Source organism: Marmota flaviventris, chromosome X (assembly GCF_047511675.1).
Source record: "Marmota flaviventris isolate mMarFla1 chromosome X, mMarFla1.hap1, whole genome shotgun sequence".
Lineage (NCBI taxonomy): Eukaryota > Metazoa > Chordata > Mammalia > Rodentia > Sciuridae > Marmota > Marmota flaviventris.
Window position 1 is genome coordinate 8,131,401 of NC_092518.1, and position 144,179 is coordinate 8,275,579.

The 144,179-nt window shown below is 38.4% G+C and overlaps 2 protein-coding genes across 5 annotated transcripts; both read left to right on the plus strand.

Annotated features, from left to right (window-relative positions):
• Positions 1 to 45,367: 45,367 nt before the first annotated feature.
• Positions 45,368 to 104,002, plus strand: Egfl6 (EGF like domain multiple 6). Of its 2 annotated transcripts, XM_027946535.2 has the most exons (12): positions 45,396 to 45,614; positions 64,431 to 64,543; positions 69,048 to 69,140; positions 73,473 to 73,592; positions 76,283 to 76,402; positions 78,900 to 79,034; positions 80,825 to 80,947; positions 89,003 to 89,329; positions 90,376 to 90,456; positions 96,565 to 96,666; positions 97,849 to 98,114; positions 103,412 to 104,002. In XM_027946535.2, exons 1-12 carry the CDS (start codon positions 45,541 to 45,543, stop codon positions 103,520 to 103,522), a joined length of 1,665 nt encoding a protein of 554 aa, XP_027802336.1. In that variant the 5' UTR covers positions 45,396 to 45,540; the 3' UTR covers positions 103,523 to 104,002. The 2 variants fall into 2 exon arrangements, with proteins under 2 accessions (XP_071462135.1, XP_027802336.1); XM_071606034.1 differs by lacking the exon at positions 76,283 to 76,402 and having other exon boundaries at positions 45,368 to 45,614; positions 103,412 to 104,001.
• Positions 104,003 to 112,054: 8,052 nt separating this feature from the next.
• Positions 112,055 to 124,812, plus strand: Tceanc (transcription elongation factor A N-terminal and central domain containing). Of its 3 annotated transcripts, none has more exons than XM_027946533.2 (4): positions 112,055 to 112,117; positions 114,039 to 114,151; positions 114,549 to 114,675; positions 120,613 to 124,812. In XM_027946533.2, exon 4 carries the CDS (start codon positions 120,621 to 120,623, stop codon positions 121,677 to 121,679), a length of 1,059 nt encoding a protein of 352 aa, XP_027802334.1. In that variant the 5' UTR covers positions 112,055 to 112,117; positions 114,039 to 114,151; positions 114,549 to 114,675; positions 120,613 to 120,620; the 3' UTR covers positions 121,680 to 124,812. The 3 variants fall into 3 exon arrangements, with proteins under 3 accessions (XP_027802334.1, XP_071462553.1, XP_071462554.1); XM_071606452.1 differs by lacking the exon at positions 112,055 to 112,117 and adding an exon at positions 113,343 to 113,414; XM_071606453.1 differs by lacking the exons at positions 112,055 to 112,117; positions 114,039 to 114,151; positions 114,549 to 114,675 and adding an exon at positions 117,162 to 117,248.
• Positions 124,813 to 144,179: the final 19,367 nt, after the last annotated feature.

Here is a 144,179-nt window from a genome sequence, read left to right on the forward strand (position 1 = left end):
TCCCAAGGTGGTACAGGACATCATATGGTGAGAAACATGGAGTGTGCCTACGCATTTGTGTGTCTCTTTGGGTCTCTCTCCCTCTAACCCTGAAGATCTTCTCTAATTTTAATCACCTACCAAAATCTCCATCTCTAAATACCATAATCAGATTCAACATAAACTCATCCTAAGATAGGAGCACAAGGACTGGGGTTGTAGCTCAGTGGTAGAGCACTTGCCTAGCATGTGTGAGGCACTGCGCTCAATTCTCAGCACCACATATAAATAAACAAAAATAGTAAAGGTCTATTGACAACTAAAAATATTTTAAAAAGAAAGAAAGAAAGATAGGAGCAAAAGATGGAGGAATGAGTTCCCATCCTCAAAGGAAAAGGATCCAAGGGAGGTTAAATTACATTACTTGAAGCTTCATTCAAGTGCTAAGGTTTATACTTGATTATCTGGAGAAGAAAATTTGGAGTGGATAGAGAACTTTTTTCTTTTTAGCAATGTGCTGAAGTTAGCCCTTTCCTGATGGCAAGAAACAGGAGAAGGAGAAGAAAGAATAGAACTACAAAAAACAGACTGACAATGAAGTGCAGAGCATAGTGTGTGCCAGAGCAAAAGCCCCATGCAGAGAGAGAACAAGTGTGTAAGAAGCAAGGAGGAAATGATGGTCAAGGGCACCCAGACTTGCAGGACCTTACTATCTGTAATTCACCCTTAACCTCGACTATGAAGAGCTGAACTATTTAGATTTTTCTAGAAAACAGGGATATATTTTAGACTAGAAAAAAGAAATAGTTCATCATGACTTTCCATGATAATACAAGGTATATGCAAGCTCTTTGTGACTTATAAATTCCAAAATTTTCCAAATCTATTTGATCATGGAATCTTAAAAAATCTTTTTCTGATGAGCAGAGAAAGAAATGCTGCCAGTGCTGTCATCTTTGACTGTTTACATGTTGAAATAAATTTTATTATGGATTACTTTCATTTTATTCCCTTTAGGGTTTTGTTGTTGTTGTTGTTGTTGTTGTTGTTGTTGTTGTTCCTTTTAGTTATACATGACAGTACAGTCAATTTTTGACATATTTATATAAGCACAGATTACATTTTATTCTAATTAGAATCCAAAGTTAGGTTAAATTGTCTTGGAATTTCCTATAAGGATAGGAAAGTGGGTATTGTGAAATATTTGTCATAAAAGAGACTAAAGGTCCAATCAGTTGGAGAAGTACCATCCAGCAGTGAGTCTTGGCATAATGGGAGAATGATCACCTAAGCCACACTTCCATCAAAGATGAGGGAGGGCTGTGAAATCCTGCTGAGCTAGTCCTTGCATAGCAGGGCTGGAAACCATCCAGGACTCCTCTAGTCCCACCTCCCACAACACAGTCAAGGACACTGAGATTTAGCAAAGTTACAAAATTTGTCTAAGGATCTCACAGGCACCAGAGAACACAAAGGGCTTCTTAGTATGGCCTGGTCACACTGAGTTCCTTGAGTGGGTGAAAAGAAAGTTCTAGAAGCAGAAGCAAATTTTGAACCATCATATTGTTTCCATAGACTTTACTGTGTGGGTTCATGTTCACAAATCCCTGAAGAGCAATGAAGTGATAATGTGTTCAACATGTTTCCCTGTGAATCTTCCATTCCCTTGAACTATATTTATACTACCCCAAAGCAGAAAGTTTAAATTATCCCCCTGGAGATAATTTGATATTTTGGAAAGAGAATTGACCAAGCAGCCAGAAAACATCACACACACACAAAAAAAAAATCAACCTTACTCTTAACTATGACACCTTCTACATGTCCTTAATCATAAAAAGTATTACTCACTCATTGGCCAGACTTTATTGAAATGAAAAGTGACTCTTTAGAACAATCAAATCAACTCTGAAAGGCTCAAGGCTTGCCATAACTGAGCATTTCCAAAAGTAAGAAGAGATTCAAGGGCCTGGCTTGTGTCCTGGCTGTTATATATGTTTGAAATTGTCATTTCATGTTTCTCTTCTATCTGTAAAATAGGGATTTCATGTGTTTTCAGCTTTTCTCAAGGTTGTTCTAAAGGCATGATAATACAAGGTATATGCAAGCTCTTTGTGACTTATAAAGTCCACAAATATAAGGGATTGAGGTTATGACACGTGTACATACCTTTTCCAACCTGAAATGAATGTGAATATTTCAGGAAATGTCTGTGCAGGGACTTGGACTAACTGGAATTCCTACATTTGAGAATCATCAGGTGATTTCAGAGTGACTCGCTGATTAGTTTGAAGCAGTCTGGCTTCCTCCCTCTGGATGAAACCAGCAGAGAAGCCAGATATTTCTGGAACTTACATCCAGATGTTTTCAACATGTTTTCCAATTTACACTCAGCTGCAGTGGTATTTCTCCATTTCCCCAAAGAATCAGGAAATAGAAATGTTTTGGGACACAGCATTGTATACCCTCAGTCACATCAAGCATACACACTGAGTTGGAGAGGTTTCTGGATGCTTGGAGCATTCTTTCCCAGACTAATAGGGACTATGAACTTCTGAGCTATTTCTCTCTCGTTTTGGTTTCGTTCTTCATTTTTTGTTTTTGTTTTTAAATTTTTCACCAGCCTTCAACTTGGGACCTTCAGAAACACCTGTAGTTGAATGTGTTGGGTTTGTTACTCTTTACAACAAGGAAGACTGCCCACCATAGGGAATCCCTGAGCATCTCATTAAGAAGTTTTTAGAAAGGGCTTATTGGGGATATGTGCTTGTGCTTAATGATTTGAGGAAAGGTTGAAGGAGGTGGGGTTTTGCTTTAGAGTAGACGTTGTTAAGAAATGGGGCTAATTTATTATTTGTCATCTTTTTGTTCCTTTTTTATTGGTTCTTTTTAGTTATACATGTCAGTTATACATGACATTTTGATATAATTAAATCTTATTTATAAGGCAAATGGAGTAAAATGAGACTAAACCTACAGTTGGCTGGTCATTCTTATTAGCCAGGAGAGGTACATGTTTGGTCACTTCTATTACCTTACAATCCTCATGATTTGTTTCTTGTAACACATGAACTACAGGACAGTCTTGTTTTGTCTTTATCCATCACAGTTATAGAGTGGCTTTGTCTGACATTGATGGCCTATAAAATATTTATGTTCAACAGGAAAACTCCAAGACCCAACTGGAAGTACCAGGCCAGCTTCTAGAAACAGCAAGGCCTAGCTGATTGTAACAGGCTGTCAGGGAGTTCTCTTTTTCATATATATATATATATATATATATATATTTAGTTGTAGATGGACACAATACCTTCATTTTATTTATTTATTTTTATGTGGGCTGAGGATCAAACCACATACCTCACATGTGCTGGGCAAGTACTCTACCACTGAGCTATAACCCCAGCCCTCTCTTCTCTTTTTCAATTGTTACCATGAGATAAAATATATATAAAAATATCCACATACAACAGAGGCATAGATTAATAATTTTTTATAAGATAAACAATCCTGTAACTTCTATACTGATCAGGAAATGGAGTTTTGTCAGACATCCCAGAAGCCCTTCATGAGTCCTGACTCATCCACAGCCCCAAAGTAGCCAATATACTGACTTACATAGTCATCATTTATTTATATTGCTATATCATCGTTGCCACACAGTGGCTTTCCCTATACATTGAAGTTTGAGCTTGCTCATTTGTAGAAACTTGATAGATCTTTTAAAACTCTTTGAATCCATAAATTTCCTCTCAACCCTCTCTTATAATTTATCTATTGAAAAATCAAGGCCATTTGACCCATAAAGTCTCTTAGTGTTTGGATTTTGCTATTTCCTATCATGAGTTATTCAATCCTGACCTTTGTTCTCTTACTCCCTCCCACTGACATCTGGATCCAGAGGTCTAAATGGACTCAAGTTCAATGACTTTGGCAAGTCTGTAGGTGGTGTTATGTTCTTTTCTCAGGAGTCATATATATATATATTTTTTTTACATCTCGTTGTCTCTTGAGCTATTTTTATAAGAAAAATATCTGCTGTCTGTTTTCAGGTATGAAATATTGACTTAAATATCAATCTCCAACCCCCGAGGAGATCAGCTATGATTTGGTAATACTGCCCAGAGGAATCCCAGAAAATATTGTGGAGGAAGCCTTCTTGGAACACAAAGAATTAGGAATGTAAACTTGCAATTGTGCTAAATGCCTCTTTTCCCTTACATTTCTGTAAATAATTTCCCCCTTCCCACTAGTTTTATATTTTTTATAGAAGTGCCTGTTATGTAGAAAAACTTTAAATAGAACATAGTGACATCTGGCACAGATCACAGTTCTTTGTGATATGATGAAAAATGCATGGTCTTTTATAATGGAAGACTTATGTATTGAAACTATGATAACTACACCATAGATTCTATGCTTGCATCCCACTTACTCAAAAGTCACTTATTCACTGATTCAATGAAATAAGGGAAAACAGTTCAGGGTAATGAAAGGATGTTGCTACCATTGGTAATGAAGTCAATAACTCCAAAATCAATAGTGCTTCTTGTTATGTATCCAAAACGTAAAGAGATCAACTAACAAAAGATTGTTAATGTTTTACTCATGTGATCAAATACCATGATCTTTTGCCAATCCTGAAACTCATAACTCCATATTTCAGCTGTAATCCCATCAGGAAAACCGAGTCCATACCAGTTATTTTAATAGAGTGAATTTAGTAGAAGGAATTCATCAAACTGGTGTTGGAGGACTAAAAATAAGGAAAGGAAAGCCTGAGTTATGTCAGAGATTGTAACTTCAGGAAGCAGCCCCTACCTCTAGGGCTTGGTGGGAACAGGAGGAAAAGGTTGGTATTATATGAACCTAGAATACTGGAGGAGGATCCCACATGGCTGTCACCCAGTGTCCTGAAGTGGGAAGTATTCTGAGGTTCTGATATGGCTGGGTGGGTGGGATAAAACCAGTTATGATATAGGGGGAAAGCCACGAATAGAAACCAACTTCTGGGGGAAATCATTCCCTGGTAGACACTAACAGAAATCCCAAACAGGAAGAAATGCAAATTTACCTTTCCTCCAGTCTTGACATATTTCCTTAGTGTCCCCTAGCATCCCTTCTTGGCAGAGCCCAACCCGAGGGAATTTGCAAAGCTGAAAGATAAAATAGTGATTTGGAGGCTCAGGGGCAATAGCTTAATAACTATCACACTTTGTTTTTCTGAGGAAGTACCTGTGACTCCCCTTGTTTTCAATGAAAATATCAACTTAATTTTTTGAAGCTTATTTATGAATCCAAAGTCATTCTTAAACAAGGAGGTGACTGATATCAATGCCAGATAAGGCCATCTCCAAGAAAGAAAATCACAGACCAATATTCTTGATGAACATAGGTGCAAAATCCTTAATGAAATATTAGCAAATCAACTTCATAAATACACTAAAAATTCTACACAATGATCAAGTTGGTTTCATTCTAGGGATACAGGATGATTTGACACACATAAATCAATAAGTGTAATAAACCACATAAAATCAAGGACAAAAAAAGTCTCATGACATCTCAATTGATGCAGAAAAAAGCCTTTGACCAAATCCATTATTCATTTATGATTTTTAAAAAACTAAGGAAACTAGGGATTAAAAGAACTCACCTCAACATTGCAAAGTCTATATTATGACAAACCCAAAGCCTACTTCATACTGAGTGGGAAAAAAAACCTGAAAGCATTTCCCCTGAAATCAAAACAAGACAAGGATGTCCACTCTCACTACTCCTATTCAATATAGTTTGTGAAACTCTAGCCATAGCAATCAGGCAAGAGAAAGAAATCAAAAAGATACAAATAGGAAAGGAAGTGTCAATTTGTCCATGTTTGCAAATGACATGTACCTATACTTAGAAGATCCTAAAAACTCCACCAGATGATTTTTAGAGCTGATAAACAAATTCAGCGAAACAGCAGGATACAAAATCAATACCAAAAAAACAATAACTCTTCTATACACCAATAATGAAGCTGCAGAGAAAGAAATCAGAAAAGCAATTTCATCATGGAATATTATATATATTATATCTTGGAATTTTTATTCATCCATAAAGAATAAGGATATTATATCATATGTAAGAAAATGGATGGAACTGGAGAGCATTATGTTATGCAAAATAAGCTATACTCATAAAGATGAGTGCCCTATGCTTTCTCTCATATGGGGAAATTAGAGAGTAAAAAGGAAAAAGAGTTCTTGTGCAGATAGAAAAGAGATCACTAGAACAGAAGAAGGGGATCATGGAAAGAAAGGAGGATAGGGGAAGGGAAGGCATTAGGGAGTGGAATTGATCAAACTTATGTTATATACATGTATGAATATGACACAATGAATCCCACTATTCTGTATAAATAATATATACCAATAAAAATTTTTAAAAACAAAGGTGTTAGGGGTATGATGGGTGTCTAGGTTACACTCAGCCATTAAAAGCAACTCTTAATTTTGACTGTTAAGGAATCAGAGTTTGGGATTCCCTATTTCCAGTTAGTGAATATTCTCCTTATTTATACTAAAGTTTTCATAAATGTCAATGTCCTGGTTTAAATTCTTGAGCCTGTGTGTGGTCTGCTTTCTATACCATCATAAATTAGTTCCCAAGGCATTTTGTGCCCAACCTCAGGTTTCTAATAGGAGTGCTGGATATGTGGTTACTGGAACCTTGAACTTTCTCCAGAAACACAAGCCCTAGAGTCTGTCCCTTCCCTTTCTGTGTTGTTGCCACCAAAAGGCTGAAATGAGGCATCTGTTTTAGACTGTTAGAATTCAAATTTTTCAGGATCTTTCTGAATGTGGCATGATCCAGATATCCTGAGCTGCAACAGATTGCTGACATAACATAGTCCTGCCACCTGCCACCTGTCACCCCAGGTTTAACAGTGGGGAAGATCGGTCTTAGAACTGTTTGTCTCGATTGGTCATTTAAGTTTAATAGTAAAAGACTGCATTGTAAAGCCTTTAGAAGCAAAGGAGAATGTTTTGTGGACCATTTTTTTTGTGTGTGTGGGTGGCAGTTATAAGTTATTAGGGACTTAGGGGACAAAAAGGACTGATGCAAAAAAAGAAGTTCATGCTGTCTATTGTGCCATAGTAATGAAGTTCTTTGTCTCTGATTCAGGGTCTGTATTATGTCCACCTCTGGAAATCATGACAGGCAAAGTTTATTGGCTTATAAGTGGATAACAGTCTCAGACTGTCCCCCAGTTTCAATGGTTGACTTGATCTCTGAAGGCCTTTGGTTATCAGGAGCACCAAAAAATGATGATTTCATCAAGTGCTAAGCATTGCCATCTTGATGAGATTAAACTCAAGAGTCTTTTTAAACCTACAACAACTAAGTAAAAAAAATTCATGCAGCTATTGCTAAACATTTCAGGGCACTAAAAAAAGACAAGTTGAAAGCACTGCTGGATTGAATTAAGGACATGTCAAGAGGTTCCATAGGGGTTCTAAAACTGCTTGTCTTATCTAAAATTTTATTTGCTATGAAATGGATTCTGGCACATATTCTGCACTATTAGTTAAGCCATTCTAAGTTTTTTTTATCTTTTGTTCTTATGTGCTATACAATTATGCACAAAAATGGAAAGAACATTTAACAGCCAAGCCCCTTGACAAATCACACCAGGGAAGGGAGAACAAAATAGCTTCTACAGATTGTATTTATTCTTTAAGTAACACATCATTTTTAACAATGGTGGTGGAGAAATATAGTGAAATTTGGGCATCAGGATCTTCCACAAGTCTTTCCAAATTCACAACTAGTTCAGTTGTATGACTGACAAGTTTTCAAAAGAAAATAAAAATTAAGGAAACTGTGTATATCAGGAATCTTATGATTTTCTGTGCTTTCTTTCCAGAAAAGAGAGAGTAAGTGGAGATTATCTAGTGAACTACAAATTCAAGACTCAAAATGGATCAAAGCAACTTGCAACTGACAGAATGAATTTTATTTTCCATTTCTCATTTATTGATACAATAAGTTGATAATGAAATAGTACCAGATATTTTAGTACTTTTTATACTGCTATAACAGAATAACTGATACTAGATAATTTATAAAGGGTAGAAATTTATTTTTCACAATTCTGGAAGCTAGGAAGTCCAAGACTAAGGTGGTGGCATCTAGTGGGGGCTTTATTTTCTGTGTCCTCACATGAAGGATGGTGGAAGGTCAAGAGAGAGGATGTGTGGTCACATGGCAGAACAGAAGAGTTCAAACCCACTCCTGTGAGCCCTTTTTGGAGAGCGGCATTAATCCATTTATGAGAAAAGAGCCTTCATGACCTAAACACCTCTAATTAGGCTCACATCCCAACACTGCTGCACTGGGAATTAAGTTGCCAACACATGAATTGTGGGGGACCCATTCAAATTATCACATCTGGATTCTAGAAATCCACTATATACTGCATTAACTGACATAGAAGATACGTCTCCAATCTCACTGCTCCTCCCCAAATCCCAAATCACCCTGCATTTATGTTCATTTTACTGCATTTAGGTAAATATGGTGATCAAAAAGTAAATAGTGTGTAGCTAAAAGGCTGAGGTGAGCAGCAACAATGTTAATGAGCCCCAAAAGAAAATTACCATTGTGTTACTGATAGGGGAGTATAGCAATGTGAATTTTTTAGCAGCTTTATTAAAGTATAATTTCATATCATCAAATTCTCCCACTTTAAATGCACAATACAATAATTTTTACTAAATCTACTAGTTGTGTCACCATCTCCACAATCCAATTTAAGAACATCTCCATCACCCCCAAAATGTCCACAGTATTCATCTGTAGTCACCTATCTAGCCTCAGGAGACTATTAATTTACTTTCTGTCTATAGATTTGCCTTTCTAGGACATTTTACATAAATTTAATCATATAATATGTGGTCTTTTTATCTAGCTTCCTTTACTGTGCATGTTAAGATTAAGATTAAGCCACAGTAATGTGACACTTTGTTGCAAAGAATTTTACACTCAACCCCTAAGTCTATGAAATTAACAAACCACACACCATACTGCTGATAAGAAGCTGAACTTGGGTTATTTTCTTAATCTTTCTATTTATATTTATTAGGATCAATCCACAACACTCAATAGCCATAGAGGCATCACTGTGACCTAACGTTCAAGGTTTGTGTTACAGACTTGGTGCCATCACATGATAAGAGGGACAATGAGTAGTATGTCAAAGCTAACAATGTTTCTATTCCTGATACAGAAATACTTCCATTCCTACAGTGGAGATGGATTTTGAGCAATCATCTACTAGGTACAAATATTCTGATTTTTTTAATATTTATTTTTTAGTTGTAGTTGTACACAATACCTTTATTTACTTATTTATTTATTTTTATGTGGTGCTGAGGATCAAATCCAGGGCCTCACATGTGCTAGGTGAGCACTCTACTGCTGAGCCACAACCCCAGCCCCAAATATTCTGATTTTTTTAAGTAGGTAATTGAATTCTTTCTTTAGGATAAGTAATAGTGTAGATCCTGCTGGATTTCAGAATCATCTACATGAGCAAAACAATGCTTACCTCTGAAATACACAGATATGCATGCGTACACACACACACACACACATTTGTACACATCTCTAGCTTCTGTATTTCACTTTTCTCTTCATTAGTTGTAGCCATCCCACCTCCCCTCCCACAAACCCACCCATCTCCACCTACACACTGCATTGTTCTTTGGCCAACTTGGTTAAGCTGTGAGTTATACCTCTCAGAGTCTTACTTAGGGTAGACCAACTGATGGATTATAAATATTAACACATTTTATTTTTTGAAGATTTTTCCTTTAAAGTTGAAATCTGTATACATCTATACATTTTATACACCAGCAAAATGTCAGATTAGGGTAATTCTTAGTGTATCTGGATTCAGTTTCAGGCATCTTCTCACTGCTTAGTATGCATGAACCTAGTTTTACTGAAGGCTTCACTAAAGCCCCTGATTCTCTGAGAGGGAAACCACCAAAGTATCTGAAATGTTCAGCCAAGGTCTAAGTAAGTGCCAAGAAAAAGAATTGTGTTATCCTGTGGATAGAGCCAACAGCCAAGCAGTCTATGGAAATCACACTCAAGAAAATAATAAATCTATTTATTGCCTCTGGAATGGTTTTGCATGGTTCACATTAACATAGGAAATCTTAGATATGATAGTGATGCCCAGCTTAGAATAACAACATGAGTTAGGATATAGACACCAATGCGGACATATGTCTGAGCAAATGAAGAGATAGAAAACAGCAAGCTCTTGGGAGAAAAGAATCAAGGAGGGCTGGGAATGTGGCTCGGGTAGAGCACTTGCCTAGCACACCCAAGGCCCTGGGTTCCATCCCCAGCACCCTGCCTAGCCCCCAAAGACCAAGGAGTAACACCTAAAGATTACAGGAAGAGGCTAAGACCAATATAGATGGGACCATCAAGGGGATAGAGATAGGAATCTGGAGAGAAGAGCAAACATCAGTGATAGCTAATCTAATCCAGAAACTTCTCTTAACCCATGTGTTCCATTTATATTTCCTACCACATCTTGTGACTGTTTGTAGGTGTATTAGGGTTTATTCATGTATGCAACTTGAAGAAACCTGGAAGGAAGGGAAATTCTCCAGCAACCGTAATAGGTAATAAGAATTTTTGGTATAAGAAATTTATTAGAAGAATTAAACATTGCATCATGGTGAGGAAGGGTTGACTAGGTAAGGGGAGGGCCAAAAGGGAAGTCAGAGGATCAGCTGAGGAGATACTAACCAGGGAAGCTGAGAAGCCAAGTTTATCCAAGTACAAAGTGTCAGGGTGCCAAGGGGGAGACCACAGTGAGGTCTAAGGGAACTAGCTGCCTTGGGTAGTGAGTCTGCAGACCAGTGCCTGGTAGTGGCCTGGGACTGATGATGGTCAACATCTAGGAGTTGTAAAGAGGAACTAAATGCAGGTATGTAAAAGAAGGAAAAGCTGGAGCTGTTGGGTACTTTCATTTCTGTCCATTGCTCTCTCTGGCCTTAAAGACTTTTGAGGGCAAGGGCTAATACTTCACTTATTCCCTTCAAATCTCACACAAATTTCTCTTTGGACCAAATCTAACCTAGAAGCATATACAGAATGTTCTTCTGGGCAATGTACTTCCTAGTTTAACCATATTAACAAGAGAACAATCTAGAAAAGCAAGAGAATGGCAACAGCTATGGACAAAGGAGGAAAAAGTAAAATAATCAGAGTGAGAAGTAGACTGTTTTTTTAGATCATTTACCTCAGGAAAGCCAGCTGAGACTATAACAGATTCATAAGTTCTCTTTGGGCTACAGTGAGAATATAAACTTTCTGGATTCCGGGTCCGGTGGAGCACACATAAGTAGCAAGGAATTTCTAAAAGCCAATTAATTTAAATATGACTCCCTAAGGTGTTACTAGGTTTAACCAAAACTGGACGTAGAACAGGGGTCACAAACTGTGATCAGCAGGCCAAATCTGGCTTACTTCCTGGTTTTTTTTCTTCTTTTTTAAATTTTTATTGTTGGTTGTTCAAAACATTACATAGTTCTTGATATATCATATTTCACACTTTGATTCAAGTGGGTTATGAACTCCCATTTTTACCCTGTATACAGATTGCAGAATCACATCAGTTACACATCCATTGATTTACATGTTGCCATACTAGTGTCTGTTGTATTCTGCTGCCTTTCCTATCCTCTACTATCCCCCCTCCCCTCCCCTCCCCTCCCATCTTCTCTCTCTACCCCATCTACTGTCATTCATTTCTCCCCCTTGTATTATTTTTCCCTTTCCCCTCACTTCCTCTTGTATGTACTTTTGTATAACCCTGAGGGTCTCCTTCCATTTCCATGCAATTTCCCTTCTCTCTCCCTTTCCCTCCCACCTCTCATCCCTGTTTAATGTTAATCTTCTTCTCCTGCTCTTCGTCCCTACTCTGTTCTTAGTTACTCTCCTTATATCAAAGAAGACATTTGGCATTTGTTTTTTAGGGATTGGCTAGCTTCACTTAGCATAATCCACTCTAATGCCATCCATTTCCCTGCAAATTCTATGATTTTGTCATTTTTTAATGCAGAGTAATACTCCATTGTGTATAAGTGGACACTGCTACATCAATGTTCATAGCAGCACAATTCACAATAGCAAGACTGTGGAACCAACCTAGATGCCCTTCAATAGACGAATGGATAAAAAAAATGTGGCATTTATTTCCTGTTTTGATGAGTAAAATTTCACTGGAACACAACCATGCCCATTCATTTACATATTGCCTATCACTGCTTTCTTGCTATAATGGTAGACTGAAAACAAGGCTGCCTGGCTTTCAAACCCTAAAATATTTACTAAGCACTCCTTTACAGAAGAAAGTTGATGATCCTAAAGTATACTATGACCAAGAAAGATAGCCACATAAGGGTTGGAGGATGCTGGAATCAGAGGTGCCAAATCCATGGGAGAGTGAGAAAGACCAGGCAGGTAAGAGAACTAGCAAAGGCCAAAAATAATAGTAACCATTTAATTCATACCTTTAATGAATTATTTTTAATAGATTATATTGATCATTTATTAATCATTATATTAATAGATTCAGATCTACTCTTTTTTCATGCACCATAGGACTAGTTTTTAGGTGCTACCATCCAATTTTGTGATTTGGAAGCCATGCTGTGACCCAAACCAGGGCTGCAAAATGTGGTCACAATGGTTTACCACAGCTTGTATTCCAGGCCAAGTTCCTAATAGGCATAAGACCATTGGTATTACCACTTGCAGGGCATTAAAAGTGAATTAGTGAGCAACCCCAAATTTAGGGTCCTGTGTTTGATTTCTGACAGCCACCAAGGCCTGGCCAGAGTTAAACTCAAAGGAGCTGTTGTTAAGTTTAGAATGCATTCAGGACCTTGCTTTGCCACTGACCTACATTCCCCATCTGTAAGTAATTTAAATTCACCTGGCATTTTGTTTGGAGAAGGTAGCTGAGTCGTGTTGAGGCAGACTGCTCCAGTCCTCACTGCTGGAGAGATCTGTCTCAGCAAATCCTCCCCAAGGGACTAGCTCTCATCCTCTCTGAGTTAAGCCAGGGGATAGAGTACTGGCAGGCAGCCCTGTTTTCTGACTCTTTGTGCAAGAAGTAGGCTGGAAAGAAAGAAAAGTTTGTTTGCAGAGGAAGAATCTATAGCAGGAATGACAAAGATGGACAAGCTAGAGCACAGATATACTTACTTTGAGTGATGCAAATCCTAAAGGACCACAGCCTTAGGCACATAGAAAGTAGCTAAGAAAAACTTCCTGAGCAGGCCTAGCATTTTGCATGTCTGCCAGCCAAATCATGCTCCATTATCTAAGGCTGCACTGTCCAACACAGTAGCCACTACCCTCATGGGATTATTTAAATTTATATTAATTAAAGTAAAAGAAAATGAAATATTCAGTTATTCTGTTACACTAGCCACAAGTCAAGTGCTCAATCGTCACATATGGCTAGTGGCCACCACAGCATGGATAAAGAATTTCCATCATCACAGAAAGTTCTATTTTACAGCATTGATCTAAGAGTGAATGGTGTTTTGTGCTCTTTTCACTAAAGATGTCCCCAGAGCCTTCTATCTGGTTGTTTTTGGACACATTCTAGGGGGCTTTGCCTATTATGGCCAGTTCTCTGAATGAAACGGAAGGGCTTCAGCACTGACTAAGCAAGTGAACCTGCAGTGCAAGTTTCTCACCTTCAAATTCAAGTCCCAGCAGCACCGGCCTTCTGACTTCACTGCCAATTCCCCATGTCTCAGCATCCCCTAATCAGCCTCACACAGTCTATTTCCACCAGGACACATTTCACACAAATGAAAGCAGGATTTCTAGAGTGAAGGAAAACCATGCACTTCTGACATGGGATTTTTAACAACCATCCTATATGTGAGGCCACTGCTCTGGGTCTCATATACTGTAGTTTCCAGCATTTTGAAGGCAGCTTTGAATACCTCTAGTTATTTTATTGGTTGGAGAAATTGGGGCCTCATTTTATAGCAAATTATAAAGGATCTCACCAGAGTAGAGAACAAAAATAAGCCCAGATTCAAAGTACATATTCCTAGAATGGCTATTCTCTCGTTTTTAAAGAATAGTTCAGGGCAAATTCAGGAGTAAGGAGAAGGAATAGAAAGAACAATTAATAAAGAAGAATGAATCCTTTTAAAATGTCATGCTTCTTAAAATATAGTTCAAATAACAAATAAATATGTATGTATATGTGTGGGTGATTGGGTATGTGTGGAAAAAGTGAAAGATTTTTGTTTCTGGACTCCCCATTAATATTGAGAAAACAGTAGAGACAGTGATGAATAGACATTTATCTGCTGAGCAGACATACCTGAGTTACTTTAGATGTAAAATGAATCAACATGCCTCAGTTTCCCCAAGTAATCCTTTTTGGGGAGGCCCTACATAAAAAAACATTTGGAAACACCACTAACTAAAGTAATCACATATTTGACACACTTCCTCTACAGCCACGTTCTTTAAAAATTACCAACTATATCATCAGTACACCCAGAAAATAGTGTCTGTGGGTTTTGTTTATTTGTTAATACAAGGCTATCTTCTAGTAATGGATTAAAGACAAATATAGCCAGGCACCATGGCACATGCCTGAAATCCTAGCAGCTGGGGAGGCTGAGGCAAAGGATCACAAGTTCAAAGCCAGCCTCAGAAACTTAGCAAAACCCTAAGAAACTTAGTGAGACTCTGACTCAAAATAAAAAACAAAAAGGACTGGGGATGTGGCTCAGTGGCTAAGTACCCCTGGATTCAATCCCCAGAACCAAAAATATATACATATAAATGTTTTCATATTTTATAAACTCATCAATTGCTATAAATTTGCAATCATTAATATATTGTGTGCGTTTTATACATTGTATCAAATGTATTACTGGTAGCAAATGTACTCTTAAATATATTGAAGCAATGTTTAAACATAAAAAAGTTACATTAAAAATAAGCAAAGAAATTAGGCAAAGGAAAATAAAAGAAAAATAAACAACAGCCATGCGTGAACTGATTGACATGCATACTATGGCTACAAATTTGGTTCTGAACTTTCAGGAAGCTAACACAAAGAGATGCAGGCAATTACATGATTCAGTCTCCATAAAGCATGAACCAATTCCTAGGGAGTTCTGTTCTCCCCCAGTTCTAGCAAAGAGGATGGTGCAAAAATGATAAATGAAGACCTCACCAATGACCCATGAAAAACAAAACCTGACACACTTGTTCATCTTTTAAAGCCAATGGAAATATGCAACTCTGAACGTTTCAATTGGCAATTTTTAGGCAAAGGACATGGGGATCAATATATTTTTGCCCAGTTAGATGGATTTCTGATTGATTGTTTAGTCTGATGATAAATTGCCAGAGCTGTGATTCTTGGTGCAGGTGGGGAAATGAGAAAACCCATTGGAAGCAAATGTAGAGCTATTTCAAACCATATGAATATGTTCCCTTTCCATTGTCATCCTCCCCTGAAATTTCATGTTTGGCTCCAAATATATTAACAATGGATTTGCAATGAATCCTTCGCATGATTTAGGTGGGAACTTCATGAAGAATGGAATCTTCCATAACTAGGAGCAGCCATAAGAGCCATCCAGGGAGCTTTCTCCAAGTTCGGTCTGTCTAGACTTCAACCTAGACCTAAGGCTCATTGTCTTTTCAATGGTGCCCTGACACCATCTATTCTTAACTCCCTTATGAGATAGTTATGATGCAGAACTCTAGCGCTAGAACAATGGATGATCCATGTGCTTTTTGGGTAAACTTTCCTAAACATTTTCCTCAAGAAGATTTTTCAAAAAGAATGACTCCCAAATTATACTCCCCAGTGAGCACACCTGAAATGCCACTCCATCCTTCCAGTTAATCAGTCTTGTGATGTGTTGAACAGTTAGTTCACCCTGACATGGCAGATGTGGCTGCTGATTAAGTAGGGAAAACCAACAAAGGGGCATTCATAATGAGCAGTTTGCCTCCTCTGCCTACCCATGTGTCTCGGGAGAGAGTTAAAATATTTGATTGGTTAGAGTCCAGACCCCATCTTTTTTTTTTTAAGTCCTTGACCTGACATGCTCTCTGCTTTGAGAATTTGCTTGATACTTCTGATTTAGTCAGCTTCTCACCACTGTGACTAAAGGATCCAACAAGACAACTACAGGGGAGAAAAGGGTTATTTGAGTGCTCACAGTTTCAGAGATCTCAATCCATAGACAGCAGACTCCATCCCGTGGGGCTCCTAGCAGAAGACTGTGGCAGAGGGAAGCAGCTCATGTGGTGATCAGGAAGCAGAGAGAGACCCCACTCACCAGATAAAAAATATATACCCCATAGCCATTCCCCCAATGAATCGCTTCCTCCAGCCACCTTATCCCATCAGGGATTAATTCACTGATTAGGTTAAGGCTATAACCAAATCATTTCTCTTCCAAACCTTCTTGCATTATCTCACAAGTGAGCTTTTAGGGGACACCTCACATCCAAATCATAACAACATCTAAGCCCCACTTGAAATGCTATTGGAGAAAATATATCATATTGATATTGTATATTTGGTGCCTAAGAATCTGACACACACACACACACACACACACACACACAAATATATATAATAGTTTATGTTTGTAATAGTTTATATATGTAATAGTCTTAGTGCTTACTGAGTTGATTTTAATTAAATTCTTATATAAAAACAATAGATAATAATAATGATATGAATGACATGTCATCAGATAATAGAGAAAGAAACTACACATCTGGGGGCAATTCACTGAGTCATCCTCCAATGGAAATAACATGGATTTCCACTGAAAAAAATGTTGCCACTTAGAAAAGATGAGTTTTCATTTTATTCAACTTTCTGCTCTTAGTTGCATAGCTCAGAAATTACTTGAGATTAAGGTAGTATATTTTTTCTTCCTCTAGGGGTATATAAAGAAATCTGAGGGCTTACATCTTTTGCTGGGAGGTTATCTCTGTTAATATTGGGATAGTTAAAGCCTTTAGACAGGAGGTGGGAAGAGATGGACTTTATATTTTCATTAAAAGGCAGGTCCAGAATTCTGGTGCCATTTGCAATAAAAATTCCTTTCATGAATTAAATGATGGGTGGGAGCACATTCCATCAGATTCAATTTCCTATTTCCATTTCAAAGACCTGGTTTGGGGGAAAGGGAAAATATTTATGCTGATATGGTTCATGAGAAATTATTTAAAATTCCTATTTTTACTACCTTGAAGAGTGGCAAGAGGGGGGAAACCTGTAAAATAGTTGTAAATACGTTGGCATGCATGTATTTCATAGTTCTGAAAAAAATCATAAATGACCAATGCTCTGGCCCTAGTTTATAGTATTGTTTTAATTAGCTTTTTCACTGCTGTGACTAAAGGACCCAACCAGAACAATTGTAGAGGTTTACTTGAGGGCTTATGGTTTCAGAGATCTTAATCCATAGAAGACAAGCTCTATTCCTTGGATGAGACAGAACATCATGGCTGAAGAGTGGGATAGAGGGAAGCAGCTCACAGGTGATTAGGAAGCAGAGAAAGGTCTCCAATTGCCAGATACAAATAAATACCCCAAAGCCATGCCTCCAATTCCCACCTCCTCCAGCCACACCCCACCTGCCTTCAGTTACCACAGTTAATCCCTATCAGGGGATTAATTCACTGATTGGGTTAAGACTCACTATCCAATCGATTCTCCTCTAAACCTTTTTGCATTGTATCACACGTGAACTTCTGGGGGACACCTCACATCCAAATCATAACAAACATCGACAGGAACCATGACTTCTACACCAGGCCCAATAAATATTCTTACGAAGATTTAACTTTTTACCACGGGGTCAGGGTTTTTAAGGTATTTTCATTGTAAAATAAGACAGACACCAGAAATTACATAATGGAAATATTTGCCTTAGAAAGTCTTCTAAGTTAAGGCCTCTTGTAAGCATCCATTTACTGGTTAGAAGCAAGTCATGGGTCTCAATCACAGTCAAGGAGAGGGAGCACACAAGGACATGCATACCTAGAAGCAAGGATCATTAGAGACCATCCTCCACTCTGTCTGCCACAGGAGTTTGATGCAATATCACTGACACCCTTATTTTTATCCCAGGTTCCACTGCACAAGTTCTGCTTTTGTGATCTCTTTCTGCAAAAGAAAAAGAAAGAAAGTCTATTTTACAACTCCAGTTCTTTCTCTTTCTCTTTTTTTTTTTTTCTTGCTGCAAAAATAATTGTATATTGTACTGTTTAGGGGATTAAGACTGACAAGAAAAAATTTGTACATATTCAATACAGATGTGATTTTTAAAATTTTAATTTGTTACATATGACAGAAGAATGAATTAAAATTCATATTACACATACAGAGCACAATTTTTCCTGTCTCTGGTTGTACAAAAAGTAGAGTCACACCTTTCTTGTCTTCATACATGTACTTAGGGTAATAATGTCCATCTCATTCCACCGTCTTTCCTACCCCCATACCCCTTCCCTCTCCTTTGCTCTATCTAGAGTTCATCTAATCCTCCCATGCCCCCCCAACCCCATTATGAGTCAGCATCCTTAAATTAGAGAAAACATTCAGCATTTGGGTTTTGGGGATTGGCTAACTTCACTTAATGTTATATTCTCCAACCCCATCCATTTATCTCTCTCACTTTTCATATTTAAATACCCTTAAATATCATGCAGTACTAAGAATAGCTACTTAGATTCCATATTTACTGGACGATGTAGTAAAGTACATTATTATTGCTGTTTAAAATAGTACTTATTCTTGAACTCCATTCAACTGTGTTCATTCAACTAATAACTGGAATAAGGAAGAACAGGTATATTATTATTCCAAATGTATTCTCAGGATCCACTTGCTCAGCCCTCCCTTCCAATTTGAGATGTGAAGACCCTCATTAGCATATTCTTTCCCACCTACTCCCCATGGGTTCCAAGCAAGTGGCTTGGTGCAAGAACTGCTTCTGTAGAGGTAGCTTCTCAAACTTTAATGGGCCTGCAAATCACTTGGGGCATTGACCAGATACAAATTTTGTTTCAATAAATCTGAGCCAGGTCCCAGTTGCAACACCATCCAAAATTAAAATTGCCTGTATGCCTGGACCTGGGAAGTCCCCAGTTGGTGTTCCTTTTGTGGACATACACATGTGACAAATGTAGACAAAATTCATTGCACTAGAGTTTGTACAACATAAATGTCTATCAACAGGAAACTGATTAAATAAATGATGGTGCACCCATAAAATGCCATGGAAGAATTGATAGCCTTTAAAAATAATAGGGGACAATCTATAAACTCCATTGCTTAGTGGAAATAAGAAAGGTAGGACCAATGTAAATATTTATAAATAAATTTTCATAAATAGAATCTCTAGGGAAGGGTCTATAAGAAACTGGTTAATAAAGTCCAGGGAAGACTAGGAGACTGGTATCAAGAAAAAAACGAATCCAGATTTAGTAATTAGAGATTACTAAAATTATTACTTTTTTAAATTTTATTACCACAAATTGGAAAGGGACTACTGAAATAGGGAGAACATGCTGACCATGAGATCTATAAATGTTTCAAGGTTTAGGCAAAAAAAAAAAAAAATCTTTTATGGAGGAGTAATAAGCCTGGGAAGAACAATAGGTGGGGACATGATTGAGAATGGCACCATCAACCAGTAGATCAGAGAAGGTTTTACCCTGAAGCCAGCTCATTCACAGGAAGGGCTGTGTGCTGACTCAGGCTGAGGCTGGGCCAAAGTTCTGGGACTTGGGAGGAGGGAAGCCAGACCCCCAAACTTTGGTTAACAAGTATTTTGTCCTAATTGATCTGTGGGAACAAAAGGATTCAGCTCTTTATTTTTAAGGCAAAGACTGGGAACTTGGAGTGTGTGGCTGGCCTCATCCTGGGTAAGTAAAGGGGTCATCCAAGAGGCTTATCAAGTGATGTGGGGAAAGGTGGTTCTTTGTAATAAACCATTTCCTGGAACACAGAAGGGTGGGTGATTTCTGAGCCTCCTGCTGTTTTCCAGACACACAGGGTTCAGGTAAAGTTCCCTATTATCATTGGACAAAGAAGGAACAGGATTTTCCATGGTATATCATTTTTTACATTTTGAATTTTATCTGTCCAAAAACAAAAAGTTGAACAAACCCCAAATTTTAAAGTAAATAAATTTTAAATAAATAAATGGATAACCATAAATTCCAGAAAGCTCTTTTCTTACTGCAGATTAGAGATTTTTTCCAAAATGGATTTAGATATGGAAAGATTTGAGCTGTATTTGTTGAAACTTTGGTGAAAGTGCTGAAAGGTAAGAGACTTTTCCAGTGTTTGATAAGTTGGTCTGAGTTTCAGCCTTAGAGATATCAGGGAAGCCATAAGAGTAAAGCCAGCATTCCACACTGAGAAACAGCCCTGATCTTTCCCTGGGTTTAATTTCATAGGCAGGCATTGTATCCATTCTCATGAATGTGCTCAATTTTCTAATCTCCACTTCCTATACAGACTAGAAGAATAAACCATGAAACAGGAGACAAAGTGCAGCTCAAATATATGCAAATAGAGTATCCTCTCCCTCTGCTCAAAGGGATTTTGCTGAAGCAGGGCAACTCTGTCACACTAGTCCCTTGGGGTAAACAGGAGATTTAGCAGAGCTGGAGAATCTTTTCTCACGACTGGGGTCTGCTATTTTTCTCATATATTTTTGGCTTCAGCCAGAAGTCTACTTTTCCCATTCCTTCATCAGCTTGCCACTACTCTATCAGATTTTGGCCCTGGCCTTTTGTTATATAGGTGCTTAGGCCACATTTATACACCAAAAGATGCAGGCTTTATCAGAACCTATGTTGTGTAGAGAATTTGTTCACTTGATTTGCCTCTTTCTGAGTACCTGAAACTGGATTTTAATCATCAAAGTTCACCAGTTGACTTTTCTTAACAACAATTGAAGGAGTTGCTTTTCTTTTCTTTTTTCCATCTTATTTATTTATTTATATATGACAGTGGAATACATTACAATTCTTATTACACATATAGAGCACAATTTTTTATAACTCTGGTTGTATGCACAGTATATTCACACCAATTCATGTCTTCATACCTGTACTTTGGATAATAATGTCCATCATATTCCACCATCATTTATAACCCCCTGCCCCCTCCCTTCTCCTCCCACCCCTCTGCCCTATCTAGAGTTCGTCTATTCCTTCCATGCACTGCTCCCTACCCCACTGTGAGTCAGCCTCCTTATATCAAAGAAAATATACACAATGGAATATTACTCAGCAATAAAAGAGAATAAAATCATGGCATTTGCAGGTAAATGGATGGAGTTAGACAAGATAATGCTAAGTGAAGTTAGCCAATCCCAAAAAACCAAAGGAGTTGCTTTTCTAACAATACAGTGACAACCGAAAAGTTAGTTCAAAATGATTAAATCCACCCTCATGAGATGAATGCTCACAGCTTTCTAAATAGTTAACTTAAGCAAATAGAGATTAAGTAAGACAAGACTGGGGCTGGGGGTGTGGCTCAGTGGCAGTGTTTGCCTACTGTGTGCTAGGCCCTGTGTTCAATCCCCAGGACTGGCAAAAAAAAAAAAAAAAGACAAGGCTGGAGATGGTTGTGCATCTTCCAACTTCAAGTAGAAATGGGAGATTCTTTTTCTTGTTATTTTAGATATATGTGACAGTAGAGTGAATTTTGACATATTATACGTACATGGAGTATATTTTAAGATCTACTTAGGATCCCATTCTTGAATGAATAAAGAAAACCTGGAAATGGGTGATTCTTAAGCAGGAGGGCCTAAGAGAAACACGTATCTTGGCATACAATGACCATTAGAATTTCCTTTGCAGATCTCTAATTGTAGGGAGCATGAGTAATCAAGGGAGAGCCCTAGCATCTGAAATCCATCACAGAGCTTTTGCCAAGGCCATGATGATGATAGTAGGCTAGGAGCTTCAGGCAGGCCATTGCTGGGACACACAACTCTCCTCTAAGGGTGAACTCTGACTATAAGACTTTCGGGCAGCTTCGCCAAAATTTCCTTAGTCAGCACAGCAGTCTGGGATTCCTTACCAGCTGTACCCAGTTGTTTCCCCTATTTTCTCCCATAGCATTCTTGTAGTATAATCCTTATACCTAACACTATCTTGGAGAATGCATGATGGAAGACATTAGGCTAATCCATGGCCCTATCCAGGTCTTGCCTCTGTTGCTGGCCTGATTGTGGATCTTGGGTCCTTCTTGTCTCATATCCCATACTATTTTACATCTTATGCCAGCCTTATTGGTAAATTTCTTATAGCCAGCTGCTTTAGCTGTCCCAATTATAAATACATCTTAGGCTTTTCTCTGTGATTTATGTTCATAGAGTTCACGGTCCTTGTTGATTTTATTTTTAGGATATAAATTCTGCTAGCCATAATTGTTACAGCACAGATTTAAGAAATTCCAGAAAGTTCCATCCTTGATTCTTTGGTACAATGTGGAAAAATGCTGGCTTCCATACCTCTGCCATACCTTTTTCATGCACAAAATATCTTTTATTCTGAATTACAGAAAATCAAAACTCTAAACAAGTACTATTTTTTTCTTTTTTAAAATTTTTTATTCTAATTTGTTATATATGACAGCAGAATGCATTATAATTTATAATACACATATAGAGCACAATTTTTTATATCTCTGGTTGTACACAAAGTAGAGTCACACCATTTGTGTACATGTACTTTGGATAATAATGTCTGTCTTATTCCACCATCATTTATAACCCCATGCTCCATCCTTTCCCCTCCCACCCTTTTGCCCCATCTAGAGTTCATCTAATCCTCCTGTGCTCCCCCTCCCTACCCGACTGTGAATCAGCCTCCTTATATCAGAGAAAACATTGAGCATTTGGTTTTTTGGGGTTGGCTAACTTCACTTAGCATTATATTCTCCAACTCCATCCATTTACCTGCAAATGCCATGATTTTATTCTCTTTTATTGCTGAGTAATATTCCATTGTGTATATATACCACTTTTTTTTATCCATTCATCTACTGAAGGGCATCTAGGGTAGTTCCACAGTTTAGCTATTATGAATTGTGCTGCTACAAACATTGATGTGGCTGTGTGTTGGGTGTGTGGGAAACCTTGCCTTTTGGTTTTATTTCCCCCATCGGGTTTCTCCCCACTGAAGTTAAGTTTCTGTCTCTCGAGAAGAATATCACGTAATCCCTTACCCCTCCCCCTTCTCTCCAAAGGACACCAAGCTGAAGGAGCCAAAGTCAAAAGTTTTCTCGATCAATCCCTGTGGGACACAATGATCATTCGCCCATTCCTGACTCACTCTGCCAATCAGCACCCACCACGTTGCCAAAGCAACCCTTCTTAAGCTGAAGCTGCTCTCTTCCTCTCTTTTCTTCATCTTCAGGCAGCCCCTCCAATAAAATCTCTTGGTTGAATTTCCGTCTCAGGTGAGTCACTCGCCTTTCACTGTGTCCCTATAGTATACTGTTTTTAAGTCCTTTGGGTATAGACTGAGGAGAGGGATAGCTGGGTCAAATGGTGGTTCCATTCCCAATTTTCCAAGGAATCTCCATACTGCTTTCAATATTGGCTGCACCAATTTGCAGCCCCACCAGCAATGTATGAGTGTACCTTTTTCCCCTGCATCCTCGCCAACACTTATTGTTGTTTGTGTTCTTAATAGCTGCCATTCTGACTGGAGTGAGATGATATCTTAGAGTAGTTTTGATTAGCATTTCTCTAATTGCTAGAGATGATGAACAATAATGTAGAATTTAATTCTCACTTTTCTGCCTCACTTGTTGACTTCTGCGAAAAGGAATTAAATTAATAACTTTTGTCTCCAACAATTGTCAGTTTTCAGCTAAAGATAATAAAGTCTTTTAAAGTTCACGTATAAGTAAGGTACAAAAGTACCTCAAAGAGAAATCAACTACCTGGAACATTACAATGTTCTTCTCATTTAAAAAGTAAAATATCCCTGAATGTCTTTAAAAGCTGATGGCTTTTTAAAGGGAGAAATAAGAGATGTACAACATTTCTAAGGCAACATATGGAAGGTATTATAGACTGAGGGGTGAAAGAGTCCTGAATTACTTCCAGGAGATCACCCTGGTTATAATTATACACCCTTATGAAATGAAGGACTAAATTACCAATGCATAAATGCAAGCAATATGAAACCCTCCACTCTTAGCCAGAGGAGAGCAAAGAGTCTCCTTTTTCATTCTAAAGCCAATGATTTATATTTATAATACTTCCAAGATGAAACTAGCATTCTCATCACATTTGTTCATATAAATGATAAACAGTCCATTCCCTAATGAATGAGAAGACTTCCTGGTATTCGATGGAAAATAAAGTACAAGAGAAGGAAATGTCTCTCAGCAAAACTTAAATGTTGCTATTTTTCTTTTCTTTCTGAATGGACTACCAAAAAAAATGGCATGAAAAATGAGTGCCTCACAATTGCATGAAGTACACCTCATTTCTAGGCTCCTAAGGGAAGGTTCACAGACACAGCAAAGGTAAGAACCACTGAGCTACAGTGTCTAACTTCCTGCATGTGGCAGAGCAAGCCCTGTGGGGAGAGAATGGAGATGGTCTGGAAAAATAATTTTAGATCTTGGAACTAGCACATAGGAGATAGTGACCGCAAGCTTATAGTCCATAGTCATATGAGGTGAACTGCTGCTGGAAGAACCCAGGGTTTAGCAGAGCATATAAATCAGCCACAATCTCAGAGTAACAGTGAATTTACAACTGGTCCTGGCAAAATGAGTCACCTTTCCAAACATACAGTTTCTCATCTTTTTTAAAATCACTACTGCTTCTGTATTTCTCAGAGGTCTGTAAATCTTTTTCTCTTACAATTCTTTATTCTCTTCTACAATTTTCCCTGCTCTCTCACAATTCCCAGTCTCTCTCACAATTCTCTCTCCTCCTGAACAGTTTTATATTTTTTCCATAATTCTCTGTCACTTCCACAACTCCATTGTCTTCCACAATTCTATATGGCTCCCACAAATCACCATGGGTTTCCACAATCCTCTGCAGTTCCTGTAATTCTTAATGTCTTCCATATTTCTCTGTCTCTCCTATGACTCTCTCCTACAATTTTCCATTCTTCCACACAATTCTCTATCCCCCTCCATTCTTATTCATTTCCACAATTCTTTATTGTTTCACACAATTTCCTGTTTCCCCCAATTCTCCATTGTGTCCTATAATTCCATGACTATCCCACAATTCCATGTAGCTCCCATAATCCTTCATTCTCTCCCATAATTCATGCCTTTTCCATAATTCCTTACTAGTCCCACAGTTCTCTCATTCTCCCACAAGCCCTCATGTTCTTTTAGAATCCCCATTGTTCCACACAATTCTCCATTCATTCACAATTATACATTTACTCTCAGTATTCTGCATTCTCTTGCACAATTCCCATCCCCCCCACAATTCTCTAGTTTTATAATTCTCACTTTCCTATAATTTGTTCCACTGCCCCCACTTTTGCAGTACTGGAGGGTGAATCCAGGATCTCCCACAGGCTAGGCAAACACTCTACCAGTGAGTCATGTTCTAAGCCCTTCCATAATTTTCAAAATTTCCTACAATTCCAGCTGACTCCCACAATCCTCTATTCTTTCTCATAATTCCATGTATTTCCCATAATTCCCATTTACTCATTCCCATTAGTACATGTGGCTCCCACATGCTTCTTTATTTCCACAATTCCATGTGGCTCCTACAATTCTATCTTCTCTCCCATAATTCCATGCTTTCCAATAATTCTCTGTTGTCTCTCATAATTCCCATTTTATCCCACATTTCCCTGCCTCTCCCACAATCCCATATGATTTCCACAATCCTTCTCTCCCATAATTCCATGCTTTTCCTATAGCGCTCATTTTCCCCACAATTCCTGTCTCTCCCACAATACCTCTTCCTTCACACAATTCTGCATGATTCCCATAATACTCTAATCTTTCCATAATTCTAAGCCATTTTCACAACTCCCATTTTCTTTCACCATTCTCATCTCTCCCATAATTCCTCTTATCTCCCACAATTCCATGTGGTTCCAACAATCCTACATTCTCTCCCATAAGTCCATATTTTCCCATAATTCTCATTTTCTCCCATAATTCTCTATCTCACAACTCCTCTTTCCCACAATTTCATAAGGCTCCTGCAATTTGTTTCTTTCCATAATTCCTTGCCGTTCTCACAATTTCCTATTTTCCCCAGAATCTTCTGTGTAGTCTTTGAATTTCTCTATTCTCCCATGCAGATTTCCCTTTACTTTCACAATTCTTCATTTTCTCTCAAAATTTTACATTATTTCTCATTATTTTCTTTTCTAATAATTTCCTATTCTTCCTCCATTTTCTTTCACAATTCTCATTCTTTTCCAAAATTTACTACAATCCTTCATTCTCTCCCATAATTCTATGTTTCCACAATTCCATATTATTTCCACATCCTTCATTTTCTCCCATAGTTCCATCCCTTTCCCATAATTCTCATTCTCTCCACAATCCCTCTCTCGTACATTTGTTTTCTCTCCCATAATTCTCTATTATAGCACTTGATGCAAAATTTTATAATTATGTCTTTATGTTTTTGTTGTACTGAGGTTGAATACAGGGGTGCTCTAGCACTGACCTACATCCCCATACCTTTTCATTTTTTGAGTTGTGATCTAGCTGAGTTACCAAGGCTAGCCTCAAACTTGCAATATGCTTGCCTCAGCTTCTTGAGTAGCTGGTATTACAGGTGTAATGCCACTACCCCCAGCATAATCTTTTAATATGTACTTCTCTTACTTGTCTGACTTTTCTAAAATTGTAAAATGTACCTTATTTAAGTTTTTTTTTTTTTTTATCTTCTATACTGGGGTATCCACAATGCAATCTGCCCATGGGTGCTATTCACACACCGTTACCAGTGCATGAGGACATGAGGAGCCTGTACTAGAAAGCTTTTTTTTTTTTTTTTTTTTTTTGCTTTGAAAAAAAAATGTCATCCTAGTTAAATACTGTGCTTAATAGTAAGATTGACATTCTAGTACAAGCTTCTTAGCTCAGCATAGACAAGTAACTATTAGTTCCTGGGCCAGCTGCATTATCATTACAGTCAAAGTCCTATTGTATAAAGGAGCAGTCACTGAAGCAATCAGTAGTCAGGTATCAAAGGGATAAATGAATCAATGATTTTTGTGGAATTGTGAATCAAACCCAGGGCCTTGCACATGTTAAGGAAGCAATGTGCCACTGAACTACATCTCCAACCTGAAAAAATGAATCTTGAATACCATCATTCACTCAACAGCTTTGTGAAGTTAGATACCAAAAGTGTACCATAAGTGCTGGGAATATAAAGGCAAACAAGCTCTGATGGAATTTACCTTCTAGTAAACAAATAAATTAACCAAACAATGAACAATCCACTATGCAAAGAAATACAGCCTTGTGTATTTAACAAAGAGAATATGTTTTGATAAAAGCATCACTAGGTGATTTTAGTGTTGTGCAAACATCATAGAGTGTGCTTACATAAACCTAGGTGGCATAACTCAATAACTTGACTTGGCCTCTTTAAGCAATCAAGAATGTAGTAACAAAAGATGCATGAAGCTTCTGCCAGTGTAACAGCATACTGGTTTACAGTAAACTTTTTTATGTAATTAGTAGGAGTATACTCCCAAATAATTAATAAAGTATAATATAATAAATACATAAACCAGTAACATAGTCATTTATTACCATTTTCAAGTAATTGTGTGTGCTATATTCTTATTTCACTAGCAGTGCAGTAGATTTATTTACAGCAGCATCAACACAGATACTTGAGTGATATGTTTTGCTATCATGTTACCATGACTACAACACCAAAATATTGTAGAAATTTCTTAATTCCATTATGAACTTGTGGAACCACTGTCATACATGCAATCTATCATTGACCAAAAATCATTGTGCAGTGCATGACTGTAATTTCAAATTGTGAGAAGCATCATGAAGAAAATGAAAGAAGAAATATGACAGAGGTTGAGAAGTAATGCTATTACTTAAAGTGTGATCTGTGGAGCACCAGGTTTGCATCACCTGGAAGTTCATTAGAAATTCAGAATCGAGCTTCACCCCAGAACCACTGAGTTAAAGTTTGCAATCCAACACACTCCCCAGGTGGTCAGCATACATAGTACAGATTGAGAGGCTCTGGATACAACCACAGATGTGATCATCAGAAAAGATCTTTAAAGAGTTGAAATTTTATCTGAGACCTGAAGGATGAAGTGGACTCAGCCATGTGAAGATCAGGCCAAAAAGTAGTCCAGACAAGGGGAGAAATAAAGGACAGCCTTCTGAGATCAGCATGAGGAAGGAAAATTTAGTGTGGCCTTCACAGAGTGACTGCAGTGAGGATTGGATCATGTCTTCAGCCATGGGAAGGAGTTTGCATATCTTCTAAGTAAAATATGAAGCCATAGAAGGATTTTTAAGGAGTTATTTTCCTTGATAAGAAAGAGAACTTGTTTTTCTCAACTTTACTCTTCACCACTCTCCAATTGTGCCTAGAGACCTTCTCTTGACTTTTTTCCAGTACTGCCCATGAACTTTGCAGTCTTTGCTAAGGCCTAAATGGATGAAGATATGACCAGGGAATATCTTTAAAGCTTGGTGTTCTTTAGTTCTTCCTAGGTTCACTAGGCTTCTTCACATCTGTACTCAGAGGAAACATGTCTATACTAAGGACCAGAGCTCCCTCTCACTCTGAAATAAATGCCACTTTTCTTCAAAGTAATGTACTGCCAGGTTAAAGACTGCCAAGGATTATCCATACTTTTTTTCTTTTTCTTTCTTTTTTTTTTTTATTTGAGACAGGATCTCACTAAGTTACTAAGCCTGGCCTTGAACTTGGAATCCTCCTGCCTCAGCTTCCTGCATCACTATAATTACAGGTGTGCACCCCCACATCTGACTTCTTTTTTGCTTTTTAATGATAATCCAGGGTCTTTTCTCATAAACATCTAAAAAATTAATTTTTATTTACTTTACCACTCAAAGATCATTCTTTGCACATGATGTCTTTTTCAAGTCCTTATCTTAACCCCATTTCCATTACTCTAGATGCACACAGAGTGTGGCTCTTTGAATGTTTCTTTAATCTATAGTTGAACCTATTTAAGACTTAACTCTATATTATTGTGATGACTTTTCTAACTGCTCACTTATCTTTGGCATTTTCCCTTTATTTTATCATTAATATCCACTTTGTTGCCAAATCTTATGCTTTTGCCCCCTTTGACTTTTTTTCCCCTCGATTCCTACTGTCAGAACTCTAATGCCTGCATTTTTTCCAATGAGTTTAGGCTCCCTATACCTATGTACCACAGTCTCTCAACTCCAAATGTAAGACAGAACAGGACATTTCAGTGTGTTGTTTTAGAACCATTATCCTCTCTTGGATTTCAGGGTGATGGACCATCCTGTGTTTCTCCAGAAGTAAAATGCAAGAAAAAAAATTCCTTGGCTCTCAGCTTTAAATTTAAAAATAGCATCTTTACAACATATAAAATATGGGCTGCTGTCAAAATCAATACTTTATTTAAAAACATCATTCCTGTCTCAGTCAATGCCAAACTCACTAAAAAAAAAAAAACCTTTTTAACTCCCTAAAGTCTAGAAATATAACCTTGTCACTATATTCTTTTGCAGACATATATTCCTTCTGGCAATTTAAACACTAGTGGCTCCTTGGACTTCTCTCAGCTTCTTCACCAATTGATTTTGAATGGCTGATATTTGTAAAACGTGAAACTTTAATTTTTGTATCATATACAACTTATAACACTGAGTCACTTAACATAAACTTGCTTTTTTATACACTGAGGTAATTTACTAAAATAAAAGTCATGTATTCTTGATGTACAGTAGAAAAGGCATTTTACAAATAAATAAACCATTGCAAATTATCCTGATGAGTAAAATGTCATCCTAATTAAGCACTGTGCTTAGTGCTATAGAAGATTGACATTCTAGTTCAAGGTTCTTATTGCAGCATGGACAAGCAACTAGCAGTTCCTGGACCAACACTTGAGTAGCACTGCCCTAGGGTTATAGTTGAGTTCCTATTGTATAAAGGGACAGTCACTGAAGCAATCAGTAAGAAGGTACTAATGGGAAAAAATGAATCAATGAATCTTGAATGACATCATTCATTCAACAGTAATTATGGAGTCAGATACTGTATAAGTGCTAGGAATATATATGTGAACAAGCTGAACAGAGTTCTTATGGAATTTACCTTTTAGTAAACAACCAACGAACAATCCAACACACAAAGAAATACAGTCACATGTGTTTAATGAAGGGGATATGCTCTGAGAAAAACATGCCTAGGCTATTTTGTCATGTGAACATCATAGAGTGTACTTACACGAGCTCAGACAGTAAAGATCAATCACTTGATAAGGCCTCTTGGTGCAATTAAGAGATGTACTCAACATAGGACTTATGAGGCTGTTGCTGGTGTAACACTATATACTGGTTTACCATAAACATGTTTTATATAAGTGGAAGGAGTATACTCCCAAATAATGATAAGAAGCATAGTACAATAAACACAAAAACTGGTAACATAGTCACTTATTGCCTTTGCCAACCATTATGTACTGTGCATTACTGCATGTTCTATAATTTTATCTGACCAGCATTGTAACGGGTTTGTTTATACCAGTATCACCACAGACATATGAGTGATATGTTGTGCATTGTGTTGAAATTTTCTAAAATATGAATTTAAAACATCACACTGTTCCTTCTTGGAGCTATTGAGTTTTCAGAAATGGAGTGATCCTCTCTCAAAGCATCCCATCAAATGATCCTTATCTAACACTTAGCATTTGCTATGCCACAGTCCAAAAAACACGCTGATTATAGACCTGGTTCCAGATGCTCCATGGCTTACACAAGAGAAAGGCTTTATGGAGTTTCTCCAGCTTAAGAAATAACCTAGGCTCCTCAAACCCAGGGCATCTCTGACCCAAGTGTGGCCTGAGTTAAATTATACCATGCAGACCAATCCAAAGAGATTGTTTACAAAATGTTCACATCTGCATGGGACCTCCAAACACTAGCATTTCTCTTATCATCCTTGATCTTATTGGATAGATTGACATTGTTGGCCATTTTCTTTATTTTTATTTTCTCTCTTTCCATGCTCTTTCCAACTCAGTCTCCCTCACTGTTGCCCTTGTTCCCCTGTCCTCCTAGATATGGCTGCTCTGTGAAATTCCCCACACATCCTGAACCACAGATCTAACTTCTTTGTGAACCCACAATGTATATTTCTAGCATCTGTTAAACACATATAGGCCCCTCCAATTTGACCTGCCCCCAGTCTCCTGACCAGAGTCCTGGCTCTTCTGTTTGTTAACAATGACATCCTGGGTCAGTCACTTAACCTCACTGTGCCTTGGTTTCTTCATCTGCAACATGAGGTTAAACAGCAGTATGTACTTCTTTGGGTTGCTATGAGAAGTGAGGATTAAATTAGTTAATTCAAGCAAAGGACAGAGACTAGTAACCAGCCCACAGTCCTCCACAAAGGTGAGCTGCTGCTGAAGCTGGTTGTTACATTGCAGTAATATTCACAACCATCTTGGGATTCAAGTAGTGTTATCCTCCCAAACCTGAGCATCAGACAGGTTAAGAAATTTGCTAAGGCCACATAACTGGTAAGAAGCAGGGCCAGAATTCGACCTCAGGGCAGATTTCAAAGGCAATTCTCTTTCCACTATAATATGAAGATCATTAAAAAGTTAACATGGTTATATTCAATATCATTAGCATTTTTGGTGGTTCAAACATGAGGTAATCAATCATCCCAGTTTGCCCCCAAACTGAGGGCTTTCCTAAGACAGGGAGATTTCACTGCTAAACCAAAAAAACTGAAGTGAAAGGCCAGTGACTCACCCAAGACAGAGATTCATCTAAGAGATTTATTGGAGGGCTGCCCGAAGGGGAAGAAAGGGAGAGGCAGAGAGAAAGAGAGCAGAGAGTGGAGAGAAAGAAGAAGAAGAGGGCAGAGAGTGTGAGCTTGCAAGCTTCGGCTTAAGAAGGGTTGAGCAGGCAACGTGGCGGGTGCTGATTGGCAGGGTGACTCCGTGATGTTCTCCCAAGACAAGACGGAAACCTAACTTCAGCAGGGAGTCTCCGACACACCCAACACCAAGTAATTGGGATGAGTTACTCACCCTATATAATCAGGCCTAAGTCCTCCCTCCCCACCACCAAAGAAACTAATATTAATCTCAGTGACCCATAAAATTGCTTTGACTTCATGCACAGCGACATAAAATGGTAGCTATATAACAACTAGCTATATCATTGTAGCGAGCCACCCATGGGTTGTGTGTGTGTGTGTGAACTATGAGCATGAGTACATGAGTGGACTGGACTGACGTTGCCTCTCTGTTTGGGTTGGAGATGTATGTGTCCTTTTCACTCACTTGATCCCCACACACACCTTAGATGGGTATGGCCTTCCAAGATGTCAGTCAATCTGTTGACCACAAGCCATCAGGAAGCTGGACTCAACCCCCTGAAAGTTTACCCCCCTCATTGGGGTAGTGTCTTCCCCTCAATATAAAGGAGCTTCAGATTGTCCTCCTTCTCTCTTTTTTCTTCCCCCCTTTGAGGAAGCTGGGTCAGAGGAGCCGTCGCTGAAGAATCCCAAGAAAAAGGTATTTTCTCTGTCTTTGTGTGATTATTTCATGCCAGCCCAGTTCACCTGGAGTGACTCTGACTGATTTAGTCATGTGTCATAGCATATCATATTAGTCATCTCTAGCTACTTTGATGACAAATCAATCTATCACTGTCATTGCCATCTACTTTTTAATATCCCTCCCCTGTCAACATGGATGGGCCTGGTATCTTCATTTTAACATTAAATGTCCTTATTTCTATATCAATAATTTCCTTATTTCTATTTGGTGGAGATACTTTGTTTTGCTCAAATTTAAAAACTCTATTGGAGATAAGTGGAAATAAACTGCGGGGGGGAAATGGTTTTGAAATCCAAGTTAATGAAAGTAATAAAGACTAGAGTAACAGCAAACAGGAATGTGATAGGTATCAAAGAGAAACTATATTTTAAAACTATGTCTTTTATTGCATATTTTTGTATTATATATTTTAGACATTTAAACCATATATTGGTTAGCTCTGAATTTTTTTATTAAGGTATAATTTTCAAAAAGGCTACATCAACACTCCTAAAGATGTAAGATTAACTCGTTGAAGATTTATTTTACTTATTACTGGGGGAACTAGTAAGGTGTTTTGGATATTTTTGGGGAGGGTGGCACTAGGGATTGGACTTGGGGGCAATCAACCACTGAGCCCCATCCCCAGCCCTATTTTGTATTTAATTTAGAGACAGGGTCTCACTGAGTTGCTTAGTGACTCATCATTATTGAGACTAGCTTTGAACTGCAATCTTCTTGTCTCTGCCTCCTAAGCCACTGGGATCACAGGCATGTACCACTGCACCCAGGTTAGTAAGGTGTTTTGACTATTATAAAGGAAAAATGAAATAATAGACATAGTAGAACAGGAATATTGAAGTCAACGTGCAAATGAAGATAAAACTGGACACTTCCACAGTGGGAGAGGAAGGTCACTTGAACTTATAGAACACAGGATGTACATATCTACAAATTAAAATGATTTGTGTTGCTATCAGTCATCTACAATTTTCAGAGTCATAAAACTTTTCAGAGACATAAAATATTTCAAAAGCAAGAAAAGGCTGGACACAGTAGCGTATGCCTCTAATCCTAGCAGCTTTGGAGGCTGAGGCAGGAGGATCACAAGTTCAAAGCCAGCCTTAGCAACTCAGCAAGGCCTTAAGCAATTTAGTGAGACCCTGCCTCAAAATAAAAAACAAAAAGCTTTGGATATAGCTTAGTGGTAATGCGCCCCTGGGTTAGATCTCCAGTACCCACCTCCCCCCAAAAAAAGGCAAAAAATAGCTAGAATCAGAGAATTAGAGACACTGTGATCTAAACAATGCATTGCTTCTCATTGGAGCAAAAATGTTTCCCTACACCAGCACACAATGCCACAAACATGTTTTGTACTGAGTTTCTCCATTGGCATGATTGTGAATGTTGGGGATCTTACATAGCTGTGGAATGAAGCCTTAGAGAGTTTCTTTTTCTTTTTCTTATTTTATAGAAAACAGAAGACTAAATGAAACATGTCTTTTAATAAGCTTTTGTATGTTAAAAAGCATTAACAGAATTCTTATAATAAACACTGATTTTTTATTTGTCATTATGCATAAAACTAGTCTTTCTTCTTTGCTATGTTAATCAGCAATATAACTGGGAGATTTAGCTCCCAAAATCCAACTTCAATGTTGATTTTTTAAAAACTTTTTATTGGCTGGATGTAGTGACACACAGCTGTAATCCCAGCAGCTCAGGAGGCTGAGGCAGGAGGATCACGAGTTTAAAGCCAACCTCAGCAAAAGCGAGGTGCTAAGCAACTCAGTGAGACTCTGTCTCTAAATAAAATACAAAATTGGGCTGGGGATGTGGCTCAGTGGTTGAGTGCCCCTGAGTTCAATCCCTGGTAACAACTTTTTATTATAAGTTTCACAAGTTTATATGGGACTCTAATTATAATTGCATTATAATTATACATCATAGTAGAATTCATTATGCCATATTCATACATGATTTGCTCATAATTTGCTCAATCCCCTTCCCCAGTACCCTCCCTTTCTTTCTCTTCCTCCCTGCCATTCTATTTGCTCTACTTTACTGATCTCTCTTCTATTATTAGTTTAATTATTGCATTATCATTATGTGTATGAGTGGAATTCATTATGACATATTTGTTTGACCATGGATCATAGTGTGCTGTTGCAGAAAGAACAATGAACTGAAAGTCTGAAGCCCTGGTCGCCATTCTGAGTTTGCTACTCTCATAAAAAGTACTTCAGGACTGGGGATGTGGCTTAGTGGTAGAACACTTGCCTAGTGTGCTCAAGGCCCTGGGTTCAATCCCTAGCACCAAAATAATAATATTAATAATTTCAACCCCAATGACTTCTAACACATGGTTGTGCTCAACTTGTACTGGATGCTATTCTAAGGGCTGGGAGGATATTAATTCATTTAACTTCACAATGACCATGGAAGTTCCTTTTCCTAGGAAAATGAGAAACAGAAATTTAGCTCATCCCACGTGATACAGCTAGGTATTCACATTTGTGCAAATGACCCATATCATTCACAAGGTCCCATCTATCTCTGATTTTATATTGTAAAACAGAGAAAGCCTAAACAAAGATGGGAAATACCAAATAAAAGGGGCTCTACTTCTTTAAAAGTTCGATTTCCAAAACTTGTCTTATAATTCATCGTTTCTCGTGGCTATAACAATTATGATTAAGAATGAAAAACAGGGGCTGGGGATGTGGCTCAAGCGGTAGCACGCTTGTCTGGCATGCGTGCGGCCCGGGTTCGATCCTCAGCACCACATACAAAGAAAGATGTTGTGTCCGCCGAGAACTAAAAAAAATAAATAAATATTTTAAAAAATTCTCTCTCTCTCTCTCTCTCTCTCTCTCTCTCTCTCTTTAAAAAAAAGAATGAAAAACAAGGGGCTGGGGCTGTAGCTCAGTGGTGGGGCGCTTGCCTCGCATGTGTGAGGCACAGGGTTTGATCCTCACCACATAAAAAGTAAATAAGTAAGAATGAAAAACAGTTCTCAGTTGGTCTTGAATAAATCTGAGTTGGACAGAAAGAAGACACCAGAAGAGACTCACTGCATAATACCATGAATGGCAGACTTTGACCAACTTCCTATAAAGGTGATGTGGAGAATCTTTTCTCACAACTCAAATTAGAATAAAATCTTTCTAAATGTCTTAAATCTTCAAAATATTTTTATGGGCCTTCTGAGACTAATGAAGAAATGTGTCATTGAATGATTCACCTTTACCAAGAATTAATAGCAGTTTTAGACAAATCACTTGCTTTCTGAGTCTTAGAAGTTCAGCTATATTTGATTTCATAAATACATGCTTAGGACTCTATTACAAGAAAATAAGTCATGCAAAATTCAGGGTTATGATGCTGGAGCTGGGCTGCCCTTCAATAGTAGTATGTACATCTGGTAATATCTACTGGCAGGTTGGGGATAAGTCTCTGGTTCAATTCATAAATAATAATAGGGAATAAGAGATTCTTACTTAGCTCCCCTAAACTGGAACAATTCAGCACAATATTATAAAAGTATTTTTCTTCCTTTGAGAAGTAGGATAGCTCTTGCTGCTTTATGGCCAAAGTTCACACTTGTATTATTTTTCCACATTTCCTAATGTTGAAAGATCCCTTGATCATTCAGGATTTATTAATATTAGACCTTGGACAGATGTTTTGCATGAACTCCAAAGCCCCATTTGCAAGACACACATTCTGCAATTAATACCCCTCCCCATTTATCCAAAGGAGACCAAATGAATGCTTCGCTACAAAAAAAAAAACTTTAGAAAAATGTTGCTTTGAAAATGCTTCAGAAAGCAGATGTGGTTTAAATAAATGATGAATAAAGCTAAATGCAGACCAGCAACTTCACTAAAATCTCCAATTTTGTTTTTCTGTGATTACAAAGCCAAATTAGGAACGTGAAACTTTAAACAAAATCTTCCTACAGTTAGATGTATAAGCCATATTACTTATATATTTTATTTACTTGTCTGTCTTCCCATTATAAAGAAATTCTCTTAGAACAGTATTTTTTGTCCCCTGCTTCATCCCCCAGTGCCCAGCATATGATAGGTATTAAGCGAACCTTTATTGAATGAAAGAACAAACCAAATTAACTTTTAACTATGAACTTCAAGCAAAGCCAAATATTCCCATCAGGACTATGTTATATTATAATTCCTGAATATGTGCAATCATCTAAAGTGTTTTAGTGATGTTAATAGAACCCAGTGGCAAACACTGGGCATTTTATTTTCATAATCCATACTATTTAACATCAACAAAACATTTATTGTTTTACTGTTTGGCAAAGATAATGGTATCTAGGAATGATATAACTATTATCATATCGTGTTTCTACCATAAGAATTTCTACATAAATTCTTATCCCTGGCATACAAGCAGTTCAATGCCTTTGACAAAAGAAGGAAATATTAGAATTTACATACATTGTAAATCTGTCCTTTAGAGAATTTACAGTCTACTTTGTTGAACTAAGAATAAAATTCAAAAGACATGTTTTCTTCATTTTCACACCATACAGAATCAAAAACTGCAAGTTTACAAATTCAGTAAAGTGAAAGGTGTGGAGCAAGGAATGAGTGAGGGTGAGACTCAGAGGTTTTATCCCCTTGGTTGCATTGGGTCTAGGAGAAATGGATATATCATACTGAAATAGCCAGTTATCCATGTAAAGGAAAGCAAAATAGCCCACAGTTCTCAACTTGGTCATGAGAAACCTCAGATCTCAGGCAATCAATAGAATTTAGGATAAATGGGCTTAAAAAGAAATTCCCTTCCAAATCTACTGTAAGAAGCACAATTCACAATAGCTAAACTGTGGAGCCAACCTAGATGCCCTTCAGTGGATTCACGGATTTTTTAAAAAATGGATTAATGGATAAAAAATATACACAATAGAATTTTACTCAGCAATAAAAAAGAATAAAATCATGGCATTTGCAGGTAAATGGATGGCGTTAGAGAAGATAATGCTAAGTGAAGTTAGCCAATCCCCAACAAAACAAATGCTAAATGATATAAGGAGGCTGACTCATAGTGGGGTAGGGAGGGGGAGCATGGGAGGAATAGATGAGTTCTAGATAGGGAAGAGGGGTGGGAGGGAAAGGAAGGGGGCAGAGGATTAGCAAGGATGTTAGAAGATGATAGACATCATTATCCAAAGTACATGTATGAAGACATGAATTGGTGTCAACATACTTTATATACAACCAGAGATATGAAAAATTGTGCTGTATATGTGTAATAAGGATTGGAATGCATTCTGCTGTCATTTATTTTTTGAAATCAATAAAAAAAGAAGTAGTTCAATGTTCATATGGAAATTATTTCTATTAGTATACATAGGTGTCTTTTTTGGGTTTCCTCAGAGGCAAGGAGGTAAGTACCAGAAGGTACTTTGGAAGGCAATCCCAGGAAATAGAGAAAGGGGAAGGGAAGGGAAGGAGAGGAAGCCAGTAAAGGGAGAATTACCAAGCAAGTTTCCACTATGGGTGCCTGGAACTCAATCAGAGGTGAGGTGGATGTTTAGTCACAAAATCCCTGTCCATCATTGGTTTAGGGCTGCCATCAGAGATTAAAAATCCTTCAGAGTTGCAAGTGTTCAGGTAAGCACTTGGCAATCAGTAGAGAATGACAAGAAGATATGGGGGGGGGGGCACTGATAGCATCTACTGCAATAGGTTTTAAGTCCATGGGTGTGAAACTCGGTCTTTCAATTCTTCAATGCAAGAATTGCAGTTTATGTTTTCCTGATGAATTATTAAACTGAACACTGACCAGGTAGCCTCATTCTATCCCCATTTTCATATCTTTCTACACATAATACTTGAAGACCAACTCCAGGCTGCAACTGAGCCCTCTCTGTATGATTTCCCATTTGTAAAATGGGAGGTCTAGGCCACATGATCTTGAGCACTTTTTTCTATTGTAAAATTCTATGTTTTCTGTAAGTGGATCTCTTCCTCCCTTTGCTTGAATAGTTAGTGCAGCTGGCTAGCCTATGCAAAAAGAAAGTTTCCAGTCAGAACTCCTCTGGAGGCAGGAAACGGAAATTCATTCAAACTAACTCACCTTCAAAGGAAGTATATTAAAAGAATTCAGGGACTCTCACAGAGATGGAGGACAGCTAGTAGATACAAGCCTAATGTAAGAGAAGGACCACAAAACTAACTTAAGATAGGTACAGAGGTAGTGAAAGTGATAGACACAGAGTGAGAATATATATATATATATATATATATATATATATATATATATATATATATATATATATTTGTTGTGGTTATAGCAATAGAGATATAATTATACAAATATAGGTGCAGTGATAGTGGCATAGCGATATAGGTAACTACAGATATAAAGATAAAGATATAATTATACATATAGTGATATAGATATATTGATAGAGGTAGAGTTATAGACATACCCATATATACAGATAGAGTGATAAAGATACAGAAAGAGACATAGAGATATAGAGATATAGTTATAGAGAGAATAATTAGAGCGAGAGAGATAGACATAGTTATAGAGTTGTATAGGTATAACAGTATGGATATAGTGATAATTACAGAGATATATTTATAGATATAGAGGTAGAATTATAGATATTTAGACAGATATACAAATTTCTCTGTATACAAATATATAGAGAGGGGTATATATATATATATATATATATATATATATATATATATGAATACAAATACAGGCCCAGATATGGATATATGTGGGGCTACCCAGTCCCTGAGCATTAGTTCTCTTCTTGTCCATATGGCCTGGCCCCTACTGCTTCCCCATCAGTCCCCTGCCCTGGCATTAGCTTAAATACACCTTTGACTTCTCTCATCACAATTCTTCAGCCCCACCCCCACCCCTCTCCACTGACTGACTATAGTTCTTAGTGTCCAAACTCCACATTCCTTGACAGGAACAATATGTCCAGAATATCCATCCTGGTTGAATCAGCTGTGGCCTAGAATGAGTGAGCCATAGAGCACAAAACACTATAGAAGCAAACCATCTCAACAGAATTGTAAAAACTAGTTAATAAAATGGGTGAGGGTATCATTCATTCATTGGATCAACATTCCTTCTTTACTGAAATTAATCCAACTTTGTTACTTCAAATACAAGATTTGGGGTCATAGTTGATTTTTCCCCACCTTTCTGCCAAATAAAATGTTACAATCACAGAACTTTGGATGAAGACACTTAAGGATCTAGAATCTTTTGAAAATATAGATGAGAGAGAGAGAGAGAGAGAGAGAGAGAGAGAGAGAGAGAGAGAGAGAGAAAGAAAGAAATAAGCCCCAAAGAGGTGAACTGATCCATTCAAGTTGAGGAAATTTGTTGGTAGATCCCTGAGCTAAATCTGATTCTCTTAATTTTTAATTCTACTTGAAAATAGCAGAACTTCTGTGTATTGGGGCAATGTGTCTGTAGCAAGTTATTATCTGAAAGAATGTAATTTTCTAGTTTTCCTACTTTCTAAAAATTTTGCCATCCAAAAGTTATTTTATTAAGTGATTTATGAAAATAAGGGACAAAACAGGGACAAACATTTAAATGTATAGAATACAAAGAATTGCATTTTTTCCTTCTTTGTTTCCACAGCACCCTGAAATACTTCTGTTAACACTTATGTCATTAATTGTAATAATATGTCTGCATTTCTGCTACCCAGGGAAAAGGATTATGTCTTATTCATCTTTATATTCCAACCAAACATAGTGTCCAGCACATGATTGGCAAGGTAAAAATAAATATTTGTTAAAGGAATGAACAAGCCTATAAACCTTATGTAAAAACTTTCTAAAATGGTAATATGTATATTTTTATTAAAAAGGAAAGAATTTTATTCTAGCTAATTTTTCTGTTTTTTATTCTTTTTTTAAAAAGTGAGGGGATTACAAATGCAGTTCCTAATTTACAGTCCACAGAACATTTCTCAACCAAACTTTCCCAAATTAAGTTGGAGAGACTTTGAGTAAGAGTATTTGCTTTTAAGGATTGTCTAAACTGGGTTGCCTGGGCTGAGGTCTCACAAATCATTGTGTAGGATTTATGTAGGAAAAATAAATAGACAGTGGTGTGTCAAGTTATTACATTCATTGATGAACAGAAAAATAGCAAAATATACTTATACACAGACCAAGAAGGAAATCCACAGGATGGACTCAGGTTATAATCCTGCCTACCCCCCAAGACAAAAAGAAAAGCCCCTGCCCCTTGAGTGCCTTCAGTTAGAAACTTATGAATTTGGTCAAAAGTCAAGGGAGCTAACATACAGGCAATGAGATTTAATTCACAGGCAAGGGGATATTTCTCTTTATTCATGACATTTAAAGAGTTATAGGCCCCCTTAAAAATCAGATGTAAACCATGTTGCCCCTCACTAGAATGCACCCTGATGAATTGACCCTACTCTAATATTACTACCAATTTACATATTTCTGTTATAAAGAATGAAATCCAGTGGCAAAATTCAAAACCCATGTTTTTTCCATTACATTGCTAGATAATCTTAGACAAGATATTTGACTGCTTTAAACCTCACATTCCTCATCTATAAAATGGGGGTAATAATGCCTCCTTAAAAATGTTGCTAATAGTCACTAGTTACTCTATAAAATATCTAGCCTATAAAAATCACTTCACAAGCATCAGTTTCCTTCTCTTTCTCAATTTCCAAGTGCAGAGTTCTAAGGGTTACCAAAATTTGAAGGGAAATTTTACCAAGCTATCATTTTTTCCCCATTTACTTTTGCCTTAGTTTTTTCTACATTGAGAGGTAAGAATCATATTGCTAAAGAAGTCCAAACTTTCCATAAACTATATGTTAGGTTGTCCAGCCCACTATGCCAGGGAGACAAAAGAAACATGAACTGTTCATCAAGTAGCCTCTACTGCAATACACAGGGCCTGACACTGACTAGGACCCCAATAAATATTTGAGCAAACAAGAAAAGAAAGATCAAAGAAAGAGGGAAAGAGGAGGAGGAAGGAAAGGAAAGGAATGAAAGAAAGATAAAGTTATTGTGAATTTTCTTCTATCACAGAGCACAGGAAGAAGAAAATCAATGTATACCTCAAGACAGACCTTCATATCCATAAGTCCAGTATCTGCATTGAGATTTATACACTTCTTCATTGACTCCTTTCATTGAATAAGAAGAGATGGAAAAAACAAACTGGGAAAACACACGCATTTCTAGAATATGGTGCTGGGCTATGATGAACATAAAATATTAAGAATTAAGCAGTGCCATTTTGTCTTCAGTAGGAATGGTGATCAAGAAAACATCATGAAGTATGAGTAGGAAGACTATGTGGTAGAAACACAGGGACATTCTGTGTTGAGACCTTGGACAAATTTGCTTTTGCACTCTGGGACTGAGTTTTTCAGCTGTAAAATGTGACTGTTGGTTCATATTAGTGGCTCTCCATTAGATAGCCTGGAAAGTTGCTGCAAGTGTCCATGCCCATGCCATAGCCCAGGCATTGGTACTGTCAAAGTTTGCCAATGTGCAACTCAACTTGTGAACCACCAATCCAGGTGACCTTTAAATCTCACCACCCTAAGTATGGTCCTCAGACAAGCAGCATGAGCAACACTGGGGGCCAATTAAATAGTTTTTGTATTTCAATGCCAGGCACATTTGTTAAAAGTTATGCATGTGTGTGTTCAGAAAGCATGAAAAAATACCATCACACCTGCTTCATGCAGGGGGCTGAGTGGAAATAGATTGGGAAAAAAATGCAGCCCGAGATGTAGACAATTTTATGAGATTCTGATCAAAGATCATTTTTCCTTTGTAGAACAGAGTAGATTCCCTAAAGAGCAGTTGCCAAGTTTCTCTTCAAAGTCAGCAGCACCTGTGTGGTTATTAAAAACACCTGCCTCCAGGTGGCAATTTGTATCTGACATCTCACCTGGCGACACATCATTTCCAGGTTCCTTCTCTGTTCCTCACACTAAATGACAGCTCCTTTGTCCACAGCTCCCTCCAGGAAATAATAGGTGGATTGGCTGAGAAGTGTTTGACCTCCTCTGAAGTTATCTGTTGTAATGCTCATCACCTCCTTAAGCCTACAGAATAGATTTTGGCTCTGAAAAACAAAGCCAGAAACAGTGTCAAACTGCTGAAGCTATAGCTAGAACCCAACAGGTGAACATTAACGCAAGATGCCATTCTGACCTTTGTATATGATGACTAAGAAGGCAGGATGAGCCTCATATTTTAGGCTAATCATGTTTAATTAGGACTTTTTAAAATAATGGTTCATTTGAAGGAGGTTGCTTGTATCTGAATATCTAGGGAGAAGTAATATGGGCAAAAAATCATAATTTTCAATTCAATTTCTAGATATTAGGTGGCAGTCAATGTGTCATCCTGCCCTTGTCCTCTCAGTCCCTACATTTCAGTAGGGCTTTCCATAGTCAGTATCTACAGTCCTTTGCCTGAGGGCTTTGACCGTATGCCCCTAGCTCTGCCCTCAGCACAGAAGGCAGAAGTCCTGAGATCAGCACCCTGGTTGAAGCTGTCAGGCAGTGATTGAAATGATATATACCCCAATTTCCTCATTTGGGGGATAAATTCATTTGGAGATGCATGTTCCATGCCAGCTCTGGGAGATCCCCAGCAGTGTGAAACTCCAGTTGCCCATGATAACTTAATACATGTCTGATAATTATCTTCTGCCCTGATTCACTCCCTCACTCCTCTACCAGTGCTCTCTGTACTTCCAGAATAACCTACTTCAACTGGAATCCTTGCCTTGGTGTCTGCTTGTGGGGAAATCCATACCAAGATATATTTTACATTCTATTTTCTTTAAGATATTTGCAGGTATAGAGTTCATATCTTACATTCCTTCCTTTTGATTTTGGTAAGAGCCTTGAAGAAATCATCTTATTTCCTGACTCATGAGACTTTTTTGACATGTGATGCTGCCAAGGAGTAAGGAGATCAAAGCAAGAACAAAAACAACAGAAAAGATCGACATAACAGCAGCAGAGCCCACTGGAAAAGAGTCTTGGTTTTCAAGCCACTTACTTGCTCTGACTATCAGTTTTTTGACCTTCCAAACTGGGGGAACTAATAGTCTCCACATAACAGAGTTGTGGATGTTCAATAAGATAATGTATGTAAAGTGTTTAAGACAATGCCTGTCATGATTAGTTGTGAAACAGCTCACTGTTCTAATTGTTTACTGACCAAGGGTTCTGAATCCATGGGGATGCCTCCAATGGTAAAACAAGGGACCTAACTAAACATGGCTTGCACTGATAATATGGTACAAAGCAAGAATCTGCAGTAAGAATCTTATCCAGCCCTACTTCTCACCAGAATGAAGGCATATATATGCCCATAAAATTGAATCAAGTTTATAATGAAGACAAATGTCTTTCTCTATGTCTTCATTTTATTCCTAACACTAGGTCACAGGTGTATCAGAGAGCTATTGCTGTGTAAGAAATGATCCCAGTAAGCCTCAGTAGCTTGGTTTGTGCTTCTAACTTTAGTTCCATTCATTCGCACATCTGGGGTTGGCTGATATCTACTAGGGTCCACTGAATGGCTGTACTTCAAACTAGAGACCTGCAAGTTGACTGGGGTAGCTCTGTTCTATCTGTTCCTCATCCTCCGTGGGCCACTCAACTAACTGGCAAAAAGTCTTCCCATGTCCACAATAGAGGCTCAAGTATCTTAAAGCCTAGGCTTGGAACCAGAACATTGCAATTTCTGCCCTTATATCATGTGTTCAAGCAAGTAACACAGCCAAGTCCAAAGCCAAGATGTGAAGCCAGGGGCTCTGACCACCATGAAGCCAAGGGTGTGGATGGGGAGAAGGAGGAGGGAACCAATCATTCCTTCTACTGTAATAAGTTGTCAGAACAAAGAGCATGCATCAGTAACCAAAAGAATTCTCTGAGCTCATTTGTCATCCCTCTTTTTGCGATTGGTTTCTGCACTGGTCACTGTATTTCAATATCATTTGGGGTTCCATCTAAGCATGCTGTTACAAATGACCAGGAGAGATCACTTGTCAAATGGCTGAGCTGCACAGGACTTGGTGACCTTCCAGCTCTACCATCCCATGATATACAGTTTGTGGAAGAAAACCTGGCAGAGTAAGAAAACCTAAACAAAAGTGAGATAGCCCGACATTATGAACCTGAACCCTTGGTCCAGCGTTGATTTCCCAATTAAATTCTTAATCCCTCCAGCTCAGGTATCACCGACGTGTCCGGTCCCCAAAATATACCTCAACAACCATGAAGTGAACTGAGTCTGGGGAAAGTTTCTGGGGGAACTGAGACTGCGGAGGACGCGCCTGTCGTGCTGGAGGCGGGTCTCAGCCAGATGTGCGCGCCCGCCCCGCCCTCCCTCGCTCACCCCGCGGGCTTCACCCGCAGAGGAACCGAGGCTGCCCAGCCACTAGCAGCAGCGAGCGCCCTCCCCGATCGCTACAGCACCCGGGAGCCACGGGAACAGCCGAGGCCCCGAACCGCCGAAGAGAGAGGAGGCAGCGGTCCCGCTGCGTACGGGTCCCAGCAGACGCCTTCCGAGGGGCGCGGGAGGAAGGAGGGACGACCCTGCCTACATGCAGCAGTCCTGGGGCCTCGCGCTCCCACTGCTGCTCCCCTGGGTGGCAGGTGGATTAGGGAACGCGGCCAGGTGAGTATCTGGTTGCCCCCTCCTGAACTTCCCCTTTGCAGCTCCTTCTCTGTGACCCATCCCTCCAGGCACCCCCATGTATGTGGGTGTCTATGCGACGTGATGTAACCAGGATGTCAGGCCTGGGACACCCACGGGCTTTCTTTCCTCCTCGTGCCCCTTTGGCGGAGCTTTGCATCCAGTTGCCTTTCAATCAACTGAGCCCTACCTGGCTGCAAAGGTCCCTCGGGTGGGTTACAGGAGGAGGGAGACTTTGCACACAGTCCCGTGGGTGTTTGCGGGCATGGTAGTCTGCAGACATCTACAGTAGCAGCAGGTGTGTGAGTGTCCCCATGTGTGTGGCTGAGTGGGTTCTGTCTGCCCAGTTTTGTGTTTTCCACTGTGTCCGAAGGGCACTAACTGATCTTCAGTCGCTAATTTTGCTGGGGAAGGAGGGAAAGAGACTGAGCCTTCACTGTTCTTGCAGATGGCCTGCCATGTTGCTGGGCTCCTTTCCTGGATAGCTTCTGATTAGTGTTGATGAACTGGAAAGAAAAGAGGTGGTTGTCAGATGACAACTATTCTCATTCTTGCTACAGCAATCAGGATCTGAAGCCACTTCCTTACTGCCCATAGAATTTCTGAGCCTTGAAATTTATTTTTCCAGAGATCTGCAAAACCACTTAGCAAATGCTCTTACATATGTAGACCAGGTACTGTTCTAAGTTAGCACTTTAGAACTATGAATTCACCAAATGCCCATAATTACTTTGGTAGAGGAGAAAAATGAGGCACAGAGATGTCCAGTAACTTGTTCAAAGAGGCACAACCAGTAAGTGATAGATCCCATATGCAAACTTGGACAGTGTGGCCCACCATCCCTGCTCTTTAATAATGCAGTAGGGTGGGCAGCCTTCTAGAAAAGACATAGGACAAAGGTTTCCTAGTTCTCTGGCTGTAAACTCTTGCTTTCTTCTTAGGTGTCTGCTAACATAAGTTTTCTCCACCTTTTGGTTTGGGCTAGATAATTATTTGTTGAGGCTTGGGGTAGCAGTTGTCCTGTGCTTTGTAGGATGTTTAGCAGCATCCCTGACCTTTACCCACTGAATGCCTGTAACAACCCTGACACCCACCATCAAGCTGTGACAAGGAAAAAAAAAAAACCTCTCCGGATATGGTTCAAAGTCCCCTGAGGGGTAGGATCTCCCCCAGCTGAGTGAGATATTTCAGTGCTGATTTCTGGTTAGAACAGGATAAGAGTCTTGGTTTGGCTCAGGCTTCTTAGAGGTGAGCCTGATTGACTTTGTTTGACTTACAGGAAAAAATCTTTCATCAGAGTCAGTCATGGTATTAAGGGATTTTGAAGTTCAAACAGAACAAACCTCAAACCAGGTTCTTAGAATGTATGGTCGCAAGTTTCAATTTCCTTCCCATGATAAAAATGTAAGCAGATGCAATTTGCTCGTGATCACATTTTCCTTGAATGTTGGAGGTTCTTGTCTTGCTGGAAAGCCCACTTAAGAAAAACCAAGTGCTCTTGGAGATGAAATAATAGTTCTTCAGAGGCAGGCAAAACAACTGCCAGGAGCTTCACTTTCAAAGTTCCACTAAATTAAATTAAAAGGCAAAAAGACCCCAATAAACCAAAAAATAAAAAATCCATGTCAGGATTCTGCAGTTCTGCAGTTTTCAAGATGTGAAGCATGGTTTCTTTACAGTATTGGGTTCGTGAGCTGGTGTATTTGTTATATGCTGAACATGCTCCGTAATGTCAAGTGGTTGCTCTTTGGAAACTGCTGAGGGACCAAATTTAATTAACTCCAGACTTCACCTCAAGGACAAGACATGTACAGAGAAGGCAAGGCACCCATTACTACAAAGTACACATACTGGTTATTTCCCAATTGACTGGGACAGATTTCTAACATAAGCATGAATTTATTTATTTATTTAACCAATGCTTTTAATTGAAACTCTATACCTGGAAAATCATATGCCTCTTAAATGGAACTAGTTCGTGGGAAACAAATAACATTCACCAAATGAATAACTCATTCACTGTATGCATTTACCTGCTCTTAAGTATCAGAATTTGACTTGCCTTATACTTTTTTATTCCCTTCGGTATTAGATGCTCTGGACCTGCTGATATAGCAAATATGATAGTCAGGAGATCGGGGTGACTATTGAGTACCTGAAATGTGGCCAGCCCAAGTTGAGATGTGCTATATGTGTAAAATACACATTAGATTTTCAGGACTTAGTATGGAAAAAAGGAATAGGAAATATCTCACTAATCATTTTACATTGAGTACATTTTGAAATGTAATGTTGTGAATATGCTGCATTGGATTAAAAAAAGTTACTAAAATAAATTTCACTTATTTTACATTTTTTAAAAAGTGTCTACTGGGAAAAAAAGTGCATGCCATGTAGTTATTACATTTCTAGTAGACAATGCTGATCTAGAATATTTATTAACCTGGGTTTCATTTCTAGCACTCCTGATCCTAACACTGCAAATTTTTTTGCCTTGGGCACATAAGATAAATGGTATTAACTTTGATGTTCTTTTTTCCAAATTTTTATTATTAAACAAATAATGTGTTTCATTGTGTCATATTCATATATGAGATATTTTGATCATTTCCACCCCCTATTACCTAACCTTACCTCCAACCCCCTACCTGATCCCCTTCCTCTTTGCTAATTTTACTTTGTATTCTTGAGATGAAGTAAACAACTCTTTACTTGCAACATATTTCTGTGATACATTTTTTTCTCTACTGAATTCAAATAAAATTCATGTGAGAGATGAGGGAACATCTGGGTTCATGCTAAGGGGCCATGTTCACAGAGAGAGGCCTGCTTATTGCAAACAACACACTACACGAGGAATCAGTTCTTCTCAGAGCCCTGTTAGGGAAGTGCCATCATGACAATTACCACAAACTTCATGGCTTAAAACAACACAAGTTTATTATCTTACAGTTCTGGAAGTCAAAAGTCTAAATAAGTCTTATGGGGCTAAAATTAAGGCATTGGCAGGAGTGGTTCCTTCTGGAGTCCCCAGGGGAGAATCTGTTTCTCATTTCTTTCAGCTTCTAGGGTCTGCCAACAATCCTTGGCTTGTGACCACATTGCTCTAATCTCTTCTTCCTTTGTCACCTTGTCTTCTCTCTGAATCTTCTTTGTCCTCCTCTAAGAGGAACCTCTGTGGTTATATCAAGCCCACCTGATATAATCTAGGATAATCTCCGCATCTCAGAATTCTTACCTCAATCACATCTGCAAAGTCCCTTTTGTCATATAAAGTAAAATTCACAGATCCCAGGGATTAGGTCTTGGACATCTTTTTCAGTGGAGGGGGCATGATTCAGCCTTCCACAGGAAGTCTGAGCTATGAATCTGTCACTCCTGTTTTTATGGGCTATATTTCATCTTTTAATACAATTTTAGTGATTTTTTAATTGTTGTCATGTCATTCATCTCTATATTCTTACAACCAGAATTTGTAGAAATGTACCCCCAAAATCATAAGTATATCATCTGGTCTCCCTAAATCAGATTGGCATTCAATAGATATTGAGACCCTATGGTAATCCTTTTCAATATTATTTCAATCAATTATTTCAACAAACCAAAGAAATAGGTATTGTATCCATTTGACAAGCAAAGGGACAGAGAAACTTGAAGAAAGTAGGTGATTTCTTGCAAACTGCATTTGATTTGGTTTTATGCTCTAAGACCAGTCAGTGATGTTCCAATATTAAATTTATTTCCTCAAAAAAAAGAATACAGAAAAGCTGGCATTTTTGCAAAGTGCTTGCTCACACATCATCACCAGTGATCCTGCTTCACTTGATGCTAGTCCGTTATAATCAAGGGACTCGTGTAGAGTATGTTCCCCCTCTTAACACCACCACCTTCCTCTCTAAGTTTGTATTCTCCCTGAAACAGACTGTGTTGTTAATTTGTGAGGTTGTTAATTAGGAAGTTCTGATATAGAAGAGGGTAAGTGTGACAGAAAAATATAAAAATAAGTTACCATTGGATATGGGGCTATACACCTGTAATACCAGCTACTGGGGAGGCTGAGGCAGGAGGATTGCAAGTTGAAGGCCAGTCTGTGTAACTTAGTGAGACCTTGTCTCAAAATACAAATTAGAAATGGCTGGGGATATAGCTCAGTGTACGTATAAGCCCCTGGGATTTGATCCTCAATGCCATAAAACAAATTTTTTTATTAAGTTACCATTATGACTGAACCCTGCTGGAGAATTCTAGGGAACAGTTGGACATGAGCCTCAGTTATCCCTTCTGAAGACATGGGAGCTGGGGTACTTTTACTCCTATCAGTTATTGATTGAGGGCTTTGGGGAGGGGGTTCTACACTTTCAGCCTACTATGTACATAAGGCAGAGCAGGCTCTCACCAATGGAGAAGCTCTTGGGTATCAAGAAATTAGATTGGCCATATACCACAATGCACCCATTTTTCACGGACCTGGTGAGACAGGGAATTACTTCTGAGTAACTCTTACTCCTAGTGACAATTTCTAGAACATAAACTCCTTGGGGACAGTGGAAACAGGATATGCAGTTGTCCTAAGGTGATATGGACTAAATTATGCCCCCCCCCACAATTCATATGTTGAATCCCTAGTCCCAAGTACCTCAAAATGTGACTGTATCTGGAGATGGGGTCCCCAATGGGGTAAGTTAAAATAAAGCTATTATGGGGGGCCCTTCTCAAATATGACTAAAACCTTATAAGAAGAGGGAATTATGACAGAGACACACACACAGGATGAACCATGTGAGGAAACAGGAAGAAGACAGCATTCTCAAGTCAAGGAGAGAGGTCTCAGAAGAAACCAACCCTGCCCACAAAATAATGCTGTGACTTCCAGCCTCCAGGATTGAGAAAATAGATTTCTATTATTGAAGCAACCAAGTCTGTGCTACTTTGCTATGGCAGACCTAGCAAGCAAAAGCAAGTTCAAAAAAGATAGACACTTCATAGAGCCAAAGAATCAAATTTCACTCACCTAATCTTGATTTTGAGTTGCATGCAAACTGAAAAACTGGGCCTCACAAATCACTCAACATTGGTGGTTTGAATCAGGAAATGTAAAAAGAAAAGGAGTAGAGAGCTTGTAGTAGCTAGTGAGTGTAATAATGATGCTTCTTAATTCTTCAAAATTGATTGTGATAGAAAATCCACAGAACCTTGGCTTAAACAAGATAGACGTGTATTTGTCTCACACATAGGAGTGGCAGTGGGACTGGTATGGCACTCCAGGAAGTCTGGGACCTGGATGCTGCCACCTTAGTACTCCATCAAAAGGCTCTCCTCTCCTGGCCAAAAAGAGGAAATATAAAGAACATTGCTCTTCTTTTTACAACCATATCCTAGAAATTGCACATGGCACATCTGCTTATATCCCATTGGCCCAAACTTAGTTCCATGGTCATGACTCACAAAGTAAATGCAACCTTTATTCTGAGTGGCTACATAATAGGGTTCTCAGTAAGACAAAAAGGGAGAATAGATATTGGGAAACCACTCACAATGTTGAGTGTAAATTACAGATCACATATCCTATGTGTAAGTTTCATATCACATTTTTAATTTTACAGATAAGTAAACTGGATTTCAAGAGCAATATTGGTTATGTTGATTTTCCAAGAATTTCATAAGTGAATAACTAGCAGATCTAAAGGCTATAGTTATCTTCCAAGAATATTTAAATCACTTTCCATCAAATACAGTACTTTGTATAGAGGGATCAGTTATACTTCCAGTTTCATCAGTTACCTTACCAGGTCAGTTATCAGTTTCCAACAACTTTAAATCTTCATGTCTTAAATTATGAAAAAGAAATATTCTAAAATGGGTTGAAATTGATTCAGTCCAATTCAACAACACTAACAGAGCAGCTGACATGTCCCAACATTCTCCTGAATGCCAGAGAGATATGTCTATTTGCCTCCCCCACTAGACAACTTTGTAGGACCAGAAAAATGTCTTTCCTTTTTAGGTGGAGGAGTCAGTATGAAGCATTATAACTTCAGCTTCTAGCCCAGTACCTGGCACATAGTAGGTGTTGAAAAAAATTTGCTGGGTAAATGAATGACTAAAGAAAGGAGATGAAGAAGAGGCAAATAATGTTATTTATATATGAATAATGAATGGATTATTTCAAAGGAATGAATGTATATTGTACATATTTATCTGCATATATAAAACATTCATAAAACACTTATAGAATACAAGGAAGAGACAAATTGAGTCTGTCTGCAAGAGTCAGGAAAAACTGAAGATAGGGCATGACATTTAAACTATCTTTATGGATACATGTAAGTCCACAGGTGTAAAATGTGGGAGGGGGAGAAAGCAAGTATTATAGTGCCTAACTGGTAGTAGGTTTTGCATAGGAATAAATGAATAGGGTGGATGGATACATCCCTGCAAAAATAATGAAGAAGGAAGGCATCATCCCCAAAAAAAGAGTAGACTGCCCACACAAGCCCAGTGGTCATGAGCCCAGGGGCTGTCAGAGGCAAAGAAAACAGACTGGAACCAGGCTGTGAGGAGCCTGGTATATCAAACCAAAGAGCTTTGACTTCATTCTGAGAGTAACAGGAAGCAAATTAGGCCATTGTGTTCTTTAAAGCTAGCACAAAATTCATGCACAAAATTATGACACAATAGCACAGAATTATCATTGAGGTAATAAGCCATAGTTTAGTTTAATTGGTAGCATTTTGTCTTTCCTAATGCTCATAATGATAGCGTGCTCATAATCCACAGTGTTTCAGATTCAATAAATATAAATGTAAAATCAAAACTCAAAATACTGAAGCAGGGCTTGGGATGTAGCTCAGTGAAAGAGCACTTACCTAGCATGTGCAAGGTTCTGGGTTCAATCCCCAGCACTGCAAAAAATAAAATAAAATACCCAAACTGCAAATATCTTTACAAAGATCATCATCTCACTCTTTAGTATTCCCTTTGCTTGGTTTCTGGGCACTGCATTAGTTATCTATGAGTATGCTACAGAATAATTCAAAACTTTGTAGCTTAAAACAATAGTCACTGTCTCACATAGTTTCTGTGGGTGAGGAATTCAGAAGCAGCTTAGCTGAACAGAGATCAGGGATTTCTTAATAGGTTTTATTTTATTTAAAGCAGTTTTAGGCTCAGAGCAAAAGGGCTTGGTGTTTTTTACAAGATTTCAGTCAAGCTGTTGGCCAATGCTACAGTCATCTGAAGGCTTGACTCTGGCTGGAGGATCTGCTTCCAAGATGGCACACTCTCCTCGCTGTTGGCAGGAGGCCTCTGCTCCTTTCCATGTGGATTCTCCATAGGGATGCTTGAGTGTCTTCACAAAATAATAACCGACTTCTCCTGTAGTATCTAATTCAAAAGGAGAAGAAGGAAGAAGCTGTAGTGCCTTTTGTGTCCTGATCTCAGAAGTTACCTTCCATTACTCCTACAGAACTCTCTTAGAAGCTGGTTGCTAAGTAGAGATCCACATGAGGGGAGGTAAATTAAGCCTTCATCTTTTGAAAGGAAAAGTATCAGAGAATCTAACATAAAACTACCACCCCACACATTCTAGTTTCCATCCTATACTGGTTACTCTTTCCCAGTCTCTTTTCCCAGCTTCCCTTCTTCTACCAGATTTAAAGTGTTGGATTTCCAGAGATCTGGCTCTGAACCTGTTTTCTTCCTTAACTACAGTCTCTCCAAGTGATTGTCCTAGTCCTTAAATTTTCAATGTCATTTATATGTATATGACTTCAAAGTGAGAGTCTTAAAGCCTAGCATCCTTCTGCTACATTCCTGACATATGCATTATGATGGTTCACTGAGTTGAAGACATCCAAGACAGAACTCTTGATCATCGCTCCAGAATTCCCCTCTTCTTTCCATCATGAAACAAACAGCATTCAAACTGGCTCATACCAAAAAACTCTGGCATCTTTTCTGACAAGTGGAACACTTCTTCCCTCTTTCAATCTGGCACTATAACAAACCACGTCTCAAATCCATCTTATTCTCTCCCACTGCCTGCCACCACCCAAGTATACCACCATCATCTCCCACTAGAACCACCATAATAGTTTCCTTTTGTTTCTTCTTTTGTCCCTTCAAGTCCACACCCCAAAGTGTTTCTCTTAAAACTTAAATCATACCAATAGCCCTCTTCTTAAAACATTTCAATGACTTGTCACCAGATTAAGAATAAAATCCATTCTACTTAAAATAGCATAAAAAGGATCCTGATTGATCTAGACTTTGCCTACTTCCCCAGCTCCATCTTGTATCATTCCCCACAGTGAATGAATGAGGAATGAATGAGAAAGAAGGAGAATAAATGTAGTTATCTTGATAACACTTCCTTTATTGGCTGCCTTATTTTCTTTCTCTTGCTCCCCACTCCGCCATCAATATTCCCTTTACCTCCTAAATAAACCACTTGCACTCAAATCCTTATCTCATGGTCTTCTTTTGGATGAGTCCAAACTACAGTACTCCCCGTCCCCAGTCTCCATCTAACTCCTGAGCTTGGAAGTCAAGTGAGAGAAATAGAAGCAATGACAAGTTCCAAGTTTTGCCTGAGATTTACTACTATCCCTGCCAGTCATGTCATGGGAAATTCGAAGACACATCAACATCCACTGGAATAGCAGAGCTTGGTAGCCTGGACCAGGTTTTATTAGGCTCTTGTTCTTAAACTTCTACACATCTGGGAAGGTGAGGTGACTTAGGGTATCCCTGGGCCTTTTGGAGTTGGGCTCTGTCTCTTAAATATCAATGAGAACCTGAAATTAATTTTAACTGCTTGGGTACAATGAATTTGCCATATTGAGCTATTATTTAAAAATCAAGAACAACAACAATAGCAAAAACCTCATGGCTGGACCTTGTTATCCCTATTTGAAAAAAAAACTTTTATTTTATTTGTATGGCAATATTTAAATGTATTTAAACATCAGCAAAAGAGGTTTAACTTTTCAATTTGTCTTGGAGGCTATCATGAAGTTTCCTGGAACCTAACCATAAACAAGCATATTAAGAATTCTGGCACAGTATATTTTTTGCAGAAAATAAGGAATCCTATGCAGAAATACTATACTACTTACACAATCCCTGGAATTTTTTTAAATTAACTTCAGCTGTGGAGACAGTGATTTTCTGATTAATTTGATCAATGTAGACAGCAAGCTGTATAATGCATTAAAGGAACTCTAGACAACACTCAGCATTTAGCTCAGACTCCCAAAGCTCAGGGTCTCCTTTCCATACCGACCTGGTCAGCTACGTTGACACTTCTGTGACTGAAGACTGGGTTCTCTGGGTCTTACATTTGCTAAATATTGTCTAGGAAGAGACATCTGATAAAGAGAAAGGAAAGGAAGGAAAGAAGGGAAGAAGGGAAGGAAGAAAAGAAAGACTGGTCAGCGCATCCAGGCCTCCCAAGGTAGCAGAGGATGTTGGTGGGATTGATTCAGTCCAAGGTCAGACTTTCTCTTTCTGGATTAAAAATATTTTTTGTCAATGAATTCATTTTATCAGGTTCCATGGTACTGGGTCAGTCAAACCAAAAGTTTACCAGATGTATATTAAATTCCAATGATTGATATTTATGCCTTAACCATTCATCTTTGGTATTACATGACACACTGGTCTAATTTTATACATTTTTTAAAAATGCATGCCTCACAAACATAGAACCAAATGCAATTCATATTAACAGTTTTTTGAGTTATTTTTGTACAAGAGGATTCACATATAAGGAGAACATAATGTATACTTGACTTTAGGAAAAGAAATGACTTTTGTAATCCTCCATTGTTGATCAGGACAGGTTACTACATCAAACCATTTCAAAATCTCAGAGACTGAATTCAGTAAAAGTTTACTTCTTTGCCTGTCTTATGATATAAGGCATGTTTAGAGAGCCTCTGATGCATGCCTTCACATGGTTCCAGCCTCCATCTTTCTTGGGGCACCATCTTCTTCCAGGTCCCAAAACTCTACTTTATTTAATGGGCTGATGAGGAAGAATCATAGTGAGGATCCCAGGGGAGCTTTCTGAACCAGGAGCAGAGGTGGCCCACATCCTATCCGCCCACATTTCACTGGCCAAAATTAGTTACATGGCCACCACTGACTGGCAAGAAGCTGGGAAATGTAGTATAGTTTTGAGCCCAGGAGACATAGATATGGATTTGGTAAGCACTTAATCTTCTCTTCTACATCTGTTACTTGCAGCATATGAAATCACAGTTTTTTGGTCATCTTTTAATCTAGAAAAGTGGAAATTTCATTATCCATAATATTTACAACCAGGTATTAAAATGGAAGATTATTGAATCAATGATGGGAAAGCTAGCAAATGCAAAGAGCAGGTCAGAGATGACACTTGAAAAAATTATCTGAATAAATTTCAAACATTCACTTGGTATGTATAATGCATTAAAGGAACTCTAGACAATACTCAGCATTTAGCTCAGACTCCCAAAGCTCAGGGTCTCCTTTCCACACAGACCTGGTCAGCTATGTTGACACTTCTGTGACTGAAGACTGTGTAGAAATAAAGTTAAAGCTTTTTTTCTAAGCAACTTGAAAATTTTTTGCAAGGTAATGTGTGCTCTGCTATTATTGCCAATACCATGTTTGCTTGTGCTGGATTCCTTCCTCTCCCTGGATCATATTGTTTCAACTTAAAAATAAAAAACTTTAATAATTAATTTTCTTTTCATGTATAATTTAGAATATCTGCATATGTGCATTTTGAAAAACTTCCAGTGTAAAACATAAATCTGGATTATTGGTGTACAAGATCAATTTCCTCTAGCATCTACAAATCAGCAAGTTAATGATTAGCAATTAATTCTATCTACTAATGATTTTCCCCCATGAAACTCTTTTTTCATTTTCATGACCAAATGTATAATTTGATCATTAAAACAATAAAATTCCAGTTGTGACTGGCCCTTTAAAGCTATCTTTCAAAACTGGGTGAATATATGAACCTCACAACCATTAATTAAAAGGCATGTTATTCATTTAGGACTGCTCCTCTGATGTTTTTTTTCCTACAGTGCTGGTTTAAGCTGCTTGGTTTCCTTTAGGAAATATGCACAGAACATGTTGCTGCATCCACAGAGCAGCCAGAGGCAGAACTGGTGTTGCCTGACTTGTGTAGTTGTTTAAATATCAGAATCCATTTTACAGTTCTCCATCATGAGTTGAGTTGATTTTTAAACAACTAGCATTTGCATTTTTCCAATAAACGAGAGTAAGGCTAGATTTGATGACAAATTTCTGATGCCTTCCAACTGAGCTTTAATCTTAAGTTATATTTGTAACTGGAGAAGAAATTCCTTGTAGTGAATAAGAAATATTACTTTATTCACAAGTTTTTAATGGCCCAAGTGTTAGTCATTAATGTCTTGGAGTTTTATAAGTGACATTTTGTACAATGTCAAAAACGATGACTTGGGAGAAATAAATACACCACAGATTTCTTGGTTTCACCTTTTCACCTGAAGGCAGGCATGTGAAAGTAATAAAGCTCAAGAGAAAGAAGATTTCTCTGGAGAGCTGTGGTAATGTGCAAATGGTATATGAATTTCATCTTCTGGTAACTTTCTCCTTTTAGTTAACCCCAGGCAGTATTCTTTGCAATTCAAACTAATTAACATTGACTGGTACATATGAAATAAGTTTGGCCACCTATACCAGAGACTCTGGGCTGGTTTCTAATTAGGCTTTTTAAAAATATCATATTTCAACAAATTTCAATTTGTTTTTGTGTGACTTCACATCTAACCATTTTGGAAATCTTGTTGGAGCTTATTGAGCTCACTCTAATTCTATGGAAGCTGTTGCCTATATTGCAAAATCCTTGATATTTCTAGCTGCTTGAAATCCCTCTATAACTTTCTGGAAACTTGAAGATGGACAAAATTATTCCTGTGCACACAGGCCTTTTCTTTCTGGCTCCTGCTTATCTTTCTGGCTCTTCTCCATCCCACCATTCCTCTAGCTTCCCTTCCCACTCCCCTGCTCCAAACATATATCACTGTCTACGCTCACATTTTCAGGCCACCAACTCCTCATGTTCTGAGTGACTGCATCCTTATCACAGGTTATTTTCTCTGCCTGTAACACCTTTCTCACCATATAGCCTCCTCCAATGTCACCTAAGTAGGTTCCACCAGTCACCAAAGTTCATATTAGACACTATTTCACTCAGAAAATTTATGACAAACCCATCCCAACCTAATAATTCCTGCATTTTTACCTATCTTCTGAAAAATTCACACCTTTTGTAGGATTCATATGTCAGAGCATAATTACCTGTTTTATACATTTTGCCCCTAGAATATACATTCTTTGTGGGCAAGGGCTGTTTTACATGTTCTAGTTAGCTTTTTCACTGCTGTGACTAAAAGATCTGACCAGCACAATTGTAGAGGAGGAAAAATTGATTTGATGGCTCACAGTTTCAGAGGTCTCAGTCCATAGATAGCAGACTCCATTCCTCAGGACTCGAGGTGAGGCAAGACATCATGGCAGAGAGTGCAGCAGAGGGAAGCAGCTCACATGATGATCAGGAAGCAGAGAGAGACTCCATTCACTATACACAAAAATATATACTCCATAGCCACATCCCCAGTGCCCACCTCCTTCAGCCACACCCTACCTACCTCTAGTTACCACTCAGTTAATCTCATCAGGGGATTAATTCACTGATTGGTTAAGGCTCTCACAACCCCAATCATTTCTCCTCTAAACCTTCTTGCATTGCCTCACACATGAGCTTTTGGGGGACACCTCACATCCAAACCATAACAATACACAACCTAATAGTCTCGGTGTCTAGTACAGTAACTTGATGTGTAATTGCCTAATATGCTTTGGGTATACAAAAGGATAGCTGGACAGATGGATAGTGTGGTAAAAATTTGTTCTCTTCTAGCTTTTGATACTGATGAAATATTTAGTCTTTCTTGGCCTTAGTTTCTTCATGTGTAAGTAGTTATGTTATAGCTGAATAATATCTAAGGTCACTTTCCTTAAGGTGAAATTATGTGGTACTCTCCTCTTACAGTGAAAATTGGTTCCTGTAGACATTTTTAAAAACCTAAATCACATGGAAACCATGACATCCATGAGAATGTGCCTCATAGGCAGGGAGTATTATTGACCAAAGGCCCCTAATTACACTGCTCTTGGAAATCCCTCACCACTTTTAAGTGGGGCTACAAATCCTACAGGATGCTCCCACCAATGCCAGAGTATGTCAAAAATACTACAGCAGGCCCTTCTGTGGGAAATGTGGCTCTTCTCTAAAGTCAACACATCTACTAATACTGATCCTACTAGTAGTACTGATAAAAGCAATCAGTTAGGGAGCCTTTACTATTTTAGTCACTGTTCAGAGCCCTTTATTAAATATTAAATATTAAATCATTTCATTACCACAAATACCCTTAATGTAAATGTTTTTGTTATCCCCATTTAGAAATGAGATAGCTCAGGCATAGAAAGATGATGTAACTTGCTGAAGGTCACAGAGTTAATATATGTAGAGCCAGAATTCAAGCCCAGGAAGTAAACTGAAGTCTTAACCATCAAGTTACATAATTTCTCAACATCCAGAGTTGCTCCTCAACTCTTTCTAGAAACAATCCCCTCATTTTCCTTTCCTGGCACTGTACTAACTTGGTGTTCCTCTGAGCATTGCCTAAGTCTCTTTCTGGACCATCCTTTTCCTTGACCCACCTCTTATATGCTGATTTCCTTATGTCTGTGCCCTAAGCCTCCTCTTATATTACATCCACTCCTTTACCTGCAAATGATTCCCAATTTGAGTCCCGCTTCCTAGACTTCTAGCCCAAATATCAAACTTTCTACTCAATGTCTTATCTGCCTAATGAGCACTCAAAATCAACATGTGCCAAAGACAACTCAGCATTTACCCTATTTGCTAATATGTTCCTCCATCCATAGTCCTCATTCCAGAAATGTCTCATGCCATTTACCTGATGGTTTATTCTTCTCATACTTCACATCCAACTGATGTTCCATGAGTTCAGAGATCATATTCCCCTCTTAGTTGATGATGAACCTCTGGACGTTATCCCAGTGCCTGATACATTGTAGATATTCAATAATAGTTGTTGGATGAATGAATGACCCTAATCCCTTACCAGGTATTTTGGTTCTACTGGGAATCCATCCATTTCTCCCTACCTCCACCTCTCCTACTCCAGTCTAAGCAACCAGATTCTATCTTTTGAAACAACTGGTATACCCACTTCCATTTTTTTCCTCCCTCCAGTCTATTTTCCAGACTCCTGCCATGATGTTTTTCTAAAGGAAAATCTTATCAAATAACCTTGTTACTTATAACCCTTCAGAGCTGTGCCATTAGTATATAAGCCCCATGACTCTAATTTGACTCACAAGACCCTCTATGACATAGCTGCTGCCCACCTCTTTCAGCTCATCCCCTACCAGCTCTCTCTTTTTGCTCTAGTCCTCTGGTCTTCTATGGATTCTTCAAGCATAAGCCTGATATCCCTTATGTCTTAGTCTACAGTCATTCTGTTCTCTCTGCTAATAATATTCTTTCTTTTACTTCATGCGGTTGACTTCTGTTCACCTTAAGTCTCATTTAAAAGTTGCACCCTCAAGGAGAACACCTCAGACCCCTATAATGGATTATGTTTCCTTACTTTAAGCTTCTGTATTAGACTATGTTTAGTGACATTATTACTCCTACTCCCTTGCCTAAAAGTTTATAAGTCAGGGACCCTGTATTCCAAGTTCACCTCTGTATCCCCAGAACCTAGCACAATGATCAATATATATCAATGCCCATTAAGGATTACACTGGCTTTTTTGACATCAGGAAATAGGTAAGGCCCTTCCTATTGGTACTGTACAGCATATTGCTTGCAAGCCTGCAGTTAAGAAGTTGAGAGGTAATCTCTAAGATTTTGTTGCTAGATTAAAATCTAATTAACTGAATCCCACATTTCTTATAAGAAATATGGAATAAAAATCACATAGGCAGAATTTTCTCCTATACAACTTTCTTGTTTCCCATGTTTTCTTTTTAAGTCCAGCTCAAATGTCACCTCCATGTGACACCTTCCTCCTCTTTCCCAGATAGATAGTTCCACCATTCATTCTGCTCCCCAAACATTAGCTTTGTGTTATTAAAATAAGAAGTGAAAATGGGTTTTGCTGCATTATTAAGGTTTATTACAGACAAGTGTAGTTAAGAAATGGACTCTCTGAGTACTCAATTTGTGGATGGGTTGCTTGCAGAATAAGAAAAAGTTACATTACCTTGTTCATCGAGGTATGGAATAGTTGGTTTTACCAACTAATTTCAATCTCGTGTTCTAATCTTAAAGCCATTAAGTCAAGTAATCCAATCAAAAATGGGCAAAAGACCTGAATGGACATTTCTCCCAAGAAAACATACAATGGCCCTTAAACACAAGAAAAATGCTCCATTCATTAGCCATCAAAAGAAAATGCAAATCAAAATCACAAGATACCCCTTCTCATAAGGATGGCTATAACTTTAAAAAATGAATAGTACGTACTGTAGAGTATATGGAGAAATTAAAACTCTCTTACACTGCTGGTACAATATGAAATGATATAATTATCTTGAAAAGCAGTCTGAGAGTTCCACAAATTTAAATATACAATTACCATATGTCTTAGTTCAAGTCGCTACAATAAATTGCCATAGACTGTGTGGATTATAAACAACATAAATAAATTTCTCACAGTTCTGGAGGCTGGAGGTTCAAGATCTGAGTGCCAGCATGGTCAGGTTTGGGTGAGGGCTCTCTCCAAGGTTGTAGACTTTTCAAGCTAGCTAGCCATTCTTGCCTCTTTTAAGGACACTAATACCATTCATGAGGCTCTACTCTAATTAGACCCCAAAGGTCTAATTAGATCCCAAAGGCCCCACCTCCAAGTACCATCACATTGGGATTAGAGTTTCAACATATAGAATTCTGGAGACACAAATTTTCCATCCATTGTACCATATGTCTCAGCAATTCCTCTCTTAAGTGTATAACCAAGACAAATGAAATCTATTTCCACAGAAAAATGTATACCTACACTCATAGTAACATTACTCATAATGGCCAAAGCTGGAAACCACCCAAATATCCATCAAATGACAATTGATAAACAATATATGTTATTTCTATTCAGTGGAATATTATTTAGCAATAAAAGGAGCAAATTCTTATTATGTACTACAACACAAACTTTCAAAGTTCCCTTCAAAACATGTTTCATTAAAGAAATTAAGCACAAAAACCCCCACATGTTGTATGATTTTGCTTATCTGAAATGTTCAAAATAGAAAAATCCAGAGATAAAAAGTAGATTTTTGGTTATCAAGGGATGGCAGGACAGGGGGAATTAGAATTGGTTCTTGTTGAAGTAATGTAAATGTACTGGAATTAAATAGTACTGGTGGATGTATAACATAGTAAGAATACTAAAATTCACTGAAGCATACATTTTCAAATGGCAAATTTTATATCCCAATTTTTTAAATGGTAAAATTAAAAAAATCTTAAGGACTTCATAGTCCTTAGCCTAGTACTCATTTACTCAGCTCACATTCCTTGGTTCTTCTTTGGACATAGTTATCTGCAGATTGTAGGTCAAGATTGTAGTGTCCCTTGTAGAATTGTAATACACAGATTAGATTGTGACAGATGGCTGCATTATTTCTCAGTCAAAGCTCTTTGGCAGGGTTGGGGGATAGAGCTCAGTGACAGAATACTTACCTGGCATGGTGCAAGGCCTTGTGTTCTATCCCCACCACTGAAAAAAATAAAATAAAGCAACTCTTTCTAAAAGCATTGTAATGATACCTACTATGGTGCCCTATATTGTAGTGCACAACACCACAAACATAAGAGAGCAAGCCTAGCTCCCTTTCTCATTGCTACATTCCATGTGCCTAAGTCAATGCTTAGAAAAAAGCAAATATTTAATGGGTGTTTATTTTAAAGTAAGAGTACTTGCTGGAAGAAAAATTTGCCTTCCAGGTAATATTTGGCAATGTCTGGAGACATCTTTGATTGTCAAAACTGGAAGGTATATGCTATTGACACCTATAGATAGAGAACAGGGATGCTGCTTAATGACCTACAATGCACAGGACAGCTCCCAACAATGAAGAATTATCTGGCCCAAAATAACAGTCATGTAAAATGTTGAGAAACTGTATGCTAAGTGGTTGAGTGAATGATTTATGAGTTCCATTTAAAAACTTTTAAAAGTTCCCTTCAAAAAGAAGTAAATAATAAAGTGAACCTTATAATTTGTGCTGTCAGTTAATAAAATATCCCAAACCATATCTTTGTAGCTCTCAACTGAGAAACTAATTTGTAGGAAAGGCAGACTATGAGGGAATTCTATAAGCTTGTTTAACTGTCTGACCATGACTAAGATATTATTAACTGGCATAAAAGTCCTGTCACAGAAAGCACATGGTAAAATGTACATTCCTTATCTGATTAAAGAACCCAGGAAACATTTTACAGTGTTTTTAATATTTCTGAGAAATATCAAATATAGCCAGCCCTCCACAAAATATGTAATGGAAGTCTTCTTTTCTAGTCTTGATAGCAACCCTGCCCAATGCCAAGACAGTTAAATAGGTAAGTGTGCAAGGAACTTCCTCACTGGTTACACTACCAGGGGACAGGGAGCTCACTCTTTCAGGGCTCTAAATCAGGGATCAGAAACTACAATCTGCAGACCAAGGCAGAGTGGCCCCATTTTTACACAACTCATGAGCTAAGACCAGTTTTCATATTTTAAATGGTTGATGATGAATCAAAAGAATACTATGTATGTATGACACATGAAAACCATGTTAAATTTGAACATCAGTGTCCATAAATGAAATGTTATTGGAACAGTTATGCCCATCTGTTTACTATTGCCTATAGCTGCTTTTCCTCCTGGACAGGGACTTCAAGGCCCACAAAACCTAAAATATTGACCATCTGGCCAATAAACAGTAAACATTTGATGACTTCTCCTCCATAGTTAAAGAGTTTAGCAAATTGTACTTCCAGGAGGCCATGTGGGATGAGAACAAACCCTCGGCTAGAGTCCCCAACAGCTGGCTCTACTGGGGATCTACTCAAATGGGCAGGAGTTTCTGCCTCTGTAACATGAGAGGGCTTAATGGAAAAATCTCTAGCTCTTAACTGTCCATAGTGTGCAGTGATTCCAGTCTGTTCAGGAGTTCCCAGGTGGCCAATGAGGTAAAAGTGCTGAGCTCTCGTATGCACTAAAGCCACACAGCCAGTGAGTCACATTATCACACTCAGCACTGAAACAGCCCCAGAACTGGATAGCCACTGTGCCCATACAGAACAAATTTGAGATGTGGCACTCTACCAGGTTAAAAAAACATACATTTTTGGGTCACTCTACCAGGTTCAAAAACATACATTTGGGGTCATTTTCATGTGCCCTAGCTTTAAAGATTATGTAACACTGGGGAAGAAGGAAACAGACAAAACTATTGGAGAAGTCTGGTGAGGGATGATAGCAGAGGCTGCCAACCCCAAAATTCAGGTTTTCAAAGTGTAATTTAGCACTTCCTCATGTCTTTTGAAATGAACCAGAAAAAAAAAAGAAATGAACCAGGTTCTTGACATTTCTCCTTCCTTTAGGAGCAGGGAAGAGTTTCTGTTGCCCTTTCTGGCTTTTCAATACTAACATGTGGCTCTTTATCCACAGTCCAAGGGATCATGGGTTGTCAACATTGGCACGCCAGCCTGGGGTCTGTCACTATGGAACTAAACTGGCCTGCTGCTATGGCTGGAAAAGGAACAGCCAAGGAGTCTGTGAAGGTAAATTTTATAAAATCTCAGCTCACACTACACTCAGATCAGTATCCTTAGGTTTTTAATCTGTGATACCACAGGCTGACACAAAATTGCCAGTGAATTCCCCAGGGTAGGAACATGGATAACTACCAATACTCAAAGTCCCCAGTGAGATCTCTTCCCATCTGGGATGTGGCCAATATTGTCACACTAGACATGTTTATCTTAGGAGACTCTCTGGTCAATTATTTTTGCTACTATCTTAGTAAGTATAACTGGGTTGTTTATTTCTGTTTTAGTTTTGTTTAATGTGGAGAAACTGAGATGGGCAAAAACAGGCCAATTGATTTCTTCTTCTAATTACAAATTTTTCCAACTGAATTCTAATGAAATAAATGTTTTAAATATTAACCACTCAATCAGTAGGTTTTAGCCACAGAAAAGTAAACCCTTTACCTTATAGACTTGTTACTTACATTTTTAAATTTTATAAGGCTAGTTTCTAAACAACTGCAATAAATACATGCATATATGCAACAATTCTAAGTATTTTTCTGATACTCTTATACAAATTGAAAACTAAACCATAATTTGCCTCACACATTGTTTCAAAAACAACATGTTAAGAACTCTGAGAGAAGCCTTTGATAATTTCAAGAGGTTTGGGGAGGACAGAGACAATCACAGAGTTTTGTCTTGTTCTGTATTTTACATGACTTGCCACAAAGACTATGAGTTGCAGTATAGAGGGATCAAATCTATATACCTCCTAGCTAACTTTCTGAACAGGGATGCAGGGTAAGAATCTGGTCTTACCATCCCTGAGCAGGTGGAAAATGCCTGAGCCTCAGTCCTTCATCTGCTAAGTGGGATAATAACATGGCTGTATGCCCGGTAAAAGCATTAAAATGTTAGCTATTTTTAGGAATAACAATGCTACCCTCTTCTTGCTGGTCTGTCCATGCACCAATCTCCTCCTCTCTAGCTGTTGCAAAAATATATAGATTGACTATAGGTGAGGGAAGGACTTGATAATATCTATCCATGAAACAATGGAGGACAATGGTAGTGCTCCCACATGTTCTATATTATATAAAACCTTCCATCATTGTGGTTCCCATGGGATGAGATGGCAAGAGCATGAAAATGATAGAAAAATGATCATCATTGCCTACTCAGAAAAAAGAAGCTAGAATATACTGTGGGACCTGTGTCAATTAAAAGGGTGGATAGATCCTCACTTTGGTTGGTTTATATTGTCATGATCAAGGATATTGTGAACTAGACTAACATGGGTGATCTTGGGCAAGGTAGGTAAGCTCACTAAGGCTTCATTTTCTCCTCTGCAACATGGAGAGAGTAGTACCTGCCTCAGAGGATACAAAGAGTAAGCATTAAAAGGTTTGCTTATTACCTGGTACACATGGAATATACCTCATAAATTACTATCGACTTCTGTCTATTAAAGTACCCATGATGAGAAGATTAAATGCAGCTTTATTCTTTTTCTAGACACAACATAACACATTTTTATTTGAAGTCAGTCAGGTAGAAAGGGCAAAAACCATGTGACACACATGATTTGGAATCTTTCCTACAGTTGCATGAACCTCAGAACTTACTGCCATAAAACTTGTAAGACACAGCACATCAGTGGTGAATAAATTAGAGAAAGCTTTAGCATTCTGGAAGGGCTTTGCTTTAACTGGTTCAGAGCAGTTTGTCCACAATGTGCACAGACAATCACATTCTCAATGCTTTAGTGGACTCTATACCACAGGAATGAAAGAATTTAAACCACGGTGTGCAAAGATCAAGCACAGAAGATTTAAGCAAAATGTTCAACATACAAATATTGCAAGCTGAAAAGATTGTTGGTACCTTAACTGCCCCAGTCAAATGTCTGAGTTTTAAATTGCCATGATTTCTTTCTATTTTTTATAGTTGTAGAAGGACAACATGCCTTTATTTTATTTATTTTTTTTTATGTGGTGCTGAGAATCAAACCCAGTGCCTCACACATGCTAGGCAAGTGCTCTGCTGCTGAGCTGCAGCCCCAGCCCAGCAATGATATTTTTACCTAAAAATCTGTATCATATTTTTTTTTCCAATTTGCATGGTTCCTCTTGATGGTAAAGCTGTATGCTCCTAGAAGCACAAAATAACACAGGAAGTTAGTCCTCCATTGATGGGTTTCTAATTTCTAAGCCAGAGTTTGGGCTGCACAGTTAAAAGAGCACACATCAGTCTGCCCAAACAAGCAGAGTCAGACCCTAGTTCCAATCTGCACAGGCCTTCTCCTCCATCTATTTGTTTTCCCTTTGTTTCTCTCAAACCCTATCTCCATGCATGCTGGAGCTTCCCAGCTCTTGGCCTCTGGCCTGTCTAAATCTGCTCCCAGGGGAGGGTCTGAGATCAACTACATATCATTAACCTTAAAATATATGTCACTGTGGAGAGATGGAATAAAGAGTTGTTCATAAACAAATCCCTAATGAAAAGCTGCAGATGGAGGAGTTTTGGGGAGAACTGAACAAGAGAGTTTCACTTTGTGTAAAGCATCCTTCAATTTCTGGCCATTTCAGACATAAACTAAGTTTCCCTTTGCTGTGTGGATTGGCCATTCAAATCACAAATCCACAGTTACTGTAAATTGAAAACATCTTTCTGAAGCTTTGACCTTAGAGCAAGGGTATTATTCACCATTCCTCCTATGTGCTATTTGGCATTTGTCCTGGACTTTCCTGTCTGGATCACATTGGAAATCAGTTTCCAGGGAACAATCAGAGGTCTTCAGGGCTTAAAAAAATAAAAGATTTATTTTTCTAACATCTGAACTTAAAGCTGCATCACCAAGTACATATCCATAACAAAATAGACACTGGAAATTAAAATCTCTCTCTTTTGACTGTAAAAGTAGAAAAACTTTGCTGGGGAAGCATTGTTCCCCTATCTTCTCAATTATTTGTTCAAGGCTATAAAATGTTCTCCTGTTAAAAGGTCTACACCTATGACTTCATTCGTTATTCAAAAATATTTGCATGTGTAGCATGTTCACAGCACTATATCAAATGCTGTAGGAGAAACAACAATGAATGATTATTAAGTCCCTGTCCTGAAGGCACTTAAAAATCAAGTAATAGACAGAAATTAAGGACAAAGTCAAATAATGCCTAATTTTTTAATAAAACAAAGACAAATGAATTGCACAGGTGATGCCTGCCAAACTTCCATGGAGTTCTCAAAGTTAGATTGAAGTTCTCATATGGCTGGAGAAATTTGTGAAGGCTTCTGGAAGTAGTGACCTTTGAAGGATAGGGAAGATTGAAGGGCCCCCCAGGGGGGGTGACAGTGGTAGAAAGGGGCAGAAAGCAAATGGTATACAATCTAGTTTGGCCACAGTGATGTAAGCATCACTAAACTAAGACTGAAAAAAAGATGCATGACAGATCATGGTAGATTTTTGTATAAGTATCCCATTGCTGGGTGTTCTGAGGAGAAATCTATAGGTGAGTAAGAGAGCAGGCGAAGAAGTTAGGTAGAGATGTGCTTTTCAAGAGAATTCTAGCTTTTTACTGATCTCACAGGGAGCTCCAGAGTATTGATTGAACCAGGGGATTTTGCTGCCAAGAAAATAAGCTGTTAGACCCCTACATTGGTGAGGCACTAATATCAGATCATCATGGGGAAAGCAAGGAGAGAGAGTCCTACATGATGTCCCAGGTGTCTGCAGGCAATATGGTCTCCATTACCTGGGTGAATATTTGTTCAGTTAATGAATTGGTAGTAGAATGATTGATTGGGTTGGGGACAAAAAAAAAAACAGAAGAAGTCTGAGATTTGGGTCTAGGTAACTAGGAAAATGGTGACATTAATAAAATATAGGGTCTCTGGTTAAAGATTCTGGGATCTTTAGGAACAGGCTTGCTTAGAGGTAGACCTACTATGAGCTGGGGAATGAGTGGGCAGAGAACTAAGTAACATTCACAGGCAATTGCTGAGTAACTCTTTCATACCAAGGCTATTTCCTGAGCTCCTAGTAGAATTTGATCATTCAAAAGAAAAACAGGAAAGAAAATATGAAGGAGATGGGATGGGAATAGGTGGGAATAGGCCAGAGTCAAAAGGGAAGGAACCTTGGCACTTGCCCCAGGATTCCTGTGGGGTCTCTTCCAGTGCAAATATTACTCTTCTTTTATTAAATGTTTTGTATTGACATATAAAACTATGGCTATGGTCCTGGTGACTTTATGTTTCTTTGAATACGACTGGAGACATGGCAGCTGCTAAGCAAATGAGCACAATAAATTTGCATTTGTCAGATGGTAGCTTTGAGGGTTGATCTTGATCACAAGGAAACTCTGTCCAGTATCTGAGAGGTAAAAACAAATGAGAGAGGGGGCAGATCACCCTGTATGTGTCCCCAAGAAGTTTTCTGCCAAGCAGAAGGTAACTGAATTTGACATACACACATTTCACCGTGTCAGCTTCTGTTATGTTATGGTCAGGACATCTTTTTCCTTCACAGCTACATGTGAACCAGGATGCAAGTTTGGTGAATGCGTGGGACCAAACAAATGTAGATGCTTTCCAGGATACACCGGGAAAACCTGCAGCCAAGGTCAGTAAAACAACCCAAGATTGTAGTACAAATTCCATCAGCAGTGGGGTTGCAATGAAATATGGTACATAGGATTTCTTAGGTTATTTTAGTTGAATCTTTAAATGAATGTGATTTCAGGATGAGATTCTTCAGCCAATCATTTCTCCTCGATAAATGTAAAACTTCTGATATCTTTGTCAAGTACCCAATAAAATGCTTTTTTAAAATACAGAATTTTATTATGTTTTTAAACTACCTGAGTAATGTTTGTTTTTTATTCTTAAGAACTCCAACAATGCAAAAGGTCGTAAATTAAAAATTAAGAGTCTCTACCCATAATCCTTATTATAACCATAGTTAACAGTTTGATCTAGTTCCTCAGAGTCCTTTGCTAACTGCAAAAATGCAAGTATTTCTCATGGGCATCTTTACCTGTCAGCATTTGCAAAGCTACTTTATACTTGTTAAGGCCCTATCCCAGTACTTAAAGTGAATATTTTTATCATCTATGAAATAAATGCTTCATTTAACCATTATTACTTACATTGTATCCAATTTTCTTCATTGCAAACATTGCTAAACCAAACATCACTTTACTACATCCTTGCACTTTTGAGTATTTGTGTCAGCTAAGTGTCTAGATGGAATTGTTGAACTAAATAGTATACATATTTTTATTGTAATAGAGACATTTTGAAAAGACAATCTGTGATGTTTGTGTTTGGCTGTTTGTCTGAAGACATGAAGGTGTTTATTTATAATATCTAGAAAAGTGGTCCTCAACTTGGGTGATTTTGCCCTCCAGGAAGAGTTGCCAGATAAAATACAGATGCCCACTTAAAATTAAATTTCAGATAAACAGCAAATAATTTTATAGTACATGTATGTTCCAAATATTGTATGGGATATACATATACTAAAAAAGTGTTACTCGGGTTGGGGATGTGGCTCAAGCGGTAGCGTATTCGCCGGGCATGTGCAGGGTACTGGGTTCGATCCTCAACACCACATAAAAATAAAATAAAGATATTGTGTCCACCGAAAACTAAAAAATAAATATTAAAAAAGTGTTACTCATTTACCTGCAATTCAAATTCAACTGAAAATCATGTATTTTTATTTACCAAATCTGGGAGCCTTACCCCAGGGGATATCTGGCAGTTTTTAAAGATATTTGGAGGGATATTTCTAGCATCTTCCTCACAGACCCTCTGTTTCAAAAGGGGGAATTGAAAAATTATGATTGCACATAATGAGAAATCCATACCTGCTAGTTTTCAAGTCCCAATAAAATATTAACATTGAGGGAGTGATCCAATTAGTTCAAGTTTTGGAGCTGTCATTCATACAAGTGAGTCGAGAGCAGGGATGCTGCTAAACATCCTACAATGCACAGGATAGCTCCCACATCAAAGAGTGAGCAGATGGAAATGTTAATAGTGCTGATGGTGAGAAATCTATGGTGAAGAAAAATGCCTAATTGGAGCAAGGGATCTCCTAATTGGAGCAGACCAAGAGGTTTCACCACGATGATTTTGTCACCTAGGAGACACTGTAAATGTCTGGAAACAGTTTTGGTTGTCACAAGTGGGTGAGGGGTGCTACTGATATCTACTGGATGGATCCTAGGGATGCTACTAAATGTCCTGCAATACATCAAACAATGATCTGGCATGTCAACAGAGGTTGAGAAACCCTGGCATGAAGAAACAAGCTATAATTATGAAAGTGTCCCCATGTATGTAATGGCATAACTTGGCATGAACATACTTTATATACAGAGATACAAAAAAATGTGCTCTATATGTGTAATAAGGATTGTAATGCAGTCCACTGTTGTCGTGTATTTATTTTAAAAAAAAGAAAGAAAGAAAGAAAGGCTGCCAAGGTTCTAGAAGGGAGGGTGACATTTCAGCAACAGGCACACTCTACTCTACCATTCCGAACCCTAGCTGCTTAACCCAGAGGTTAGCTATATACACTGAAGTAGCCTTTTTTGAGCTGCCAGCCATGCAGCCTCAGAGATGAATCTCTGAATCTCTTTAAGTCCTACCACCAACATGGAGGCTAGAGGCCTGAAGGTGCTCCTTAGAACTGCTTGAGAGAGGTGCATCAAGAATCATGTGCTCATGAGTGATAATTCAGCTGTGTCCCTTACCAGAGGCTTCATACCAGAAAATTTGCTTTTCCATATGTTTTAGATTTTGTACCAAGAGACTTTTTCAAGAGATTTGGAATTCAGACCATATTTTTCATGCTAAATTTCAAGTCCTAGTAAAATATTAACATGGAGGGAGTGATCCAATTGGCTCCAGTTTGTGGGCTGTCTTTTCCCTACAGCCTCCCTGCTCAAGTAATCCTGATCAAAGTCCACATATATCCATTTGTGGTGGCAGGCTTCAGCCCTTGACTGATGTCTTTCCCAAAAATGTTCCTTCCAAGAGACAAGTGAGTCACCTCTGAGTTAGGGCCAAATAATGGGGTATTCCTGGGTTTTCTATTATGTCCAATCAGCTTTTTCCAGATACCCCTTTGGAAGCCATTAGGATCCATTAGGGAGATGGCAGGGTTGAAGGGTTGGGCAATGTAGAAGGAAGTTTCAAATGTTTAGCTAGGCTGTTGGGAAATCCCCATATAGGGATCTTTTCAGAAACAAAACAATCATTTCTATCTTTTCCAGGGCACATTTTGACCAATGCCATGCAGAATTTTTGTCTTATACAGAACTTAGTTGTTTCCTTCTTTCTGTATCTTCCTTGGGGGAGTTAAGACATTTCCAAAGAGAAGATCCTCTACTAATGATTCCTTTTAAAGATTTATTTTCTTTCCATATTGTTTTTTATTTTAATAAAGATAGTACCTATTTTCTTTTTTAATATTTAGTTTTTAGTTGTAGTTGGACACAATATCTTTATTTATTTTTATTTATTTTTATGTGGTGCTGAGGATTGAATCCAGGGCCTCGCATGTGCTAGGCGAGCGCTAAACCGCTGAGCCACATCCCCAGCCCCCAAAAATAGTACCTATTCTTAATGGTTAAACTATTTTTTAGAAAACATTGGAGAGCACTAAGAAAGAAGACACCTTTAATGTTAGGGAATGACAACCATGGCTAGTATTTATAGCATATCCTCCTGGGTTTTTTTTTTTCTTTTTTACACTTTTTCTTTTTTATCTTTTTACAAATTTGGAGTCAAAGTATGCACAGAGCTTTGTAAACTTCTCTTATCACTTAACAACATCCTGTGAACATCTTTACATGGGATTAAACATTGTCTTCTGACCTTACCATCAACAACTTCCTGACAAGAATCCCTCTAGAAGCTGTGTGAACCAAAGCAATTTGGTCAGTCTGGAGCCACCCAAAATAATAATAATTGAAATGAGGCTGTGCTGTCAGCATCTGTCATAGGTTGCCTGGGAAAGCATGAAAGGCAGAAATATCTAAATTGTATATTTCTAACTTTTTATTCAAGTAGTATACACAGAATTGTGCATATACCCAAGATGTATAACTCAATACATCATCTTCATAAACACCCAGATCAAAAAACAGAAAGTTAACAGCCCCACCAGAAGGACTTTCATGCCCCATCCAGTCACTTACATTACACCCCAACAAAACCATATCTTGGCCTCATCTATCACAGTTTAGTGCATCTATTTAATTTTTGCCAAAAATGGAATTATACAGTATGTATGTATGTATCCAGATTCTTCCACTCAATATCATGTTTGTGAGACTCATGCATCATTGCCTGATGTTCTCATTTCTTCAGTCTCGTTGCTATATAGTATTCATTACATGAATATACAAATCATTTATCCTTCTGTTGGGAAGTGTTTTGGTTAATTCCAGTTTGGGATATTAACATTAGTGCTTTATAATAATCTTTTATTTTTTGGTGCTGAGTATCAAACCCATGGCTGTGTAAATGGTAGGCAAGCTCTCTAGCAGTGAGCCATACACCACCCCAACACTAGTGCTATTATGATCATTTTAGTACATTTTTTTTTTTGGAGAGCACAGATCCACATTTCTGTGGGTTTTACATCCAGGACTGTAATTGCTAGATCATGGATGTAGTTTGTTTACATCTAACTTTAGTACATTCTGCCAGTTTTTCTAAGGGCTTTAACCAATTTACATTCCTTCCAATGGTGAATGGTCTTTCCATTTGACCCACATCCTCACCAAGCCTTGAAAACAGAATTTTATAGTGAGAGAAGTAAGTGGTGGAATACAGGGTAGCCAACCAATTGTTCTCCCCAAGATTGGCATCAAGTACTCCCCACCTGGATGTTTCCTGCTTCAGGTAACCTTTCTCCATTTTCTAATTGCCCTTACAGATGTGAATGAATGTGGAGGGAAGCCCCGACCATGTCAGCACAGATGTGTGAATACACACGGCAGCTACAAGTGCTTCTGCCTCAGTGGCCACATGCTCATGCCAGATGCTACTTGTGCAAGTAAGTCTGAGCAGCCAGGCTATTCTCAATAAGTGTTTGAGGCTTGGCTCTTGATATTTAATGTTTTGGAAAAGGCTGACTTGAGTGATTTAAAAAAATTCTAATATCGCCCTAAGCTAAAACGTCTTTGGGCACTTATTTCTTTATAAAAATTATGACCAAAAAAATCATGACATGAAATTCACCATTTTAACCATTTTTGAAGTATACAATTCGATGGGCTTCAGTATCTTCACAATGCTATACAACCACCACCACTATCATGTTTCAGAAAATCTTTGTCACCCCAAAAGGAAACCTTAGCCATTAGTAGTCACTCCCCACTCTCCCTCCTCACAGCCCTTGGCAGCAGCTTATCTGCTTTCTGTCTCTATGGATTTGCCTCTTCTGGTCATTTACTTTATAAATAAAAAGACTAACTGGGGGGAACAATAAATTATATAACTATGTCTGTATCTATATATATGCAGGGGTGGATTGGGTTTCATCACAAAGCTAAGCATGTTAAACAAAATGAGCATATTGTTTTAGGGAGGGGATAAATTTACATGCCATCTCAGGACATCAATCCTTCCCACCAGCTACCTTTCTCACGCTCCTTGTCCAACACCCAAAGATTAGTGGCTCTCTTTGGAAAAACATTTCTGACTCACATTCCTGAAAAGAAAAGCCCTTCTGTGATAAAGAAAACTCATGTCCTGTGGGAGGGTAGGAATCTATATCCATTCACTTATTGAGAGGAAAAAGCTTTTTGGGTTTTAAGTTGCAGCTGAAAGGCAAACCCATCCTCCCTGCCTACCTTCCATCCTCCTCTCCTCTCTCCCCCTCTCTCTTTCCTCCACTCTGTAGACCCTAGCAAACCTGGAGCCCATGCCTTCAGTCAGCTTCCTATGGTTGCAGTCACCTGGACTCCCCGCCTCCCCCCATCACCATCCTTGGCTTTCCCAAGGTTATAAAATCTTGCCTACTACACAGATCGCTGCCTCTTGGCTCCTCTTTGTCCTGTCCCACTTTGGCAAAGTGCCCCCACACCAACAGTCACTCAGATCCTCCTGTAGGAAGCAAGCTTAAGAGATAAACCAGTCATTTGAAGTGTCTTTTAAAAAGAATCATTATTATAAATTAAACAGAAACCCACATGAAACAAATACATACTTTAATGCATTCTTATAAGAAGACACAGGCATATATCTTTTTTAAAAATTTTAAGTGATCACTATAAAAGCCTAGATAGTGGTCCCATTTGGGGAGGGCTGAGGGGAGGAGGTTCTGGCAAAGTTCTATTTGGTTCTTATTTTTAAAAGATATATGCTAATGGATGTTTCTGAAACATTCCACAAGAGGTCTATCAGTGCCAAAATATATCTTTCCTTCAAAGGAAAGGTAGAATTGTGATAATTTTGAAGATTAAGTTTAAAAGAAGATGACTAAAGAGAAAAAGAAGAAACAAAAATGAGTAATAAAAAATCAGTAGGTATCTATTGCATTACCTCTTTCCATGTACCCTCTTTCTATTTCTGTATATCTAGGAACTACCTGTACCTCCCTGTTTATAGCTTAAGGTATCCAGGTAGCTGCAGACCTCTCTCCTGGATGCTGGTTTTATTCCACCTGGTCTCTTACAGTCTCTCTTGTCCTGGGTGATTGGCATTTTGTGGAGATGGGTGAATGGAAGGAGTATACTCACTGTACTCCCCTGTTGTAGACATTAGTATGAATTAACCCCATGCGTTCATGATCCATATAAACTGGACCCCTATTAGGTAAGTGCATTTTGTGACATAAATTATTTTTAGTGACAAATGACAGAAAAATCCAAAGAAATTATCTAAGTCACTAAAAAAGTTAGAGGCAAGCATTCCAGAACTGCTCAAGGAGGACTCAGTCTCTGCCATCCTCAGAGCATTAATCTTATTCTCATGCTGTGACCTCATAGTGACAATATAGTTCCCTCAGCCCCAGATATCATTGAAGGTAGGCAAAACTAAGGGGATAGAGGTGATGCCAAAGAACCAATACTTCTTTCATGTTTGTCTCATTTATCATGAGACAACATCTTTACCAGGAGCCCCACTGTCTCCAGTGAATTTATCTTTATATTTCTTTGGCCACACTGATTCACATGACCATTCCTTGCTGCAAAGGAAGCTGGGAAAAAGACAAGTATCTGGCTTTCCAGCCTTAGTGGTGAGAATGGCAAAAGAAAAGGTCATTCAGAATGGCTTTCTGGCAGCTGATCAGCTGTATCTCACACATGTTTTAATATAGGTACCTGAAAGACCAAGTCTTATGATTCAAATGACTCTCATTAAGGCTATAAATGCATGGGAGATCTATGTTAACAGTGACTTTTCACCCTATACAGACCAACTAAATGACAAAAGAAGTGACAGGAGCACACATAGGAGGAGAGAGAGATGTAGTATGAGGGCTGTATGCCCTACCTACATTCAAGTTCAATGTGTTGGCTAACAAAACAGACCATAGTTGGGATCCAGCCCAGGGGCCACCAAGAGACCACCTTCGCCCAGATTCCTTCTGGCTCTACATTTGGGACCCATATAATGAAATTTGCCCTACAATGCCAATCTACATGGTATACTTAATGTCTCAGAATTTGAAAATAGTTTCTCTATCAGCATGTTTTATTATTTCAAGAGAGTCAGGCTCATCCTTTTCTACTTTTTCAGACTCTAGGACATGTGCCCGGACAAACTGTCAGTATGGCTGTGAAGACACAGAGGAAGGGCCACGGTGCCTGTGTCCATCCTCAGGTCTCCACCTGGCTTCAAATGGAAGAGTCTGTCTAGGTAGAACATCAGGAATTGTCTCTACTTCTACTCGTCACCCCTTGGCCCCCCAAACCCACTTTTTCATTTATCACAATCAGCTTATTGACTTGACATTGCAAGCTTCTAAAAGTACAGATATATGTCCATTTCTGAAATGGTGTTTTTAGCCATTTATACTTCAAACATACTTTGGGATGCTAGAAAGAACATCTCTCTAGTATTCTGGTTGCCTAGTGCCATAATAGGAAAAGGATAAAGGTAATATTATGTTAGTACATTCACCCTGCATATTTCACTTCAATTACCATAGGATAGAAACTCCCCTACTCATATGTTGTCATTCAGTGAGTAACATCCCAAAGGCCACTGGGCTTTGTTCCAAGTTCTACCTAATATTTTCCTGGAAAAAAGTATTTTTTGCTATAAAATTCACAAAGAAAGAACATGTCTTCTACATTATATAAGTTAGCAGATAACCAACTTCACATTGTCTTTAAAACTTGCTCTGAATTATAGAAACTAAAATATCCCATATTTTTTTCTGATCAGAGAAAATGAGCAGATTAAATCAATATTAATCAAGGATTGATTAAATTTAAAGATATGGATGAAGGATACTTATCCATAACTTTGAATTTAATTTAATCCATACATAAGAACTTTGGTGTCCTGCTCTCTCCTTCTCTTATTTTGTATCGTAATTTGGGGACAGAAGCTGACTGAGCAGTCCATTTGGGAGGTGATGCCAGGAAACATTGGTTGAAGAGTAGAAAAATGGCCAAGGGAAAGGAAGGTACCAGTGTCAGGTGAATTTCATGAACAGGTTAAATAAGATATGGGCACCTCTGGGAGACTGGGGGAAGCTGCCTCTGAATTTTCTCTCTAGAGCAAGAGTACTGGGTATTTTTTCATCAATTTCTGCCCCTTTTTGATGGGACATTGCTCTGGGACATCATTCCCCAGTATTCCCAGCCTGGCCCAAGTGAGGGTCTGAACAGAACATCACAGGTCCAGAAAGCAATAAATAGGAGGTATGGAAACTTTAAAAGCTGAAGGGCTATGTATTTAATACTCAAGGGGACCCTCAATGATGGAAGTCATACTCTATTTATTCTGTGCTTTGGTTTCTTAGTGGATTTCAATTATGCTAAATCACCAAATTGTATATACTCATAAAACTTCATTGTATTGTACCAAATAGACATAATAGTTATAATTAAGTGAGCACATAGCCTTAATAAGGGATATAAAACCAAATCAGAATGTTGAAATAGTTCTTAATCTCTTTGATTTAAATAAGCAAATAACAAGATGATTTAAGAACCTTACTTCTTCAATGCAATAGAAATATGGTTCAGTCAAGGAAATGAATGTTTATTTGTCCCAAATGTATATAACTTGAAAACTGCATTTAGTAAACTCAAACAGCCAAATATGTCCTATATCAGTTAAGCACTTTAAAGTACATATACATAGGAATTAAAATTGTGTCTTCTCTTTAAGATTTAATTAGGTTAACAGAGTTAGTACTCACTGGTATAGTAATATATACATGACAAGGCTAAATCTTGGCCACAATAAATCCAAACTTCTACCCACTTCTTTGATTTGTTGAGTGCCATTTTAATTGGAAGAGAAAGCTATGTGTATGAAAGTGATCACTGAAAAGAAATTGTGGTCCATCTAACACACATTTGTTAGTTTAAGAATGCAAGATATTCGAACAATAACCCAGCACCAACTTGCATTTTTAATCACAGGTCCAAAAGGATAACAAATCATCTACTTGATTTGATATCTGAAAGTTAAAGTAAAACTTGAGTCTTAGTTGATTAGTCAGCAGAGCTGCCAGCCCTTCTATAACATCACCCTCAATGGAAAAAAGCACTATGCCTATTATTGGCCAAAATTGCATCCTTCCACAGTTACACTAGACCCACTGTTTATGCAGAAATGCATTCCTGTGTAACCACATTTCAGTGATTTGAGTTAATTTTGCAGAAGCTTTGGAGGAGTTTGAAAATGGAATAATTCTTTTGTAAAATGTAAATCTTAAATGTCTATGTATTTCGGTTGGCTTAAAGTATAGCAAACTCTTTTTTACTCTGATTTTAAAATTGTATATGTAGTACAATGTAATCTGTGGGAGAAATATGCACCCACTCAGCACACAGGTAATGAATAAGTACCAAGTGCCACGCACATACACCCTGCCCCAGAAGAGCCAAGTATTAACGTCAGAGCAGTTATGAAGATAAGTAGTGGCATCACAGCAAGGTTTCTAAGAAAAGACGTGCACAGTGATATAAACTCCTAAAGGGGAAAGCTGTGCATGTGACTGGTGAGGATCTAGAATACTTTCCAGAAGATGACATTGACACCAGATAATCAATTTATCAGGTGAGGAAACCATGCATGTGCATACACAGCACATGCTTCAGGAGAGAGTGCACACAAGCACGTGCTGGGGGTAGTTTTCTTGCCATCACTAACACCTTCTGGTTCTACACCTTAGATATTGATGAATGTGCCTCCAGTAAAGCAGTCTGCCCCTACAATAGAAGATGTGTCAATACATTTGGAAGCTACTACTGCAAGTGTCACATTGGTTTTGAACTGAAATATATCAGTGGCCGATATGACTGCATAGGTAAGATTCAATGGCACTTTTCCTTTTGTTCCTTTCCCCATCACACCTGAAAGCTTCTCTACAGATAATTCTGATGTCAATTCAATCTATTATTTAAACCATCGACTATACTGGTCAGCACAACAACAACAACAAAGATGATATTATTCAAGTTTCTGGCACTTAGAAAACTCTAGAGACATCAATTAGGAAACCAGGTCAACAAAGACTTAAAGTAAGGACTATATCTCTATTAAGGAGGCAAATATCTTTGGATGATTCTGGTGGAATTTTTTTAATTTGGTAGGTTTGGTTTTGTTTACATTTTTTGGTTCTGTCTCCATCTACACATCTAAAAATGGGAATCATAAAATGATAGTTACATTTGGTAATGGAGAACAAACAAGATCTCAGTGGTCTGTTCCTGAGTCTCCATCAGGGGAGCTTTAGTAAACTGCATAAAGGATATGAGTACACATGCTCTTTTCTCTCTCTTCTTTTAGCCTTTTCATAGTTAGAGCTCCAAATAAATTGTTCCCTTTCCACAGTCCCCCAAAATCACTCTCTGATAAGATTCTCATACCAGTCAGCTATTGGCCTAATCTGTGTATAATAAAGTATCTTATTCCATAGTGAATGGATTCTAAATCTCAGTGAGCACATGAGGTAGGGTATTTGCAGAATCCTCATATAAATTCCTGTTGCCCTTGATATGCTACCCTACAGTGAAGGGAAATTTGGGCTTCCTCTAGATTTCTATTCACATAGCATGTGTAACTAAGGTGTGTGCATTACATGGAAAGCTAACAGTTGGGAAAAATAGAGTTGTTTTCAACCCCACACTCAGGCTTTCCAGGACATGTCTTGTGCAATCGTGTTGGGGCAATCCTTGATTGCTGGGTTTTGAACAGTCTTGTGAAACCTCCACAGCTCTTCCCTCAAATCTTCTCAAACACAAAGACCGTTCTACACAGGCTCATAAAACCCATATTTGTGGTGAGCTTGGACCCTGCACCCTCCTGCAAACCCATCTAGCTCTGTAATCCAATAACTCTATGTTATACAGTGTGATCTTGTCCCCTGACACCCGAGGGTAGGGTAGGTAGATAGGGTAGGCACTCACATGGAGAGCTTCACAAGAAAACAAATCTTTGATGTTTAAAGTGATTAAGATTAGCATCTGAGCTCCCTTTTTTGCTGAATTAAAAACAATAAGCCATTTTGTATGCTTATGTCTACAAACATGTAGCTAGAAAGTGGGATGGAGCAGAGCAAAGGAACCTCTTGCTTGGATGGAATTTGGCAAATTTTCCTCCTCTAAACCAGCAGACGAGCTGAGACCAGCCTGACCCTTCCTCCTGGCATGCTTTAAACAAATGACCCTGCCTATAAGTTCAGATGATGTCAATAGTTTCTGGCTGAGCTCATCTTTTGTGAGTTAAGAGTTTCAAGCCCTTCCAAATATAGATTTTATTTTCTGAATCTGTTATTGAGTTCTAAATTAGACAAATGAGAAAGTTAAGACAAAAACCCAAATATCTTTCAGATTTCAATAGCATTCATAAGCAAGGGTTGAAATTGCTGTGGGGGAGGTGAGCTGCTGACATGCTTCCTATATACCAGGCAGGCATCAGGCAAAGTCAGGGCTCTTAGCCAATGTGTGTGGAATTTTGAACACCTCTCAGTTCTCAGGCAATACTTGGTTTGTTGAGGGTGTTGACTGGTTGGCCTTGGAGTTGCTCAAGTAAGGGGTAGTCTTTCAGCAAGCCCCGTTACCATAAAGTTGTTCACTGGAATGTTCACATTTTTAGATGTAAACGAATGTTCCATGAATACCCGTACGTGCAGCCTCCATGCCAATTGCCTCAATACCCAAGGATCCTTCAAGTGTAAATGCAAGCAGGGTTATAAAGGCAATGGATTTCAGTGTTCTGGTAAGTAATATGGTGTTTTTGCTATTCCCACTAAAGCATTATCTCCACATCTTCCCTCTCTCTCTTCTTCATATCTCTCATCTTCATATCTCTCTCTCTCTCTCTCTCTCTCTCTCTCTGTGTGTGTGTGTGTGTGTGTGTGTGTGGTGTCTAAATTTAATTCTGCCTTACCTTTGTCTTCTTTGCTAGTTGGATCATGTTTCCAATACTCATGACATTGTAGGCACGAAACTAAAAGAACAGCAGGGACATATCATACTTTTCTGGACACAGCATATTTTTATTTTTTATTTTTTTTAAAGAGAGAGAGAGAGAGAGAATTTTTTAAATATTTATTTTTAGTTTTCGGCAGACACAACATCTTTGTTTGTATGTGGTGCTGAGGATCGAACCCAGGCCGCACGCATGCCAGGTGAGCACGCTACCACTTGAGCCACATCCCCAGCCCCCTCAGACATTTTTTTAAATACTGAAAAATAAGATGTACGGACAAAAGACCCCAGGATATCTGTCAGGATAGGTTAGGTTATGGTATAGTAACAAGCAATCCTTTAATGTGAATCAGGGCTTTGCAGAATGCACAACCAAAACAAAGTACAATGCAGTGGATATCACTTTATCTGCCATCCACAGGCCTGGATTCACTTTCTTGATTGTATAACAGAGAGCCCCATTGTTCTTGCCACTGGTGAATTCTTTAATGGTTATTAGTTAAAACTTTATAAGCCAGATGTACAACTACAAAATTCTACTGCTATGAACAACTACAACAATAATAAATGTATATTTCTCATGCACAGTATGTCTGAAGAGAGTTTTCAGGAGATTTCTTCTCAATATAGTCACTTAGGGACCCAAGCTGATTGAGGCCTCACCATCTTATGGTACAAGGACATAAGTCCAGGGTCTTAGAATTTGTCACAACCAGGAAAGAAGCATGAACAACCATGTGCCAGATCTTAATTAATTCAGCATGTGAGTGTCTAACTTCAAGGAGCACAAAAACAATAATCGTGCTGTGTGCCCTGAGAGAGAAGAAAACTAGGAACCATTGTGAACACCTGGAATATCTGCTAACACAAGTCAGCCATGATTACAACACAGGCCATCCCCTGGTAAACAGTGTCTTACAGTGTTTAAAGTCAGCCAGATTAATCCCTCTGCTCACGTTCCTTCTAGCACTGGCTCATCATTTGACTATGTTTACTGCCCTACAGACTTCCCACATGTTCCAATAAATATGGATGCAAGTTGTCCCTTGACCTGCACCCACATCCTATGTCCCCATTTAGCCAATGCTCCTGATGATTCAATCATGCAAAAACAAACTGTATTTATCATGATGGATATTTAGTAGCAGACTCATACAGTTTTGTAGTACCCACTGGGCTGTGGTTGAATGCCACTGGACAAGAGTGTGTGCAAAAATAAATAAAGAAAGAAAGAAAATTAGTCTGGAAATCAAATTCTATTAGAACTGGAAGAATAACTGAGCAGCATTTAGTCTGGAAAAGCATAAATTGTGCCTGGAAATATTTTAAGAAATGCGAAATAAAAGTGGCTTCCCAGAGCAGACTAAAACCAATGGGTAGAAAGTACATTCTTTAAAATGATGGAACAAGGAACCTCAAAGAGTAGGGGCATTTCACTGCCACACGCCTTCAGGCCAAGGGCTCTGGGAGAGATTCCTACATTGGGCTGAAGGTAGGATTAAATGACTACTCAATTGCCAGCAACTCAATGCTATGGATTCTATCACTCTAGGTAGAAGTACCCAATGATGTCCTTCTGAAGCATGATTCAGAGAGAGAGAGAGAGAGAGAGAGAGAGAGAGAGAGAGAGAGAGAGAGAGAGAGAGCTGTACTTTGGTGGGGAGGATGCCATAACCTTGGGAGGCTTCCAGGGAGGAGATGGAATAAATCAATTGTCCATACTGGATAAATGTTTGGAGACCCATACCTAACACTCTTTCGTGCCACCAAAATGTGAATATGTACATTCCAGGAACAGGAGGCCTGAATTTAAATCTGAGCTCTGCCTCCACTGGCTGTGACTTGTAGCAAGTTTCTTAACCTTTCTGAGCTCAGTTTCTCCTGTCCAAGGTAAGACAGGTGCTAGTATTGGGTCAGACCACAGTCCTTTAGAGCTCCCTAACCCCAATGAGGCAGGATGGACAGTTCCATGCATATCTCTAACCCCTGTACAACACTTTCTCTAAAAGGCTACCCAGCCTCCTGAAGATTTAACTCATAGATAGGGAAAGTCAATACCCCTAGAGAACCCCACCCCCAGCCAGCGAGGGACAAGAGTCTATGGATAAATACACCACTTTCCCGGTCACAAGGTAGAACAATTCTAAGTTGTCTTCAACACTGACTCTCAGACATCCCCAGTGGGAATGAACCCCATTACCCACAGTGAACCTGCCCATCAAGATACCATATTTTGTTTTTCCTCCCTTCCTATCTCACTGTCCCTTTTCTCTCATTCATTTCTGTCTCTTGGAATCACCTCCCAAATAAACCACCTACACCCAAACCCTTATCTTAGGTTTTGCCTGGAGAACCCACACTAAGACAAATACCTCTCTCAGAAGTCCATTATGAGATTAAACAAAGTGATATAGATGAAGAACTTAGTTCATCTAGGTACAGAGTACTAGCTGCTCAATAAAGTTAGCTATGGTTACTATTGTTGTTACTATTATTTAAATCAGTTGTTAGAGGCCAGCTACTCTGAAATTCTATAAAGATAAATGGAAAATACTGTGCATACAATATAGAAGCCTCAGGAAAATAGTGGGTAACTCACCCCCACATATCCCCTCCCCTACCCCCAGGTCTAAGAATCAAGGGATTAGAAAGAATTTCCCAGAATAAACCTGGAGTCATCTTTATCATCCTTTGGACCCCTTGAAACCACAATGTGTTATTCATTTCCAAAGGAAGGCAATAGCTTTAAGCACACAACTAGGCAATTGTTTGCAGCCCATGTTTTCTATATTGTAACTCAGCACTTTAAAATTATAAATTCCACATCAGTGCAAACATTTCTTATGTGAAAACTTTCATTTTTCTTTGATGATCCAAATTTACGTATATTTGAGGGTAGAACAAAATTTTCTTTATTGTTTGAAACCTCGAATTTATCACACCATTCTATTCAACATCTGAAAATTATGCATTTTGTTGTTCATCCATTGTGCAGCTGAATTATTTCTTTAGTCTTTCCCTAGAATGTTTACTTAAAGGAGAAAGTCATCTTTGGGGCATTCACTATATTATTTGTCCTCCCTTTTAATTTTACTTTCATTCTTTGTAAAACAAACATCTATGTTTCTGTTGAAAATTGATCTTAATGAGTCTTAACACCCATTGCTTAAAGGATAACCAAAATTCTACCCTTATGGGCATAGAAGTTATAAAAACAAAAATGAGAGAAGTGTATCCAGCATTATATAATGTCAGCTTGCAAAATACATTTATGTGTGCATGAATTGCTACTATCTAATATAGAGCATTGATATAGCAGCCTTTATTTTTCTTTTCTGCAGTGCTGAGGACGGAACTCAGGGCCTTGGCCATGCTAAGCAAGTGTTCTATTGCTGAGCTACCCGTCCCCCAGCTTTTAATATAGTGACTTTTATCATGAGTTCATTGTTTTGAAAAATTCAGACGCTACACTGCAGCAACAAAGAAGAGTTGGTCAATTATCCTTATACACCATCTGGGCCCAAAGGAAGAAGCACCCTATAAACATAGATGTTTGTTTTTTACCATACTAAGATAAGTGAGCTGGGTGTGGTGGCACATGCCTGTAATCCCGGCAGCTCGGAAAGCTGAGGTAGGAAGATCGTAAGTTCAAAGCCAGCCTCAGCAACTTAGCAAAGCCCTAAGCAATTTAGTGACACCCTGTCTCAAAATATAAAATAAAAAAGGTTGGGGATGTAGCTCAGTGGTTAATCCCCTCTGGGTTCAATCCCCCATATCAAAAACAAAAAGGAATACGTGAATATTATTACACTGCTAAATATTTTGGTCTGGATTTGACAACAGCTATACTTCATTCTAAGAAATTGAAAACATGGATAGTACTCAGTTGGGGCAGTAATGGTCAATTTATGAAAGGAAACTATGTCAATCAAGTTACCAGGTATTAGGTTACCTTAATTAGATCCCTGGCTTCCTAGCTTACTACCTGTGGCCTGAGAGCAAATTATTTAACTTTTAAGTACCTCAGTTTCCACATCCACAAAATAGGAATGGTAGCATCTGGCCCTTGATGTTAATTTGATAATTAAATGAAGCAATACGTGCAGAAGAAACAAATTTCAATCTAAAAGGCTTACCTTCCACCTATGTTCAGTAAGCATGTGCTAGTAGTAGGAGTAATAGTGCCAAAGATTTCTTTACCAAAATCTAACAATCATTCCCATTGAAAAGCAACTTCTTATTCAATTTATACACAATTTACCCAATAAGAGAGGTTTTGAGAAAACCAGGATGTCTCAATTTTTTTTCTTCAATTACAGCATAAACCTCAGAAATTCGGAGGCAGGGCCTGGGAATTTTATTTTTAACTCAGTAAAAGATTTTAAACCTTCTGGTGATTAATTCTAAAAATAATAGCAAACATATCCTGAGTTTGTGCCAGGCATTAATCTTAGAGCTTGACCTGTATTCACTCATTTAAACCTTTCAAAATCCTCTTCTTATCCCAATTTTTTAAAATGGGGAGACTGGGGCTAAGAGAAGTTGGATATTAGTTTGAGGACATATGGCTAGAGATGGAAGGAGTAAAGTCCAGCAAAGTGGGCTTAAGCATGGGGCAGTTGTGTTCATGGTGGGTGGCTAATCCCCTGTGATGGAGAAGTCCTTCTGTCTCCCTCCCCATAAAACTGTCTGGATCAGCTTTTGTTCCATCTTAGCCCTTCCTATTTCCTGGATCCCCTGGTACAGTACACCCTCACCTGTGGTTAAGCAATTCCTCCCAGGACTGTGTCCAAAGCTCATTTGGTGGAACATTTGTCCTATCACATGATATGGGGTCATCTGATGAACTAAGTATAGGTAAATGAATGTCAAAGTCATATTCCTTCTGAGTCAGATATTCTCACCTAAGCGTGATCTTCTATTAACAGTCTTATTCTAGAGAAATGAGATTAAAGCTAAGTTTTCCAGGTGGAAGTTTTTGACAAAATGGATTTTAGAGAAATCTCTAATCCTTCACGAGAGACATTGTCAACTGCATCTACAAAAGACTGGCCCATGAACCTAAAGACTTTGAAATTCCCTATTTTTGTCTAAGTGCCCCAAACATGCCTAAGACTCTCTTACTTCAACTTCCTCTCACATTTGTATATTCTCAAAAAGAAAATACAATAATCAAGAAATGTTAGGAGAAACAATCATCAACTATGCTAAATTTGAAACAGCAGTACCTACATAAAAGCAAATCTAGTTAAGCTTATATATATGCATATCTTTTTACTGCATTTTTATCTTCGCTCAGCTTTCTCTTTACACACTAAGGGAACAAAATTGTTGGCATTACAAAGGTTATGATGTTTTGATTTTTTTTTCTTTTCAGTAGGAAAATTTGAAACTTCAAAGCAAAAACTGAAAACAGATGTTTAGGTTTGCCCAATGTGGTTGAAACCCTCTCCTCTCCCGGTTATTTATTAAAGGTCCTTAGTTTTATGTTACTGATTGCACAAAGGAAATTTACAGAGAATTGGTGTTTCCTGTTAATTTTTCATGCTGGGTACTGAGAAAAGATTCAGAAAGCTGTGGACAGAATTACACAGTGGGGCCTCCAGAGGAAGGTATATTATGATCAGCACATTAAAATCAAGACCTCTGGCAAAGGAGCTGAAACAAGCCATGTGAAGGTCAGGAAAATTAGAAATGACATACCACTGGTATTAGTACTAATTTGTTTCATACCTATAAGTACAGTCTGTCACAATGATAAATAACTAGAATATTTCATCGAAAGAAATACCACACTTTTGTCCTAGTAGCCTCAGATTGATGTCAAAGTGAAAGCAATGTATTAATTAAAAACATATATAGCAGGGCATGGTGGCACATGCCTATAAATCCCAGCAGCTCAGGAGGCTGAGGCAGGAGGATCACGAGTTCAAAGCCAGCTTCAGCAACTTAGCAAAGCCCTAAGTAACTCAGTGAGACCCTGTCTCTAAATAATAAAAGTCAAAAAAGGGCTGGGGTGTGGCTCAGTGGTTGAACACCCCTGGATTAACTCCCCAGTAACAAAAAAAAAAAAGCATATATATTTGCCGACCTGGTGGTGCACGCCTATTATCCTAGTGGTTGGGGAAGTTGAGACAGGAGGGTTGTGAGTTCAAAGCCAGCCTCAGCCTCAACTTAGTGAGACCCTGTCTCTAAATAAAATACAAAATAGGGCTGGAGATGTGGCTCCATGGTCAAGTGCCCCTGAGTTCAATCCCCGGTACCAAAAAATATATATATTTTTTCCAAGAATTTTAAAAAAATATTTGTTAGCTGTAGATGGACATAATATTTTTATTTTTATTTATTTATTTTTATGTGATGCTGAGGATTGAACCCAGTGCCTCACACATGCGAGGCAAGTGCTCCACCACTGAGCTACAGCCCCAGCCCTCAAAGCATTTTATTTCCCCTTTCGATTACTCAAAATATTGTGAACTTCTCCTTATTTATTTTTCTGCTACTTTGGTACAGATCGAATTAGCCAAGTGATGAAGAAGGAACAAAGCAGAGGAGATTAAAACATTGCCAAGAAAAATATTCTAATAACATCCTAATCCAGTTTATTTTTATCATATTCATTTTGGCACCAAAATTGATGTCTACTTCTTTCTTTCACTTTCCTATATACTGTCTCTAAGTAGTAGAATTGAGTGAATTGAGTCAAGTGTTATTGCAGCCTTTCTTGCTTAGTGTTAGACTAGCTTGGGCCTAGATATTTTATAACAGGACAATATATTTGATTTTAAAGATCATTGGTTTTAATTTTTAAGAAATAAATTGCTTTTTTTACATCAGTTGGATATTTTAATTATCCTCAGTATAGCCCTGGAAAAGGGACAGGTATCATTGGATCATAGATCTCCAGAAATTTGAACCAGTCTAGAAAAAATAACCCTTAACCTTAAAATAGGAATAACCCTGCCATGGAAACAGGACTGGATAAAAGAGTCATTTATATATGCTTTACCCTCAAATCCTAGCTCTGCCCTTCGATAGCTAATGAGGTTGGTCAAGTCATTTAGCATTGCCCAGTTGCTCCATCTACAAAATGAGACTGTTGGGCTAACTGGCCTTTTCCTACCTCTTAAGTTTTTCTACACTAACTCTTTTTCCCCAGTGTTATCATTTTACCCCAGTGGATCACATTTCAGGATAGAAGGAATCAATCTAGAGGTATATTTTTATAGCAATTTAGTTTTGTGGTAAGAAATAGAAAAATGGATATAAATTAGTAAATTAGAAGCCTCTCTAGAAATATTCAATAAACAAAATCATTCAGCTTTAGATAGTAGTTGGCTGAATTGAAGAAAATGAAAGGGGGAGAGAGAAAGGGGAAGGAAGATTAAGCATGGACATTGAACCACAAATCATCATGTTTGTAAGTCACGAAACATTATTGGCATATATGTTTTGACCTAATGCTATAGCTGTAGTCTTTGACATCAAATTTGGAAAAAAAATCTCTATGGCTACTTGAACAATATCAGGATTGAGAAAGTGCACATGAAAGCAAAAATATTAGATGAATCTAGAAAATCCATTACTTTAGGATCGTAATCCAACTGGTTAGTAGCAAGTATTTCACTAAAGTAGTTCCTGAAGCAAAATGAAGTGTGTCTTTACATTAGAACTCCTTCAGACAAATATAGTTTATCCTAAAATCTCACGTTAGAGCCTCATACGGGTTCATTTTGGATGCAGTCACCTACTATACTTTAATCCTTCTAAAATATTCCATCATTTATGAGTGATCTAATTATCAACCAATTTGGAACTTCTTACCTATTATTGTTTGTTTTAGTTATACCTGAAAATTCTGCAAGGGAAATCCTCAGAGCACCTGGGACCATCAAAGACAGAATTAAGAAGTTGCTTGCCCACAAAAACAGCATGAAAAAGAAGGTAAAAATTAAAAATGTCACCCCAGGACCCACTGGGACTCGCCACCCTAAGGTTAACTTGCAACCCTTCAGCTATGAAGAGACTGTTTCCAGGAATGGGAACTCTAATGGAGAAAATAAGAGGAATGAAGAGAGGATGAAAGAGGGGCTTGAAGAAGATAAAAGAGAAGAGAAACCCCTGAAGAATTATGTGGAGCAGGAGAAAAGCCTTCGAGGAGATGTGTTTTGTGAGTATCGCTTTTATTACTTTATACATTTCATGAAAAATGAATTGTTATTCCTCTTGGAAAAATGAAAGAAGAATAGACAGTTTCACAACTTAAGTAAAATTGGAATGGGTCTTAAGTCCTAAGAAGTCAGGTTCACCTTCCACAGATACCAAACCAAGTATGCTGGGCAATGAGGAGGGTAAGTCCTGTGTCCTTACTTGAGCATTCCCTGTTTGGGGCAGACTCTCTCTTCCCACTAGCAGCCCAGTAAGCTGTTTGTCCTGCAAGCACAGATGTCTAGCTGCCAAACTCTCCATAAGACCTACCTCCCAAATCAGGGAGACCCTTGCCATGTGGATCTACCAAGCTCTACCTTTTTACTTCTTAAAGATACTTTTCACTGGCCCACTCTATAAAATGGGAACTTCACAGTTGTGTAGTTATGCTTTTAAAGGACAAAATAAAAAATCATGGGGGTGGTGGGAAGCTATAGTAAAGCTTAAGTTTTCCGCATGAGCTAAGTGACCACCATATCTCTCTTTTCATCAGTTGCTATACAGAACCCCACTACAAGTCTCAGCCCATCCAGAACAGCTCCCATATTAACCCAGCCTGGATCCCTACACTGAGACTCCCTATGTCCTTATTTGACACTTGTCACTTCCTCTGTATTTTGCCTTGTCTATTCTTGGCTCTATGATGGGTGGTCAAATATAAAAATGCCAGCTTGAATTAATCAAAGAGTAAGTAGTCCACCTGTCCAAGAAATATCATACCAGTGACATTATCTCCTTTAATAGTAAAAATCTCAAGGAAGTATTTCCAAAACCTGGTGATAAGGAATGTTTCAGGAATGTAGATGCTAAGAGAACCTCTGCAAAAAGATGTTCTAGATAAGGAAACTGGAATCAATGTGACTGATTTGGAAATGGCAGACACTGCTCTAATACGTTCTGTGATTAGAATGCATGATCAGACTTTCTTTGTTCAGTGATTTGATCTTTGCTTTCTGACCATGTGGGATTTTAGGTTTTTTTCTTAACTAACCAAGTGTCCTTTATCAGCCCCTAAGGTGAATGAAGCAGGAGATTTTGGTCTGGTTCTTGTCCAAAGAAAAGTGCCAAATTCCAAAGTGGAACACAAAGGTAAATAATTCTTTTTCCCAAGTATATGCTTTCTCACCTTGTCCCATGTCTTTTTCATTTTTTCATAGAATGAGGTGATTGATTTGGAATCACTGCTTCATTCATAAACCCCTGAGGGAAAAATCATTACATCATGATACCCAGTACCAATATTAAAATAGTAGGTCCTTGGGCTGGAGTTGTGGCTCAGTGGCAAAAAACACTTGCCTAGCATTTGTGAGGCCCTGGGTTCAATTCTCGGCACTGCATATAAATAAATGAATGAAATAAAGGTTCATCAACATCTAAAATTTTTTTAAATAGTAAGTCCTTGCATGATTGGTACCAATAATTACAATATAGTATGACTATTTTCTTCTCTTTGCCACTCCCACCTGTCACTGAAAGGATAGAATTGAGGCAGACTATATATGTGAAGATGGGAGAAAATCACCCCAACACTTGAGGGTCTACAACCTGAAAATTGCCATGTACTAAAATCTGGCCCAACATCCCTGAATCCATTACCAGTTGCCATAATAATGCTGTATAACAAATCACCACAAACTCTCAACGGCTTATGGCAGTAAATGTTGATTTTTGCTTATGAACCTGGATCATCTGGGCAGTGTGCCAATCTGAGCTGGGCTGAGTGGGCTCACCCATATGGCTGGAGTCAGTTGCAGGCCTGCTTTCTGACTTTAATGATCTTAACTGTGCTCTCTCAAATGTCTGGGCCTCATCTAGGACAACTGAACTTGCTCAGCTCTGTTCCATGTAGTCTCTCATCCCTCTACAGTCTAGTCCAAGGTTGTTCTCAAAAGACAGTTCCAAAAAATAGAACAGAGACAAAACAGGCCTTTTGAGGTTTAGGCCCAGAACTGGCACATCACTTCTGCCACATTCCACTGGCCAAGGCAAGTCACAAGGCCAGCCTAGACTTAAAGGTTAGGAAAGGATCTACAAAGTTATACTGGTTGAGTATCTCTTGCTTGACGTGCTTAAGACCAGAAATCTTTGCAATTTCAGATTTTTTTTTAATATTTTCATATACACAATGAGATATCAGTGGGGATAAGACTCAAATATAAACACAAAATTTATTTGTTTCATATATATCATATATACATATCCTGGAGGCAATTTTATACAATATTTTTAACAATTTTGTGCATATAACAGTTTCATGGTGTGGAATTTTCCACTTGTGAAGTCATGTCAGTGCTTAAAAAGTTTCAGCTTTTTGGAGCATTTTGAATTTCAGATTAGGGATGTTCAACCTGTGTTACAAAGGGTGTGGCTATAGGAGGAGATAAGAATTGGGACCATTTTTGTGAAGTTTACCAAAACTTTATTATCTGGAATTTCTTGGGCATGATGCCTGGTTCTTCAGTTTGTTTAGAACTACTACCCATGATAAATTATATGTGGCTATAATTGAGATCTCTACACAGATTTCCCTTGGTGGTAAGTATGAATGCCTTTGTCCTATCTTTCTTTTTCAAATTTTCTTTCACTTACCACTGTAGATGGTAGTGCTAACCTATGCTAATTAGATTCCCTTTTGTGTTTACCCTGCAAGTACATTCTTTAGTTTTATCTTTTTGGTTTATGGAATGGTCTCTACCATGAAGAAAGTGCTTCTCTGGTTCCATCCTTCAAATTTGATCTGAGAATCTTCTACTAAAATCTTTTCAAGGGCTAGTAACCCATGACCCAGCTCCTACATCTTGTTTTCCTCCTTTTAAAAAAATTTCTCAGCATTAGACATCCTATTGTCCATTTTCCTGGTTAGGAAAAGGGAGTTCCATAGCACAATCCTCCCAGTGCTCACAGTTTCTACCCAGTTCTGCTTCACACTTGCTAAGCACCCATAAGGAATTATTTGAGTCCTCGCTGGATCCCCAAACTGACCAGATTTCTTCTTTTACTTTTTCTTCCAGGATCCTTAATGAAACACAGAAAGTTGAAAATTTTGTTCAGGAGTATAATGACCCTACTATTGTAACAGTCTTTGAATAAAGTGTCTCGGAGAGCTCAGTCCCAATCAAAAGATTCAGGTGGCTGGGCATGGTGGCACACCCTGTCATCCCAGCAGCTGGAGAGGCTGAGACAGGAGGACTGCAAGTTCAAAGCCAGCCTCAGCAAATTGGCAAGTCCCTAAGTAACTCAGTGAGATCCTATCTCTAAATAAAATACAAAATAGGGCTGGGGATGTTGCTCAGTGGTTGAGTGCCCCTAAGTTCAATCCCTGGTACTCCCCCGCAAAAAAGATTCAGATGCACACCCCAACTATTCCACTTGGTAATTGCCTTGAGCAAGTCATTTAGACTTGCTTGCCTCATTGCTTTCATACATGAAGATGGAATGAGAACAATATTCCTCTCTTACTTGCTATCTTAGGCTGGGTTTCCCTAAAAGAGATACTGAGACAAGAATTTGTGTGCAAGTGGTTAATGGGAGAGGCATCCCAAGAAGCAGTGGATAGAGCATGAGGAAATTAGACAAGAGATATAAAGAGGCAATAAATGGTGTGTTATCAGGCAAATTTTCACCATGGGGAACAGGAGCTCAATCTAATTAGGGAAATCTTGGAACCAGTGCAAAATACAAGGCTTAGAATTATCCTAGAGGAGGGATAAGGGAGCTGGGGTATATATGCACTGAGTCCCATCTGACATTGATTGAATACTGCTCCAAGAAGAAGCTAATTCCCTGGCACTTCTACACTGCCATGAAAGTAGGGGAGGGCACCACTGTGGTCACTGGACCGCCATGCCCCTCAGCCCTTCTGCAGAACTAAACAGCTTCTGGACCCTCCTGACTTCAGTCTGCATTCATTTCCAGCACTTATGGGTCCTATCCAAAAGCAAGAACATAGAAGTATTTATTTACCAATTCCTGTCCATCACTGGTTCAGAGCTCTCCCTAGGGAAGGAACTCACCAGCATTCTAACATCCCTGGCTTGGGCCAAGCATGCTTCAGCCAGAGAACATCTTCATACAGAGAGTTGTGGGTACTTGCAGTAGAAATCCATATGCTTGCAAGGGAACATAAGTACTGACAGATGTTGGTGCAGCACCAACAGCATCTGCTTTGAGGTTGGTGTGAATTAAATCAGAGAATATATTTGAAAACACTTTGCAAACCATGAAATGCTAAACTAATGAAGTAGTATGCTTTATGCTTTGAGAACAAAGACTTGAGTTATACCTCTTTATGGAATTTTTCTATATAGTGGTCCCTAATCTCAGTTTGCATGCCCTATTTCCCACATGTTGAGGAAGAAGGGGGAGTTTGGGAAAAATGTGCCAGCATATAAACCAATTGAAAAATTGATGTCCCACTATTTATGGGAATGGTAACATCAATTTCTCAAACTAGTAATAGCACTCATTAAAGAGTATTGAAGAAGAAGCAAATATTATTTGGTATTATTTTTATTTTAAAATCAGGACTAGAAATAAGCTGTCTTTGATGACAGGGAAAAACAGTGGGTTAAAAAGAAAGGAAGATGGGCATGGTGGTGCACACCTGTAATCCCAGTACCTAGGGAGGTGAAGGCAGGAGAATCACGAGTTCAAAGCCAGCCTCAACAATTTAGTGAGCCTCTAAGCAACTCAGTAAGACTCTGTCTCTAAATAAAATACAAAATAGGGATGGGGACTGTGGCTCAGTGTTCAAGTGTCCCTGAGTTCAATCTGTGGTCATCCCTCCCCCCCAAAAAAAGAAGTAAGGATAGTGAGAAAATGGGCAGTGTGCTTGTACTAAGTTAGGATATGTTCAGAATGGACAACTACTGATTTCAGTCTGCTTTGGGATTCAAGTCTAGTTCTAGCACACAATGTCTGCAGAACTTGGTCAAATCACTTGTGAGCCTCGGTGTTACTTTCCTAAAAATGGGTCCGATGGTAGACTTTTGACAATCAAATCAAATGGTATAATGTTTGTGCAAATATTTGGCACATTGAAAGGAGTCAAGAATCAAGAGCTTTTGAGCTTATTTCCTTTTCTTTCCATTCCTTTATTCCTTTGCAAAAACAGCGAAAGCCCCTAAATCAGAGCCAGAAGCTAGGCTTTGTTTTCAATCAGAAGTATCTCAGTCTTCTCCCTATTTATTTTCTTTCTTTCTTTTTTAGTGTAGGTTGAACACAATATCTTTATTTTATTTATTTATTTATTTGTTTGTTTGTTTGTTTATTTATTTATTTTTATGTGGTGCTGAGGATTGAACCAGTACCTCGCACGTGCTAGGTGAGCGCTCTACCACTGAGCCACAGCCTCAGCCCCAGTCTTCTCCCTATTTCAAAGTTGTATTTTTTTATTATCTATACCAGGAGTCAGCAAACTTTTCTCTGGAAAGGGCCAGATAGTAAATATTTCAGGCTTTATGAGCCATATGGTCTCCGTGTCAACTACTCAACTATATCCTTGTAGCTCAAAGGCAGCTATAGATGATATGTAAATGAATGGGCAAGGTGTGCTTCAATAAAACTTTACCAAAATGGGCAGTAGGCCAGGATATTAGTTTTATGACCTCTGACCTACATAAAAGTAACCAGAGGCACTAATTTAAAACCTATACTAGCTGACTATAGATTTCTCTGACACTTCTAAACATGGCAGTCATTCTACCATAAAAACCCAGAAACAATTTAGAAACCAGCAGTGTTTCAGCTTATTTGAAACACCAGAACACTGGCAATTTTCTAACTGAAATGTTGGAATCATGAAGTTAAGAAATGACAATTTTGTCCACTTAATATCTCATTTGTACCTATGGGATTTTAAGTGATGAAAGTGACTGAATGACAACATGAAGAGGCCAATGCCATTGAAAGAAGGATTTATTACTTACAGTTCCCAAGAGAAGGGGCATATGATGCCAACACAGGGCCACAGGGAAAGCATCAGGTTAGGATCCAGAAAGAAGCAAGAACAAGGGGAAAGCCTAGGCCATAGCTCTATTGTGGTTTCTGTGGAAAGAAAGGCAGGACAGGGCAGGGTAAACTGCTTAGGTTTGGCTAGTTCGAGTAACTGCAGAGGGGTTTGGGGCACAGGGGCTGTTCCTATATGTTGCCTGGTCCTGGGATGATTTAAGACAGGGGAAATATTGGTTTGGTGTGTGTGTGAGTCATCTTTCTTATTGCTATGGCAAAATACCTGAGATAATCAACTTATAAGGAGGAAAGATATATTTTGACTCACAGTTTCAGAAGTCTTGATCCATGCTCACTTGGCCCCATTGCTTTGGGCCTATGATGAGGCAGAACATCATGGCAGGGAGCATATGGTGGAGCAAAGCTGTTCACCTCATGGTAGCTAAGAAGCAGAAAGAAAGAGAAAGGAAAGGCCTAGAATCCTAATATCCTGTTCAAGGGCATGGCCCCAGTGACCTTATTTCTTTTCACTAGGCTCCACCTCCTAAAAGTAGCACTATCTCCCAATATAGTACCACAGGCTGGAGACCAAACTTTAGTACGTGGCCATTGGGAGACATTTCAGATCCAAACCATAACAGTGTATAAGAGTAGATAAAGGGGGTATTGGCTTGCATATGAGAAGCATGCTCTCGAATAAAGTGTTACTATCTTGGAATTAGCTGGCTCTGAAGGGGGAAGGGGGAAATTGCTCCCTAGGTCTTCAAGGTCCCCCAAGATGTGAAAACATCATAAAATACAGTAAATAAAAAACATGATTTATATATTTATTGTTAAATGAATGTTAGTGAGTCATGTACTACATGAAACTTACTATTCCACAAATCATCTGAAAAGTTCTGGCAAGCTCTTCGGTTGTTTATTTCTGTAGAAGAGAATTTATTTTCTGGCCTGAATTTTATGAACAATTGGTTATATTCCCTGTTTTGCTTTGCTCACGGGGTTCTTGCTCATTAATTATTTCTTAAATAGGTTGTTTTAGTGTTGTTATTGTGTTTTAAAATCACAACAAAATTTGTAAAGAATGGTGTCACAGATTTAACTCAAAAAAGGGTGTCTGGTTAGGGCATTTAAGTTGCCATAATCTATACTCCATGCAACTGAAAATATGACATTGCCTTCCAAAGCTCTAAATATTAGCTACCTTTCTAATGTTCTTAATGTTTGTGAAATATGCTTTTTTGGCAGATTTAAATATCTCAGCTGATTGCAGCTTTGATCATGGGGTCTGTGACTGGAAACAAGATAGAGAAGATGATTTTGACTGGAATCCTGCTGATCGAGATAATGGTATTTATATTTGACTCTTTCATGTTCTGCAATAGGGCAAAAGTAAATCAGTTGCTCCAATGATGGAAGGTTAGTATTCTTGTCACTCCTTAGGTCAGAGTTTTGTCATTGTTGGAAACCTTTAGACCTTCTGAAGTCTCCTCTGATGGATGATTAACTTGGTCCAGTATATATTCCCCTCCTTAATCCCTTTTCCACTCACCTGTCCTCATAAAGGATGCTCCAGAAAACTTCTTTTATATTTACCCTCTTGCTTCCGAGAGAAGATAATGATATTCATGTAAAGTTTAAGGGTATTGGGGAAAAGGCAGAAAGAAGTTGTTCCTTTTTCTCAGTTTTCCAGTCATGATGCTCTGTAGTTTTGTTTTGTGTTTTCAGGGGAAATCCATCTCAAAAGGAAATATGACCTCTGTTGAAACCTGGAGTTTTAGTTGAGCTACTGCTCAAAGCATCAAAAACCTGATGAGTATCAAGTTAGCAGTCTGAACTCTTGGACTAAGCTTTCCATTCTGTTGTTGGAGGATTTCTTTCTGACCACCTGCCCTTGAATTTTGCTCAACCTCAGCTCCAAGCTGTGGATTTCCTGCCCTTTCCACTGTGTACTCCAACACTATTGATGGACCCTAATTTTCCCATTGGGTAAAGCATTTGGCTTGCAGCTCTCATTTGGAGCACATATTGAACCTCTGTCTCCTGAAGGCCGCCTATATAACTACGGACAACCATTACACCTCATGGTCTGCAGTTCCTTCCCAGTCCAATTATTTATTCAGGGATATACAGACTCAGGCTTCGGTTAAAAGATCCTTCTAGATTCTACCTTGGATCTAATTCCTCCCTGAGATCTTTCTTTTCAATCCCTCACATACAGTCAGAAAACTTGGATATCCACTAACAAGAATTCTTTTTAGAACAGTTGTGTAAGTGGGACTATTGCTAAAGACTCAGGGCAAGTACAGTTGCTCTGACCCTCAATTTTCTTCTCCATATAGCAAAGGACTTCAACTGTGTAATCTCTAAAATCTGTTTTAGCATGAAAAATTTGTTCCTATTTTCAAAAATGATATCAGCCTTCCCTGTAGCATGCTTTTGTTCATTTTCATAGCTATTTTATATATTATAGACAAATCCTTTATAATGGCTTCACTAAATGTGCCTTTTTACCTTCTTCTTCTCTTAAAGCTGTTGGCTATTATATGGCAGTTCCAGCATTGGCAGGGCACAAGAAGGACATTGGCCGGTTGAAACTGCTCCTCCCAGACCTGCAACCCCAAAACAACTTATGCTTGCTTTTTGATTATCGGCTGACTGGAGACAAAATAGGGAAACTTCGAGTGTTTGTGAAAAATAGTAACAATGCCCTAGCTTGGGAAGAGACCAAGAGTGAGGATGAAAGGTGGAAGACAGGGAAAATTCAGTTGTATCAAGGGACTGATACTACCAAAAGTGTAAGTGGAAAAAAAATGATTAAGCTGAATATTTACATTCTTTTTTCAATGATTCAACAAACAAAACACTTACTAGAGTGCCTAGGCACTGAGGATACAGAAATGAATAAGAATTTCCCCTCCATTTAGAAAGCTTACATTCTAGAGCAGAACAGGCATGGTGATTAATCAGGACACCTAATGAGGATACCTGTGAATGATATCACATTCTGTGGCAATGACCTGTTAGTGTCCAGCTCTTCTTTACCAGCTCCCTCCCCAACTAGGCTATGCATTCCTTAATGTATCAAAGTTGTCCTTCTCATCCATTCTATCTGCAGAACTTAGCACAACAGATGGAAGCCAGAAAATGACTTGTTAAATGTTGTTTTAACTGAATTGAGAGAGTGGCTATTGTCAGGGGTCCCCAAGACCACCCTCGGTTTCAATGATCCCTTAAAAGTTCTCATACAGAGGGGCTGGGGTTGTAACTCAGTGGTAGAGTGCTTGTCTAGCATGTGAGGCACTGTGTTCATCAGCACTGCATAAAAATAAATAAAATAAAGGCATTGTGTCCATTTACAACTAAAAAATATTCTTAAAATAAGTTCTCATAGGACTCATAAAAGCTATTCTAGTAACAATTACAGCTTACATATATTAAAATAAGCAAAGGGAAAAAGCACATAGTATAGAATCCACGAGGGCCCAGGCACAAACTTGTAGTTTTCCTTTCCCAGTAGAGTCATATAGGAAGCTCTTAATTTTCCCAGTAATCATTTGTGACAACACTCCCAAAGTGTTGCCTACCAGGGAAGTTCACACAAGCTTTGGTGTCCAAAGTTTTTATGGGTTAAAACTTTGCCCATGTTACCACAGAATAACTGTCCTTAGTTATCTGGTCTCCAGTCTCTCAACTTGCTACCATGAAACCCAAGGCCCCCACCATAAATCACATTGTTAGTATAAACCATCTGGCTTAGCCAAAGATCCCAGGTAAACAAAGGCACTCTTAATCAGGTAGGATAAGCTAGATGCAGTAGCATACGCCTGTAATCCTAGCAACTCAGGAGGCTGAGGTGAGAGAATTGCAAGTTCAAGGCCAGCCTCAGCAACTTAGTGAAGCCCTAAGCAACTCAATGAAACCCTGTCTCAAAATAAAAATTTTAAAAATGGATGGCTATTTAGTTCAGTGGTAAAATGCCCCTGGATTCAGTCCCCAATACCAAGAAGAAAGAAAACTTAATCAGGTAGGATATTCCAAGGGCTTAGAAGTTATCTCCCAAGAACCAGCTATAGACCAAACTTTCTTTAGAATGTGCAGCATCTGGACAACCCTGACCTGCTGAGTTAATTCTTCTCTGTGTAGTGGATTTAATAAAGGAAAAGGAAACAGAGTTTTAAGAGCAAATTGGTTAAACAGAGAGCCTTTTCAGGAGTTGTTTCTTTAGAGGGAAGCATCAAAGAGACATGAGGAGGGAATGGAACAGAGCCTGGAGGGAGCCACTGTAGACCATGGGGAAAAGTTTGGTCAACATGAGAAGGAAAAAGATAAGACAGGGTGCAAACTAGAAGGTATATAAAGAGTTGATCAAAGGAAGAACAATTAGTAGATCCATAAATTAGAAATTAATTAATACTTTGCTTGTGAAAGATGATGATTAATGTAAGTAAAGGCATATTTCTTGGCATTATGCATCAGACCAGAGAGCCTAGTCCCTAGTGTCAGACATTAAATTTAACATCTTTTCATTTACTTGTCACGTTTTAATTAAAACAGAATATCTTATTTTAAAAATGTCTCGTAAGATGTGACTATAATGAAAGCGTATGTTGGTCCCTAGTTAATGAATTTCCTAATCACTCTTACCCTCTGAAGGAAAAGCAGCCAGTGCTTGTTCAGAACTAACACACACAACAATTCAAGTTTACTCTCATCACAGTGCATTTAAATCAACACAAATCCAATCCACATGTTTATATTGTTGTGTTCATAGCATGTTTTGGGGACTGTGGCACTGAGCCATGATATATATGGATGGCATACCCGTTTGAAATGTTGAAATATGCTTCTGCACAATATTCACAATGACCTCCATGTTGACTGAATTAATGTGCTGGGGATTATTTGTTATATAATATGGTAGCTTGAGGTAGATTCATCATCAAAACAGTGATTTTTAATGCACATATTAAAAACATGCTTCCAAAGAACGTGGCCAGCCATCACACTATAACATAACAATGCTTGGTTGAGAGGAATGCTCACACTTCAGCACCTGTGTCCTGAATTTTTCAGTTCTGTGGGAAACCTTGGTGGGGGATACTGGAAGTTGGAGAAGCTGAAGAATTCAGTCTAAAGCATGTATTCCAGATTAGCATGACATATTGGCTATGGATATTTGTAACATATGGTGACTTTTATTCCATAATCTTGAGCATATAAGATAAGCTGCATTGCTTCTTTAAATAAAATATTATCTGAATCCAAAGCCCAATCTTGTTAGGCTGGGAAGAAATTCCATCTCAGGTACTTGCTCACAAGGGAATCCCTTCTCTAGGATGGGCTATGCTTCCCAAAGGCTAAAAGTGCCACAAACATCTTGATTTAATTGTGGGATCCATGGGTACCCACATTTTCTGCATCCATGTGACCCCTCAAGTCATTTATCACATGCCAGGCTGGGACACAGAAACCTTTACTCAGTCTTTTTACTATGGAACATCAGATAGCCATCTTTCACTCAGAGCTCTGCTAGGGAAAAGCAATGGTGTGCCTTCATAGTTCTGGATAATCCTTACTTCTCCCCATCATTGCTTCACCTTTTGGCCCTCCACCTTCTACTAATATAAACTCCTCAAGGAGGTTAAGCTTAGCTGGGCATGGTGGCACACACCTCTAATCCCAGCTACTTGGGAGACTGAGGCAGGAGGATCATAAGTTCCAGGCCAGCCTCAGCAACTTAGTGAGACCCTATCTCAAAATTTTAAAAGCTGGTAATGTGGGCTGGGGATATAGCTCAGTTGGTAGAATGCTTGCCTTGCACATACAAGGCCCTGGGTTCAATCCCCAACATCACAAAAAAAATGGTGGTGTAACTTAGTGGTAGAGGGCTTGCCTAGCATGGGTGAGGCCCTGGATTCAATCTCCCATTCTGGGGAACTAACATCAGGAAGGGCCTTATCTTCCAGAAAAGTTTGAGTTTGATCATTATATCCCAAATCTCCTTGATAAAAGAGAACACTAAAAGCCTGCCTAAGTGATTTTGGACCAAGGTAGGCAAAAAAAAAAAGTGAAAAGCAAACACAAATTACTATGACAAATAATTATTCTGACGTTTATTTTTAGTTATCCAGGGGATATCAGTAAGGGGTTTCAGTGATGGAAAAGACTCCATATCCCAAGATGCAGACATACCACCCTCATTATCCTGCCCACTGTAGCTACTGTGAGCCATCTGCTTTTTGGCCCATCTTTACTTTTTTAAAATTTACCCAAAAGAGATATCTACCTAAAAGAAGTTCCCTCCTGAGATGAAAACAGAAGAAGAAAACACTTCTAAATCTAGTGTACTTTCTCTGGGTGCTTAGTAATAGCTTGTTTCCAACAGTTCCTAAGAAAATGTACCCAGTTTGAAAGCAAAAGCAAGCAGTCTGGGAATTGGTATTCACAGGCTCTTGTCACTCCCATTTGTCCTCCTGAGGTCTCCTCTTTTCTCTTTGGAGAGCCTAGGAAAGCTGGATACAGTGATGGCAATAAACTTTAAGTTGCTTTATCTCTGTCACCTTGAAAACTGTTTCATGATTGTTTATAAAGCAAAAAAAGATGCTGTTGGTAATGGTGACTATTTGCATGATGCCATTCTTGTGAGCATGATGCTTTAAGGATCATTCTTTGAAATGTCAATTTTCTGTAAATTTGAATTTATTTTTTAAATGTTTAGAAAAGGCAAAGGGAAATTACTTTATTGAAAAAAGTAAAGATTCATTAATCACATCACAATGACATGAGTGTTTTCATATTTTACATTTTCCTTCCCACATGAATACATATTTTTTAATTTAGTCATACCCATGTTGGACAGACTAAATTTTAATTTAAGCCGTTGTTGAATTCCATTTTGACATAATATATGTGTGTATCATTTTAAAGAAGAATAACATGTTCCAAATTAAATGCTCTTTTCTCTCAAAAGCTTTTGAATACAGGATAACCTTAATTGTCTTTGAATCAGAATCATCTTTCTGTCCTCCAAATCTGCATATTTCTAATACTGAGAAGTGTTCCACTAAGCCTACTGCCCTCTTTCTGGGAGATATATGGGAAGTGAGGGAGATATACTCCTCCTTAGAGTGAATTATAATGAATAGGTGCTCCATAAATTAGAGCTAGCATTATTTTTATAATTATTGAGTTTTTAAAGTATGGTACTTTTTTCTAGTTATAAAATCAACGCAAACTATTTTTAAAAGCATTATAGTATTAAAGAAACTTATAAATATTCACTCAGCAAATATCTATTCTAATCATATTTATTTGAAAATGTGTTTAGATGAGTGGGTGAATATAAAACAGTCATTGTGTGTCCTTAATTTTGTTAAGTGAGTTTCCTGTCATTTTGCATCCAATTTGAAGATAATTCTTTTTAGTATTCATCCTCTGTTCTCTATACATTGGAAATTTCTAAAATAAAGGAAGTTTATTTCTCTTTTGATTATGAATAAATTTCTTAAATAAAAATTATTGTAGCATCTTATGAAACACATTTCAACACATGAGAAAAATATTTCAGACAATTTCCAAATGCATAAGCATTTTTTTCTTTTTTGGTGGGAGACGTTACTGGGAATTGAACTAGGGGTACTTTACCACTGAGCCATATCCCAAGCCCTTTTTAAATTTTTTTTTTTTAATTTTGAGACAGGGTCTTACTAAGTTGCTTAGGGCCTGCTAAGTTGCTGAGGCTGGTCTTGAACTTGCGAGCCTCCTGCCTCAGCCTCTCAGGTCGCTGGGATTACAGGTCTTTCAACCAAATAGTTTTACATTAGATGTTGAAAGGAATATCAAATTCCTTTTAAATGGGTTTTTATAAAGAAAACAAATTCTTTTGTTTTCACTTCTTTTCTTTAAGTGGGAATTATGAAATTTCCTCTTAAACCTTGTCCCTCTCAGTTTATGGTGCTTTCCAGGATCCTTTATATTTTACTATGTAATAAAGACACATGAGTTTAGTTCTTGTTAATAACTGTTAAATAGCTTGATTATATCATTGTTTTTAATATTTTGAAGTAATGTTTCATTCTTTCTCCATTATTAGATCATTTTTGAAGCAGAACGTGGCAAGGGCACAAGTGGCGAAATTGCTGTGGATGGCGTCTTGCTGGTTTCAGGCCTATGTCCAGATGGTCTTTTATCTGTGGAAGGTTGAATGTTACTATTGTCTTTTATATCTTTTTATTTGGCTTTTTATGTCAGTTCTCTGTGTTTTGATATTATTGTAGGACACACCCCATTTTAGAAATCAAGCTGGAAAATTGTAAAGTACCAACCGAAATATTATTTTAAGATGCCTTCTTTGTAACTGATTTGCCAATATTTGCTTTGAATATAGTACTTCTGTGTCTTCTCATTCATTTATGAATTTTTCTACATTATATTATAAAATATGGAAATTCCAGTTCATCTCCAACGTAGCATATCTGATTTGTCTAACATGAGTTGATGAACTTCTCCATACAATATTTCTAGAATCACAACAACCACAAAGAACAGAGAAATGTTTAACTTCTATGGTGCTTACTGGAAACTATGATATTAAACATAAACTTTGCCAAAGTGGCTCAAGCTGATCTTTCATAGCCTAGCTTGCATGTTTAAATTTTTTGTAATAGTGTCCAAATAATCAACTTGTGTCATGGTTTAAATTTTTCTAAGAAAGAAAATATGTTGTTGATTATGCTCAATGTGTATATGATTGCTTTTCTAAAAGTGTAGTTTTTATTCTTTTTTCTATCAAAATGCTTTGTGCTCTTTAAAATTCTTAAAATTATTTAGTATTATGGGAAAAGATGACTGCTTCATTAGGCCTCATAACTGTAATACAAATTATTGAACTGAAGGCCTCAGAGAACTACCTAAAAGTAAATTATCAAGAAGCAGGACTGAAAAACAAAAGACTTATGCTTTCTTTTCTATTTCCTTTCTTCCAAATTTAAAAATAGTTTTATGTGGTAATGAATCTTGGGTATATTCCTTGTAGACATGACTACACAGTCCCCAACTTACAATGGTTCAAGTTTTTTCAGTTTTATGATGGTATGAAAGCAATATGCATCCTATAGAAACTGTCCTTCAAATTTTGAATTTTTCTCAGTCTATGGATATACAGTAGGATACTTTCTTGTTACGCAGGGTAGTGACAATGAGCCACAGTTCCCAGTCAGCCCCGGTGTCACAAGAGGAAATAACCCAATCTCTATAGCGTGCTATGTTGCCAGTGGCTTTTAGATGTTGTACTTCGTGTTTTCACTTCCTATCATATCTACAAAACACTCATCTGTGTCTGTACATGAGATATTTGACATTCTATTATAAACTAGAATTGGTATTAGATGATTTTGCCCTACTGTGGGCTAATGTAAGTGTTCTGAGCTCATTTTAGGTAGACTAGGCTAAGTTGTAGTGTTTGGTAGATGAAATATATTAAATGTATTTTTACTTGTAATTTTTTTTAAACATAATGATGGTTTTTTTTTTCAAAAATATAACCCCATGGTAAGTGGAGAAGCAGCTGTATATTGTCAGAGATTCTGTATCAGAAACAGGTCCAAGATAGTTCCCAAATAGAAGGGTCCCCAGATCTGTGCCTGCTGTCACCTAAAGCAATGAAGACAATGAACCAAGTGTCACAGGGATGAGGCAATGGAGAGGTGGATCTTACTGGACATTATTATACACAATGGGTTTGTGTCACAGCTGAGTAACCCTGAGTTTAGGAAACCCCCAATCTTATAAAAGGGCTCATAGAAAACCTGTTCAAACTTTGTAGTTGTCTTGGCCAAGAACCAAATCTGCCCTCCAAAAAGAAAGCGCTGTCTCTATTCTCCCAGACTGTTCATTATACAAATATCCTTGAAAAGACAGTATGAAACAAAAGCAGTCACTGCCTTTGTGCAGAAGATGGGGGTGGCATTCATAGAGACTCACCTCCAACCCACCCAACATTAAACTCTTAGCTTTCTGGAATCCATTAGATAAAAGAATGAATTAGAAAAACTGGATAGGAATGTTGGCTCCTTATCGATCCACAATATTACAAATAACATTCTCACCCTTGCTACAGTTCACCTTGTCTGAGTGAAAGCAGCTAGTGCTTTCTGGAACTTATTTTTCCAGACTACTTCAATCAAACCATAAAATAGCAGTTAGGTGATTTAACTTCTGCAAAATAAGCAAACATGGAATGAAATTTTTCCATATTTTGAGGGAGAACTATCAGAGTTTGGCAACATGTTATAATTGATACTCTGCACCTACAGTGGGTTGTTTTGTGTCAATACTCCTGCTTTTCAGAATATTTAAAGTGTCTTGGAAACCTGACAAGGTAAATTGGCTAATGATTATTCAGCATCCTTTTGAGTGAATCAAGTTCTTGTGGAAGATGGAATGCTATGACATGGCAGTCCAAAGCACTGAGTTACTCTCCAAGAAGAAATGAAGGGCACATTCTATGCTAAAAACTGGCTTTTATTATATGTTGGTGAATCTTTTTTATTATATGTTGGTGAATTTATCTCAGTACAGTGGTTTTAAGTGAGATTTTTTTCTAAATTCCCTCTGGGGCTTGAATTCATCTAAATGAATTCAACCATGTTTCTCTTTCATTCCATCAGACCATGATCATAAATGCCAAATAGCTGTGTTCTTTCTCCATTCAAAGTGCCCTGGTACTGTGTGCATGCATCTTCATTCTGTCTGGTTAGAGAATGGTAAAGTATCATGAACTTAAGTATTTGTGTACATGTGCATAAATAAGGATTCTTTTTTTTAATGTGGAGGATGGGACTACTTCTTAATATGATGTTTTTAAACATCATATCAATGCTTCATAAAATTGTAGTATGAATATGTACATTAAAAATTCTGTAACACTATTTACAAATAATTTATGTCTCAGGAGGCAGAAGTACAGTGGTGAGAATTTGGCCTGGTGTGAGGAAGGACTTCCTGGAATTGGGCTTGAGATAGCAAGGTTACATGTGCAACAGTCCCCAGAGCTGAAAGGTCCCACTTGCTCAGGAGTCTGAAACTCTCACCTGCTCTGCACCTATTGGTCTTTCTGAGTAGTGTTAAAAGAATCTACATCCCCTTTTCTATCCAGAACTCTTTTAAATGTGTTTTTCCTCCTAAGATGAGTCCAAGCTACAGTCACTCAGCTCTCCTGCAGAGTGTCAGACACTTTTCACTTGCAGCACCTATTGTTTTAAATGCTCTCTCAGAGTCAGCAGCGCCTCCTTGTGGCGGCCTATGAACATGTGGTTGGCAGCCACAAGTAACCGACAGAATTGTCTTCTGCCTCTCTTGCTCCCTCTTCTCTCCCTGTCCTCCATGTCTTGTAAGTTCATGCTTTTCTCTGAGTACCCATAACCTTCCAATGAAAATGAGGTTGTGGACGGTGCATACAGTGTTGGTCCATGAAAAAGAGCTGTGAGGCAACACAGTGCAAGAATGAAAGATAAGGAAGCAGTTTGTACCAATGCTTTGTGGTTGAGCACGTATAACTCACTGTTCTGATGAACTGCTGTTAAAAAATGATCCCCTTTAAAAAGCCCAAGGACCAAAGTGAAGTGAAGCATTTCCTGGGGCTGTCCACACATCAGGATCACTGGCAATCTGCACTCTTCCTGGAAGTGAGTCATGCTGGAGGAACCAAACCCCAGATCCGGTGGGCCTCAGCTCGAATTTCTTAATAGCAATTAGAGAGGCCATTGAGTAGGCAGGTGGAAGTCTTTGAGTGGAGTTAGCATCCTGTGTCTCACTTCTTTTTATACTTTTTCTATGGTTTTCTGATTAAATGGGTTTTTGAAGAATCCCTAGCAACACAATAGTAAAAATGTTGTTGCATTGCCCCTGAATTTTCATTTTATGATATGCACCAAGAAGTGACTGAAGCCCGACTTACTGGTCCTGTCATTTGTCTGCTAATTTTGTTGCCATAAATCTATGGTAGAAATAACTCACATTCTACAGAAATGAGTAAAATGAACAAAAAATGCAGAAAAGAAGATGATGTTTGATAAATGGAACTTTTCCCAACCTGGAGTTTCATACAATGCCCCAAAGCTGAATACAATGGTAAGTGTCCACTGGTTCTAAAGAGACATGCTAGACCATTAACACAGAGCTTAATAAAGGATGAACCCAAAACTACTTCTGCCATCCATGGTTCCTCACCCCTCTTCAGCTTATGTAGGCAAGAGTGAAAGAATGTTATTAGAGTTCTAGAAATTCCTTCCTGCCCCTCCTCAAGGCAGGTGGAGGAGGACATTGAGAGAACCATTTAGAGAGATGGACAGGTCACTCTGTCTGGAATGGTGCCTGACTCTTCCTGGAAAACTCAATAATCAAGAAGCCAGCTACAGCTGTAAAAGACTGCCTATAATGGCAATGGGACAGGCTGCAGAGGGAGCAGCCCCTTCTTCTGGGGCTTACGTGGGAGCAGAGCTGCTAGGTTTTTCCCATGGCCTACATACATATCAAGCACGTAGGTAGGCATCAGTTGTCTTGGAAAGACCCTGCCCTGTGGGTGAGGTGACCCAGCAGAGAAAGTCTATGTGACACTTGCCACTAAAAGCAGGACAACTATCCTGTCAACCAGACAGAGCATCATCTGAACCAGCAAATGGATGAGGATGGGGCCCCCAGCAAACATCCAGCCTGGCCACTGGGAGTTTTAGAAGTTCACTTGATGATTCTAATATGTAGCAAAGGTTGAGAAACACTAACATAGGTAGGTCACCCTACAATGGATAAAATTAAAAGGACTGACAATCCAAATATTAGTGGGCATATAAAGCAATTCAAACTAATACCTCGATGATTAGAGTATCAACTGGAACCACCACTTTGGAAAACTGTTTGGTAATGTTGGCTAAAATAAACATACACCTACCCTATCACTCAACAATTCCATCCCAAGGTATATAATCGAGAATAAGTGTATATATCCACCAAATGACAAAATAAAAATGTTCATAGCAGCTTTATCCATAATAGTCCACTGAAAACAACTCAAATTTCCGTTAACAGTAAAATGGATGTATTATGGAAGATGTATACAGACCAATACTACACAGAATAAAAAGTCACAACGGAGTGAATTCCATTGACATAAGATTGAGTGAAAGAAGCTAAATACAAACTGGTACATACACTAAGAGTCCATACTGATCTATCCCAAAGAGATAAAACTAAGCTATGGAGAAAAAGGTCAGATGGAAGTTGCCTTGGGTGGTAGGAGGGGAAGACAGAGGAAGCCCTGTAAAGGATATGTTTATATCTTAATCTAGGTGATGAATAACTGGATATATATCTAATTTTACCAAGATGTAACATGGATTTGTGTGCTTTACTATGTTTAAGTTATTCCTCAACAAAGGTGAACTAAAACACAACTTAAGCATCTATCTATGATAATTAAATGTAAAAGGCTATACCAATGAAGGAAGTTCCTACACAATTTTTTAAAGTGAAGAATCCTTAATCTAGGAGGGAAAAAATGGTTTTAAATCAGAAATCCAGTCTCCCTCCCTACCCTACCCCCACCAATCCTGCCCAGCTTGAAGAAAGGCTGGATTCTGTGTTTAACAAAAGCTCTCCTAGATGCTTAGTGTATACCCTCCCTCCCCTGCTCCTGGTGAAGAATCATTCATTTAATTAATCCCTGCCCCCCCAGCTGATCTTTGCCTCATCTATGCAGAAACTAACTCTTCCCTTGAGTTTCTTTATTCTAGGTGTGTTCACTACTTTTCTGCCATTGCACCTATATAAGTCTGAGGTATATGTTTCAGAACTTAAACATTATTTCTGTTTCTACACTCTATGCTTTTTCATTATGTTTCCTGACATTCTGTAACTCCTGTGATTTGATAGAAACTGTTCATTTTTTATCCCACATATTATATTCTGTGACCTATAAGAACATCCCCAGTTAAGTCCTATGTCTGGTGCTGTGTCTGGTGTTTATCAGTCATCAACTTAGAACCCAGAAAGATGTAGTTTCTCTTACTTCATTCCATGGAAAACATCTGTAACTGTTCCCTGAGTAATGTGTAACATTAGATTCTGGAGAGGACCCATAAAGGGATTTTGCCTCTGTTCCTAGGGAATTTTCAGGAAAGGGCTGTTTATGTGAGCTCAAAATATCAACATCACCACTCAGAGACTTAATAAGAATTGAAAAGTGGTTTCTGCTGTACCAGAGGAAATTTATCAAAGAGAATTCTAGAGTATCAGAACAGCTAAAAGATTATTTTAAAACAAAGGTCTGAAAAACTTATATGTCTGTATGATAAATTATCATAGAAATACTTTTATAGTCTACTTAAAATTGCCCAAAAGAACTTCTCAGCAACCTTTCTGTATTCCAACAAGCACTATTTTAACAGGACTTTCTGTAGCAAGTGGGCATGTTCTCAATCTGTGCTATCTAATATGGTCCCCACTAGTACTACTAAGAACTTGATATTTGGCTAGTGCTACTGAGGAACTGATTTTTAAATTTTATCTAAATGTAATTAGCCACATGTGGAAAACTGTAGTGGGCAAGGCAGGACTACACAATAACTATAATTTGCCTCTTAGATGACATAATGTTTTTTTTCTTCACACCAGAGGAAAGCCTGGGTCATTTTTATTCTTGTCTTTTAGAATCTTGCCTAATTTCTTTTCCTCCCTAAATTTAGAATTCATGAGAAAATGGTTATTGTATTCCACAAGGTTCTACTGATAGTTTTAAAGTGACTTCTAGTTTCTAAACTAACCCCTTTATTTTGGGTCTTCATAGTTTGAATGAAATTGGAGTTTTTTGTCTTGTTTGGTGCTGGGGATCAAACTCAGGGCCTTGTATATGTTAATGAAAGAGCTCTACCACTGAATCACATCCTCAGCCCAGTACAATTGTTTTGAAAAATATTAAATATTTTAAGATTGAATGTTACAAATCCAATCATGAAGGAAGTTTTCTTCTAGGTCACTGTTCAAAACCAAAGATTATTGTTCTGGAGACCTATAGTGCTCCAAATATTTAACCAGTTTTTCCAAAGGGAACAGAAAATGAACTCAAAAAAGGAACAATGGAGAAAGAAAAGAAGACAAATGTGAAGCTATAACCAATCAACCTATTTCTGTACTTTACTTCCATTCTCTAATAGATACTGCCCATGGAGTTCTCTCACCCTTTTCTGGATCTCAGCATTGCCCAATTAATGAATCACAAGTTCTTGCTCAAATGAAATGTGCTAAATTTAAATTGTCTACAGTTTTTCTTTTAATGGGCCAAAGTAAAGATTGACAAAGATTTTTTGTTGGCCAAAATATAATCAGGCTACTGAAACTTCTCCTAGGCCAAACTATGATTTCCTTCTAAGACCTAGTTTGAGCAAAGAGCCTTCCTAAGTCAGTTTTGCAAGACCCTCCTACCCCCAATGTCTGATCACATTCAGTATCTGATCCAGTTCCTTATTCTCCTCTACCCCTCCCCTAGGTTATGTCTGGTCTTGGCCTATCTCCAGAAAGAATCCTATTAGGTCAATTTAGCCAGAATCTCCCTTACCCCTAATGTTTCCTCTTGGTAGTTTTTCAGCCACTGTTCCCTTGCTTTCCTTGGCTATAAACTCTCACTTATACATGTTGTATTTGGGGCACAGGGACCTGGTTGCAGTAGTCCCTATATCTAGAGATGGTCCTGGAAAAACTCTTCCTTACCATGTTTCAACAAGTGTCAAATTATAATTTTTTCTTTAACAAAATAATCTTCAAATGCAAATTGCATTAAAGTTGAAAGCAGCAAACAGTTTATCCCTGTAGTAGTTTAAAGACTGGAGAGAAAGAGAAAAGCAACTCCTGACAGCACTAAATTGGCTTAGAATATGGAACATAAATAATTTCACAGAACATCTGATGAGGCTATTCTCTGACAGTGATGGATCACAACAAAAACAAGACTCCTTTGTAATCATGTCTTAATAGTAACAAAACATAAACATTATCCAAAGACAAAAAATGACCAAGTATTTATTACATTATTCAATCACAGTCACCCTGCTTTCTGAACAACATCCAATCCACCTTTGCTTCCTTTAACTTTGCCTCAAATTATCTTGCAGTAGGGGATCAGCAAAGGATGGTTTTAGTGAACCTTGCAGGCAAAAAATGTGCACAGATAATAAGTTCAGGATGCACCTATTTAAAGAACTCTACTACTGTGCAATAAATATGTGTTGGATTAATTACTGTTAAACAGACTATTCACATTTATGTCCACAGTTATGTCAGCATCTAGCTGAGCACTGTCTTTAATTGTCTTTTGATAGAAAGCAGAAAGGGTAAGTTGCAGAGTACTTCAACAAACCTCGCTACTAAAAAAAAAAAAAAAAACCGACAGCCAAGTTAGTTTCAATTCAAGCCCCGGCGTGTGCTGGCTCCTCCCTCAGAGAACCGCGGAAGGTCAGCCCACAGCCACAAACCGCTCCGCGCAGGCGCCATTTCCCCAGCACGCACGCGCTAGGTCCCACGCCCGCGTTCTCCGGTCCGTGGACTTAGATTGGTTGAGCTTCTGTCATACAGTCCTGGGAACCGGATGTTCTCTCTGGACGCGGAAGCGCTGAGGACTCCGGGGCTGCGCCTGCGCTTTTCACTGGCCTACGCTTCGGGAACGCCCCCGCGTCTGCCCTTCAGCAGGGCGAGCCTTTTCCAGCGAAATGCCGCCATGCTCGCGGATGCTCTCCGGTGCGCCTCAGGCTGGGTAGGCCCTGTCCTGCACCCTCCCCTCCAGCTGAGGTCGCCCGGGTGGGCGGAACCTTCGGGGCCGCGTCTGCTCTTGTGCCGACTGTCAGGCCATTCACTTTGGGATGTTTAGCTGCAGGCTATGCTTGAGTGCTCGACCCCACCCACCCTGGTTCTTGGACTGGTCCCTTCCCCCTCGTTACTCCTTTATTAGAAATTTTCATTATGGAAAAGAGTCCTAGTGTAGCGTCGCGTTGGCTGTTCAGAAAATGCAACACCCCTGCCAACATTTGGTATCGTTTTCCTTCGGTTGAGGGAGGGGCTCCTCTTGAAGCTGGAGAGTTGTATATGGGTTTAGGGCTAGAAAGTTAAATTTTCTCTTTAGGTCTGAAAAAAAAAATCTGAAAACTTAACCAGATCTAAGTTACTGTTGATTGTTACCAGCTCTCGGAAATTTTCATTGTGAGCTTTCATCTGGTACTTCTCAGGGTTTAGGCAATTTTAGTGTAGATATGGGCACCTTGCCCATATGTAATATTAATATTTACAAGCTTTTATATGCATTCACTCAACAAATATTTAGGGCCCATTCTTGCTGGCACCATAAAAAATTATTTGGGGTGTGTATTCAGAAGCTAGAGGCGCAGGTGTATATGTAAGCATTATTCATATTAGCATATGTTCTAGAATTGGCTGTCCAATAGGTAGATACTAGTTAAGATAAGGCTTGAGAACTTGCAGTGATGAGTCAGAATTGAGGTGTACTGTAAGTTTAAAATGGCAAATTTGGGGGAATTCTTTTTAATTAAAGTACCCCAATTTGTTTATATCTATATATTGGAAAATATTGGGGTAGTTGAGAGTGTAACTCAGTTCCTGGTTCAATCCCCAGCACCACATTTTAAAAGAACAGAAAAAGAAAGAAAATATTTTCTATACATTGGGCTAAATAAAATGTATTATAATTGATTTCACCTAATTTTATTTAAAAATTTGTTTAATTTGATATTCAGAATTGAATCCAGGGGGCGCTCAACTACTGAGCTACATCCCCAGCCATCCTTTTTTGTTTGTTGGTTGGTTGGTTTGAGACAGGGTCTCACTAGGTTGCTTACAGCCTTGTTAACTCACTGAGGCTGGCTTGGAACCTGCTGTGCTCCTGCCTCAGCCTCCCAAGCTGCTGGAATTACACGCATAAACCCCCATGTCTAGCCCCAGACCTTTTTTTTTTTATTTTGAGACAGGGTCTTGCTAAGTTGCAGAGGCTTCAACTTGCAGTCCCCCTGCCTTAGCCTCCTGAGTCACTGGAATTATAGGTATGGGTCACTTCATGCAGCTAGAAAATTTTAAATTATATTTGTGGCTTGAATTATATTTTTATGGGACAGCACTTCTCTAGAAAGGAGTTAACAGACTAGGGCCTGTGGCTAAATCCAATCTGCCTACTTTTGTAAACAAGTCATATCAGAACCAAGTCATGCCCATGCATATGTGTATTTCTGTGTCAACTCTTCCTGCTACAAGAGTAGTAGAGTTGAGGAGTCTACACAGTGTAAGGCCTGCAGAATATAAAATATGTGTCTGACTTTTGCTCTGGAACAATACATGGTATGGTAGATATAAAACTTTTAATTGTAGACCCACAGGCATAATTCTAAGCACTTTATAAAAACCATCTAATTTAATTCTCATATTAATCTTAGAATATTGGATTTCCCCCTTTTGTAGATGAAGAAACCGAGACACAAGATGACCAAGAAACTTAGTCATCTTGCTCAACACCCCTCACTTCTGGCAACTATACTTTTTTGACCCTCCAAATCCAAAAGACTTGCTTCTCAGACCCATTTGATTAGCTTACAATGGTTTCTTTGGGGGTTTTGTTTTGTTGTTGCTTTGTGCTTGTGTGGATTTTTTTCTTTCTTTCCTTTTTTTACTAGGGATTGAACCCAGGGGTGCTTTGCCACTGAGCTACATCCCCAGCTAAATTGCTGAGGCTGGCCTCAAACTTGCAATCCTCCTGCCTTTCCCTTCTGAGTCATTGGGATTACAGGTGTGTGCCAACATGCTCCACTCTTTGTTGTTGTTTTTGTTTTTAAATTAGAATTTCTTGAATGATTTTTGAACTAGAATTGAGATGGCATTTGTCTCCCAGGGAAGAAGCTGAGGAGCACTGGGCTTAGGTACAGTGAGTACAAGCAAGTTGGTTTGCAGTGAAAAGAAATGAAGCTTACAAGCAGAGAAGAGAGAGGGCATCCTGGATGCTTGCTTTTCACTTGTTTAACAAAACAAAATATTTCTCGAGTAATAGTAAGCACTGGGCAGGTGTTTATAGGTAAATAAAACAGATCTAGTTCTTATGGTCTTGTGGGGAAGGCAGACAGAAAAATGGTTTTTTAAATGTAGTAATCACTATGAAAAAACACTGCAATTATTTGATGTTTTAACAGGTTTTCTCACTTGCAAGATGGAGATAAACTGTATTTGAATATCAGGCTTATTGTGCGGATTGAGATGACATGAATTTGCATGGCACATAGAATTGCTCAGTAAATGTACATTGTCTTCTGTTAAAAGGTAAGTGAGGAAGTGAATATCAAGCATTGTGTACATCATAACGCTTACAACATTATAATCACCTGTTGTAGTTGGTAAATGTTCTCAGGTGATTTGTACACAGTAGTGTTTTCAGTATTTTCTGATTTAATAGGACTCATCTAGCAAAATCTGAAGTCAGAGAGGTACTGTGCATTGGTCCAGGAGCAGCTATCTTTGGGGTTAATGGCAGTCCTACTGCTGTTGGTGGGGGGAGGGGAATGATGTAGGGGAAGGAATGAGGTTGTGTCTGTGTATGGTTTAAATTAAAACCAGCTGGAGAACTGAACAAATAAATATCTAGGCCCTAAGCTCAGAGACTCTAATTCATTCTGTCTGGGTTAAGGCCCTGGCATTGTTTTAGTTTTCATTGTTTAATTTCCCCATATGATTCTAATATACAATCAGGGCTGAGAACCACTTGTGGTAAGAAAGAGGCCAGGCTCAGGGAGCTGCTGGAGCCAGGGCCCATAGCTGTGAAATGGGCAGTACCCATCTCTGGTTTGAGAGTAGTCAAGAGGGAGGCCCGGAGTGTCTCTTTTCATCATCTTGCCCTTAAGTATGTTGGGTGACATCTTGAGAGCAGAGGAGAACCTCTGGAGAGCTGTAAACAGGAAAATGAAGGAATATCTTTCTGAGTTCTGTACTAGAGGATGATCCCTCTAACAAAGTGCCATGAATCAAGAGTAAATTGCATCTGTCCAGATGATAGAGAACCCAAATGGAGTTTGGTATCCATCCTTCTGTGTTGCTTCTAGTGGCCTGTATCTGTCCTTATGGACTCACTACACATAATTGGCCAGTTTCTTGTCAATGTCTTGTCTCCGCACACTTCTAGATTTTCCAGATGTTCAGAAAGGTGACTAGTAAGAGGACAGGCCTACATTGCCCACAAGGTGACCAATATTTGACTCAGGTCAGAGTTCCCAAAGGGGAATTTGACCACAATCAGGGTTTCAGTGGTATGAAAGTAGTTGTTTGCTTTGCCAGCAAAATGTTTTTACCACTTATATAAATCTACAGAAGTTAATGCATTCGTGTGTATAAAACCAAACAATTCTCTGCTCTTCATTTCAGTCCTTTTGTTTGCTACTATGAACATGAGTGTACAACTATCTCTTCAACTCCCTGCTTTTGATTCTTTTGAGTATGTGCCCAGAAGTGGAATTGCTGGAGCATATGGCAATTCTGTTTTAATTTTTTTTTGTACTGGAGATTAAATCCAGGGGTGTTTAACCACTGAGCCACAAACCCAGCTCATTTTTATGTTTTATTTTGAGGCAGGGCCTCACTAAGTTTCTGAAGATGTTCTTGAATGTGCAATCCTCCTGCCTTAGCCTCTCGAATCACTGGGATTATAGGTGTATGACACTGCACCTGGCCTGTTTTTAATTTTTAAAGAAACTCCCATACTGGTGCTGGGGCTGTAACTCAGTGGTATAGCGCTTGCCTTGCATGTGTGAGGCCCTGGGTTCAATCCCCCACACCACATGAAAATAAATAAATAAAAATGAAGATTTGTGTCCATCTACAACTAAAAAAATTTTTAAAAAGAAACTCCCATACTGTTTTCCCATTATTCTCCCTATTTTTGTTTTTGATGGAACCAGGAATTGGGATTTAATCCAGGGGTACAGTACCCTAAGCTACATCCCCAGATCTTTTAAATTTTTTAATTTGAGACAGGGCCTTGCTAAATTGCCAAGACTGGCCTCAAACTGGTGATCCTTCTGCCTTAACCTTAGGATACATTAGGATACAGTTGTGCACAAGTAGGCATGGCTCACCTTTGTATTTTTAATAGCATTTCAATGCTGTCAAACTTTCTATTCTCCCTATGAGACAATCACATGGGTTAAAGCATTTATTGCCCCAGGACTTCATAATATGGAAAGCAATGGGGCACACAACTTGAGTTTCCATAAAAAAATAAAGTAAGGTATGTGTCCATTTTATTTCTACTTAGTTCACTCAACAAAATTTATTATGTGTTAGATGCTGAGCCTAAAGAGATGGTCTCTGTACTGAAAGAATTGACAGCATAGTATGGAAGGAAACCACATACTCAAAAGAATCAAAAGCAGGGAGTTGAAGAGATAGTTGTACACTCATGTTCATAGTAGCAAACAAAAGGACTGAAATGAAGAGCAGAGAATTGTTTGGTTTTATACACACGAATGCATTAACTTTTGTGGATTTATACAAGTGGTAAAAACATTTTGCTGGCAAAGCTGAAACCGCTTTCATACCACTGAAATCCTGATTGTGGTGAAATTCCCCTTTGGGAACTCTGATCTGAGTCAAATATTGCTCACCTTGTGGGCAACGTAGGCCTGTCTCTTTCTTACTAGCCACCTTTCTGAACATCTGGAAAATCTAGAAGTGTGCTGAGAATACAAGCAGAATGGATATTTCTCTTTGTGAAGGAACTTTCTAACAAGTGGGGCAGGGTTCAGGTGTGTTGAGCAGCTTGAAGCCTTACTACTGTGACTCAACTGCTTGACTTCCTCAAGATCTAAAGCACACAAGCCAAGAGAAGTGTTCAGCAATTGAGGGTGTGTATTTGCTATTTCTCTGTGCTATACCTATTCTCTGTTTATTGAGCCTTTGATTCTTAGGAAGATCTCTGTTACTGGTTTCAGTCTTGAAAAGTTGATTTTTTTTTTTAAAGGAAAAAAGAATTGTCTTTGAGTACTAGTTCTAAGTAATTAGGAAAATTGTTTTAAGATCCTAAATTGATGGCCCACTGAGTGACTTAAACTGACTCTAAGGAATAACAACAGCTGGGGATTTAGCTCAGTTGGTCAGTTGGTGCTTGCCTTGCATGCACAAGGCCATGGGTTCAACCCCCAGGACCACAAAAAAAAAAAAAAACACCAATGAGAACAACAACAAAAAAGACCCAGTGCCCAGGTTTTCTACCTTGCTGCTCTCTCTCTTGTGGTAAAATTGGCAAGATTCAGACTTTGGGTCATCTGTGAGTTGGGAAACACCAGTGGAAACTTACCTCTTCATATTGGGGGACAAAGCTTAAGGGAATATAGAACTGTTTACAATTCAGTGATCAACTTCTGAGGAAACTGTGAGCCCTCATCTGAATGCAAAGCCACAGATGATGCAGCCACTTTTATTTTTTATTTTGAGACAGGGTCTCACTGAGTTGTTTAGGGTCTCATTAAGTTGCTGAGGTTGGCCTTGAACTTGTGATCCTTCTGCCTCAGCCTCCTGAGTCCCTAGGATTACAGGCATGTGCTACCACCATGCCCAGCCAATACAACCACTTTTAAGAGATAATCTTCTCCTACTTAAAGAAAGATGGAAGTTGACTGATTGACTTCCCATGTCATTTTTCAGTAGGTATATATCTTACATGTATATAGGTTATTGTGAAATAATACTAGAGTAGGAACTTTTCTGATTATGAAAACAACACATGCTTATCACAGAAGATACAGAAAAGAATAAATGCATGAAAATCACCTAAAATCTGACCACTCACAAAATGTCACTCTTTAAAATTTTGTGTATCCCTTTTCTTTCTTTTTATATGTAATTTTTACATAAAATTTAGATCTGACTATTTTTTGATAACAGATTTATTTAGGTATAATTCATATACTGTATTGTTCACCTAATGAAAGTGTATATAGCTCAGTGCTTCTTGGTATATTCAGTTATAGAAACCATTGCCACAGTCAACTTTAGAAGATTTTTGCTACCCACCCTGCAGGGAAAACCCATTGCCCATTAGCAACCACTCCCCTTTCTCTTTTACTCGACTACCCTTCTGCCCCAGTCCCACCTAGCTAATCTATTTTATGTCTCTCTAGATTTGCTTATTTTGGACATTTCATATAAATTAATATGTGGATTTTTGGTCTGGCTTCTATCACTTAGCCTAATGTCCTCAAGGTTGATTTCATATTGTAGCATGAATCTGTGCTTTAATGCTTTTTATGACTAAAAAATTCTGTAATATGGATGTACTGCATTTTATTTATTCATGCATGAGTTGATGGGCATTTAGGGTTTTCCCATCTTTAATACTTATTCATTATTATGAATAATGCTGTTGTGACCATTTTGATACAATTTTTGTGTGCATGGACATTTTCATTTCTCTTGGGTAGATCTGCTGGATCATAATGTACCTCAGTGTTTAATCATTTGTCTATTTAGTTATACATCCTGATTTTTTTCACCTAATATTATATGACTATTTCCCCATGTTGTTAAGTATTCTCTATAAGTATGATTTTAAATGGTTACGTTATTGTGTCATCATGTCCTGTACATTTTTAAACATTCTCCTATTTAGGGGAAAAATATAGAAGTAGAATTACTGACTGAAAGGGTACTTATCAGATGGTTTCTAGAAAGATTGCATGAATTCTTTCTGGAATCACTTCCGTGTTCTTATCCTGTGTTTGTTCAGTGATAATTGATTAATGTAAAATCAAGTCCATGGACTTTTGAAAAGAAAAGGTCCCTGCCATCAAAATGCTAGTGCTCACATTTAAACCAGATGGAAAAAATATAGATCTGAGGTTTTTTTGTAAACAAGGTAATGTATGTTATGTGGAGGGGAAAATAGACTACTTAGATACAGTGAACATTTGCCTGCCCAGGACAAGGTTCACACAGACATAATCATGTAGCAACTTTTTATATTTTAAAAGTTTTTTTTAAAAGTTAATGAGGGGCTGGGGTTGTGGCTCAGTGGTAGAGCACTCACCTAGCACATGCGAGCTCTGGGTTCGATCCTCAGCACCACATAAAAATAAATAAATAAAATAAAGGTATTGTGTCCAACTACAACTAAAAAAAATTTTTAAAAAAAGTTAATGAGACCAGCCAGGCACAGTGGCACATGCCTGTAATCCTAGTGATTCAGGAGGCTGAGACGGGAGAATCATGAGTTCAAAGCCAGCCTCAGCAACTCAGCAAAGCCCTGAGCAAGTTAGCGAGACCCTGTCTCAAATAAATAAAAAGGGCATGGCTCAATGGTTGAGTGCCCCTGGGTTCAATCCCAATGCAAAAAAAAAAAAAAGTTAATGAGATCAAATTTGGTGGGGACTAGTTAGTCCAAAGTCATAAATCATCTGAATCACTACCCTGTTGTTCAAAAGACTCAGATATCAATACTGCTATCTGTTGATTTTTGGTGTCCACCAGATCTAGTTCTGGCCGCCTCCCAACCTGCACTATCTCATGGTTTCTTTAGGTTGCTCAAGATATTAGCATCCCACTTTTGTTTGTTTCTTATTCTTTTATATTCAGAAAAGTAGTATCACTTTAAAGAATATAAAGTCAGGGGCTGGGGTTGTGGCTCAGTGGTAGAGTGCTTGCCTGGTATGCATGAGGCACTGGGTTCAATCCTCAGCACCACATAAAAGTAAAATAAAGATATTGTGTCCACCTAGAACTAAAAAAAATAAATATTAAAAAAGATAAAATAAACAAGTATTTCAGTTATATTGCTGAATATGAGGGAAAAAATGGTTCATCGTTGCTTAGCATTACCATGTTGATGCTGACATGGTGTGATGTCTTCCCCAACACAATCATCAAATTCTACCCAAATGAATTGACTAATCTTTATTTTAATAAAAAGATATTGATTAGTATGATTGGAGGTGGAAAAGGTTACAGCAGATCCTCTAGCGATCCATTTTTAATGTTACACTGAAATGCTTCCATGCCATTTTTTTCCCGTCAACTACTGAGATTAAAACTCTGGAAACTAAACCATTCCACGTTGCAGATTCCATTTTCTAAAATGTCACAGCCATTTATATTACATTATTCCTTCAGAAAACATTGCATACATAACTGGCAGAAAGTACAATTTCACTGTCCAGGAGTTTCGACTAGCAAAGGCAAGCTTAAGAAACTGAAACCTCTTTTTTTTCTTTGCAGCTGCAAATATGTCTGACAAAAACCAGACAGCTGCCAGAGCTTCCCTTATTGAGCAACTGATGTCGAAAAGAAATTTTGAGGATCTTGGCAACCACCTTACTGAACTAGAAATGATTTATGTGACTAAGGAGCATCTCCAGGAGACAGATGTGGTCAGAGCTGTGTACAGAGTCCTCAAAAACTGCCCCTCCATGGCTTTGAGAAAGAAAGCTAAGTGTTTGCTGTTAAAGTGGAAAGCTCTTTATAAGGATACTCATTTGAAACCAAGGGACAGCCCTAAATTATTCCCTTCAGGTAGTAATAAAGGAGAAAATGCAGGACTTTCTCATGACCTAAGTCAGGATGAAATCCTGGGCGCCTGCAGTTCTAATCCCCTGCTATCCTCCCAAGATGTTGCAAACCACACTGACATGGTGGTGACTGAAAATAGCACTATTCAGATGGAACCTAAAGAAGAGCATTCGGGGAGCAGTGACCCTGAGTCCGCTGGCAAGAGATCAAGTGAGTTGCAGGATTCTACAATGTCCTTGAGAACTAAATGCACAGAACTTCTTCTTGCAGCTTTAACTAGTTCTTCCACAGAGCAGCCAAAAGCTGATTTGTGGCAAAACTTGGCAAGAGAAATTGAAGAGCACATTTTTACCCTTTATTCAAGGAACATCAAAAAATATAAAGCTTGTATTAGAAGCAAAGTGGCCAATTTGAAGAATCCCAGAAACTCTCACTTACAACAAAACTTGCTCTCTGGAACTATGTCTGCAAAAGAATTTGCTGGAATGACCGTCATGGAGATGGCAAGCAAGGAACTGAAGCAGTTGAGAGCTTCCTACACGAAATCTTGTATCCAGGAACATTACCTTCCCCAAGTGATCGATGGCACACAGACAAATAAAATAAAATGCAGGCGCTGTGAGAAATACAATTGCAAGGTTACTGTAATTACCAGAGGAACACTTTTTCTTCCAAGTTGGGTGAGGAATTCAAACCCAGATGAACAAATGATGACCTACGTAATTTGTAATGAATGTGGGGAGCAGTGGTATCATAACAAGTGGGTGTGCTTGTAATTATAAATGAATGTTTCCTTAACAACAGATATCCCAAGGGATACCTTTTATTTGTATAGCCCTTTCGTGCTCTTTTTAAAATCTTGTGCATAGCATTCTTAAAACAGTACTAAGAAGGAGGAAAAGTTATTTGCTGAAGCACATGCCACCATCACTAAAAGTCATCTTTTAGGGAGAGAGAGTGGATGACTATTGCTTTGTACTTCGTGGCTATTTAGTACCTTACTGTATTCAGACTGGGATTAAGAGCAGGTCTGCATAACCTAGAAGCCTGTCAGAAATGCAGACTTATTTTTGCAGGGTCCTCAGGAACCTTGAGAAGTGTTGCCTTAGCAATAGGCCTGTGGTTCTCAGCAGTGGCTGCATATTAGAATCTCCTGGGGGAGCTCTGAATCCCACTAATACTCAGACCCAGCCTAGAACAATTCAGTCTGAACCTATGGGATAGGACACTGGTTTCAACATTGCTTCTGTCATTCTTCAAGTTATTTTAAGATGCAGTCAGAATTAAGAACTATTCACAAAAAGGCTCTTGTTTGATCCTCTTTATAGTTGTAATAAATGAGTGTTCTTCTGGAGACTTTACAGATGAGGAAACAGGTCCACAGAGCTGCAGTGACTTGCCCAGGCTAAACGACTATAAATATCTCAGTTCACGCTGATTCTAGATTTATACACACACACACACAAACAGGGGATTAAACTTAGGGGCACTTAACCACTGAGCCATATCCCCAACCCTTTTTGTTTTTATTTTTATTTTTAATTGCTGAGGCTGGCCTCAAACTTGCAGTCCTTCTGCCTCAGTCTCCCAAGCCACTGGAATTACAAGTGTGCACCACCACACCCAGTTGGTCCTAGATTCTTATCTTCCAAATCTTGTCTGATGGATATTTTTGTATGTGAACAAGCATAAGGGCTTTTTGTGAATATTGTTTCTAGCACAATTCTTTGTTTGTAAATTAATTTATAATGTGAACCAGGGCAGCAAAGGACAAATAATTTTCCCAAGGTACACTGCATGCTGAGAAGGATCACATGAAATAAACTCATAAGTGGGATGACTTCTGGCCTATTTAGGGCATTTCTGAAATTTTTTAAAAAAAGAGAGAGAGAAAGAAAAGGAAAAAGGAAATCCACAGTCTGAGGTGAGCTCAATCCACAGTCTGAGAAATGTGTTCCTGTCGATGGGGGCTAAGTGAATAGTGTCTTTAGGTGCTAACCTTGGCTGACTAGGGCTTCATTCTTTTCCTCTTTCTTTTCTCATTTCACGGTTCTCCCTTGGGCCTTGAAAATTACCCTATAAATCATCCTGTGATTGGAATTTGGTTTAGAGTCCTCTTGCTTAGTTGAAGAAGCTATTTATTCTTTTCTTTGCACAAATTCTCCATAAACTCTTTGACATTTAGTTTCTGATATTAGGGATCTTCATGTTCTCAAAGGCAGGTGTGTTAGGTCTAAAGCCCAAATTCTGCTTCAGTAAAAATGGCATTAATCTGCCAGAGGGAGTCCATTGCTTCAACCTTCAAATCTACCAGTATTTATTTATCTAAATTTATTTTACTAAATTGAAGAAGAAATTACTTCTTTAAGGCCTTTGCGATCAGTGCTTGACTAATTTGTATAATTGTTTAAACACAAGCCTATGTGATTATAACTGATATTTGTCTTTAAAAATCATAGTATGTTATTGTTTTTATAGTTTTACAAAGGTTACTTCCAGGTTGTCTACAGATGTACATATTTTCACTTTATCACCAGTTCTTTTCTCTTAACTCTCCATTATTCCATTGCTGAAGTCTGAAGGCCTCTCTGTATGTACAATTTACCTCCTTACTGCAGTTTTCCCAAAAGGTGCATAAAACTAAAATACATTTGTGTTTTCAAATGTTTTTGAAGACATCAGCTTGAGGCCATCAAGTATGGATTTTATTTTGATATCTTTTCTCTCTGTGGCTTCTTGGGGCTGCTTACTGCGATACAACATGTCAGTCCTCTAAACAGTAACTTGCAAAGTCATCTAAAACTTAAGAGTTTCACAAAGTGTGGTTTCATATGACTTGGAATGATCTTAAAAATTCTTCAGTGGTTATGAAAGAGCACACACAGCACATGAAAACCAAGTTTGATTAGTTCAAGTCAGTGTTGGTGTTTTGGTTTTGTGTGTGTGTGGTTTTTATTTATGTTGGAATTTTACAAACTAGCAGACAAATAAAATCACTTGAAATGGAAAATCCCTGACTCTTTGACGTAAAAATTTTGCAGTCTTCCTCATTTCGTATCAACTTTGTCAGTGAGTTTTGCAACTAGAGAGAGCAAAATAGTAATATGGGCTTTTTTTTCTTTTGGCCAATGAAACAGCCTCACATTTTCTAAGTATGGATAATAATTTTTTCACATACCATGTCTTATCTCCTAAAAAGAAAGAGTTTTGTTTAATATTCCTAGTGAGGTAAAGACTCTAATTCAAAATCATGCTTATAGGAACAGCAAGTGCAAAGGCCCCAAGATAGGATGGTGCCCGATATAGTCAAAGGACAGCACTAGTTCACAGCAGCTGAGGTGCAGTAAGCAAGAGGAAGAAGGATGAGAAAGTCAGAGAGGCCACAGAATTCATGAGGTCCCTTGTTAGGCCATGATAAGGACTTTGGGTTTTGTTTTAAATCATGATGGGCAGTCACTGAACATATGAAGTTTGTAGTGATGAGATTCAAGTGCCCTTTGGGAAAGATCACTGCAGTTGCTATGTTAAATGGGAAGGGAAGTAAGGATGGATGTAGGAACACCATTTGCAGTGGTCCACATATCATATAACTGGCTTCAAATAAAAGTACAGAAAAGACTGGTCTCCCTACATCCTTAGAGTTAACAAAGCCCTTGGCAATTTTGTAAATGGGTATTTCATAAAAACCCCCATTTGAAAATCCCCTACCTATGAACCATAATAATAAACACATAACTGTGGAAACTCGGCATGACACAAGTATATCCTGTACCCTAGTTGCCAGACATAGGCCTAACCATCAGTTGTTATACCTGAATGTAGGAGGTTTTTTGATGGTTTTTTCCTCTCATCGCTCTCCCTTGTCCTTTGTCCGTGTTACTTTTTTAAAATAAAGAGTTGGATACAATGGCGGCTCTGTCTCTTCCCTGAGCACTTCCTGTGATGAGAGGCTCCTTTCATTCCCTATTACCATTTCTAAATGCTAGGCAGGAAGCCTGCAGCTGGCAGGGCTCCACTGCCTTTGCAAGGGCTGGGCCTTCCATCTCTCAGTTTAGATTGCTTTGTTATTTATAACTTCAGTAAATGCAAAATATTTTACTAAAATAAGTATTTTTTAGCTCTCAGAAGTACTTACTGTAAGTACTTAGATTATAGAAATCACCTTCTTGCTTTCAAAAAGCCCCATAATCAGATGGAAGAACTGATGACAGCCTCACATAATCCCATTTGCATTATTATTTAAAATTAGGTTTCCCAAGATGTTACTAAACATTGTCAGAAATACTGTGCAGTAACAATTGCACTTTATTCTCTCAGGTGCCAGCTCTCCTGACACAGGAAACCTTGAACCTCTTTGTAGTGTCCGTGCAGTTTTTCTGGTTTTCTGCAAAGTGAGTGACTGTTAAAATACCTAAATTTTAAAACTTGAGAACATGTAGCTTTGTGTGTGTGGTACTAGGGATTGAACCCAGGGGTGCTCAACCACCGAGTTACATCCCCAGCCCTTTTATATTTTTTGAGTTGGGGTTTTGCTAAATTGCTGAGCCTTAAACTTGCAATCCTCCTGCCTCACTCAGCCTACTGAGCCACTGAGATTACAAGTGTATGCCACCATGCCAGTGAGAATATGTAGCACTTGGGGGCGGGGCTACCAGGGATTGAACTCAAGGACACTCCACCACTGAGCCACATCCCCAGCCCTATTTTATGTTTTATTTAGAGACAGGGTCTCACTGAGTTGTTTAGGGCTCACTAATTTGCTGGGCCAGCTTTTGAACTCCCAATCCTCCTGCCTCAATCTCCTGAGCCAGTGAGATTACAGGTATGCGCCACTGGACCCAGCTGAGAATATGTAGCTTTTTAAGGGACATTTACATAATTTATATTTTTGTGAATTTGAAGAATATAAAATTGTAATTTGAAATACCATTTTCTGTAAAAACACAGAGCTATTCTATCTATATGACCTAGGAATAACAATTCTAACAAACTAGCCAAGCAATCTTGCATTCTTTATTAAATTATCGTAAGTGCCCTACGGGATGGACAGTCAAAAATAGGATTAAAATAATTTGTTGGATGTATTCCTGCTTTCTTTCAAAATGTCAATGAGAAATGAATAGGAATAGGTTCCAAGCAGTCATTAATCTTTTTCATGTGATGACATATTTCTTAAAAAATCTAAACCAGCCATGGAAAAGTCAGAGAAAGAATTAAGAAGCAAGATATCATTCATTCAAAAACTTCATTTGTTATTTTTGGAATATATTGACTTTTTAAAAGTATGTAAACATAGAAATAGATAGCTCCCCAGCAGCTGCTTTTAAGTTACCTGAAAAGTATCATAATTCACTAAATTCACCTCTGTGGACTGAAACAAAAAATTAAGAAATTTCCATGAGTGCCAGTGAGGCTCTGAGTCATCTGGCTGGGTTCCACCTGGTGTGCCTCTCTGTGAATGATGGAAGACACAAAGCTCCAAAACAGTTTCAGTTTTCCTTCCCCAGCCACAACATGGCCAGGCACTTGTCCAATCAATCAGTGTCCCACACAGCTCTTACCCATGGCAGGTGAACTCAAGGGTACCTCAGCTGAGAAAAGCTAAAGGCAAGCCTACCAATATCTTAACAGCAAAAGACACAATGGACTGTGATTTCTTTTTTGGGGGGTGGGCGGGTACTGGGATTGAACTCAGGGGCACTCAAACACTGAGACACATCCCAGCCCTGTTTTGTATTTTATTTACAGACAGGGTCTTACTGAGTTGCTTAGTATTTTTGCTGAGGCTGGCTTTGAACTCGTGATCCTCCTGCCTTAGCCTTCCGAGCCGCTGGGATTACAGGCATGCACTACCCTGACTGGCTTGGGCTGTGATTTCAAAGTACTGTTGGCATATATGAGTCCACCAGGCTAGCTTGTCTTTTCAGTCTGATGATTTCTAGTTTTGTAGTTTTGTTTTCATTCAACACATGGATTTTTGCCCCTCAGCTTTGCGATATCTCATAGATTGCTGAGCAGAATGTTCTAGACATTTTACTGGACATCTATACTATTTAAAAGTGAGACAGTGGTTAAAGTGTTCAGGGTTTTAGGGGGGAAGGTGATAAGAATATGCTAAAATTGATTGTGATCAATGGGTTCATCAAGGTTGATCAGTGGGTACTAAGTTGCAGTTAGATTGCAGTAAAAAGTTCTAGGGTACTATGACTATTGAGTGATTGTATACTGCATATCTCAAAAAGTTAGAAGAAAATATTTTGAATGTTTTTGACATAAAGAATTAATAAATGTTTGAGGAGATAGATATGTTTAACCTGGTTATATAATATATAGATGTATTGAAACATCACATGGCACCCCATTAATATATACAATTTTTGTGTTTTTATATGTCAGTGCTTAGCATGCTCAAGGCCCTGGGTTCAATCCCCTGTACCAAAAATAAATTAATACATTTAATTAAATAACAAATTTAAAAAAAAAAAGATTGTGATGGATGCACAGGTCTGTGAATAGGCTAAACACCATTGAATTGTACACTTTAAATAGGTGAATTATTACAAAAATTTATTTATTTATTTATTTATTTATTTATTATTTGGTGCTGGGGATTGAACCCAGGGCCTTGTGCTTGCAGACAAACACTCTACCAACTGAGCTATATCCCCAGCTCCATTACCAAAAATTTTAAAAATAAATGGCTGAATCATATGATATATGAATTGAATTTTAATAACCTGTTACCAGAAAATCAGTTGAATTGAGAAAAGAAATTGAAGACAGGGTCCCTATTGGGTATGTATCTCATTGACTCCTTCTGAGTTTTGAGTGTCCCAATTTATTCTTACATGTAATGGAGAAATAATGGCAGTCTTCCTCAAAAGGGACTTTTGGGAAGCACAACAGCCAGATCACTGACAGGTAAAAAGCGGAAGCTCTCAGGGCAATTTCCTGGGCCTCATCATTTGTGTTTCTGCATGGAAGGTCCTCCTGCTTGCCACAGCTCATGGTCCAAAGTCATTGTTCCTTCTGTTTCCTCTCTGCTTTTTAAGCCAGAGATTGGAACTGAACTACCAATGCTATTAAGTCCCTGGAAAATGGAAAATCCATTAGAATCCATCCTGAGCAGTTGCCATCTATGTTCCTAGTTAGATCTGTACTCAGCAAAGAAACTTATAATTTAACTGCAGATGAAATCAGCCATACACTCTCGTTCCTCATAGTGAGGCCCTTGGATCACTGGCACTATTATCACCAAGGAGCAAATACAGAAACATTGGCTCCAACCCAGACCTACTCAATCTGAATATAACATTTTCACCAAGTCCTCAGTGACTCCTGTGCATGTTAACATTTGTGAAACATTTTCCAGTCTGCAGCAGCTGGGCATATAAATTCTGCCTTCCTGCTTCTACATTTGGATGAATTGCTCCAGGTTCTAGCTAACACTGCTCTCTGTATTTGTCTAGGTCGCCAACTACCTCCACCATTCATGTTGCTAAATTCAGGGGATGATTCTTAGCTTTGAAACCCATCAGCAGCATTTGGCATACCCACTTCCTTCTTGAGAACACTTCTCTTGTGGTTTGCAGTAGGTTCCACACTCCCTGGTTTTCCCTCTCACTGGCTGCTCCATCTCAGTATTATTTGCTGGTTCCTCTTTACTTTCCTGACATTTAACTTTGGAGTGTCCCGATTTTAGTCCATGGACTCATTCTAGATCTGCCTCCTCTTTGGTGATCTTAATCTAGTTTCATGATAAATAAAAGCAGATGTCACAAAAGCCTATACATGGGCTGGTGTTACAGCTCAGTGGTATAGCCCTTGCCTAGCATGTATGAAGCCCTGGGTTTGATCCCCAGCACCACAAAACAGAAATGAAAACAAAAGCCCCCATATGACTCCATTTCTATGATATATTCAGAATAAGCAAACACATAGAGAAAGAAAATAGATTCGTGATTACTTGGGGCTAGTGTTGGGAAAGGGGATCGCTACAGGTGGGCACAAGGGATCCTTTTGTGGTAATGGAAATGTTCTAAAATTGAATTGTGGTGATGGCTGGACAACTTTGCAAATTTGTTTAAAAATCATTGAATTTCATTTAACAAGTAAATTTTATTGTGTGTAAATTATACCTTAATAACACTGTTTAAAAATATCCATGGGGTATAGTTCAGTGGAAGAACATGTTTAGCATGCATGAGGCCCTGAATTTGATCCTCAGCAATACATGTGCACAAGCACCACACAAACACATACACACACACATTCCAGAATCCAACCATATATTATGTTCTTTGCCACCATGCTGGTTCTAAGCTAGCATCATCCCCACCTGTAGGGCCAGTTGTCACCTGGATGACTAATCACCATACATACAACCTGGTAAGAGGTTGTCTGACTTCCATTCTTATCCTTTTTTTTTTTTTTTTTTTTGGTACCAGGGATTGAACTTAGGGGCACTCAACCACTGAGCCACCACACCCCCAGCCCTATTTTGGATTTTATTTAGAGACAGGGTCTCACTGCGTTGCTAAGTGTATCACCATTGCTGAGGCTGGCTTTGAACTCGAGATCCTCCTGCCTCAGCCTCCCAAAATACTGGGATTACAGGCATGTGGCACTGTGCCTGGCCCATTCTTATCCCTCAAGTATATTTCCAGCACAATAGCCAAAGTGATCCTGGGACATATGCAAAGCAGGTCATATCACTTCTGTACTCAATCTCTCTTTTGGCTTTCATCTCCAAGAGAAAGTGATGGATTATACAGTGGCCTTAAAAACCCTCGCTAATCTGTCCCTTGAGACCTTTCAAAGCTCCTTGCTCACTACTTCTCTCCTTACTATGGACTGGACTTAGTCACACTGGCTTCCTTGCTGCCTTTTGGCAATGCCAGGTACACTCCTGCCACAGGGTGTTGGCACTTCCTGTTGCTTCTGCCTGGAATATTCTTACTACAGATTTCTAATTTACTTTCTCAAGCCCCGGTTCAGATGTTACCTTGGGAAATGAGGCTTTCCCAAGCTATTCTCTACATTCCCTAACACCTTTTCTGATTTTTTTCCAAGAGCTTATTCACTATTTCAACACAGTGTCTTGGTTTTTATTTTATTCTCTATCTCCTTCCACTAAATCAGAAATTTCATGGGATCAGAGATTTTTGTCTCTTTGGTTCACAGCATATCCCCAATCCCTAGCATGGTTCTGAGATATATAGAAAACCTTCAAAAATGTGCTTTTTAATCATTTAAATATATTTATTACCTTATGCTTTGAATATGGTACTTGCTGCTCTGTCCCTGTGTCTTATTTTTTTTAATGGATGTTTCTTTATCTTCCTCTCTTCCTCCCCCTAATCTTCCCCTCTCTAGTCTGAGGAAACAGTATTATCTTTCTTCCCCATCCTAGGCAGAGTTACCAGTCCTTGAGCACACAGCCACCACAGGAACAAGGTAATTCAGTAATTCAGACTTGGAACGGTGCCAGAAGATCTAAGAAATACCTGTCTCCAAAATTAATAAGTGAACTACAACTCCAGACAGGGAACACCTGGAATTTAGCCTTTGAATCACCTCTTTTAAAAAAAAAAAAACCCTGTTCCCTCTGATGGTCAGAATCACAGTCTCTGGGACAAGAGTTCTATGTGTTTCTCCTTTGTTACCAAAGCAATAAAACTTCTTTTTCCTTTTTCTTAAAAAATATTTATTATTAATTAAGTTCTTAAAAATTTTTAGTGCATTGCAGTTATATATAGTAGTGAGGTTCATTTTGTTCTATTCATAAATGCATATAACATAGTTTTGTCCATTTTAATCCCCAGTGCTATCCCCTTTCCTCCCTCCCTCCCCCATTCTTCCTCTATTCTATTGGTCTTCCTTCAATTTATTTATTTTTTAGTTGGTGCATTATATTCATAAATAAACTTGAAATGCATTGTGATATAGTCATAATGCACATGGCATAATTTGGTCCACTTTATTCCTCAGCCTTCCCCTTTGCCTCCCCTCCTTCCTCACCCTTGGTCCCTGCTTCTACTCTACTGCTCTCCCTTCTAGTTTCACAAGTTCCCCCTTTTACTATTCCTTTTATCTAACTTCCACATAGGAAAGAAAATATTTGACCCTTGACTTTCTGAGTCTGGCTTATTTCATTCAGCATGACGTTGTCCAGCTCCATGTATTTACCAGCAAATGCCATAATTGCCGTCATTTTCATAATACCATACTTTCTTTCATTCTTTATGGCTAAGTAGAACCATAAGTAAAACAAAATGAGTATATAGACCATATTTTCTTTATCCATTCTTCTTTTGGTGGGCACCTAGGCTGGTTCCACAGCTCAAATATTGTGGGTTCTGCTGCTATAAACATTGGTATGCATTTATCACTACAGTATGCTGATTTTAGCTCTTTTGGATAAATACCAGGGAGTGGGATAGCTGGATCATATGGTGGTTCCATTCCTAACCTTTTGAGAAATTTCCATATTGCTTTCCAAAGTAGTTATACTAATTTGCAGTCCCACTAAAAACATATAAATGTAACTTTTCCTCTACATCCTCACTAGCAATTATTCTTATTTGTAGTCTTGATGATTGCCATTCTAACTGGGATGAAATGAAATCTCATTGTAGTTTTGATTTGTATCTTTCTGATTGCTCAGGATGTTTAACTTTTAAAAATATATTTTCCAGTCATTTATCTTTCTTCTTTTGAGAAATGTCTCTCTAGATATTTCACCCCTTTGAGTAGGTTATTAGTTTTTTGATGTTAAGTTTTTTCAGTTCTTTATATAGTCTGGTTATTAATCCCCTCTTGGAGGAGTAGCTGGCAAAGACTTTTTTCCCATTCTGTAGGCTTTCTCTTCAGTTTCTTTAATTATTTCCTTTGCTTTGCAGAAACTTTCAAATTTAATGAGATCACACTTATTTATTGATTCTTGGTTTTATTTCTGAGCTTTTGGAGTATTATTAAGGAAGTCATGTTAGGCATGGTGGCCCACACCTATAATTCCAGCAGCTCAGGAAATTGAGGCAGGAGGATCATGAGTTCAAAACCAGCCTCAGCAATGGCAAGGCACTAAGCAACTCAGTGAGACCCTGTCTCTAAATAAAATACAAAATAGGGCTGGGGATGTGGATCAGTGGGCAAATGCCCCAGAGTTCAATCCCTGGTACCTGCTCCAAAAAGGAAATCAGTACCTGTACCCTATGTTTTTTTCTAGCAGTTTCACTGTCTCTGATCTAATTCCTAGATCTTTAATACACTTTCAGTTGATTTTGTGCAGGGTGAAAGGCAGGGATCTAGTTTCATTCTTCTACATAAGGCTATCCAGTTTTCCCAGCACTATTTGTTAAAGAGGCTATCTTTTCTCCAACTTCAGTAGCATTGTCATGGAAATAATAAAGATCAAAAATAAAATTCAGTTTGCTGATTGTTTTACTTGCCAGAAGCTCCTGCAAGTGTTTAATAATATAGTTGAAAGATGTTACCAAAACTAACATTGGTGATTTTGTTGTTGACCTAGTTATCTATTAATATGCATTACAGACTATACTCGATTATATATCTATAATTCTAGCAGTGATTCTGAAAATAATCTCTACCAACCCCCCTCCCTCACACACACACATACACACTCTCTCTCACACACAAATTTTGCAACTTAGGAGTTTTTAAAAATTTATGTGTACTTATTTATTTATTTGTTATAGTTTAGTGGCTTTTAGTATGTTCACAAAGTTGTGCAGCTGTCACCATTACTAATTCTGGAATCTTTTCATTACTCCCAAGAAGAAACCTGATACAGTCAGCAGTCACTCCCTATTCTTCCCTTCCCCAGCTCCTGGCAACCACCAATCTACTTTCAGTCTCTATGGATTTGCCTATCCTGGACATTTCATAGAATTGAAGTCACATAATATGTGGCCTTTTATATCTGGCTTCTTTCATGAGTTTTTTTTTTTTAATTCAAGAAGTAAACTGTGCTTTACTAATCAAAGGATCTTTACTGACCTTTAGCTAAAGTGTATCATAACTGAATTTGCATAAACAATTTAACATTTATATCTGTTATGATTACACTCCTTCAAAACTTCTGTGTCAAAAATTATTTTTGATTAACCACATTCAGAACCTGACATTTGAAAGCAAGATACCTACTGTTCTCTACAAGAAAAAGGTCACAAGATTTTTTTCCTTTAAGAAAAAGGAAGTAAGGATATTGTTCCCCGTGTTTCTTAAATTGTCAAAGAAGCATTCAATATTTTTTTTACTAGAACCATCATGTTTAATAAAGACTAATTAGGAATTCTTATCAAGTTGGATCAATTTCTTCTTCACTACATCTCTTCTATGTAGTATAAAATTATTGTATAAAATATGTGGCAAAAGTATATCAATTGTATGGCTTTCACAAGGGGTCCCATTCTCCCACGATTCTATTAGGCTGGGGGATTTCACACTTAGCCCATCCAATGAACTTTCTCTATTTTCTCTTTCCCCTCTTTAATCAATGCTTGATATTATCTATGGACATGATTCTTCCCTTTAATTATCCATCAAGCTTCCTTGCAGACCTTAATTATGTTTGTATACCCCAAAGCCCCAAGGTTTAACTCCGAGCATGGTAGATGCTTAATGCAATTTTAAAAATTAGATTTTTGCGTCGAGTAGAATTTCAATATGAGCTCATGTGTTTTGGTTCTGCATAGCCTACTGTACACTTTAAAAGCACTGCATCTAACTTAATAAATGGGATCAAATGTTACTATTTTTAATGTTTCAAACCTACTCTCCAGAAAAATAATTTGTTCAAAATAAACATATTTCATTTTGTTATGGAATTTGAATATTATGAGACTAATGAAGTAAAGCCCTGATTCATAAGGGCTGTGTTAGATTGCATTATTGTTCATATATTTAATAAACTTCCGAGTAGGACAATTTGAGAACACTACACCACTCACATTAGGCTTTCCCATGTGACTTGCAGTGCCCTTCCATTTAGGGAGATTATACATGCCAAGATGTGGCTTGCTTTGGTCAATAAAGATGAGCGGAAATGATAAATGTCACTTCAGGATGGAAAAAGAGCCAGCAGGGATCTTATTTTGGTATGATTTCAACAAATGAGATCTGCAGTTAGCTCGTGTTCATCATCTAGGGGTCAGAAAAAAAAATGACATGGATTGGAACTACAGCTAAGCCCTGATGGACATTAAGGTGTGAAATGAGTCTTCAGTTTTGCAAACCACAGTGATAGTGGGGTCATTTTTGTTTTGTTTTGTTTTATTTTGGTACCAGGGATTGTTTGAACCCAGGGGTGCTTAACCACTGAGCCATATCCCTAGTCCTTTTTATTTTTCATTTAGAGGCAGGGTCTCACTAAGTTTCTGAAGTCCTCAACAAATTGCTGAGGCTGGTGTCAAACTTGCAATCCTCCTGCCTCAGTCTCTCCAGTCACTGGGATTACAGGCATGCCCCACTGTTCCAGGCTTGTGGAGTCATTGTTTTTATCACAATGTAGCTTAGCCTAAATTGATACATAAGTATCAGAGAGAAAATTCCATTTGCCTCTATTTATATTAGGTATGGCACTAACTTGGACTAGACAATCTGTAAAGATACATTCTAACTTTGTATCATTCAGGGTTTGTGGTTGCAGATGAAAGACATCAACTCATTCTAATTTAGAAAAAGAATTTATTGGAGAAATACTGAGTAGCTCTTAGAGGCAAGGCTGGAGTATTGAGCATGAAACCAACAGGAAGTCAGGGCCTGGAGCCTGATTGAATGGCATGATTAAGATGCTGTCACTGTTACATAGTGGATACTACCACTGGATCCTTGCCATTGGCATAATTCTGTGGTCACTAGAGACTAAAGGCCACCAACAGCCATGCTAGAATGAACTCTGAGCTATTACAGTATCTCTGTACTGCTTGCGAAAGATTCAGATCTTCAAAGAGAGTATCTGATTAGCTAGCCTTGGTCTCTTGCCTGTATCTTTGTTGCCAGGGTACTGGAAGAACAAGTATCTGCCCCTTAGGGGCTTTTATAATGAGAAGACTCACAAAACATCAGAAGGACCTTCAGATGCCAAGCAAACCTTGTCCCCCACAAAAGATAAATATCTCCTACAAACTCTTAGAAGATAAGCAACCTTTACAACTCCTAATTCATATTTCTTACTAAGTCATGCTTCCCTTTATGGGAGTATAACATACAATGTATTATAAATTATTGCATTCTAATTGAAAATTGTGTGATGAATGGACATATTCTAATCCAGTGCTGCCTAATAGAATTTTCTGTGATGATGGATTTTTTTTTTTTTCATCTTCACTGACAAAGGGATAGTCACTAACCATATGTGCCCATTGTGCACTGGAAATAGGCTAATATGATTAAGAAACTGAGTTCTGAAAGCCATTTAATCTAAATTGGCTTATACTTAAATTTAAACAACCACATGTGCTTAGTGGCCATTTTGGACAGCACAGTTCTACTCCATTCAGGCATTGCACCTAATTTTCCCCATGAAGGTCATCACATCTTTTGTGTGTGTTAGATTTATTCCTAAGTATTTTGTAATTTTGTTATTAAAATTGGTATTTTTTTTAAAGAGAGAGAGAGAATTTTAATATTTACTTTTTAGTTATCGGCGGATACAACATCTTTGTTTTGTATGTGGTGCTGAGGATCGAACCCGGGCTGCACGCATGCCAGGCAAGCACGCTACCGCTTGAGCCACATCCCCAGCCCAAAAAATTGGTATTTTTTATGAATATATATTTCCTGTCTTGTTTTTTAGAGAGAGAGAGAGAAAGAGAGAATTTTAATCTTTATTTTTTAGTTTTTGGCAGACACAACATCTTTATTTGTATGTGGTGCTGAGGATCCAACCCGGGCTGCACGCATGCCAGGTGAGCACGCTACCGCTTGAGCCACATCCCCAGCCCCTATTTCCTGTCTGTATTAGGTGTATAAATGGAATTTATTTTTATTAACCATTTTATACTTAGCCACCTTCCTAAACTCTTCTAATGATATAATGTCTAGAGTTATTTGGATTTTTTAATCATATATCTGTGTTTAATATAGTTCTGTTTCTCACTTTGCAAATCTCATCCTTTAAAAAAAAAACAAAAACTTCTGTGTGCTAGGACCTCTCATGCAATATTGAAGAGAGTGGTTACAGTAAATATACTTATTTTTTCCTGTTGTAAAAGTCATACTTATAGAATTTTACCATTAAGAATAATGTTTGGAGGCTAGGCACTGTGGGGCATGCCTGTGATCCCAGTAGCTCAGGAGGCTGAAGCATGGAGGATCATGAGTTCAAAGCCAGTCTCGGCAACTTAGCAAGGTCCTAAGCCACTCAACAAGACCCTGTCTCTAAATAAAATACAAAAAAGGGCTGAGGATGCTCAATGAGTAAACACCCCTGGGTTCAATCCCTGGTACCAATAATAATAGTAGTAGTAGTAGTAGTAGTAGTAGTAGTAATAATAATAATAATAATAATAATTGTTATAGGTTTTTTTTTTGTGTGTGTGTGTGGGGGGGGGGGGTACTGGGGATTAAACCCAGGGCCTTGTGCACGTGAGGCAAGGACTCTACCAACTGAGCTATATCCCCAGCCTTGGTAGATATTCTTTACGAAGTTAAGAGCTTTCCTTCTATTTCTGATTTGCTAAGAGGTTACTTATCATAAATTGGTATTGAATTTAATTGAATGCATTTTTTCTTTATCTGGTACTTTTTGGGGGGGATGCTGGGGATTGAACCTAGGCCCTCATGTATGCTCTACCACTGACTTAGACCCCAGGCCTCCAATTTTTCTTTATCCATAGAGTTGATTATATAGTTTTTTTTTTCTTTAAATTGGTAATGTTGGGCTGGGGTTGTGGCTCAGTGGCAGAGAGCTTGCCTCCCACATGTGAGGCACTGGGTTCAATCCCCAGCACCACATAAAAATAAATAAATAAAATGAAGGAATGTGTACATCTACAACTAAAAAAAAAATTAAAAAAAAATAATAAATAAATAAATAAATTGGTAATGTTAAACTACCTTTGCATTCCTGAGATACATCAAAATTAGACATACAAAATTTGGCTGTTTTAATTTCCATTGTAGCCTAAGGCAAAGATTACATTTGGATGCCATATTAAATAATTTTAGAATTTGCTTTAAATTGCTTCATTAAAAAATTTCTACTTATTGCTCAAAACAATATTGTAACATGGAATTCAAAACTCAAAAATTACCTAGGATCCTACTGCCATAACAATTCAACTGTTTAGATTTTGTTCTCCATTTTTTAGTTTATAAATATGCACAAACACACAAATATACTTTTTACATAGCTGTAATCATGGTATCTATGCAATTTTCCTCCTGTTGCCTTTAAAGGCTAAGTTCAGTTTATGACTCATGTTCATCAGCAAATCATCAAAGAAATCAAATTCCTCACTTCATTCCTGAATTTTAATGCCTTTTCCATTGGGCCATATTTATTTAACTGAGTTAAGCTATGTTTAGAGTGTAGCAGAGAAAAAGAACAGCACTATTCAGTATGCATATATTATTTCTGAGAGAACATGTTAGGTCTAGTTATGGATAGAGAAACGCAGTTTCATGAGTCTCATCAGTTAGGAATATTTAGTAATAGTTTGTACATTTTTTAATTGAATGCTGCTATGTGGTGTGTCCTTGGTGAACTGCTGGTTCCTCAACTTCTTCTACTCCCCACACATCTTTCCCATTGCTTCTTGCTCATCCTTAGGGCTCATGGTGAATCCCATCCTCATTCATACTTTCTCTCATATCATCACCAGTATACCCACCTGCTGCATCTTGTTTATTTCCTTCAAGGCCCTTAATCCAATTTGTAACTACACATTTGTTTAGTTGCATATTGAATGTCTCTTCCACTCTTTTTTTAAAAATTATTTCTCACAGTTTTTTTATACCATTATTTATTTATTTTTATGTGGTGCATGAGGATCGAACCCAGGGCCTCACACGCCTAGGCGAGCGCTCTACCACTGAGCCACAACCCAGCCCATCTCTTCCACTCTTATTTTTAAGCTCTCCTAGAAAAAGGGCTGAATTTGTTTAATTCACCAAGATAAGGTCATATGATATATTAAAAAAGCTAGCAGATGGGATTAACATATGCAGGAGGATGGTAGTCTTCAGAGAAGGATGGTGCTGGGGACACTATCTGATTCCTACTGTGACTTTTACTGCTATGTTCTAAGTTAAGCATATATACTTGTTATATATTTGTCAAATAAATATTAACATGGATTGACTTTTCATTTCCCGCAAATTTTAAAACCATCCAAGGGAAAGGGGTAAATGTGTATCTATGCTGTGTGCATTGGAAGGGTTTGGGTTAGTGTGGTTACCCATGGACTTGGGAGGTATGAGTTGAATTGGTTCCTTGCTCCCATGCCCCCTCTCTTCTTACAATAGGTAGGCCGCCCAACAGATGGATACATGTAAGTGACCTGACTCCCAGGTGTGCCATTCAACATGAACTATTATATAGAATTCAGAATTCATGGGGTCCATGAAAGAATATATCTTCTGTCATGGTTGAGGGTCAGAATTTTCATTTGGGCACATCAACCTGAGGCTGGAGATTCTGAGATTTGCTCACTGGTGATATGGAGATTAAGGACAAGGCTCTTGTTCATTTTTGCTTTTAAATTCCCTTATGTGTATGTATGTGTGTGGTTCTGGGGATGGAACCTAGGGCCCTGTACACCCTAACCAGATGCTCCACCACTGAGCTGTACCCTCAGACCCTTCAACTCATTTTTAAACTAGACAGTGAAGACACAAGATTTTTGGTACTTCCTTATATATTCAAGTTTTATCTGACTTAAATATCAGTATCAGAAATTTTATATTATTACAGTAAATATGCTGAACTAGTTTCTAGATAAATGGACAAGTGTGACATTGGTTTGAAACATTAAAAATATATGTTATATAAATATGTAAGTATATAAATCATAAAATATTTTTGTATACATTGAAAAATTATACATTATGCAAATATTTTCTCAATAAGATTGGGATTTTTCTTGTATATACGATTTAGTAATTTTCTTTTTCACTTAACATTATATTCACTCTGACTTTAAAGCCCAATATAATGGGCGTAGGGATTATTTTTGTATACATTTTATACTTTTTTCCATTGTCAGTATACATATAAAAGAATATGCAATATTGAGAGCAAGTTTCTTATTTTGGCCAATGTGTTGGGAACAATATCGAATTTTTGAGTATTTAAATATGTCATTTAATGGTCAAATTGCCTATCATTGAGTTGTGTTTTTTCTGCATATGTGAAAGTATAATAAATTCAATTTTAGTCAGTATTTATTTATTTTGAGGTGGGGTCTCACTATATTGACCAGGCTAGTCTCAAATTCCTGGACTGAGTGATCCCTCCACCCATCCCAGCCTCCTGAGTAGCTAGAACTATAGGTAGAGCCACTGGGCCCAACTCTTTAGTCATTATTTGTTGTACCTGAGTCTGGGGCTCACTTACTTATAGCTTTTCATCAGAGATGCCAGAGACAATTTCTTTCAGTCCTCAGCTTGAAATGTGGTGTTAAGTCCCAGTGCTTATAGTAATAAGTAGGTACCATTTAAAGAAAGGAATCATTAATAGCAAATTTGACCTCTTTCTCTTCCATGAATGATGCATTGGTGTTTACAGAATATAAAGATAATTAGATGAATAGAGTCAAACTAGGTCAGTTCTTGAATGTTTTAATCAATAAAGTTCATAGAGCAAGAGAGATAGAGACAATCTATCTAATTTGTGTCAGCTTGCCAGTCACACACATTCAACAACAAAAATCCTTTTCACTTGCTCTGTACCCTACTCTTACACAGACAAATTAAGTAGAAAGGTGAATAGTGGGATATACTAGCATTTTAAGTGTCAATTGAATTCTATCCAAGTATTCTTTCTTTAGGTGTTAACTATAAGCTACACTCAGATATGTTTGAATGCCTTCTTACAATTTAGAACAGCCAAAGAATTGCTTGTAGGACTTTCTTATGACAGGATTTTCAGGTGGCAGGTAGCTCCTTCCTCTTCCTCTTTATCTCCTTCTCCTTTTCCTTTGTCTCCACCTTCTCCTCCTTCTTTTCTTTTTTTGGTGGTATGGGGTTTCAAACCCAGGGCCTTGTGTACATGGTAGCACGTGCTGTACCACTCCACCATTGAGCTACATCCCCCCTATATCCCCACCCCTTCAGGTGGCATTTCTTTCTTTTTTTTTAGTTGGTGCACTATAGTTGTATATAATGGTCATTTTAACATTTGTATGTACACATAATATAACAATATAAGTTAGTCAATATCATTCCCCAGTATTTAACCTTTTCTTCCCCTCCTCACTCCCCCTGATCCCTTTACTCTACTGCTCTCTCTTCTATTTTATGAGATTCGCACCACAGACCTTTTCCTTTTTTCTTTTTAGCTCCCCAATACAAAACAAAATATGACCCTTGACTTTCTGAGTTTGGCTTATTTTTTTTAACATAATGGTCTCAAGTTTCATCCACTTTCCTGCAAATGACATAATTTCATTCCTCTTTATAACTGAATGAAACTTCATCTCATATATATATATATATCACATCCATTGACAGATATCTAGGCTGGTTCCACAGTTTGACTATTGTGAATTGTGCTGCTATGAACATGGGGATGCATATATTGCTATAGTATAATGACTTTAATTCTTCAGGATAAATTCAGGTGGCATTTTCTAAATAACCCTGTGGATTGCTTGTTGCAATTTGGTCTAATGTATATGACACTGTATTTTTTTCTGTTGAAAAATTAATGTTCATATATGTTTTATTGTGTAGTTTTAATATGTTTTAAAAGAAGATAATTAATATATTTTCCTTCTATATTCAATGGATTTCTATTTTGTATACTTTTAATTATGTTTCTTCTGAGAAATATTCGGCACAACTAAAATTAGATTTCTTTTTTTTTTAAAGAGAGAGAGAGAGAATTTTTAATATTTATTTTTTAGTTATCGGCGGACACAACATCTTTGTTTGTATGTGGTGCTGAGGATCGAACCAGAGCCACTTGCATGCCAGAGGAGCACTCTACCGCTTGAGCCACATACCCAGCCCCCAAATTAGATTTCTTTATATAAGAACATTTCATTTAAATTCAAACTAGAACTCAATATTTATTATTTGTCTTATTTTCACAATGATTGAAGTGGTGTTTTATATTTGTGTGAAATTCTTAATCATACCCTTTCTAGTGCTGAAGGAAGTTACCTGAAAATGACCCTCCAAACAGCCAGAGATTCTGTAAATTAATTGTGGGCCCCAAATCATAAAAGTGAGACCCTTCTCCTGGAAAATAAACAAATTAAAGCTACCCCACAAAATATATCAAGAGCTCACTAAGAATCCCTCCTGTGTCCAGGGACTTGTATTTTATCACCCACGTTTTCAACTACGTGTATAAAGCAAGGAATTACAAGCTTCTCCAATGCCACTTTTTGCTACTATTATTTCATACTCAGAGATGATAGAGGTAGTACTTTAACGAGACTCAACTAAAAGTTTTAAACGTGAATTAGACAATTTCTTGTTATTCCACAATATCACAACTGTATTCACTTCTCATCTACCTGTTTGTTCTTTGTTCGCTTGCACATTCGTTTTTTTATCACTGTTATAACATCCTGTGACTGGCTCAGGCACTCTGTTTATTTTACTTTACCCAAACTTTCAAAAATAACTATTATTTCATGCTGGCAGGCTCTAGAACGCAGGCGGAAGGACACGAGAAGCAGTCGACACGCAGGTAAACTACGACTTAGCAAAGAAAGTGGTGTGGGGGATGGGGGACCCTCCTTTCTCGGGCCGGCTGCCAGAGTCTCGTCGCGGACCCCGCCTTCCGGGCCCATTTCCCGGAGCCCCGCCCAGCCTGCCCCAGGCCCCGCCCCGCCTCCTTGGGCCCCGCCCCGGCCGGTCGCCATGTTTTTCCCTCCGCCCTGGACCGAGCCTCTGGAGCTGCAGTCGGGTAGCACTGCTGCTGCTGCCGCCTCTTGCCCGCTTAGACCTCGACCCTCTTTCTGCCCTCCTTGCATCCAGGCGAGCCGGCTTTGAGCTCCCAGGGTGTCCTCCGTGTGGTTGCAAGGTGAGCTGGATTCGGGACGTTCCCTCGAGGGCGGGCGGGGGCTGAGTCGCGGTGCGCGGGCGTCAAGGTCTGAAGGGCGCCTCGCTGGCCTTGAGCACGGCTCTGGCCTGGGGCACCTGGAGCATCTGTGCTCAGGGCCAGCGCGGGTCACTGCCCGCTTTGAGAGAGGCGACGGCTTGTCGTTACTCTTAAGTCCCACTGACTAACGCAGGCGGAAAGACGGGTTCCCCCACCCACCCCCACGCACAGATGCACGCTCAGATACCAGGGAGAGAGACAAAAACTCAGATTGGGAAGAAGGGGATGGAGAAAGACGTCGACAAATAAACGCACTCACCTGGGTACACATATACGCAGTAGCTTTGTCCCTAACCACACCGGGACGCACACCCACACTGCCCAGACCAAACCCTATGCCCTAATGATCACTGCAGGGAAAGCAAAGGCACTCACCCTATTTGATTTTGGCGACCTCTTACATCCTACCTAGCTGAACGTGTGCTCAGTCTTCTGACCACGCAGGTGAGAAGCTTAGAATGTAAAGCCACTGCTAGGGGCTGCAGGCGGTTTGGGGCATTATCTGATTCAGATACTGGCAAAGGTTTCACAATAGCGATTCTTTCTTTTTTTTTTTTTTTTTCCACCTTAGTAAGTAAAAAGGTAAGATGAGAGTTTTAGGTGCTGACCAAGTAGTTGGTGCTTTTTTAAGTGAGGACACATCCCGTGACCACAGTTCTTTTGAGGAATAACTTTTCTGCAACTTTACAAATTGGCACGTGACCACAGTCTTTTCATAGTCTTTCAAAGCCCTCATAAAATCTATGGACAGAATTTGTTTTTTATTTTGTTGTTTTACAACTTTGTTTTTTTCCTCTCTGGCTCTATTGTAATGGAAAATCCCTTCTTTGCCTGTAATCTCAGAGACTGACCAGTGGGACAAAAACTAGAGTGGAAGGAAACCCAGAACTGTCCATTTAGGAACTTTTGAGAAGCCTGCTTTTAGTTTCTTTCTCTTCGCCTCGCTTTTTCCCCTCCCCCCTCCCCTCTCCCCTCTTCCCCCTCCCCTCTCCCCCCTCCCCTCTTCTGTTCTCCTCCCGCCTCCCTCCCCCCTTCTCTTTCTTTCTCCTTCCCTCGCCCAGGGATGCTCAGCCACCAAGCTACACCCCTGGTCCCTTTTATGTTTTTTATTTTGAGACAGGATTTGGCTAAAGTTGCTGAGGCGGCCTCGAACTTGCTATCATCGTGCCTCAGCCTCCAGAGTTGCTGGAATTATAGGCGTGAGCTTCTATGCCGGCCTTAGTTTCTCTTTTTTAGAAGTTTATGTTGAAGTTATCACTATCTATGTAGAACTTTTAGTATCTTATTTAGAATCCCTTTACCTAACAGTGGTGTGGTTTTCTGGTACTTTCAGTGCGTTTTGTACATTGCGGTAAGTCGTCGTCTTTATATTAAAATGTTTTGGGTTTGGGGACATATTTATATTGGAGACTTTTGTGATTTGGAGATTTTGTTGTTGTTCATTATTTTGGAGGTTAGAGTAGACGGCCAGAAACTAAGTAGAACATCTAGATTCTTGGAGACCAGAGAAATACTAGTCCCTTTTTCCAGCCTCTCCTCTTTTTGTTTCTTTATCTGGACTACTTCCACCTAGACTACAGTACTCTGGAGGGCTAAATTTAAGTTTCTTTGGTTCTAGAAATTAATTTTTTTGACCTCCTCTCATTTCGTACTGTTTTTATTGGTAACCCACTCTGGCACTGGGGTGTTCTGTGCATGTAAATCCTGAGCATGCATCATTACATTACACTCTCATAGCATCTCTACAGCAATTGCTCTACATTATAGATGAGGAATTTTCTGGACAATTGGAAGATTAGGTCTTTTTCCCCCAAGTCATACAAGTGGTGAGGATGCAGAGCTGATTTTCAAAGCAGGTCTGTGTGATTTATAGTAGTAGTTCTCAACTGGGGGCCATTTTGTTGATGTCTGGAGTTCACACCTGGGGGCCAGAGAGGTACTGCTGTAATCTATTGGATAGAAACCAGAGACAGCTTAT

What these genes read in the sequence shown, in the direction of transcription:
- Egfl6 (XM_027946535.2), top strand. Translation starts at nt 45,541, where the DNA reads ATGCAGCAGTCCTGGGGCCTCGCGCTCCCACTGCTGCTCCCCTGGGTG. An exon ending in GCCAGATGCTACTTGTGCAA is followed by an intron (nt 73,593 to 76,282) that starts GTAAGTCTGAGC and finishes CTACTTTTTCAG; the next exon opens with ACTCTAGGACATGTGCCCGG. An exon ending in TTCCAAAGTGGAACACAAAG is followed by an intron (nt 90,457 to 96,564) that starts GTAAATAATTCT and finishes CTTTTTTGGCAG; the next exon opens with ATTTAAATATCTCAGCTGAT.
- Tceanc (XM_027946533.2), top strand. Translation starts at nt 120,621, where the DNA reads ATGTCTGACAAAAACCAGACAGCTGCCAGAGCTTCCCTTATTGAGCAA.